Genomic DNA, 123264 nt, shown 5'->3' with positions numbered 1-123264 from the left:
CATTGTGTATAAAGGGGTTCTACCAAAGCCTCCTAGAAGTAGTATCTAGGAGGCTTTGGTTCTACCCTGATGCGGCTCCAACATATGTCAGGGGTGCGGCCTGAACAAACATTTTTTGAAGAGATTGTCTATTAAACTGCTCTGGAGAGCCGAGAATAAGCGTTGATCAAGAGAAGGAGCGCCACGGGTGGAAAAAGTTTGAGAACTCCTGGACTATATGCAGACTGGACAAAAATGTGTCATATTTGATAGATGGCTGATATCGTTACGTTGACCAAGGTACTTTCACAACAGGGATGCGATTTCGAAAATAGAGAAGCATTCATCTCTGAATTTCGACATGGCAGGTTGGTGGCATTCCTCAAGGGACAGAGCGGGGGCCATGTTTGTTGTTATGGTGGCATTCCTCGTTTCACCAGGCTGGCAGTTCTTCAAACCAAGAATCACTAATATTCTGATCGAAGAAGGTAACTCACATACAGTTGTCTCGAGGCTATAGGTAAGCATCCACAGTAATTTGCGGCACAATTCAAACAACCCCCAGAATTCAGAAGTCAAACTTCCTACTTAAACCCCAAGACAAACACTCATAGGTTCAAGACACTTTCTATGTCTCTGCTCACGTAAAAACGAATACATGTATCACGCATCTGGTTTTGTCTGTAAAATTCAAACTGAAAGTACTGAATGGAATAATTTGCAGAAGAAACAGCCAGTTTTGATGAATTGCATCTGGCTTAGAATGCAACCAGATAAGTAGAAGTTTATGAACGAGGAGGAATACAAACCCCTGGGTAAAAATTAAATGATTGAATTGACCGTGTTCACCATATTACTTATGGGGTATACTAATCTGCGAGTTTTCTGGCTGAGGCTTAAACACCGCGATGCTGCAGCTGATCATTATGTTGGCTCTAAAGATATTTCTAGTGCGGTATTGCATAGACAATGGCCACAGAAAGAAAAAATATCGTCTAATAGTAACGTGACCTTAAACATACGAACAAGCAAAATAGGATTCCTCTCCCAAATATATACGAGATTTCAAACATTAAATATATGGTCACAAAGATACCGTATTCTACAAACCTCGAACTCTGAAAAGGAACAAAGTTTCGTAGTTTGCGATTCCTCACAAGAAATTATGTTACTTCTTTCTCAACGAATCCTATGGAGGAAAAAAAAATCTAAAACAAATTACTATAGATTTGAAAAAGTGTAAGTAGTGCAATTTTCAATTCTTGAATTTCTTCTGAGAAATTAATACGCAAATTTTATTCAAGTTCAGAAGCTTAGTTAATATTATCTATAGTGTGTTTCAGGATCTTTGGTGGATTCCCGGTCTGAATTGAAGGAGTCACTCAAAAGTGAATTTATAATGTATAAAACGGGTTCCCCCAATCTCCGTTCTATTGCCACTCCGGAAAAATAAAATCGGTAAACAAATTGGAAAAAAAGGGTCAAAGTGTCTCAGTAAAAATTGGTTGGGAATCACTGGTGTAAAGAAAAAAAATACACTAGGACTGATTATCTGCCTTGATTGCCTAGTTTTTGAGTCCTCTGAGGTACTTCTCATAAATTAATTTAAAGAGCTATATGCTGTAAAATTTCATGCTAAAATACCTGTTTACATGCGTTAAGTGATTATAAGTAGTTAACTGAATTTTTTAAGTTGGCAAGTACTTTAAAATGTATGCAGATGATGAGAGCTGTTTACACAGGTTTAGTTGGTAAGTGATTAAGTAGAATAGTCTTATTTATTTTTTGGATTAAGTAGGTATACTGTTAGCTGGGGTGGTCTCGTGTTATCCAACGAGCATTTACTAAATCACTTAAACGTGTGGACACTTTTTTGAGCACTTAACAACTTAAAATTTAGTTAACTACTAAATCACTCAACACATGCAAATGGGCCTATATGACAAGCGTCGCAACAAACATGTTTTCAGAGTGGAGACCCAGTGCGAAAATAATTTTTGGGGCGTGTTAGACCAGTGGTTCTCAATTTTTTCGGAACTGTGGCTTGGTGAATCAAATTTCTATGAGTCTGGCCCGGTCTGGAATAGTTTACTCGTTCATAAAGATAATTGATAAACAACCAATTACCTTTTAATTGCATACCAATTATTTGATTAATTAAAAGGAACGGCTTCGATATAAGGGACAGGTTGATTTTCGGCTACCTTTTTTTTCGGCGCCAAACATGTCCAACAACCCCATCAAAAGTTGCTAAGGCCGTTAGACACATTACGGCTGCCGAAAAAAAAATCACCAGCATAGAAAACAATATGAAAAATATCATGAAACACAAGAGAAATGAAAACATAAATAAGATCTGGATTACAAATATGATTTCTGGGTTAATAAATATGATATGAGGCTGTGGGACGCTATTGACGCTCAAGCAAGCATAAACATGCTAAAACCAACAACTGTAATTATAATAAAAATAATTATAAATTAAAACCCAGACTCTTTCTGGGAATCCAGGTTCTTATAAATAAACAACGGTCCTGCATGTTGTCTAAATAAATATATTCTATGTATTATTAATTAAAACCCGGACTCTCTTTCCGGGAATCCAGGTTCTTTTAAATGAAATAAGAAAAATAAATAAAAAGGATACAGGGGCATCCTGTATGTAGAAAAGAATAAATATTGGAAAATATTGAAGGTACAACCTGAGAGATATCCAATAATTAATTAATCCGACCCACACATTACATTGTATATACGGAAGAGAAAATGAACTAATCTCCAACGATTTTTCAAATCATTCAAAACGCTGTGGCTATAAGGTGACGTTATTTGGAAGGAAAAAGAGAGCAAATGCAAAGGGAGAAGACACGTTTGAAAATGGCAGTTAGAAGTTCCAAAAGACGTGCTAGAAACAATAGAAAACCACCAACGCCATCTCGCTGTATTTTAAACAGAAAGAACATTCTAGAACAATGGCGACACTGCAGTGCGCCGGCGCTGGCGACTTATCGTTAGAAAAAAGTCATCAAGTTGGCGTGCGTGTCCCTATACCAAAGCTGTTCCTTATTAAATTCTTTTAATGAATTGATCATATCCATTATTATCTTAATGTTAGGACTAACATAACATTTTTTTCCTTTTTGATACTGTAAGCTTTATCATATAAACTTCAGCAACTGCAGCATGCATTCTCGTTGCATAGGAACCTGGGTACTGAGGCTGTTTGAGAGCCCCAATAAATTTCATGAGGGGGCTGCCTTCCCAATAATTAATGAATATACAATGTGCCACTTCCTCTCCTGCATAAGGGTTTGAACCCATATATAAGGGACAAATTGCAACTTTCAGCCCCTCAATGTTTTCTTAATTTCGGCACCTCAGCCTCATTAGAAAATTTAATTTATCACAAATCAATTGAAACATTTTAATCTAATTTTATAGAATAATTTTGCATAGTTTGCAAAAATATGAAGTTTTCATTCACTGTGGGTAATTAAATTTATTTGTGCTGACATTGACACAACACTTGGGCGCCATACTCTTTAGACCCCTTCAAAAAGTCGCCAACTATGGCAACTCGGAAACTTTTGTTTATTTTTGCTGTGCTTGCCTGCTTCAAGTGACAATAAGAATCAGTTTGTCACATAGTCAACTAGAGAGTGATAGTTTTTCTCCATTCGCGAGTTCTCGTGCACCATGAAATCTTGCAAGTAATTCTTCTGGGTTAATGAGAAAAGTAATTCCAAAATTTCCACTATTGCAAGTGTGGGACCGCACCTATTGCTTACCTTTATCTGCAGCTCCATACCGAATGCTGCAGTGTATTAAAGAATTCCATTGTGTTGTGAATGTTAGACCAGTGTTTCTCAAGATAGGCAGTAATGCCTTTTACAAGGGAAGTTGATGGAACAGATCAAAGGAATGGTAGAATCTTATGGTAGGTGATAGTAATTTATTTTTTCTGAGAAAGAAGCTGATTGGAAAAATAAGGTTAGAAAATTTTTGACTCGACAAACATAAGCTTGTTGTTTGTGAACATCATGGCGCCCCGTGAAGCATTTGAGACATTGGAAGTACTTTTGAAATGTTGTAAACTGTAGGCTATTTCACATAGCTATTATCTTTCTACTATACACCAACTTGTATCGTCATCGATACAAGTTACCTATCGAGTTAGGTAGGAAATCTCTAAGGTCAGGATTACACTATAAAAGTTTAATTAAAAATATTTTACGAAACTTGAAAAAACAACCAATAAGCCTATTGCTTATCTATTTGCCTATTTGCTTGAATCTAACTGGCACACGTATTAGCTGCATTTTGCAAGTTTTGTGAAAGATCTTTTATTAAACTTTTACAGTGTAATCCCAGCCTAAAGGAAGTCATGTTATACTTCTGTCCTTGTCTTGTGAGCACAGAGGGACTTCCAGCAAGGCCCTATTGAGAAAGGTCTCAGTGGTCATCTAAGGTTGTATGGAGAAAGAACTTGCAGACTTGACAGTAGTCTTCATGGTAGATGACAAGTGTCTTACCACTGTGCTACACATGTCCCAGTATTTCACATACTGTCGCTTTATACAATATTCATTTGATTATTTTATTACACTAGTAATTAAAAATAATCTTTGTGTCAACATGATTTCTACCATTTATGACTTTATTTATTCAATTCAGCACCAAAATTCTGTGAGATGTGGAATATCTAAAGTTTGTTATCTTAGGTAGGTCTGATCTGCATTAGCTCAAATAGTCAGGGTCCTACTGTAATAAGATTTATCCTGGGCCGGAATTATGTCAGCCTTAACCCATGTGAGGGGGCATGGACCTGAGCCCCCAAACATTTTTCACCATCTCCAGAGTAACGTATAGAACTATTTGGTTTGAGGCCCCCTTCAATATTTCCAATAACTTTACTCCTATGGTGAGCAGGCCAGGGTTTAAGCTAGATAAAAAAATTCCTTTAGCAAAAAAGCAAAAATGGGGGGTACAAGCTTTAGCAAAATGCTACAATGCTAATGATTGATAGTTGGATGTCTACTCGTTTCGTACCTTCTGTACGCATTTTTGCGAAAGTGACTATTACCTCTTTCGCATTCTAAGATTTTCTTTCGCATTTTGCGAAAAATGCGACCGTAGTTTAAACCCTGGAGCAGGCCCTTTTATGTTCTGTATATTCTTAAAATCTTGTTACATCAGTACTTTTTAAATTTTTTGTGTGGAACAAAATCTCTCTTGGTTTTTTTATTTATATATATGTATTTTTTGAAGATTGTTAAGATATAAAAAAATGAATTTTAGTTTATATATTTTCTCATAATTTAAGTTCTGTTATTTGTCAAGTTTTAGTTTATTATTTGGTAAAACTCCTTGATAAATTACAAGTATTAAGAATTTTAATCTTGCAGGCATTTGTTTGTCAGAATTTTAATAAATTGAAATTGATTGAATTATTTGGATTATTCTCTTCTCTCTATAGCCTATATGATGGATGATGTTAGTATTTCCAATAATTTTTTTAGGTTTACCCTTCAGAATTTTGCAAATTGCTGGTCAAAAAAGACATTCTTGTGAAATAAAGATCAAGAAGAGATAATAAACTGTTACACAAAGCTCCTTGTGGTTGAATTAGTCATGTCAATCGATGAATCTGCTGGGGTAGATAGGGAGCTAGAACAAATGTTGACTGTGGAGAATGTAAAACGCCAGTTCCATGAACAGGTAACAGATAAAAAATGATCTTCAATTGTTTTTAGAACACTTACAGATCGATATTTTTTATTTTTTCAGCAACATTATTGTAATTTAGCCACATGATAGACTTTGTCTCACTTGATGATAATTACAGTATTTCTTGGCATAAGTGCACAGTAAAAATGAAAGCATTGGAATAAGAAAAAAATTGTTCAAGTGTAAGTGCTGCACAAGACTAAAATTAAACTTAAATGTAATTATTGTTTTGTTATATTCCCCAAACAAATAATTATTAGAAAATGCAGTTATAATTTGCTTAAATAATGTTTTCAACCTTCACGAGAGAGTAGAAAGGTATGTGGGACAATGGGAGAGGACTGGGACAGTTGCTTTTACACATTAATAAATTACTTTAATTTACTCCTGTATCTTCCAATGTATGAAGCTTTCAAAACGTAACATTTATTGTTAACAAACTTTGGACAAAGATTTACCTTGATATAAATTTAAAAAAAAATCATTTTCAGTATTCAAAAGCAAATAAATAGAAGTAAAAAAAAAGAAGTTATAAATACATTTAATTTTTGAAATTTTTTAATTTTAGAACTTTTTGAATGTGAATTAAATGGGTAATAGTTGGAAGAGAACATTTCTAAATATAAATTGAGTCATTGACATTCTCAGCATAAAAACTTTGTGGTTTATGTTTCAGACTTTTTTATTTATGAATCCAAACTAGAGGGAGGAATGGGACATCGTCAGTTTAATTAGCTTATTAGTTTGAAAATATTTAATAATGTGACCATTAAATATTTTTCTTATATTTCAAGTCATTCAACTTTTGTGCAGATACTTTCATTTTCATTTTAGTGAATCTGTAATAATTTTTATACAAATATAAAGCCACAATAGGCAAAATGCCCAACGAGGTGCCCATAACAAATATGGATGTTACATTTTTTAAAATGCAGCAACCCATTGAAAAATACAATTACAATAACCAAAAACAATATGACAACCATATTTTTATGGGCATCTTTTTATCAGCCGCTTCGTTGGGCATTTTGTCTGTTGTGGCGTTGTATTTGTAATATATATATAGATGATAAAATATAAATAAAAACATTTTTGATGCTTGAACAGATATTTTTTTTTTTCTTAAAATTTCCCATATTAGTGTCATTATTTGTAATGAGTGGGACAAATTTTTTGCAAATTTAAATTTCTCATAAAAAGATTACTTATTTTGAAGTGTCATATTTTTTCTTATTTCAAAAGTGATAAGGTTCTTGATTTATCAATTACAACTTTTTATATTTCACAGAAAAAAAATTTAAAATATTTAGACATTTTTATAGCAATCACATATTATTAAACACTTGCTGTTTTATGTGGACACTATACATGGATTTTTTTTGTGTGAGTGTATGCTTCACAACTATATATACCGTCAAACTTGGTTAATTCGAAGTCAAAAATTTCTGGGACAAAGTTTATTAATTATTATTTATGTAATTAATCTATCCTGGATCTGTAAAATGACTTCAAATTGCAACATTATAATTGTAATCCCCAAAGCAGAATATTTTGCATTGTTCTGCAGTGAGCCCTCAGCTAAGTGGAAATGTTCTGTGGAAAAAATCCCCATAATAGTGGTCTTCTACACTTTTCTTAAAATTCTTCCATATTGTTCTGCAGTAGCACTGATTGTTCTACAACATACATCAGATTTCAGCATATTCTGCTTTAGGGATTGTAATAATTGATCTTAGCTGCTACATCATTTCACGATTTTGGAATCGGTATCACTGTAGAATTTCTTGACTCTGTTCGAAGCCTGATTTATGGAAACAGTTTATGATCATCCGTCATGAAACTATTTCCCAAATTTTTCTTATCATTCTAATGCTATCAAGAAAATATACTTTCATTAAAGTATTACACAATTTTTATTTTCTGATACTTTCCACACTTAATCAGGGCAGAACAAATCGCAAAAAATCTAGGTGTCAAAGAAATGTTTTACTTGAAGAAAAAGGTCCAAAATAATGCTACTTTTGACTTTTTCAGAGCATGGTGACCCTCTTTCATATTGGCAGATATGCTGCAATAAATTCGAAACATTTTGGGATACTCTCAGCCTTCAATTTAGCAACTACACAAAACAAATTTTTGGTGGCGATAAATATTTTTAGTCTATGGCAAGCTGGCACTTGTCCAGCCCTGACGCTAAAAATTTAATGATGGTAAACAATTCATATTTTGAATTGTACTCATTCTCAACGTACTCCAGCTGAATACTGTTAAAATGGGCATTAACATATCAAAGAAAGAATAGAGAAAAACAGAATTTTCAAACTTTTATTTGTCTTTAAAGATTTGTTTTCTACCAACTTGGTTGAAAAAGTAGTCTTTCTTTTTTCTTGTATAATTTCTTCAAACTGAATTTGTTCATAAAAAAATCATGATTTCCTTCCCCTAACTTCGAATTATCCAATGATTCAAAAAAAAGTTCCAAATTGAACAAGAAATTTTATCATTAAAGTAAATAGAAAACTCAATGGGAGTTTGTAAGAGTTAGAATTTTATCCAAAATCCGAACTAACCAAGTTCTACTGTGTGTATATATATATATATATATATGTGTGTGTATATATATATATATATATATATATGTGTGTGTGTATATATATATGTGTGTTTTATTTTAGGTTCATAGAATCAATGACACTTGTTGGGATAAATGTGTGGATAAACCAGGAAAAACACTGGATGGACGAACTCAAACTTGCATTGTGAACTGCGTTGAACGTTTTATTGATACTTCATTATTTTTAACCAACCGTTTTGCCCATCTTTTACAGCAAAGAAATAACACAATATGAAATCTGTACTTATCAAATTAAAACAATAAATAATTTTAGTGATTATAGCAATGGTTTTATTGTATTTTGTTGTAGAAAAAATAATAGGATAGGCCTACACAGGGCGATTCAGGAAGAATCATACAATTTCAAAATTATTCACTTCGTTTAAATTAAAAACACAGAATGATAAATAATACATAAATATAAAGGGGAAATTTCTAAGTTTGTTTTACAACTGCTTAATATAACTTTCTTTAGTCACATACTACTAGGGGTGCGGTAGCCCAGGTCGATAAGATACTCGCCTAAAGTACCAAAGGATGTTTAGAGGTGTCGCGAGTTCGATACCCGGTTCGTCCTTGTCAGAAAACTTTCCTGACAGGGTTACAACAGAAACAGTGACATGACTACAGAAAAAATTGCTACCGCAGGGAGACTCCCATCGAGGGGTTAGCACACCAACCTCTCGATGAGTATAATAAAAACAAGCTTGCCGTTCGGAATCGGCAGTAAATGGTAGGTCCCGGGGTCTAATTAGCCCTAGTGTGCAGAAAATGATGGTGGTGTGAAAAAATTGATCAAATGATGATCATTTTTGATCACCTCATTTCATTTTCTAATTTCAAAAAGTTCTGGAATTTATTTTATTATGGAAGAATGAATATAGATAGACCCTTCTTATATGTTTGGTGTTTCCTTCGAAGTAACTACCCTGTGCAATTATGCACTTCTGCTATTGTTCATACAAAGATGCAAATGCAGATTGCAAGCCTTTTTTGTCACATCCTCTAGTACCTCTTTTTTTCTGGTTCAATTTAAATATGGTTCAGCTGCATTAAGTTGACAATAATATAGCAATTTTTATTTATATTATATGTTTGGCAATAAGTTGCCAAAGGTAACAGCCGGAAACACTTTACTGGAAGAAATCACCTACTCATATCGCTCGTGTGTTCTGACAATGTTCAACACTGCAGTGAGACTATCATGACACCAGGAGGGACCTTTGAGTCTGTACATTATCATGTTGAAGCACCCACAACTTGGCTTTCCAAAGATCTGGCATAGGTGCCACTGCTTCCGATTTTTCAGCCTTATTAAAATCTTCCGGTTCGAAATCAGATTCTTCTGATTTTTCATATCTTCATAGAAAAATAAAGTCCTCATTGTGCTTTGTTTGAATATAAAATCGCTAAATACTATTATAAAAATACTCTTTCACACTGACCCTGGTTTCTCAGTAAAAATATGGGGAATGAGGATTTCGAGTATGAAAAATTGGTAATTGTTGCCAAATATGATGCCAAAAGCATGATAATTGGTAATGATGCAAAGTGATCAATTATTGCTTAAAAAATCAGGACAGAGCAAAAAATTTGTCTCAGAAAAACTGAATTTATATATGGTCACCCGTTCAGATTTAAGAAAAAGTCCCAGTGTTTTTTCCCTTTTATTTGTGATGTGTTTTCTTTGATGCGGAATGTGCCATCACGTCATAAACTACAGATTTTTTAAGTCTGAATTTTGGCACCTATGATCTGGTCACTTGCATCTCACCAAACCATGCAGATGTTTATGGAGTCACAGGTCCCTACTGGTGTCAGATTACCTGTCAAAACATTGCATTCAATTACTTCCACAACCAGCTTATTCCCCTGATCTTGTCCCTTGTGATTTCTTTTATACCTTATTTAGGAACTTGAAAAATCACAAAAAATCTTAGGAACCAGAATTTTTTTTAAGAGCCGTATATATATATTTTTTCTTACGAAAAAAAAATCCCAAAAACTTTCTTTTAACTTTTGCGAGACATAGCACTCCTATGTTGATAGATAGGCTGATACAAATTCTAAAACTTATGTGCTATCTGGGGTTTAATAATTTAGTAACCACATATAGCAGGACTTGAAAAATCTTAGTCACCAGGTCCCTATGGCGACTAGGAAATCGGTATTGATGCTTAAAATCTTCTATATGTGACTACTAAATTGAAGTGTAAAGATGATGCAAAAAATTGTTTGATTCCATAATGATATGGAATATTATTATGGAAGATAATTGTGGTCTTCCAACAAGGCAAGGTGATATTAAGTCTCAGAATTATTAGTCATCTGGATTATTAAGATGGTTTCTCTTGGGGGGAAAAATTGCGCTTGGCTCCAAAGAATTTGGAATTTCCCAAGATGTTGCGGTGCCATAGATGGGAAACATATAACCATAAAGCGGCCTCCACGTTCTGGTTCCAAGTATTTTAACTATAAAAAAAACATATAGTATAATATTATTTGCAATGGTGGATGCAGACTATTGTTTTATGTATGTAGATATTGGGGGGAATGGACGGGCCAGTGACAGCGCTATATTCAGGGATTCGACTCTGAATATAGCAATGGGGAACAATTCCTTGGGGATGCCTCAAAACTCTGTCATCATTGGGGATGATGCCTTCCCATTGAGACCAAACCTCATGAAACCATACAGCAAGACCGGACTGAGCATTGCTGAAAAAATCTTCAACTATCGCTTGTCCCGCGCAAGAAGAGTAGTTGAGAATGCCTTTGGTATTCTGGTGTGGCGTTTCAGGGTTTTTTCCCGACCCATCGAGCTGAAGCCAGACACCACTGACAAGGTAATCTGGGCTGCTTGTAGTTTGCACAACTGGCTACGGAAAACCAGTCCCAGTGTATACCTGCCACTACATGCGATTGATAAAGAAGATTTCAATACTGGTGACATTATACCAGGGGAATGGAGAAGTTGCATCAATAATTTGCCATCTGTCCGTAGTCTCGGCAGCAATAACTACAAACGTGCTGCCGAGGATATAAGAAAGGCCCTCACTCAACACTTCATGGATGAAAATCCATTGCCATGGCAGTGGCAGAAAGTTGCAAATAATATTTAAAAATTCTGCCAAACTATGGGCGGTATTCCCCGACATGGTTTAAACCTGTAGCATTATGGGGCCCCCCGAGCTAAGTTTCGCCATAGCTCAGTGGAATTAGAGCTACTCAGGGTGACCATATGTCCTGTATTTTCTGGGATAGTCCTGGCTTTTTTTGGTCATTCCAACTTTTTTTGATATAATGTCTCGGTGGTTTTCCCAATTTTTTAGTCAGAGTTTTCTTGAATTTGTTATTTTCATCAAAAATGTTGATACAGGTAATTTTCAAACTCAATAACTATGAGTTGACATTTTCAGGTGTATATATTCATATTTTCTCTGAATATTCCATTTATTGGCAACACTTTAACGGCCGTATTCACCAACACAGTTTCAACTGCAATCGCAGGTTAAACGATCAGCGATCGACACGGATTGGTTAAAATCCTTAATTTAACCAATCCGTTTCGATCTTCAATCCTTCCACCTGCGATTTCAGTTGAAACTGTGTTGGTGAATACGGCCGTTAGTGTCATACTAATTCACCAGAGTTTTAATATTTGGGGACAGCGTATTTGTTTGGATTCATTTATTTGGAAATTGGTCAAAAACCTGAATAAAACATTGATTAACATTTTTTTCTTTGTTGCATTGTACTTTGATAAAAAATAAGTTGAAGCATTTTGAAACATCAAGTGAGGCAGTATTGCTCAATATACATGAACCATACAAAGTAGTATGCTTTTTGAGATTTTCTTTTGTCACAAGCCTGCTCCTTTTCACATGTAACAGGCAGCTGTGAACTAGTTGATTCATTTGACAGATTTAATTCAACATTTTATGCATTGAAAGTAACATTGAGTTTTTAAAAATGTGAACATCGAGTGGGAATTTCTTTGAAAATCCCTTATATATATTTTGGAGAGTAAGCACATTAGGAGCACTAGTAAATATGTAAACAAATATGGAAATGTTCTATAAAAAAGTAACAGTAACAGTATAGTAACAGTAGGGTGACCATACGTCCCGTATTTCCCGGGACAGTCCCGGTATCTTCTGTTTTTTTGGCTGTCCCGACTTTTTAGCAAAAGTGTCCCGGTTTTTCCCGTATTTTGCACGAAGCCTACTTGAATTTTTATTCTTTATTAAAGTCAAAGATTGAAATTATTTTCAACTTATAAATTATATTATGATAACTACAACTATAAATGAGTACATGAATCTCCCACATTTGTCTTAATGATTTTTTTTTTTTTTTCGTGGAATTCATTTTAATCCACTGCAATTAGCAGTAATGCTGCATTTCCCACCATTGTGATTTCTCCGTTATTTCAACAATATTTGGCGACTTTGTTCGGTTTTGGCGTCATTTTTGGCGATAATTGGCGATGTCCCGTATTTTCCCGTATTTGGAATCCCAATGTCCCGTATTTCTCTCGAGAAAATATGGTCAGCCTAAGTAACAGTCTTTTTCCTTCACTTGGGGGGGGGGTAAAGATGGGTAGGGGATGAAAAAAATAAATTTGAATTGGATAAGGAGAAACAAAATATTCGGAATTCTCGAATCACCACAAACGAACTTATTCTGAAAATCTTTTCGAATTTGGGGATTGAAAATAGCTAATACAAATATAAGGCCACAATAGGCAGAATGCCTAATGAGGTGGCTGAGAAAGAGATGCCCATAACAAATATGGATGTCATATATTTACTAAAGTACAGCAACCCAATTAAAAATGTCATTAAAAAACTAGAAACTGTTTATACGTAAAATAATATACATTGCCCATTTGTGATATTTTAGAAAGTTTTGGGTAGATTTTGTCCAAATTGGCAACTTCGCCGTAATTTAGCAACTGTTTGGTGACAATTAGCAATGTCTCGTGATTTAACAACTGTTTGGCGACAGTTAGCATTTTCCCGTATTTACAAATTAAATTTCCGGTATTTTTCTCGAAATATAGTCAGTGTGAATACTTGATTTTCCTGGGCTAGAGATTCTAAAGTGGTTGAAGAATCATCCCAACCGCTTTGAGATATTCCATATTTTTTTTAATGCTTTTGTCATCTCAGATAGTGTTTAATTTTTGTTTTTGTCACGATCTTTGCATCTTTATTCAAGCATCCTAGATAATCTTTGGCCTTTTGAGTCATTGAAGTTTATCCCCGAATTTTGCTTGTTTTAGCTGCTCTTTGTGTTTTATGTTTTATTTTACCGTAATATTAACCATTTAAATAACTTTTTGTAAAGTGGTGTTATTCACTGTCTGAAATGCTTTTTTTTAACGTTTTTATTTTTTTATCAACTATTTTGTTTGTCCAATTTTCACTCATGATCAGGAAATGGTCTTGGTTGTCGAAAGCCCTGTATAATCATCATAGTATTGTATTAATGATATTTTTCGCTAAAGGGAGATAAAGATAGGTAGGTTCGCTATATTTGTATGTTTTTAGAGTGACTGTTAATTTTTGTCGTGAAGCTAATTTTTATGTTCGATAAATATCTTAATTTGGTTTGGTTCTTTATTAGCCTTAAGGTGGAATATCACTGTTTGAGGAACACAGTTCTGGTGAATTTTCCTTCTACTCCCCCTGCATCTCCCCACTGTGACCATGATTGTGATATCAAAATTTAGCAAAACTTCCCTCATTCGACAGAGACTTGGTAAGATTATCGCTTTATATGTATGGTTTATATATATGGTTACTGATGTTGGTTTATAAGGGTATGAGGTACTGTTTTATTGAAGAAGAAACTTTATTTACATACTTTTGCTTCTAAACGAAAATCTTATCTTTGATTCTTTCTTCTTTTCCAAGAGGATTTAAAAATGTTCTTTGTTATAATTATTGTAATTGAAGTGTGACCTGTCAAAAAGTGTTTGAAAGCCTTCTTCATCGAAAAGTAAATGGTTGAGAATTTATTTTCTTAAAATATGCCCTACTAATTTTTCATGGGAAAAAGGAAGCAAGGATTTTATATTTATTGGAATAAAATTCAATAAAAAGTCTCGAGTTGGCATTGTGAAGTTATTAAATGGCTCAAATGATTTTAAACTTTTTCAATTATCGACCCACATTTCTTAAAAACTGGCTTTCATACATTTTCTAATGCAGTCTTCTATTGTAAATGTATACAATGTTAAAATTAAAATAATATGATGTTTATTCAGTTAAGTATATTGTATTGCATGTGGTTTCAATTAAAAATGTTTGTTGAAGAAATTTGCTAGCAATTTTAGGTTCTAAACATGTAATACAAAAGGTGTTTTGAAAGTAATGGGGCGATTAATTATGAAGGAGAAAAAAATTAAAAGAGAGGAAAGTGTTATTTGGGAAATATTCTATGGAACAGCTATAGTATATAATCTTGTTTTTCTGTGGTGCCTTTTTTGCCGATTTCCTTTCTAGCCTGTTGGCGCTTTTCTTTCTGGTTGGCGATGGTCTCACATTCTCTTCTATTGGTATTTTTTCTGTGGGCTATTACAGTCCACATTGCTTAAGGACTCTGGACACTTCGAGACTTCGGGTTTCTGATAATAATAACCGAATGATAACTATATCCGAAAAAGTCCCATTTGCGAGTACAGTGACCTAGAGATGATTTCTTGTTCTTCGAGAATATTCTGAGAAATTCTTCTGGATTTTGAAAATTGGAGAATGATCGAGAATATTCATTTTTCTTTTAAATTTAATTTTTTTTACTAGTTTTGTTTATATTATGAAATATAAATAAGTAAATTAGTTTTCATTACCTGAAACATTTACAACAAAACAATTTTTTGTATGATCACCCCCCAATGACAACTTTTAGTTTGAGAATATTCTTAGACAAAGGAGAATATTCTCTTGGTCATGATGAGGTTTTAAAAGTTTGGTTATAAAGATTTTAGAAACCTTTAGATTAAAACCTTAAAGAATTATTTCAAAATTAATACATTTTCAGAAATAAGTTTGAAGGAAAGCGCAAAAGTCAAAGTTGATTGACAAAGGAAGCTATTCTTATACAGTCACCTTGAAAGATACAGAAACGTTGTTTTCTTCAATGTACATACATTTAAATTCTGTATCACTCACATTTCTTTGCAAGTTATACAATTCAGCCATGTTGTTTTCATTTTCTTGCTTTTAAACTTAATATTCCGGGCTACAAACTTCAATATTTCCTTCTTGACAGGAAGAGAGCTGAGAGACCTCTCTCAAAGGACTACTATTATAAATTACCAGAGAATATTCTTATTGTAAAATAATAAGAATTATTCTCAAGTTATTTGTAGAGATTATATTTATTATAATGCATGTTATTACAAATATTTTTGAGAATGTCTGGAAGGACTATTATTATAAATAACTGAAGAATATTCTCATCGAGGAGAATATTCTCTGAAAGCACTATATTATTTATAACTTGAGAATAATCCCTGTTATTTTCAATAAGAATATTCCCCAGTAATTTACAAAAATAGTCCTTCCAGAGAATATTATCAAGTATGTTATATATAAATATTATAAATAACAGGAGAATATCCTTATCAAGAATTTATAAGAATATTCTCAAGTTATTTATAATAGTCCTTCCAGAGAATATTCTCAAGTTATTTATAATAGTCCTTCCAGAGAATATTCTCAAGTTATTTATAATAGTCCTTCCAGAGAATATTCTCAAGTTATTTATAATAGTCCTTCCAGAGAATATTCTCAAGATTATTCTCGAGAATTTTACATTTCTATGGTGACCATACATCCTGTTTGGTCTAATGAGACGAATGGTAAACAGATGTTGGTAAAATGGGAAACTGTCCAGATAACAAATAAATAAATTTTTTTTCCTATATTATGGTATTGGTTTCAGTCTTAGCAAAAGTGATAATACCCCAAATGATAACATTATCCATGATTTTAATAAACAGCATTGACTACATTATTATTTCCTTTGGGTTGTGTTTCCTGCCATTTTATGCTATTGGATATCGTCTGAAGTTGACGTCATCCCATAGAGGTGGCTAGTAATAATAAGCTTTTGTATAGATGCACAGTGTTTGAATCAAATGAGCCGTTAGCATTTTGGAGCATACTTTTTGTTTGTTCCTTTATATGTTGTATACCATTTTTCCGAGTATGTTACATTCAGTTATCGTGTTGGAATATCTTGTTTAGGATTTACTTCTCTCGGGTTGTTAATTGATGTTTCCATTTTTAATTTTTCGCATACTAGCTGTTATATTTTAATCCGGAACCGTGTTTTATTGAACCCAGAGAGAATTTTTTTTCCTCTGACTTTTGTATTTTTAAAAGAGTCTGGGTTTTTATTTATCCAGAGAATATTTATTTATATGGGTCATTCCCAAAAAAGTGTACAAAACATGTTAGAGACCATGTTTCGTTCAAAAGAAATACAATAAACATGTTGGGGGGTAAATCGAGAACCTATCCATACTTAGAATAAGGTAACCATAAGTATTCTTTATGGGCATTTTATAATATTATATCATGTGTATATATTGTTTATAATTTTTGTTAATTGTATTTTTAATTTGGTTGCTGTATTTTTGAAATATATGACATCCATATTTTTATGGGCATCTTTTTCTCAGCCACCTCGTTGAGCATTTTGCCTGTTGTGGCGTTGTATTTGTATAATTTTTTTGTAAAATTTCTGATCATTCTAGTGATTTCCAAAGCAGAATGTGCTAAAATCTGTGACGTACGTCGCAGAACAATTACAGCTACTTCAGAACAGTTTGGAAGAATTTTAAGAAAAAGTGCAAAAAAAAACACTGTTACATGTATGGGGATTTTTACTACAGAACATTTCCAGTCAGCCGAGGGCTCATCGCAGAACAGTGCTAAACATTCTGCTTTAGGGCTAGTGATAATTAATTTAATTCTCTGTCATATGGTATTTCCTAATTTGTTTCTGATATCTAATACTTTTTTTTAAAATCATTGTAGCAAAGCCTAGCTTGCTGTCCTAGCTTGAAGAAAGTGTTAAACAAGTAGCCTTTAAAGAAAAAAAAATCAGATTTACACCAAAACCTAGAATCACATTTTGTATATGTGCCATTGATGAATAAAACTGACAATATAATTTTCCAACAAAAAAAAATCTTATGAAAAAATATTTTTTTGTTCGTGTCTCGATAATTTTCCCTTCTTAACCCTAGAATGCTAACTCTACATTTCAGAAATGTAGTTGGTAATGTAGGTAACATATAGTTTTTATTCTAGGGTTAAATGTCCACTCTTTTTTATGGTCGTTTGGGAAATATATTTTTATACTAAATAGATTTGATAGCACTTTTGAGCAATTGTTTACAATCTATGTCATTTTTTATGTTTCACGCAACATTCTTTTTTTATCATGTTTAGTTTTACTTTCTTGACATGACAAGAACAAATTTTATCTTATTTTTAATTGGTCATCTGTTTTGGCGCAGTTTGACCTAATTGGTCCTTGCTCCAATAAACCCAAAATCCAATCCTAAATCTTTTACAACATTTTCCATCGTGTTATTTTTAAGTTAAATACCAAAGCTAAATAGTACAGATCGGTAAAATCACTGCCAGGCACAGATCCAGGGCAATGTCATAAGGGGCAATTGAGTATCAGTAAAGGCGTTCTATGACAATACATTCTGGATTTTATGGGACATAACCATTATTTTCCTATATTTTTTTTCCAGGCTGTACCCTTCCCCCCCCCCCACCCCAATCCACTTTGGGTCATTAATGTGAGAGTTTGGGTCATTAATGTGAGAGGCAAATGCGAGATATTCAAACGTCTGAAATTACTATTCAATATCAATATAAAAATATGTTGAAAAAACAATGTTAAATACAGGTAAAAAAGGTTTATCCATATTTAAAGCTCTTTTTTCCCAACTTTCCTTCATTTTTCAAATTCTAATATCTCAATGACTATCACACTTGGAAACGTAGAATTTTTTAATTTGGCATCAGAAGAGACTGGGAAACAACTTTCTAATTGAGTTTTGGGGCACACTGGGACTGTATAAAAAGTTAATTTTTATATTTTAATAACGATATATATAACCTCTTCCAACATGAATGGCGTATCTGAATACTCCACATTATTCAGAAACTTTTATAATTGGAAGTGCCTCTAGGATCAACGGTTTACCAGTAAAATGCCATATGCTGTGTTTGCTATGCACCTTGTATACTTTCTCTCGAAATTCATAGCACCAAATCTCATTATCACAAGGCCCTCTAAGCACTTGAGGCCAGAGTGGGCCCATGTGTTAGATGGCACTGCCTGGGCTTACTTTATGGAAAATTTGTGACCAAAATTTTATTCTAAAAAACTCCGCATTAACTTCAATTCTAGTTTGTAATAATATTTGTTTTTCTATATTTGAGATTTCAATATTGTTGCTGTGGAAATAGCATATGCGTTTCATCTTGCATTAGAGGAATCAGTGCCATCTTAAGGCTTGGGCCCACCCGGGCACCTCAAGAGAAAAGGAGGCCTCACAAAAATGGGATCTGGTTGAGATTTTCGAAAATTTGCCTGGTAGGGCCTCAGAAACATCATTTGACCCGGGGGTCCAAGATGCTCTTAAGACGGCCCTGAGAGGAATTTCAAGATACTTTCATTTCCAATATGATCTTTGCGGATTTTCAGCTGAATGGTTGATACTGTAAACAAAGCTGTACATTAATTAAAAAATATATATAATTTTTTGTGGTACTCTTAGCACATGCTTATTTTGCTTAATGGTTAATCTCTCTCCCCATGGTCTTATCTGAAACGAATTAAACAATTTTCCATAGCAACCTATGAAAAATCGTGTTTCAGCTAATGAAGATTTCAGCTTATGAATATGATTTTGGAACAAATTATATTCAGTAGCCAATGTATCACTATATTTGGCTCATCCCAGAAGGAGAATAAATTTCTACAAAAATTCTAATCCTGATGATATTTTTCTAGGCTATGATTCATTACGTGCTCTTAGTCTTGGAAAGTTCTCTGCAAAAGAAAGTAAGCCAGGTACTGTTATATTTTCTTCATTATTTAATTGATATACCCTTTTATGCTGGTATGTAAGATATTCATTTTTTATGTGATTACTGAAGCAATAATAAAGTGTGTAAAAGGTGTTTTAAAAAAAAGGTGTATCTGATATGCTGGCATAAATAAGGTAATTGCTGTTGACTCTGAATAAGTGACCATCTCTGGTTCAATGGTTCAAATTTTAGTGAAAGAGCCACAAGGGGACCATATGACCCCTGATTGGGTACCACTAGTTTAGATGGTGATGTCTTATTTGTGACGGTAAGAGTTATGCTAAGGCGGTGTTTCTGTGGTGGTCCTAAAACTTTTTTAATGATTTGCTTTATTGAAAATTAAATTGAATAACATATTTCAAAAATAGCATTTCGGATGTAGGCAGTTTTCATTTAATAAACAGCCTATAATGGGCCGACCAGCTATAACTGATCTATGTATAGGCTACCTAAGCAATTTTAAGATTGTTTTCCTATAGGTGTCAATGTTTACGATTTACCTGGAAGCCTTCCAATTTTTCAGCCTTATTAAAATCTTCTGCTCGGAAACCATATTCTTCTGATTGTTTGCATATTTATAGAAAAATCCCTAAAAAATCCTCAAATTGTGCTTTGCTTGAATGAAAAATCCCTAAAGAAAATATTTTTTTCATTCCTCAGGATTCCAGTATGACCATGTTTTTTCAGAAAAAATATAGAAAATTGGGATTTCATGTGCGCGCGATAAATCTAATTTGATATCACATGGCATCTCTTTGGCATCATATATATTTGTAGCCAAATATTATGCCAAAAGTAATTAAAGTTGCCAATTATCACTTAAAAAAATTGGGATGGGAAAATATGGGAATGTTCTGGGAAAATGGGTCATATGATCACCATATACAATCCCAAAAAAATTAATTTTCTCTTTTATTTGTCTGGGAATAGGCACCCATGGATTTCTTTGTTCCTCAGTGTTCTCCACTATAAAATGTTTTGTCTTCAAGTCATGCGTTTTTTCATGTTGGATAAGAAACATTTTGTAAATTCTTACCAAAAATGTTATCATGTTATCACATGTGCAATTTACACATTTGGTGTTTCATATTTAAAATTTTTTAGAAACCAATATGTTTAAAACAGTTTTCACATTACAGATTCATTGGGATGAAAAATTATTTAAATTCTAATTTATATATATCTGATTTCAAAATTAATGAGCTTGGCTGTATTTCTGAATTTTCAAAAGCCAACGTTTCTCCCATAAAATTCCCATGTCATGTATATCTTAAGACTAAATAAATTCACTCCTTTGCAACAATTTGACATTTGAAATATTGTCTGAATGAATTTGACATTTGTTAGAATTTTTATTTCTGTTTCAGTGAGTGTTGGGTCAAATCTAGGTCTGAAAAATGTGGTCCTTATAGATGGTGTTCGAACACCATTTTTGATGTCAGGAACGAGCTATAATGATTTGATGGCTGTAGATTTGCAGAGGCATGCTTTTCTGTAAGTAAGAGAAAGTTTTAATCTTTTGCGACATATATAACCGTACTTCATCCTGATAAGTGATTTACATCTTTTGTGGCATGTGTTAGTCTACTGATTTAGGAATTATCTTTGTTGCTTATTTTTTTTTTCTATCTTCAAGGTCTTTAGTTCAGAAAACAAACATCCCAAAAGGTAAGTTCATTAATAATATTAATAAACTGAAATTCTTGTAATGTGAAAGGCGAGTTCAAAATTTATAACATTTCAAAATTCTCTTGTAATTTTATGAATTGCTAAATGGTTTCTTTGGAGATCATCTATGACTATATAGACCTCTACAGTCTAATGACATTGCAAAATTACATTTATTTAAACATTAAATTCATTCACTGCCAAATTGAAAAATAGATAGCACAACCTGCTATATATATATTATGCTATCTATCTAATATTGAAAATACTTGCCAACATCTTATCTTTTGCTATGGACACAAAACGGGGCTGATGTCAACTTTCGTTTTTCTTTCTTTTACCTCAAGAAAATGTATGCTGATGACTGTCATGTTGACAGTGATGACTAGGGCTAAGATTTTTATGCTCTAAAAACTTCTAATAAATGCTCTATAAAATATGCGTTTATGCTCTTAAAAAAACAGTAAATATGCCCTATAAAAAGGAAAATGTCCTAAAATTTTCTATCTCTGTTTTACATCTGTTTTCTATCTCATCGAGCCAAAATTTCTCTTTTGAACAAGTTTTTCCGTACTAATTCAGAATTAATGTGTTGCCATCTATAGGTAAAACTACCTAGCCAAGTAGTGTATTTAGCTGCTGCTGTGGTGGTCATAGTGACGGACTCACCTCGTGGGGACCCGGGTTCGGGCCCCACAGTGGTGGTTGGCTGAAGTGGGTTTTCTGTGGTTCCCAACTTTGAGGCACAAATGCGAGCCAATCTCCCCGTTAAAAAGTCTTGCCGCAGAGAGCAACAGGCCTACAAATATTCAGTCACTACTACACATCACTCATTTCACTTCTGAGATATAGATGGCAGCACTGAAAAATCATACACAACATTAGATATGCACTCAGACTGTTAGGTACACACACTTACACTTCCAGCACAACTCACTAGGTAGTAAATTGCCTATGGTGATAGACCTGAGTTGTGCTCAGTTTGAAAAATAGAAGTGTATTTAGCTTTAGAAGAAAAAAAAATTAAAAATAAAATCTTTTTATTTGATAAAAACTCAAAATTCCCCAAAAATAACGCTAAAAAATTCCCCCCATTTACCAACTTTAGCCAATTTTTGTCACAAGTTACCATCACAGATTCAGATAAATCTATTTACAGTCATGCACCAGTGTCGTTGAAGGGCTAGTATTTTTATGCTCTATTCAATGTCATTACTGATTGGTTGAAAACCCTGAATTTCAAGATTTTTTTTACAAATCAACGACGACATTCCATTTTTAGTGCATAAAAATCCTAGCCCTAAGAGCTCTCTTCAGAGGCAGGAACCACAAAAACCAGTCTGAAGCGGGATTGGAATAGTGAGGAAAAAATTTACTTTTTATCTAAAATCATGAAATATGCAAAATATTCCTTAAAATTATAAAAATATGCTCTATCAAGTAAAAATAGTGAAATATGCATAAACATAAAGAAATATGCATAAACATAAAGAAATATGCATAAACATAAAGAAATATGCATAAACATAAAGAAATATGCATAAACATAAAGAAATATGCATAAACATAAAGAAATATGCATAAACATAAAGAAATATGCATAAACATAAAGAAATATGCATAAACATAAAGAAATATGCAAAGACAGAAATGCGAGCCCTTGTGATGACTATGTAGAAATTTTCACTTATGCTTTTGACGCATTTAGATTTTTTGTGTTGTCTTTTTTTTTTTTAAATTAAATACTGTTGTGTTCTATAAAAATTCAATGTCTATGCCTATAGTTGTTTCCATGCATCAGGATTAAAAATATGCTGACACTGTTAGACCTAGCCTACTGAATATATTATTTCTACGCACCTTAAAAAGGTGCAAAAGTAAAGTTTTTCAGCCTTTTGTTTTTGATAGTCAAAAAAATGAACACATTTGCACAGGTTGAAAAGATATTCACCTATTAACCTTTCCATTTGTGATATGACATAAAAAAATTTCAAAATTGGCTGTAAACTTCAGTGAACTGCCTAATTAGCCCTTGTGTACATAAAAAGACCACAGTGTGACAAAAATTATCAAAATCGGAGAGAAAGTATTTGAGGTATTATAAATGATTTGATTGTCGAATGTATTCAACTTTTATATTTGATTGAATATTGTAATTTTTTGATATTATACAAGCTAGTATTACAAAGCTATTGTGCATTAATTTTAATTGTTATATTTCTTATAGAACAAATACAATACATTATTGTTGGCACAGTCATCCAAGAAGTTCGAACCAGCAATATTGCTCGTGAAGTATGTTTTATATTGCTGACATATAGCTGTTATTTCTGGATTATTTTTAAAAATTTCAAAGGTACAGTCAATTCGCGATGTCTTATTCCAATGAGTCAAATATTCGTTGTCAGTTTTCATGGGGCTCAACTACTTTCAATATTATTGTAGCGTTAAAGTTTTTCTTCAACTCAAAGTTTTCGGGTACAAGATGAAATTGAAAGAAATATCATTTTGCCCACCCAATGAGAAACTAATTCGTGTAGCATACATGATTCAATCAATTTATTTTTACCCTCTTTCTCTAGTTTTATAGATAAACAGTAACCAATTATAATCAGCTTGGTCACCTGTACTTGCAAATCTTTTGTTTCGTGTCTGGTTGATATCATAATTTGTTTTGCATTCAGTACTGAGTGAATCCCCGTATGTGTTTAAACATTATAAATCTTGGTCGTATGTAAATTTTTCAGAAATATCGAAATTTTTTAGATTTAAAAGGAAAATCATTAATATGGAAAGAAATCTAAATCTTAAGAAAAAGTTTGTAAAGGAAAAGATTAAGCAGGGGTCTGACTTGATTTCCTTTGCAGGGTCATATTTTTGTGAAAATTTTTGTGAAAAACATTAATTTTTTGTGAAAAATTAGTTATTTCGTGGGAGGACAAATAATCTAGTTAATTTATCACACAAAAAAAAAAAAAAAAAAAAAAAATGAAATGCCAAATTTATGGTTTTATTAATTTGTATTTCATGAAGGGTTTTTCAGATCCAGAATTTTATGAACAGTCTGGAAAAAGGACCCACATTTTGGTTGGACAGACCCCTGTCAAGGCATAATTCTGAATATTGAATCATGCCTATTGAAACAATGTTGAAGAAAAACAATGAAACGAGAGACTATTTAAAAGTACAGCTTTTTATAAATGTATATATAGAAAATACTCTTTCACTTTTTTAAGTTTTTCCTTTATACAAGTGTTATGTATACATTCATACACTGTTTTTTTTTTCTAACTTGTTCAGTAATTAAATGTGATTGCATTAGAATAATTCAATTTCACCAATATCTGGATTTTTCATACTCTATTTTTTACTAATATAATAATCATAAATAGCACTGTTATTTTTACCCTTTTTCTGCCACTGCAGTTATAAATTCCAATATGTCAAACCAACAATAATTCAAGTTCATCAGCTGCTGAATATTTAACTAATTGAGATTTGACTCTATTTTATGGTACTAATTGTTTCTTTTTTGTGATTATAATTCATAATTCTAATGATCACTCCATATGAGATTTTACTTATTTGAAAATGAACTAAAACTTTTCAATCTTGTAATTTTCTTTTTAATAAAAAATAATAAACTTTTTGTGTGAGTAATGGATACAAACATATTGAAGCATTGCTGATAATAAGTTGCTTTTGAAGTTATACGAAACTGCAGTAAAACCCCTCTTTCATGGCAAAATAATAATTTTCCCTTGTATAATAAAAGAATGTATTTCAAACCCCTGATTAATGTCAACCCATTTTTATACAAAATATTTTTGTCCCGCTGGTGTCTGCAAAAGAGAGGTTTTATTATATATTTTATATCACTGCTCTTATATTTAATGCAATCAATAGTTGAACTCACTTAACCCTTTAAGCAGCACAGCAGAAATCACTAAACCCCCTTTCAAAATGTATATCTTTTTTACTAAATAACAGGCTTTTAATTACCAACATCTTTAAATAATGAGTGTTAAATTGCCAAAATTCCCAAATAGGTCAAGGAAAAGAAATAGGTTCACATTCCTTTGGGTATATGGTAGATTCTAATGAAAGTAATAAATATACAGAAGCAAAATACAGGGATCCCACTTGTACTTTTCTTACTTTTTGGTAAAATGTCTTACTTTCTCAGTTTTGCACTACTTTCCAGTTTTTGTCTGTTTTTTCTTATTTTTTTTTTTACCAAATCCTATCAACAAAATTCATGTTAATAATTTTAATTAAGGAGGGAATCATCGATATATTACAAATGTTGTAGATTGCAATTAATGATTCTGCCAAAGCAGAAATTGTATTGTTTCTAAGATTATTTGGGGGTGTATGTGGACCAGTTGGCTTATTAATTTTTCATTTGCTTAGTTTGAAGGTTCAAAAAGTAGAGTAGTCATTAAAAAACTTCTGTCTGGATGGGGGGGGGGGCAATTTTGTATTTAACTACTTCATGGTCTTGGCCACTAACATTCATGATGTTAAAATTATGGTGCACATTTTGTGTATAAGTGAAACAAATTTGCATAGCAAAGCAGTTGGATATACAGGCCTATTCTAGGTTTTGTGACTCTGATGCTACCCAATAGTATGCAATTGTCCTCTGTATCTTTAGGACATGCAAAGACATAAAAAATGTTTACAAAGCTCTGAAAAGAGTTAGAAATGAAAATGCTTCATTTGCCAAAAATGATCACACTGACATTGAAAAGCAAAATTTAAACAAATCCCTTGGAAAAAAAGAATGGACAATGCAATAAAACCCATCCTGTTCACCTTGACTTATTTATATCAGACCTTGTAGTTTACACATTTTGCACTGTTTTCAGAAGTGGTCTCAAAAGGGTGTCATTCTTAAAAAACTCATGTCTTCATAATTTGTTGTGCATTGTTGAAGAGAGTTAATGGACTGGACTGTGGAATATTCCATAAAGAATGCAATTTATTATGTGAGGAGAGATAAAAGAATTATCTGTGGTTGCTAGTATACTGTTTTCATAGCTACCAAGTCTCCCGAATTTTAACTTCATCTCTCGACCTCCCGAAAAATTCTTAAATCTCCCGAATTTTTACGAAAATCCCTAATTGTCCCTGAAAATTCCTTACTTCATTAAAAAAAATCCCTACTTCTGAAAACAATCCCTAAGGAATTTCTTGTGGGGCAAAAAGTCTTTTGCCACTGTTTCTTTTCCCCTTTCAAAATGACATCACACGTCATAAACGGGGGAATAGTGGGAAATTCCTTTTTTAAGGAAGTTTTACAAACCCTCTTATGGTAACAAGAAAAGTTGTTTGTCTTATCGTGCAGGGAAATAGCTTAGCAGCCAATAGTCCTGGATAATAATTGAAGATTATAGTGACATGCATGTGGTCAAAACTTCCTCTTTTGTAGTTACGTACGTGCTATAACGAAACATGAATACTGATAAGCATAAAAATATCTAATCAATTTTAAAGGTACTTATTCCGATGAATTTCCTTTCATCAAATGTTCCAGAAAAAAGCAGACTTTTTCTTTTTGTACAAGTTGTGTTAAGGACATAAACATTGGTCATGGTGGAAAGACTGACATCATCACCCATGTGATATCAAAAAAACATCAAGCAAGTGTCACAAAAAGTCAGTGTTCTTCAAAAAGTGACCCTTTTTTTCCTTCATCTTTTGATGATTTTGGGGTCATTAGCACAGAATGTTTGTTCACATCGTTTCTGAACACATTTTTTTTTTAAGATCATCATTGAAGTTTTGGCCTCCAATTTCACTTGTTTTGTGTAGGGATTTTATTCCCTATGCTTTAACTTCTATGTGTAGAAAATCCCTATTTCATTTGGAAAAATCTCTTTTGTATTTGTTAGGGAGTAGTTTCAGTAAAATACAGGTCCCTGTGAAAATGTCCCTAATTTTCATTTTCAAAAGTTGGCAACTATGTGTTTTGGCCAAAAATGATTTTTGTTACCAAGTCATTTCTATCAGTTTGCTTTGGCTCAAGTCAATCTGACAGGATACTGAAATAGTGCTATAAAAAAATTTAATTTTAAAATTTTTTGAATTTTTTTTTTTCATTATGCTATGATTATGTGGTCTGAGGGTTCTACTTTTTCTAATTTTTTAAGTGGGAGCCCTGAAAATATGTTTTCAGTAGAGACTGAAAAGATTTTATATTTTTAATCTGAAAAATACATGACAACAACAGTATTTTTTGGAAGCATATATTAAACTGTTTAGCTTGATATGTTTTTCCTGCTGCCATCTATTTTAGAAATTGGAAGAGACTAATATAATATTAAAAGAAATTAGACAGTCGAGCCTGGATACAATAAAGCCGCATGGTACCATGAAAAACATTTTAATATGCAATATTCTTTTGAAAATTGTAATGACTGTGAAAACAAAACATTGTTTTTCAATTCAGAAAATAATGATAGCAAAATTTACTGCACAAATTACTCGCTTCTCTACATTGCCAGGGTGAGTGCTATTTTTTTCATATTGTGGAGACATTATGTGAATATAATTTGACCCTGACAAAATTCACACTATTTCAATTACACACTAGTAGCAAAATATTTTGTCCCCTTTCCACAAAATTTTCATCCACAACCTGCCACTACATTTGAATATCTGATTTGTCTTAAATTTCTCGATGCCTTGATTTTGGCTGCCTCCTATAAGCTGCTGTACACTGCTTTTGACTGTTGCTGATTTGTAATTATCTATCTTAAATCAAGTTGGTAATGAATCTGTGTGGATTAGTGTTCATTCTTTGTACAGACTCTTATGTTTGTCTCGTATTCATTCAAACTTTGTGTTTTGCTGTGTCATCTAGGTTATTTTTTTATTCACAGATATTATGATTGAACAAATGCAGTTGAACTTCAGTTAATGAGCAATTTGCATAATGAGCAAAAATTTCGAACAAATTTTGATTCAATTTACAATCGGTGCTTCGCATTATGAGCAAAAATTTGCACTTTGTTTATTTATTTTCACATTATCACAACTGAGCTAATAGTTTTCACTTTCATCCACACACATGCTTGGAATTTGTAAGTAATATTCTCCCCCTAAAGTTTTCCATCAGCGTGCCTAACTCGAAAAATGAACACCCATACAAACGTGACTGTTTACGATATGAAACTAGATGTAGCATTGTAACCACATGTATGTGTGCTTGATGTTTTTTTAAAATTCTGCTTGGAGAAAACTGTGAGCTTATTGCATTATTGAACGTGACTTTGAGAGTCTAGCTTATGAACAAGGGTCACCATTTCTGAAGAGATTGTGTCTTTAGAGAAGAGCATGGAACATACTGAGCACGGTCAGGCTTTGTTGCGGCACTATTAAGGAACCCTTTGACAGTAATCACTGTGCGATTCTGCAGAACTTGTGCTAGTCTGAATCAGTCCCCAGCAAGAAGGAGCTGTCTTTTTTCGCTCAGTCTGGCTGATAGTCTAGGTTCTACTGGAATGGTTCTGGGCTCCTGCTCGTGTAGATGCGGTTCAATCATCTTTGCTTTTTCTGGTGATTTTCAAGAAATTTCACTGGTATTATAAGTTTCTTGATAGAGTCTGGTTGCTTTATGATGTGCAGCATCCATTCCTTCTCTAGAGCTTCTGATGGGGCTCGGTAGTGAAGGTCCTTTGTATGCTGGCAAGAGGTGGTGTAACATAGCTTGTTTCTGATCTCTCAACAGCTGCAACAGTTGTTGGGGATTGATTTAAACCTCAGGTTGGTGGAGAATGGGCTGTGACTTGCTACAGACTATGGAAATGGAGATTCAAGAACAGATGGCAGCACTACACATTTCAAGCATTACGCAGAAATAAACTTCACGTCAGGTTCACAGCACATACACACAAATAAACTTCACGTCAGGTTCACAGCACATACACACAAATAAACTTCACGTCAGGTTCACAGCACATACACACACATTCCAACATGTACCAATTCATTAGAAATTCTACAGAGGAATGTGGACGAGGTGCATGTGTAGTTTAGTAGTGCGTAAGTTGTCCTAAACGATAATCTTCCTATTTCTGGTCGTGTTTAGAGTAAGTAAATTTGTAAACATCATCCTATTGTATGTTTATTTATGGCATTATTATTTTTAAAATATTTTATTGTATTTATTATATTATTATTGCGTTGCATTATTGAATGAATGACATTATTATTAATCATTTTTATGTGAATTAATAATTGCGGAACAACTTATCTGAGTTTCCATTATTTCCTATGTAGAAGTTTAATTCAAATAACAAGCATAATAATGAGCATGTTGGCGGAATGAATTAAGCTTGTTAACCACTGTACTAGATTGTTTTTTGTTTCTTGTATTAATCAAATTGAATTTTATGTGTTGTTTTTAATCGTATATATGCAAAAAAATGTTTGTCTTTATGAACCCCTAAAATTTTTAAGCTGATTTCATGTTTAATGTAAATCACAACTGTTTTCAATTTCTCTTTTCAAGGCCTCTCTGGGTGCTGGGTTTCCTTTGCACACACCAGCACATACTGTTACTCAGGCATGTATCAGTTCTAATCAAGCAATAACAACTGGTATGCATTTTTTAAATACATTTTAAAATAAAGAATTTAATTTTAAAATGTGCAAATTTCCTTGCATGGAAAGGTAATAAATGGGGATTTTGTTGACAATGTAATATAGTTTCTTTTTCTTTTTTTTATTATTATGTATCGTCAACCAGGATGACTATCTCAATTTTCAGTGCCTTTTGTTTAATTTTGCTCATTTATGACAAACTCCTGCATTTTTTTAAACTTTTTCAGTAATGGGGAGATTTGTTCTCGCACCTTTATCATCAAGTTCAATCAGTTATTCAGTTGGGTTTTTGTTTGTTTGTTTTAGTGTAGCAATGACACTCAGGTTTGGAGTGGCTTTGTCTTTTAGGTAAAAATCTGATTCAAGAAATATCCTCTTTGAGACATATCCACCCTTCCAGAATAAATAAAAACTACAATTTGTTTACAAATAACACTGGCAACTGAACAGGTGCTGCTTTCTGGACCACACTGAATTAGCTAGTTCTGGGCCACACATCGAAGACTTCGGGTCAAATGGTTTTTTTGTTAGTTTAATTGCCAACATGTTTAACAGACAGCGCTGATTTGAAACTTTTTCACTCAGACAGGACAGTCACCTTGGGGTGGACAATCTCACCCCAGTTGACAGTATTTATAATTTTTTTAAACAAATATATTTTCATATTTAAATAAATTTCTAAAATTTAGGTTCAAGTTATCCCCATGGGGGAGCCTAAACTAAACTTGCATTGTATAAGCAATTGAAAAGCATCCAAGTTCAACTTTTCTCTGGGTGTTAAGAATTGTGTTAAATGTTACAATTAATATTGAAATGTGCTCAATTCAACTTCACACAATAAAAAGCGTTATGTAAAATTACTTTAACCCTTAAGCGGCATTGACAAGATATCTTGCCTCCTTAAAAGCCTCTTATTTTAGAATTGACAAGCCCAGATATTTTGTAGAGTTGGTTTTTTGACAGAACACTTTTCTCTATATCTCTTAGTTTGCACTTGCTGAAAATCAGAAGAAAGACTACTTAATTGAAAAAGATATGACATTTTGAAAAGGGGGGTTAGTGATTTCTGCTATGCTGCTTAAAGGTCTATTACCATACAGAAAAATGTACACAGAAAATAAACCTATTTTGATGAGTTTTAGGAATATTTTTTTTCATATTTTTATTTATAACGCTATTTGTAACACTGAATAATCTACTGTTAATTTACTGTTGGTCACTTTCAGACCTATTTGGTATCCAGAATTTTGTCAAGAATGTCACTGTTTTAGCAAGAGTCCCAGGTAGACATTAGGGCAGTATCTAATGTTTTACTAGTGAGGGAAAAATATTATCTTAACCCATTAAAGACGACTTTGATTCTTAGAAAGAAAAAAAGCACTGAGTGGAACCACTCCCACCATTTATTGGCAAAGAAAAAAATTGAAATGTTTAATTGCAAATTTTCTTACCAATCAGCGTCAATGGGTTAATAAGAAAAATTTCTGAATTCAAGATATTCTTGCCTTGAACAAGGCAACATTGTAAATCAGTAGGGGAGAAAAGTATGCAAAGCATGCACTTTCATCAAATGTCACAAAAAGGGGGGGGGGTGTTACGAATACAGTTCAAATCGCTCTTGGATATCAGTGTTTTAACCTATTGAAGACCCCTACAAAAAATGTCTGGATGGATTAAATAATGGAATACTGGGAATAGATGTAAAATTATTCTCAAAATGTTGGGGGGGGGGGCGGCTCAGGCTCCATATATATAATGAAACCACCTTTATATGCTGAAATAGGTAAAAACGTTGTATAAATGCAAAGATTATCTTACTGAAATTTTTTGAAAAATAATCCCCCTCCCTTCTCCATCCATATCCCTTTTGTTAAAGAATTTTTTTCAATAATTTAGTTGTTTTAATTCAAAATCATTGGTTTCGATTTCTGAGAAAAAAAATAGGTAGACTGTATGTTGTGGACACAGGCGCAAGTTTTGACGTGAATACTTTCTTTGTGTCGTGAATCGTGTTGTGGGTACTGACGTAATTGACATTGATCTTCCAAAAGGTGTAGAACAGTGGTTCTTAACCTTTTTTCAACTCCCCACCCCCAGTTCTCAGTTTAATTTACCTTTCCATACCCCTTGAATAATATGTTGACTGTGTTAAAAATTAAGTTTCTCAATTACATTAACTATTCAAATACAAGGCTACAACAGACAAAATGCTCAACAAGGTGACTCAGGGAAAAAGATGCCCTAACAAATGTGGATGTAATATATTTCTAAAATACAGCAACCCACAATTAAAAATGCAATTATAAAACCTAAAAACAATACATATGTATATATACACGATAGAATATTATACAATTCCCATAAAATATATTTATGGTTGTCTTGTTCTTATTCTAAATATGGATAGCTACTCGATTTAATAAAAATAAATTACTGCAATTCATTTCATTATCACTAGAGAACCAAATGCAGATTCAAACCCATGACTTCCGAAAACACTAGGCTCAGGAAACGTGTCAGTTGTTTTAACCATTACACCACTGGATACAAAAGTGTAATACAAATTACTCTGTTACCCATGAAGAGTCATGTCTATTTTTTGCAATACTCTGGGGTATTTGGTACCACTGGTCACCATTTGTGTTTAAGTTTTTGATATCGCTCTTTTTGTGTGATACACCACAGTGCATAGCCCTGCAGGCACCAGAATCGTGGGGGCTGAGGCCTTTTGAGCTCCCCCACAATAAATTTACAAGGGGACTGGCCCCCATTAATTTCTGAAAAAACAATGCAATGCACCCTCTTTCTCCTGCATTCACACTTGAGTCCTGTATATACGGGACGACCAGCAACTTTCAGCCCCCCTCCCCCAAATGTTTTCTTAATTTTGGCACCTCTGCATGGCCTCCCGCATGAGTGGGGCTGAAAGCGCTTCAGCCTGGAACGATTCTTGTTATTTTTGATTTTTCACGCTGTAAATTTACTATGTAGGGGTCCGCCAAAGATCCTAGCCTAGGCAGCCTGCTGCAGGATATGGGAGCCATGCCACAGTGTATTGCGATTAACCTCTTTACAGGGGCAATACATCCAACTGAATTTTATTTATCAATTAACCAATTTAAAAAGTTTTTTGGTGAATAAATACTCAAAAGCTCATTTTTTAGTGGCACTAACATCCCGATTCAGACAAAAAGACAACACAGTAAGAAATTTCAGAGCATGTGATGATAATGTTGCCTCTTGATATAAGGATATTTTTCTTGGTCCACAATCATTATATCGAAGTTTCACTATTTCATTTAGCTTATTTGTTTCAGTGTTATTAGTCATACAGTATTTTTCAAAAATGTTTTGTCCTGGTCTCCCGAACCCAATAAGTTAAATATGGCTCTGAGTACTTATTTCGGTTTCAACCATTATTGGCCTATTTTTTAACCTTTTTCTCTCCTGCATCATCTGGACACTTCCTTTCTCAAGGGTCATATTCAAACAAAAGAAGACATGCTTTTGAGTTTTCCGATAGTGCCATGAAGAAAGGACCTCCATCCCGTATCATCTCCAGATGCCATCCAGAGATGCTTTCGGCAGCAACGATTGGCATCGAGGGAGAATGATATTGGAGATCGAGTGTCTGGTTTGACCATGAGAAAAATACTACAAATTGTCATGAAAAAGAGAAAGCCAATAACAAGTCTATTGCAATTTGAAAAATAAAATTTTGAGCAGATTGTTTTTACTAAACTTTTTTAGGGCAATTTTTTTTATTATAAAAATTGTTTTTACCAGTCAAATATGTAAAACACCCACGTAATAAATTTTTGGGATGTAGAGCTGGCTCTTGAAAATTATTGGGGGACGGGCCCATGGGCCGGATACAAGTTTATGCCTATGGCTGTAAACACATTTTCCTGTTTAGGTCCAACTTACATGCAAGAGTCAAGAAACTTTGCAGTTATAAAAAAAATTTAAACTTGGATTCTTATGAAATAACAAGAAACCACAAAGTCTTACAATTTATTTAAATCACTGAGAGTAAGGCATTTGCATATGAATATGGGAATAGAAATTCTAAGTTATTCTTTTTAGTAATATATTTTTAATGATCTTTTTTATTAAACATCATTTTTCCCATATTCATTATTACTAGCTCATGCTCAAATTGCTACTGGGCAGTGTGACATTGCAATAGCTGGAGGTGTGGAGTTTTTATCTGATGTTCCTATCAGATTCAGGCGTTCTATGAGGAAATTAATGTTATCAGCAAATAAAGCCAAAACTCCAATGCAAAAACTTGGATTGCTGATGAAGTTCAGGCCTGCGCTACTTGCACCTGAGGTAAAATTATTTCTCTGACACATGTATCTCTTACAGGGGCAACTTGAAAAAGAAATCTTACCTGTGCAAGATGCAAGACATCTTTTTGACACCTTTCTGGCATATAAGCTACACCAGTAAAATAACCCAGAAAACTCCCAGATTTGTATATGTCATGTGTGTGTATCAAAAATTAAAATTTCCTCTGCAAATTATTCCATCAAGTATATACGTTCTTAAGTTGAAATTTATAGCCAAAACACTTTTTTTTTTTTTTCTAAATTTTTTTTGCAATTATTTTTCATCTATGCCCTGTGTGGCCACACAGGTCTCACAGCCCTAGAGCCATTGAGGATCCTGATCTATGTCCCCAATTTTCAAAAACTGACTTGAGGTAAGTTTTTAATTTCAAAGAAAAAGGCAAGTTTATAATAATTGTCAAATACAGTCCAAGTCCTGTAGTGACGAACTAATAAGACAATATTTTGGTGGTTACATCTGAAGTTCATTATCTTGTAAAAAAATGGTAAAAATTGTGATCAAACAATCACACCTACCAAGAGACATAAATACACAACAATTATAATTTGAAGAAATATGAATTATTTACAATTATGTGCATACTCATGTATTTCATTCTTTCTCAGTTATGACCAATGAGAAAGCATTCCCTCTCTCTGAAAAAAATTGTATCTCCTTTTTAAATTTATCTCAGTAAGTGTTATAGAGGGTAACTCTCTGTATGATTAAGCATTTCTGTTATCAGTTTCTTACCTGCTACAGTAGTGTTCTTCAAGATAGCTAACTGTGCCTTGGAAATCCAAGTTTACTAAGAAACATGAGAGTTTAAAAAAATTAATGAAAATTAGTGTTTCAAGATTTTGAACTAAAACTCTTTTATAGGGATTTCTATCCTAGAGCCAACGAAAAAGGTCTTTGGTGGACCGTTCTTTGGTTTAAAAAAAAAAAACCCATGAGATTCATCCCGAGCTAGATATCTATCGCACCTCTCCCTCTTTTGAGCCACACTGTGTCAAATGATATGAAAATTGCAAATAATTTTGTGTTGAGCTTATGTACATTATGTGAATAGTTTTCAATTTCAATGAAAATATTTGAAAAGATACCTTTATAAAAGTGACCTCTCAAACAGAATATGGAGATGTGTTACAAAAATTATGTAAATAGTCCTTGCCTATAAATAGCTTAAATAGCTGTGTCTTATATGAAATGAAAAATAACGCATTTCGCTACAACTAGCCAAATTGGCAGCAAACTTGGTGAGTTTAGAAACAGCTCCAATTATTTGGCAATGTCATGCCGCTAAGAAAAATTTGTAGAAGGAAAAGGAAAGAATGGGATCTCATGAGAATGGAGAATTTTCTAGACTTTCCTTTGCCTCTATAAAAACACCCACCAAAGCAAAACTCTGCAGTTGAATATGAGGTCTCTTGTATGTTGGAGAAGCCGCTTTCATAAGCTCTGTTTTATAGCATTTTTACTGCTGTTATTAGTTTAAATAGTTGTTTGGAAAATAAATTTGTGACGTCCTGAGTTAAATCGTTTGGTGCCTTTACTAATTTCAATGCCTTGTGTTGAGATTACCCGGAACTGTATTAGCAGTTTAACAACATAAGAATTTCATAGAAGACAATTTTAGGATTTTTAAGAAGTGACCCTGTAAGCTGCGCGATGCATTATTCTGGTGCTCCACTAACAAGGTTTGACTACTACTGCACCATATGCGCACCTCGTAAAACAAGGTTTGACTACAGTACCATTCAAAATTTTCCTCTTTACATAGGTACCTTGTTCTTTTTGATTGCTTGGTAATGTCGAAAATTAAAAATACAAATAGAAGGCCACAACAGGCAAATTGCTCAACGAGGTGGCTGAAAAAAATATGCATATAAAAATATGAATGTCATATATTTCTAAAATACCGTAACCCAATTAGAAGTGCAATTATAAAAACTATATATAAAATATAATACGCTGCCCATAAAAAATATTTATGGTTGTCTTATCTAAGTATGGATATCTTCTCGATCTACCCCAATATGTTTATCGTATTTCTTTTTAAACATGTCTCAGTTGTGTTCAAATTCACGACACTTGGGGGCAAGTTATTCCATTTATTTACAACCCTATTAGAGAAAAATTCCCAGCAACACCACAACTTGGAGGTGTCCCTTACCAATCGATACTACTACTACACCAAACACCAACTCTGGCCATATCGCTATATTGCAATTTACTGCCATTAGTGAGATGGGTTGGAAGTGAAGGCGCTGTCTATCGGTGGTCGCCTCGAGTTCGTTAGGGAAAATATCTTATTACCAATCGATACTGGTGTTCCCTTGTAGAAACAGCTGATTGACAGTATATAAATAACTCATGAGTAATCTTATCCATCCCTTTGAAAATTTTAAACACTTTGATCATATACCCGCCACCTGTTCTTCCAATATAAACATATTCGAAAAATCAGGTCTCTCTTCATAGCTCAAGTGCAGTATACCAACAAGAGTATGAGTGTAGCTCTTCTCTGCGCCTCTACCAAGTCTATATCCCTCTGTAGGTAAGGTCTCCAAACCCGTACGGCATATTCCAGTCCAGGACAAACTGAGCCCCAGAAAAGTAGAAGAATCACTTTATGAGAACGTGAAGAGATCTTCATAAGAATAAAACAGCATTTTGTTTGCTTTTTGACCAACGTTGATCAGTGTTCAGAAAACCTAAGCTGCTCACCAATAAGAATACCCAGATCGGTGATCCTAATTGCTTCAGGAATAACAATCACCACCACTCAACTCATAAGCAAATTTGTAAAAAAAATTCAAACCCAACTATGTGCTTGAAGTGGGGAAGGATGAATTCATCAAAAAAATATGTGATGCACATCATATTGCTTACTATTCTGTTATAAATAAAATTATGTGTTTTTTTAAAACTCAATCATCTTTTTAAAGGATTTTTTTTTTTTTTTTAATTAAAAGGCTCCAAGTGTGGCAGAATTTTCAACAGGTGAAACAATGGGACATTCTGGTGATCGCTTGGCTGCTGCATTCAAAATTAGTCGCAAAGAACAGGATGAATTTGCTCTTCGATCGCATACTTTAGCTGATAAAGCAACTAGGGATGGTTTCCTTACTGACATTGTCCCAATAACAGTTCCAGGTAAATTGCAATTTAAGTATAACTTTAAGAGATATTTCTAAAGGTAATTAATGTATATGATTATTTGTAATACATGAATAATTGTAATTTTAGGGAAAGATGCACCGGTGATGAAAGATAATGGAGTACGAGTTTCATCTGTTGAGCAGATGGCTAAGTTGAAACCTGCATTTGTTCGTCCTCATGGGACAGTCACTGCTGCAAATGCTTCATTTTTAGTATGCATTTTCATGGATTGTTTCATTAAACTGTATTTTTTTTATTTGTATTTTGTGTAAGTGTTTTTTATGATTGCTTAAAAATAACAAAGATTAGTCAAGAAGCTATTTCAATGTGAATTAGATAGTGAAAAGGACTTATTGTTTCATAGACTGATGGAGCCTCAGCATGCCTTCTGATGTCTGAAGAAAAAGCTCTTTCTTTGGGTTTGAAGCCTAAGGCTTATTTGAGGTAAATTTTGAAACAATCAATAGTATGTAGTTATGTGTGTATGTGGTTTTTTTAACTATTGTATTTTCAGCACTGTTGACACCAGTAGCTAAAATAATCAGAGATAGTATAAAAACTATTTTAGTTTTTTCTTCCAACCATGCTTGAAATGTGTAATTTACTTGAGGCAAAATTCAAATATATATTGACAAAGAGGTTTTTTGGATGTTATGCCCATATGAACGAACCTTTGCAAAGAAAAGTTAGCCGTCTCCTCCAGGAATCTAACCTAGATCCTCTCGTCCCGATTCCAAGAGGAAAAAACCAACTTCTCTTTCCAAAAGTTCATTTATCAGCATAGCATCCAGAAAAATCCTAGTGCATTACGGGTCGAGAAAATACCTCTGAAATATATGTTTTATGCTATTGTAATATTCCGCTGTTCTTGTAAGTTACAGCAACACTTGAAGCCATTCATAAGCTCTCTATAATTCGGCCTGTCTAGCAGTAATCCGGCATTATATCTGGGTTTTCTTTGAGCATAGAAGAAAAAATGTTACTGCATGTCTATACATATAAGTTTATATTATTTAAATAGGCTTTCTCAATTAACTTCCAGTAATCCAGCACACCCTGGTCTAATATGTGCCGAATTAGCAAGAGTCTGTCTTGCTGTACTTTTTGCTGAGAACAATATAAATTTTATTGAAGTTTTATTTTCAGTTTAAATAGATTTTTGTGTTTCTTTGCTTTGATTTGAATAAGACTGGAATATCTGGCAATAGTTTTTCCTCTTGTAAGGTCAAACAAAAAAAAAATACTGCATTATAAAAATTACCAAAGTTTTTTTGCATTTTGATGAAGAAAGAATAATGGCTTATGCAATGATATTGAAAGTTAATTGTCATTGCAGTATTGTGAAATTTTATTGCCAAAAGATATTACTATTTTATTCTATGGAACTTTTATTTCATTTTAAAATCAATGAATGAATGCCAGAACTTTGCACTTAATGAATGAATGAATGCCAGACCTTTGCCATTGGACTCATTCCATTTCCAACATCTCTTCCAGCCCAGCTTCGTAGCATTCCGGAACACTTTATTTTGTGTAAAAAAAACAAAATTTTTATAACATTTTCCCCAGACAATGGGGTGCTGTTGCGATTAACAAATTTTGTGGTGGTTACAGACGAGATGGGGTTGGGAGTTGGAGAAAAGTTTCTGGGTTTCGTTAAGACAGATGAATGTACACATATCAGGATGGAGGTATATTTTAAAAGCAATTGGAGGGAGCCCTGTGCCATCTCATCTGTTACCTTACTCTAGTCATATTATATACACAGGATACAAAAAAAGCAATGAGAATCTTATTGAGATATATAAAATATCCATTGGAGCGAGTCATCTCGCTTAACACCTTATTGGTGAGCAAATAGGTTTGATAACTTGCGGATTCTAGGCCAATATTTCATGTTACAGTAAGCCCTACTTAATGTAACATAGACGCTGTTGATGTCATTTTAATTCCCTAATACGTTCTAGTATCAAAATTTTCATTTATTGGGATCAGAATTTGGTTACTTTTTTCAGTTCAACCAACTTAATTTTTTTAATTTGAGGTGAAATTTCGCCACTACAATTTTTGTACAGCTGCAGAATTTAAATATATCCACAATGCAACAGCTAGTTTATTGCTATATGATTCAGATTATCTACAGATACACTACTATTTCTCTAAAAGAGGTTTTCTAAAGTATGAAAAGGGTAAAGCAATAATATTTGTCCCTATTCCCATTGCAGTAACTAGCCATTCCTGTGCAAGAATTTGCATTTAGGCCTATTCTTGGGCCCCCTTCAAAGTGGGCCCTGTGCAGGTGCACCTGTTGCACCTGCCTAGTGACAGCACCACCTATTCATGTATATGAGGGGGATAAAAGTTTTCAATAATTCTGAACTAAGTCCAGAAATGCAATCTGTACTGCTTGATTGCTAAAGAACAGTTATTTTTCGTTACATCTAACAATAGATATCCTTCAAAGAAATGAAACTGCACATTTTTAATAGACATCCTGAAGTATCTTTATAATGATATCCCCACATGGTAAAAAAAAAGAAGCCAAAAAAAAAAAAAAAAAAAAGATGTTCCTTACAGTAGTTTTAAACAGTTACAAAAAGTGTTTGTTCTGCAGGAAATAAGGAAAGATACGAGTTCATCAGAGTATGATGTGTGACCTCCTCGGACACTAATGAATAGGGCTCGAATTTGTGTCTTTGCATTTTTTTTTTCTTTTTCTTTTTTTTTTTCCATGTGTCACTATTTCTATGTGATAGAGCATATTTTTTATAATTTTAAGGCATATTTTGCATATTTCATAGTTTTTGATAAAAAGTAAATTTCTCCTCGCTATTTCAATCCTGCTTCAGATTGGTTTTTGCAGTTTCTGCCTCTGATAAGAGCTCTTAGGGCTAGAATTTTATCTGCTAAAAATGAAATGTTGTTGCTGATAGTGGTAAAAAATCCTAATATTCAGGTTTTTCAACCAATTAGCAATGAAATTGAATTTTTAGAGCATAAAAATACTTACCCTTCAAGGACACTGGTGTATGGCTGTAAATAGATGAATCATCTGAATTGGTGTCTGTGATGGTAACTTGTGGGTAAAATTGGTAAATGGGGGAATTTTTTAGCGTTTGTGGGAAATTTAGAGTTTTTTTATCGAATTAAAAACAATTATTTTAATTTCGTGCAATGCTTTTCTAAAGCTAAATACCATACTTTGCTAAGTATTTTCACCTATAGATGGCAGCACTATAATTCTGAATTTGTATGGAAAGACTTACTCAAAAGGAAATTTTGGCTGGATGAGGTTAGTTGGTAAAATAAGGAATTTTTGTTCATGCAATAAGTAATGGTTCAAAATAATTTAGACTGCATCAACACTTCTCATTATCATATTATTTTGCTAAAACTAATGTTATTTGAGATAGGAATGAAAAAAAATTTTAGGACATATTTTATATAACATGTTGCATAAAAATCCTAGCCCTACTGATGAACATTTGAACGATTAATTATTTTGAGGAAACTAAGAATTATTTTTTTTCAAATAGGAACTATGTGTATACTTCCCAAGATCCAAAAGATCAGCTCTTGATGGGGTAAGATTTTCTCAATAATGTAATATATGTATGCCAACCAAAATTATAAACATTGTGTGCAGACAATTGTTTGTGACAGTTTCCAGAATCCTTGGATTATTAAATACCTGAATTAAATCTAACATTCTATAAATGATTCATTGGAAAACATTTAAAAAGATCAATGGATATACAGGGAACACTAAAAATGGTGTTTGACCCTCTATCGTTCACCTCCATAAAAACATATTTAAGAAAATGTTTTTTTACAGTAACGGATATGAAAGGGTACTGTTAGCATATTTTTAAGTCAACAGTAGATCAGCACAGCATTTTAATTAGTTCAAATCTTTAACTTTAAAGGTAAAATATAGTTTCACTTGATTTTTTTAATTTTTTTTAATCTATAAACAGATAAAATCTTAAGAGTTATCTTATCTCTTGCACTGGAAATTAATTGGCAGAATTCCGTGACTAACTCGTCCGAAGCGAGATTTACTTGTAAAAATTTCTATTAAAGTTTTAAGCAGATTGTGTGAAAAAAATGCATATAGTCGCACTATTTAGATAAGTATAAATAAGATTTACAATGTTTTTTAAAGCATTTTATTAATAATTCTGTACAGTATGATAAACTTCAAAACAGTGAGGAATATGCAATGCAATGAGACATTTCTTACACTCCCAGACAGTATCACTGTGTTTATTGTGTTTCACACATACCTTGCACTTTTGCCGAGGCCTTTGTTTACCTTTTGTAGGTGAAATTTTTCTCCTGGAAAATGTCCCCATTGTTTTGCCTGCAGACGCAGTGTTGTATTATCTTCAGAAGGCCTTCCGCGTATTCGATATTCAGGAATATTTATACTTTGTAAGATTTCTTCTACAACGTCTAGCCAAAATTTTGAAAATGAATATTTCCTGCCATTTCGCGTTGTATTTTGAGAAATAAAACAAATGCGTCAAAAAATGTCATATCCATTAGATAAAAAAATATTTTTCTGTAGCTTTTATAAAAAATTTTCGTCATAGGAAAGGAAAATAAGTAGTTATCTTGTAAATTGACACCACTCATGCCGTTATTTATTGTATCGTGATAAAACAAATAAAATTTTACAACAAATACAGTTCTGTGCAATAGAGCTACTGATTGCACACTCGAATATCGCGTTGCAACAATACCTACTTACTTATTATAAACAGTAAATTCAGTAGACGTGCATAGCACATCATTGTCACTTTAGAAGCAGATAACAAGCGACGTGCATAGCACATCTTTCCAGCGCTAGAGGTTAACATTTCTTATTTTTTCCATGATTTATGGAAACCAATGTATTAGAATATGGCTGAATCGAATATCACTTATGTGTCCTCATTAATTGTACTTGATTAATTAAACACAAAAAATAGTTTTATTAATAAAAAATACATTTTTTTTTTCATTGCTAATTTTTAGACCAACATATTCAACTGCCAAATTGCTGGACAAAACAGGGTTAAAACTGAATGATATAGATGTCTTTGAACTCCATGAAGCGTTTGCGGTATTTTTTTATTATTACATTTTTCCCATATAATGTATGCAGATATGAAAATTCTGTAGTCGTGATTTTAAAGCCATTTTGGTGGTTGTTAGCTGAGATATAAAAGCTGTATACCAAAATTTGAATATTTTTTTAATTTATAGCTGAAACATGATCTTTAACAAGAAATTGAAAAACATAAATAAATCAAAGATTTTCAAATACAATAAAGGTATAAAAATGTGATACTAGTTTTTAACTTTTATTGTGCAGTTTTATATTTGTATACAAGTATTATCTAAATACTTAGACAACTTATATTTTTGTTTTTCTGTAGCTTTGCAATGATGTAGCCTAAATTTTTGAACATCATGCAACAGACTTTAGTATGCACCAGATAGACAGATGAAAAGGCACATTTGAAAAATTTAACACAAATTTCACACTAGGGATTTATTGAGAAATGGCTATGAAGCATTACATACAAAAGTGGCATCTTTTTGTCAAAAATAGAATAAAGCAAACAAGTGGTCTTTAGTTCTGTATGTCTGAGCTAAAGGGTATTATGTCCATTTTTGTCAATATTGGGATAACTATTAATTTGTAGTACTTTTGTTACACTTTACATAGGTATAGGACACTAGGTCCTATTTCAATAAATAACAGATATTCTTTCTCACTTTATAAAACAAGTGGGCTCTGTAGAAAGACATACTAAAATCTTTAAACAAATCTCGTGTAAAATTTCCCTTTTATGACACGGTGCCCTTTATCTCCAGCATACAGAGTTAAGAATATAACATCCTCTAATATCAATGGTCATGTTTCAGTGTTTTATCATGCTTGAAGTTACATAAAGAGCTGTTGGGGATTGTTCATTCCTCTGTTGATCTTTTTCAAAAAATGAACATTTTCTAATAAATGTTGGCGGTCTTCAAAAGAGTTGTTTAGTGTCTTTGATTCTGTAGATATCATGTAAAACAAAGTTGTTGTGGTGCTGCAAGTTAGGTCTTTTGCAAGTGTAGGCAAAAATAATTGTGACTGACTTGGTTGACCGCACCATAGTGAAATTTGTGGGATCTGATTGATATACTTTAAAAAGTGACTATAAAATCACCAAGTATTTTACTTTTAATTGGAATTAAGTTTTGAATATTTTAAAGTAATTTTTTGCACTCACGACAAGTTCGGTACAACTTTTTGGCATAATGTTTTTACACACATGACGTTTTACTACCATATCAATCTCTCTCTACAATGTTTGCTATAATGTTGTTTTTTTTTTTTTTTTCTAGAGATCAACTGACATTCAAAAATTATAAGAGCTTTTTTCTAAATGTTGAGAGTCAGTACAAATTATTTTAGTATTAATTAGTAATTTTTAAGTCAGTTTCCTTTTCTGACTTAAGTCAGTTATTTTTTAAATAAAGATTAGTAGAATTAAAGTAAAGAAATATATTATGTGCACTCGATTTGGCAGAGCCAAGATGATTAATTGGTGCTTTTGATGGGGGGGGGGGGAGAAAGAGGTGATATTGGTTACAGTCTTTTATTGCATCTGTAGATTAGATAAAGGAAAAAATAAAACTCATCTTTATCTATCTGAATACCCAGTGAAGTACCTTTGGTGAATGTAAAACCATGAAAATATGTATGTGTTGATAATAATCAAAATAAAAGAACCTTGGAAAAATTTAAGTGTGAGACACACAGAAAATGATATAAGAAAGTCAAACTGTTGAAACCAAAGACTTCCAGTCGCTGATAACCATTTTTTTTTAACTGTGATAAATATATGTTAATTGCTGATGTTTGTTTCAGGGTCAAGTACTTGCAAATTTGAAAGCAATGGATTCTGATTGGTTCGCTCAAAAATATATGGGTAGATCAGCTAAGGTTTGTACAGTTTATTTCAAGTTATCATTTCTTGAGTTTATTTAAAGTAAATTGTAATTCTTTGCCCAGAAAAGTTTTATTTCAAATAGGAAAATTAACTTTATTTTTCTTTTGTTTCAAATAAAATTTATAGGTGAAAATATGATTTTAATTTCCTAAACCTCTCTGAGAAAAATTGAAGAAAAGTTAGAGGCCGTTTAAGTATTACGTCATCATCGATGGGGGGGGGGGGTTCCGATTTGCTGACTTTTGATGACAAGGGGGAGAGGGGGGTTTGGATAATGCTTATGTCATCAACCACCCTTTATGAAAATATGAGTTGGATTCAAGGTGAGTTGGAGTCAAGGTGAGTCGATGAAAGTCCAAAAAAAAACGCTTGTAAACGTTTTCATTTCGGATTTTTACCAAGTCAAAGTCCGTTTTAAATGAATGAATTAATCACCATGAACTTATTAGTTTCTGATGCTTATTAGTTTATGAATAATAATGTAATAATTATAAACAAATAATGAATTAAACGAAATAACCACCACGATGAGGTTTTGACACTGTTTAAGTAATTGATGCTCATAATTAATTTATTCCTACCAGTTGAAGTCCGTTTTAAATGAATTAATTTAACACAATTAATTTAATAGTGCCCCACCCGTCTTGATTAATTAATAATTGTTTAGTAGTTATATAATTACTAGTGAGAATAACACTTATTAATTGAATTAATAATAATAAGTATTTAAGTAAGACTTATTTCGTTATGAGATGGCTCGCTTCTCACGCTGACGCACAGGGATGCTGAGTGCTCTTCGCCCACTGATCTGCCTCTCCACGCATTGCATCATGACCCCGGACCCCTCTGGAGATCTTGGGACACTAACTAATTAGTACAAGTGAATCTAAACCTGGATAAGTGGCAGCATTTAGGAAAATTAATAAGTTCATTATCGTTTTTTTATTCTCCAAAACGGGTTTTTACTGTTGAGAATAAATAAAATAAATAAATAATTAATCAACACATTAATTCCTAATTAATTTAACTTTAAACTGTTCAATTACGATATTTATTGAGTAATTAATAAGCGTCAAGAACTAATAAGTTAATGATGGCTTATTGACTGAATAAAAACGGGCTTTGACTTGGTAATGAGTCCCAAATAAAAATGTTCGCATCATTTTTCAGACTTTTACCATCTCACCTTGTCTTCAAGCTTTTACATTGAACCGTGGCATACGCATCGGAGTGGATGTAGCAACTGAACATTATATTGGCCCTCGAATAGAAAGAAGTTGGCCACTCATGATATGATAGATTAATTTAATCTCCACAACCTCAGATGATAATTAAATAAATGTATCATTAATTTAAACCAACAAATCCAGTGATGTGATATGATAGGGTTTTCAAAGTGTGGGCGCCGTGGCTTATAGGGGCGTCCCGGGGAGATGAAGATATTGATTTGTGTGCCTCTTTTTGCTTTGAATTGGTGCTTTTATAATTGAAAACACCAATTAACTACAGGGCCGTCTTAAGAGCATCATGGGCCCCGGGCCAAATGATTTTTCTGTGGCCCTACTAGGCAAATTTTCGAAAATCTCAACCAGATCCCATTTGTGAGGTCCCCGGGCCGTGCCCAGGTGGGCCCATGTCTTAAGACGGCATTGCTTAACTATTCTGGGGAGCAGCAGTAAAACCATGAACTGGGCAAGTGAGCTGCAGGTGACATAAAACTCATTTTTCTATAAGGCCTTATTGTGCCTTCACGGGGCTGACTTCTATTTGGGTAAGCAGGGGTCTGTCCTGACTTTTTTGCAGGGTCCTGATTTCGTAAAAATTCTCTTCATTTTTGTGAAATGTGTCATTAATTTTGTGGGAAGCAAAATAATCTAGTTGATCTATCGCAAAAGAAATTTCAAATTTATGGATTCATTATTATGTATTTCGTGAAGGGTTCCTTTTTCTGATCCGGAATTTTGTGAAGGAAAACGGACCCAAATTTTGGATGAACAGACACCTGGTTAGTGTAAATATTTGTGGACTGTATTTAGCTCGGAGCCCTGGGACACATTGCCCCAGTTGTCCCAGCCTAGTTACTTCCCGATTTTCTATCACATTTAATGTTGAAAACAAGTTTTTTTTTAATCCAAGAAAAATGCACACCAGAAGAGAATCTTTTTTTTCTCCCCAGAGAGAGAAGGGAGTGGCACGTGAGAGGAGAAAGTGAAAGAACAGGTTTTTGAAGAGTTAATACGTCACAGTGCAGGGTGGAAGTGCATCAGCATGACTCTTTTATCAAACATTGGAGATGAAGCAATGTTGGATAAAAGATTTTACACCTCACGTTATGTATTGGCTCGCTTTCAACCATCTCGGATGATAATGAAATAAATGTATCATCAATATGAACCAACAAATCCAGTGATGTCATGCATAAATAGTCGCCGGATATAACCAAGTTGTACGGGAACGTGAAAACATTCGACATTTCCGATATTCGTGAAAACTGATACACCATAATTATTCGAGTTTAATGAGAAAAACTACTCAACCTATTCGCGATGGGTGTGTACAAGAACCACCTGTTCCTTGTACAGACTTGAAAATTTAAGAAAATTAAAATTATTTATGTACGTGACAAACCTTAAAGATATTCACGTAGGGGGTTTGAATTAATACCCGTTTACAGCAAATCAGTGTTTCTCAAAATGTTAGTCGCAGCTTCTAGGGTAGTCACAAACCATTACCAGAGGCGAGCTGTCTATATTGATTTGTTCAGTGCTTTGAAGTGCTACTTGAAGTATTCTACGGTGAAATTGAAGGCAAAATTTTTAAATATCACGGATGTAAGTGGTCCGTCTAACTGTCACCGATATTTCAATAGTTCTGACGTTTACAAAGACTTTCTTTCAAACCGAGAACAACTCCGGTCTAGCGCCATGGAAGAATTTGCTACCGATTGTGAGTGTGTGCCTTACAGTCTCAGTGCGTATAAGGTGTTGTGCCCGATATTGCACTGCTGACTTCAATATTTTAAATTGGGAGAGAAGCGTAGTGAGACTGAATATTTGAACCGTTGTAGGCCTGTTGCTCTCAGTGGCGAGACTTTTAACGTGAGCTCGACTCACATTCACGGCTCGAAATTGAAAATCAACTTCAGCCGATGACCACTGTGGTGTATGGTTTACAAAGACTGAGGGCCTCTGACACAAACCTGTAGTTATGTCGATCCTTCTTCGAGTATTTCTGGGAATGAACAGAACCAGCGTTATATCTATAGCTAGAGATCGCCATCTAGCTATAACGTTGACAGAACATACCTGAAGCCGATTTTCGCAGTAGTATGGTAGTACTTCAGATTCAGGCTTTTTTTCTTGAAATACAGCTTTTGATTTTATGTAACTTAATTCATTGAAACAAAAGTCGATCCACCAGTGTGTGGCTTCCCAAAGGAAACCTTGGAAACAACCTCGCCCCCTAAAATTTGCGGACTCCATGACCCTGCCCCGTCCTAGCTATAACCCATGTCTGTAAAACTTAAGAGCATCATGAGGCAGGCTCCCAGGCCGAGTGATGTTCTGGGGCCCCACTACCTGACTGGGGAAAGTACCAGAAGTATAAGCAGGGCCATCTTAAGAGCATCATGGGGCCCCCGGGCCAAATTATTTTTGAGGCCCTACGTGGTTAATTCTCGGAAATTCCAACCACATTCCATTTTTGTGAGATCCCGGGCCGTGTCCGGGTGGGCCCATGTGGTAAGACGGTACTGAATAAAAGGTCTTCCAATTTACATATATGATTTCCGAAAATAAAGTATTTATCACTTCATATCTACCAAACAAATATATATACCAGCCCAACATATACCCAATTTCATATTTCCCTACCTCTATTGCTCACGCAATCATCATTTGAAGACCCCTTCCACCTTGTCATTGAAAGTCAGCAAATACGAACCCCCTCAGGATTGGTGACGTATTACTTGAAGATGACCCCTTATATCCCATAGATATAAATATGCTAATTCGTTATAACAATATTTTATTATTGTATTGCAGGTTCATTAGGACAGAATTAAATTCGTTACAACCGATAAGCATCCAAACGTGTTTCTGTTCTGCTATTCACATAGGGAATTTAGGTCTTTGTAGCTCCCACTAACTTCAGTATGTGATGGAAGTGAAAAAAATATTTTTTTCTTTAGTTTATTTGAAATCATTTTTATATTTTTTTATATCGTTCAAATCGTTTGAAATAATTCAGTTCATCGAGACGAAAAAAAAACTTGGATATCTATAATTGATACCTACCACTCATTTTTTAATTACTTTATCAACTCGCAAAGTACATAGTACATAAACTTGAGCAATTGAAACTGCAGCATAGAAAGCATCAACATTAATCTTTTTTCAAATATTGGATGAGGAGGCTGACTTTGGTAAAAGAAACTTTGATAAAGAGCATTTTTTATCAAAGTTGCCCATTACACTATCAAATTTTTTTGTCAAACTTATTTTATAAATTATCTTTGACAAAGAACTTTTATAGTGTAATACCGGCCTAAGATATACATAAACCCAAAAGATAAATACTCTTTATATTAATTACATATTTTTTCATTAACTTTTATTAATAAAAGGAAAGGGGGGAGGAAATGATTTCAAATATTGCCTCTTTTCCCCTTTTTTTCAAAAATTTTTGAGTGACCTATAATAATTGTACCAGACTTTTTTTATTTTATTTTTGAGCATATTTAAATGAGTAGAATCAGTGGCAATTTTTTCAAATTTTTTGAAGGCATCACCTTGGGATCCTTTGTTTGTAAGTTCTTGTCCCTTGCTTGCAGTGTGTTAAAATATTATGTGAGTCTGTCTCCATTGGAAAAAGTCTCTCCACAGGGAGCAGGCAGACATTCAACACGATACTTACATAACATGAAAATTTAATCACTTGCCACATTCCCACTTAAAGATATGCAAGACACATGGCCAGAGCACCAGCAAAAACATAAAACAAGCATAACTCTGACAACACAAATACAGTAGAGCCACACATACATTAAGAACACTCATTCCGAAATCTATAAATTCGTTAGAAATTCCACAGAAGAATTTGTATGAGGTTTCATGTATGGTCAAGTAGTTGTAGAAGTGTGTTATAATGTAAGATTGATACTAGTTTATGATGTAATTGATGTTTAGTGAGTTTTTGATGTTTTTCAATTCTAAATTAGTAGCATTTGAAATCTCAGTTTTTCATCCAACTTTTATCTGTATGTAAGGGAAAAATATCCTAGCAATATTACTGTATGCTTTTAATTACTGTGCCTTTAAAACTTGTTTGCAACTATCACATTTTTTGTTAATCAAAATTAACCAATTCGTAGGTAGGAATAATACCAGTTGAAAAATTGAATACATGGGGTGGATCTTTGTCACTAGGACATCCGTTTGGAGCAACAGGAGTTCGACTTGTTACCACAGCTGCTAACCGGTTGTTGAAACACGGTGGGCAATATGGTCTTGTTGCTGCATGTGCAGCAGGTGGTCTGGTATGTTTTGTATAAATCTATTAAAAAAAGTATGTTTTTATTTATTTTTTTATTTAAACCTACCTTTAGCTGCACAAATAGTTAGCGATGTGATTCTATGTGTCTGTGCTAGCCAAGAAAAAAATTTTTTTTTTTCAGTTTTATTTTGTAAGAAATGGCAATCAAACTTAACTCATTGCACAGATCGAACAAAATTGACCGGGGGGGGGGGGGGGAATATACAGTACAAAAAAAAATCTATATATATAAAATTTATTTTCTGTGTGTTTTTTCTCTATACAAATCTATAATTTTCGATCGATCATATATATCATTCGATCGATCATTGCATACATACCAAACGGAACCCGACTTGAATGATAGGCTACTTTAAAAGTTCGTCAGATCTGGGCAACTGCCCCATTGCAGTGATACCTTGGCTAACGAACGTGCTTCTGGAACAAATTATCTTTGTTAGCCAAGGTATCGCTGTATTTGCAGTATATGAGTTTGACTGCCACCTATCTTTCACAAAAGACAACTGAAAAAAATGAAATTTTTTCTACTGTCTCCAGCCATTTTTGAGAGCAAGTTTTCTCCTACTATTCCTGCAGCCTAGGGAGTAACCTTTTAATGGCTAATGTTCCCAGTTGGAAACATCTGCTTTATTAATTAGAAAAAAATATTTTTCTTAAATAAAAGCACTTGATTTTTTTCCTTAATTCATTGAGATTCCAAACTTATAATTTGCAAAACAAAAATTCCATTCATTTCAGCATTTATGACATTAACTTTTTTAAATTACCTATGTTTAAGGAAGAATAAAATTTAATTTTTGTATTGATTTTAATGTTGTTTCAATGGACATGGAGCAAGTCCAGAAAACACAATTTTTTTTTATGGTTGATCAGAAGAGGAAATAACAGAAAAAGAAAATCAATTCATATCTTAATTTGGCCAATAAAAGGTTCAGGGTTAAAATAATCAAGATATTAAGTTATTTTTTTTATACAAAAAACATAGTTCATACTTTCATGTGTTTGACTAATTAGTAATATTACATTATGATAATCAATATTCTTTGGTTCAAGTGATTTTCTAATTTCTATTAATTTTATTATTGTATTAATTTTTTATTTTTTTCAGGGGCATGGAATGCTGATTGAGCGATATGTGAAATAGAATGAACAACCTCTTAAATTGTGATAAAATTATTGTATTTGAAATAACTCAGTGAAAAAAAAAAAAATTAAGTCAAACCTGAAAATAATTCTTCAGAGATTTTGTATATTTTTATTATGTGTGTAATAAAATCTCATTATATACATTTTCACTGATTTTTTGCATATATCTGTAGGCTGGAGGTAAAAGCACTATGTCTATTTTCATCAACATTGGGATAACAATATTAATTTGCAGCACTTTCATTACACTATACATAGGTATAGGACACCAAGTCCTATTTTAATAAATAACAGATGTTCATTTTATAAAATAATTATATTGTGATGTCAGTATATTATCATTATACTGTTTATATATGTACGTTTGCGGCTTTACACCACATTCACTATTGTTATGCATTCAAAACTATTATTTAAAAAAAAAAAAATTTTTTTTTGATTTATTATTTTCTGATATTTTGCTAGAATGGTTTTCATTTGATTACTATAATCGAGCTCCATGGAAAAACATACTAAAAAATATTTACATAGCTCTCCTGTAAAATTGTCTGGTGCAGGAGGGTGGTAGCCTAGGTTGATAAGATATTCGCCTAAAGTACCAAAGGATGTTTAGAGGTGTCGCGAGTTTGATACCCGGTTCGTTCTTGTCAGAAAATTTCTTCCTGACACAGTGGTACAACAGAAACGACGACATGAGCGCAGAAAGATTGCTACCACGGCGTTCTACATCGAGAGGTTAGCGCACCAACTTCGGTGAATTTGAAAAAGGCTGCCATTTAAATTCTTTTTTTCTTTTTTTTGATATGGTGTCCTTTACCTCTGCCATGCAGATATTTACTAGCAGTAATATCTAGTGTTGTGCAGGAAAAATGGTAAATCCATAAAATATACTGGCCATCTAGCTAATAGTTGGATGTTTTCTTTCCACTCTCTTACCGGCCCAGTTGTATAGGGGAACCACTTCTAAAAAACCCTTTAAAAAAATTTCCCTTTTGCATGGCCACTGGTCTTGGACAAGGCTTGTTCCTCGTAAGTTCAGGCTCTGGGGAAAATATTAATTTTTGGGTCCCTTTAATATATAGTGTACTTTAAGGTAGAGGCATATATATATATACACAAGGGAAAGGAGGCACGCAAGCCTGTGTTTAAAATACAAGAGGCAACCAGTTTTGTGGCCCTTAAATTTGTGGGCCATGTGTGCATGTCCTGTTTGCCTGTGCAAGGAACAGGCCCTGCCTTCGGGGAGACCCTGTTCTCAAAACAGGTTTCATCCCTGCACAAAAGAAAAAAATTCTCTCATGTCTGTCACAAATAGGAAAACAATGGTGGGACTTTTTTTGACAAATTTCGACATTTTGAAGTTCAAATTTTTTTTATATTCTCACATATACAGTAAAACCTCGATAAGTCGTCACCAAGTTATCGAAAAATTATGACGACTTAAGTAGAGTTCCGTCAGTTTTAATGTGCAATGTTATGAAAATCGTACAAAAATTTAAAGTACACTGCTCAAAACAATTAGGGGAGCAAGCAAAAAAGTGAAGAAAACCATGCGAGACAGCCACGTATTGGCATACAATGGATAGTACACGCGTATCGATGCGCAATACAGAAAAAAAAGACGTAAAAAAATTTGGAATTAAGCTTTAATTCTTTGAAAATATGGAAAAAACATGAAAAGATGATTTAGGGCAACAATTTGATTACATGTAAACGATAAAAAAAAGTACTGTTTAGACATGATGCATGAGTTTTAATAGGGCGTGTGGTCTCCTCGAACAGCTAAGACTGCTGCACACCTGTTTGCCATGGATGCGATGAGGTTATCGATCAGACTTTGGGGAATACTGTTCCACTCCTCAAGAAGTGCAATCTGCAAGTCTCTGACAGTAACAGGCAGCCTTGGTCGCGCAGCAATGCGTCGTCCGAGCATGTCCCAAACATGCTTGATTGGATACAGGTCAGGAGAGCACGCTGGCCATTCCATACGCTGTATTGTTTCAGCTTCAAGCATGTTCTCCACCAGACGAGCTCTATGCGGTCGGGCATTATCATCCTGGAAAACAAAGGAATCTCCAATGGCTCCAGCGTAAGGGATGACATGAGGTCGCAGTATCTCGTCTGCATACCTTCGGGCCGTCAAAGTGCCATTCCGAATGATATGCAGGTCCGTACGTCCGCCTATGCTGATTCCACCCCATACCATCCAACCAGCTCGTCCGTATTGTGACCTTTCACGAACGAATGCGGGGTTATTTCGAGTGTCCCTGTCCCTCCATACCAGAACACGTCGGGTGTCACACTCCAGACTGAATCGGGACTCGTCTGTAAACAGCACTTGGCTCCAATCATGTTGCTCCCAATCTCGATGTTCAGCAGCCCATCTTCTTCGGGCCGCACGGTGGCGTGGGGTCAACGGAATGCAGACCATTACCAAGAAAAAAAGGGTTATTATGTAAAATGGGTGTAAATTTTTTGTGGTTCTCCACTTGGCTCGTGGCCCTGGCAAAGTAAAAAAGTCGAAATTCGGGTTTTTAACCAATTGGAGACGACGCGGGTTTCCAGAATCTGAAATACAGACGCACTATATGTCACACCCCAAGGAAAGAAATGGAGTGCAATCATTGGTGAAAATTCTTGAAGCCGGTTTTAAACCCACTTTTCTGAAATGGGTTTAAAACCGAGAGAAACCTTTCCCATGTAAACGGCATAAGGGCTCTAGCAGCAGCACCTAGACATAGAAGGCCTCCGCACTCTGCTTGTGACGTCAGTAGGTAGTCCATTTTCCCTCAGAATATATATATTCAGGGAAAAAAAATTCCCTGCTCGTGCCAGTATCATCGTTGTGAGGAAAAGAAATGATCGGACTCAGAATTGGCGATTTCTATGCCCCACATCCAATCACTGCGGTATTTGTGAGCCAATCAGGAAGATTCTACGCCAAAATTAGAAACGAAATAGGATGCTGTGTTTCAAAATGTGGCAAACTTGCTAGGTAGTCTGAATGACGTTTATGGCAAACAGTGCAGAGGCCTATCTCTCTATAGTCCGTTTTAGGTTAAATTTGCAGTGAAGAGAAAGGTAAAGAGTATTCTCTCTTTCGCCGCAAAATATAGTTCCCATATATCGGAGGTTTACGATGATCCTTTATACAGAATATTTAAATTTTTTCTATGATTTTGAAATAAATACTGAAAAATATCGATTTGAACCGATGTTTATTCGTTTAAAATTTTTAAATTAGAAAAAATCCATGGCAAGTGCAACAACATTTTGGCGCGATATCCTAGAAATTTTCCCCGCCAATATATCACTGTCGTGTTTTTTCGGTACACAATTATATAGGCCTACTGTATATATATTTTTTGTATCGTTATTTGGTTGAATTTTGCATAGCGATACAATTTTTCATTCAGTTTTACATGCAGTTATAGACTTACATCAATACGAATATTCAATCAGTTTTTTTTCTCCCGAAAATAGGCTTCAGAGAATTCAGATATTCGCTCATAGATTACAGGAAGTGTTCCCTTTCCACGAGAGAGAGCGCCGATAGATATCATTGTGAGAGGCTCTTTATAAGTTTTGGTTTTAGGTCCTCCTTTTTTTTAATTATTATTTCTTGCCATGTTCATGGAATAGTAGTAGTTTCCGAATCCTCTATAGCCGATCACGGAGAGTGTTGACAAGAGTCGTGTCTCCCCACACGAATGCCATCTTCCACCCACAGCAGGGGCTACCTGTTTCTCCAGATAAAATAAGCGAGAGAGGGGCCCACAGCGGTTTAGACTTGCATCTTTTATGTGACAGTTGTATCTTTCTTTTCACCGGAGATAGCCACGCTAAAAAGTTCTCTGCTCTTCCATTCCTGAATACTATATATTTTTGTTTCTGAATACTCGATGAGAATCATCCGTAAGGCAAAGCGCAAATTGAGCTGCGTGCAGCGTTCGCGGCACGACGCAGGGCAGCACTCTGTTTTGCGGCCAACGGAAATCAGAGGGACAGCGCAAATTGAGACAGGAGGTGACACTACGCTAAGCGCGTGTAGGCGCGCACTCGTTGGCGCTGCTGCTGAGCCGCAGATTTTCGTGTCCCGCGCGCACGATTCTTCGCATTCGGTAGGGGATTTTTAAAAATTTGATACAGTTCGCATTCTCTTATGAAAAATGTTGTTTAATATCAACGTTATTTACATAACCACGGTATTATCAATTATTTGTTTAATTCCTGAATTACTTTATTTTATTTCGTTTTATTCGTTATATTCCAAGGTTTTGACTTCATTAGCTCTAAATTTTCTTTCATTATGGAGTTACTTTTAATTTCGGAATTAATTTTGGGATTCATAAATTTCGGAATTCATTATGGAATTCATTAATTTCAGGATTTTCATTGATACACCGAATTTTCACTAATTTTGTGTTTGTTTCCAAATTTTATAAATTGTCATTAATTCTGAATTTTAATTAATTTTTATGCATCCATAATTTTTATTAATTTTTAGAGAAAAAATCCATTTTTATTTTTTTAATAGCTTACGAAATATTTCCCATTGAATTTCTGAATTCGGCTTTAATTCCGAATATTTATTAATTATGATATTTTATCGGTCGATAGAGGAATAATTTTTCATTAAATCTGAAATTTAATTATTAATTTCACTAATTCTGGTGTTTCATTAATCTAGTTGTTTTCCATTAAATATGAATTTCCAGCAGTTTTGGAATTACACTGCTGGCCACCGTAAATGCAACACCCTGAAGGAAGCATGCAAATAATATGAAATTTACAACATGCATTAGCGGAGGTGAGATATGCAAATGATTAGAATTTCAGCGCAGACGCACATCACGCGCGCCTGTGGCGCCACTTCAAAGCGCTATTTAAGGCTTGGAGATTTCGACGATTTGAAGTACGGCAATTGTGTTTTCTTGTGGTTTTTTTCAAAAAAACGATCAATTATGCCTCGTAGAAAACAGCGATCATCTTTTGATCAAGTATCCGAGTTCGACAGAGGAAGGATAGTGGCCTACCGAGATTGTGGATTATCTTTCAGGGAAATCGGTAGTCGTGTTGGACGAAACCAAACAACTGTAATGCGGATATGTGATCGTTGGATGCAGGAGGGTACGACGGACCGACGTGTTCGATCGCATCCACCTCAGTGCACCACTTCACGTGATGACAGGCGTATTGTGCGTATGGCAGTGACGGATCGCTCAGCCACATCACGAACCATAGCACAGCACATTCAGTCTGTACCGCATCATCCAGTGTCTGCGCGTACCATTCGACGCCGTTTACAGCAGAGTGGTCTGTCCGCAAGACGTCCATTGCTTCGTCTACCCTTGACGCAGAACCACAGACGTCTCCGCCGCCAATGGTGCGATGAAAGAAGGATGTGGACAGCACAATGGAATGAAATTGTCTTTACTGACGAGTCACGCTTCTGTCTGCAACACCACGATGGTCGGATTCGAGTCTGGAGACACCGTGGAGAGAGGATGCTGAACAGCTGCGTTATGCACCGCCACACTGGTCCTGCACCGGGTATTATGGTATGGGGCGGTATTGGATATCACTCTCGCACTCCTCTAGTACGCATTGCCGGTACTTTAAAAAGCCAGCGCTACATCTCCGAGGTGTTGGAGCCAGTTGTCCTTCCTTACCTTCAGGGCTTGCCCACAGCCATATTTCAACAGGATAATGCGCGACCACACGTGGCACACATTGTCCAAAGGTTCTTCGTCAATCGCCAGATTGAATTGCTTCCCTGGTCAGCTCGCTCTCCGGATCTTTCGCCGATAGAAACCATGTGGTCCATGGTTGCTCAACGATTGACCCAGATTACATCCCCAGCTGCCACACCAGATCAACTTTGGCAACGCGTGGAAGCTGCTTGGTCTGCTGTACCCCAAGAACACCTCCAAAGTCTCTTTGAATCAATGCCGAGGCGTGTGGCAGCGGTGATCTCCAACAATGGCGACTACTCTGGCTACTGATTTTGGCAGGAACCACACTTCACAGAAGTCTATAAATTTAATCATTTGATGCTTGGTCAACATGTTATCTACAAAATAAATATTGTTGCGATATCTCTTTTCTTTCTTGGTGTTGCAATTTGGGTGGCCAGCAGTGTATTTATTAATTTTTAATTGTGATCAATTTAAATTTTGAATTTTCTTAAATTCTATATTTTCATTAATTTTCATAAACCCTAAATTTTCATTAAAATTTTTATTCCTCCTAAATTTACGTTAATGTTTATCTATTTTCAATTTCGATGAATTTATGTAAATAGTTTTCATTAATTTATGTACATTCATTATTTGTTATTTTACGGAATAATTTATCAGAAAAATCTGAATTTTCAATAAATTTTAATTATTCATTGATTTCGAATTGGCATAAATGCTGATTGATTTATTTCTTTGTGTTCACGTTTTTATATACTGTATTTTAATATATTTTTCAGCGCATTCCCGTACTTTATATTTTAATTAATGTTATGTCTTCATTAATGTAAACTTTAATGACCAATATATAATATCCAGCCTCTGGGAGCCTCCCAAATGCTTAGGTTGCAGGCCCCGAAATCGTTTCATTTTGAAAACGCTCGTGCACTTGAAACGCGTTTCAATATGCGCATACCCTCGCTACGCGTGGGGCGTGTTGACGTCATCGCACTCGGGTCCCGCCCACCCGCGAACGCTGCACGCACCGAGCTATAAGTATAAGTTTACTTATCCTTGAGTGGCTGCACGCGACTCAATTTGCGCTTAGCCTAACAAAAGACAAACTGTCGTGAAAACAAGTGACATCGATGTATACCGTTCGGGGGGTGGCGGTGAGCGACAGAAATTTCGGCAAGAAAAGTGAGTAAAAAAATCTAAACTTTTCCGTATCGTTATTATTATTATTTGGTGCTATTCCTGCATTTATACGTGAAAGCAGAGTTAATCTGCTTGTTCTTAATTAATTATTATTTTTTTTTTGATTGGCTTCAAAAATTTTATTTAACGTTCATTTTTTCCACATAGGGACTATTTCAGCCCCCCCATAATAATTAATGAATATACAATGCAACGCACCCTTCCCCTCTCCTGCATGCAGGCTTGAGTCCCGTGTATACGGAATGACAGCCAATTTTCTTCCCCTTCAATATTTTCTTCATGGCACTTTCTTTGACCAGCATCTTCTAGAGAAGAGTTCCTTTGCAAATATGTGGAACGAATATTTATATTCATAGTTATAATTATCATGTTATAGCTTATGGGAAAAGAATTTTAATAATTGATTTCAACCCTTGAAGAATAAAAATTCAGGTCGTTTCGTTGCAAAACACGGGATATTAAAAAAAGTCGACTGGATCAAATTCCTGAAAATGTGAGGGATGTCCCGGGAAGTGTAGGTTATGTGTCGCGTGCCTATACGTCCTGCAGTTCTTGGGACATTCCAGTATTTTCCCCTAATTGCGGCGGTTCTGATTTTTTTTGGTTTTACAAATATTTCCAGAGAACGAAGGTTTTTAACAGCTAGCTGATGCGAAGATGAATTTAGGAAAGAAAGAAAATTTAAAACTGCCCTTGCGGCAGGCCCGTCATTTAAGGGGGGGGGGGGCTGGATGGGCCGTTGCCCCCCCCCCGGCTTTTGAAAATACACTAAACATGGTATATATATATATATATACAAATACAAATATATACATACATTGAGTACATGTGCTTTGCCCCCCCCCCCCGAAGAAAGTTTGCTGCCTTGCGGGGAATTGACCCACGTCCTCTGTGGATTTTCAGCGAAGCCTACTTGAATTTTCATTCTTCTTTGAAATTAAAGGTTGAAATTATTTTTTCTCATAGATTATATTACGATAATTACAACTATAAACAAGAATATTCCTTAGAAAAGAAATAAGGAATTATATTTCTTCTCACCTTACATATATTTGGCATGTCTCATGTTGAACATTTCATTTCATGGAATTCATTTTATTCCACCGCAATTTGCAGTAATGCTTCGTTTCTCATCATTGGCGTTTTTCTGCGATGTCTGCAATATTAAGGCTGGGATTACACTAAAATAGTTTGACAAAAGATCTTTTACAAAACCTAACCAAATTTAACCAACAAGTGCATATAACCAATAAGCTTAATAAAATGTAACCAATAAGCGCATTGGTTACATTCGAGCGAATGTAGCCAATGCACTCATTGATTTTTTCGAGTTTTATAGAACTTTTATAAAACTTTTATAATGTAACACCAACCAATCGTGACTCTGCTTATATTCGGAGCCATTTTTGGCGCTGTCCCGTATTTGAAATTCCGATTCCCCGTGTTTTTCTCCAAGAAATATGGTTAGTCGAGTCATATGGAAAAAATATGATCAGTAACTACGATCCCTGGTTGAGGACGGAGGTCTTATAAATACGGGACGTATAGTCATTCGCAGTGAAACCTGACTGTATCCCAAATCCTATGATATCGATACAAAAACAAAAATAATAATAATAGACACCTCTACCGTAAACATGGCTGCACCCACGAAGTTGTTTTCATATGGTGACGTCTGCATGTGATCGGCTGGAATGAAATCTCGAATTTTCTGAAGCGTCAGTTTTTAGAAAATCATAGGTGGAGACACACGCAGTATTATTGTCAATCCTTTATTTTTGTCTAACGTTAGATCAGCATGCTAATATATTCCTAGAGTCATATAATAATGCGCGAGGGTATCAACCCGAAAGAGATGTTCATTACTCGTGCTCTCGAAAAAATATTAAATGATCGCGAAATCAAGCGTTCTCAACATGCACAATTACGAAAAGCTTGTGAGGTTGCACTTGGTAAGTTGTTCAAAATTACTTTCTATTTTTTGTAGACTTAAAAGTCCACGATTGTCATGTATCAAATCTTCGAAAATGAAGCCGGTTCTTCTCAGTTTATTGAGACCATATTTCCGTGGTTTCGAATAGAATATCGTCATGTATCCAAATGGAATAGTTTTGATTTTTATTTAAATTTCATTTTTGCCTCCCCACCCAGTACTTTTGTATATGTGAGTAAAATATCTGAGTACTGATCGAAAATGTCATGTGCAAGATTCATATCCCACTTGAGAATTTGTGAATACAATGATATCTTGGCTAACGATTGCTTAGATTTTTTGGTTAACAAAAATTTTTTTCCAGATTTTCTGCCTCAGCTAACCAATGTGGATTCGGCTAATGAACATTTCTGTTCATATGGATGCAGGTGCAAATATAAAACAGCCATCTTATGAGCTAAATTTTCATGCCGATCATCACACTCATAAGAATTACTGTCCCTCGAACCTGATTAGTTCTTGTCCATCTTGGAATCTTTTTCCAGATATACCTACACCTCTCTTTGTGAAAATGTTTGAACTCTTTCATGTAAAATGAAAGAGCCAGCTAATAGATACTGCATTTTAAAAAGGGAACCTATGTATTCCCTTTCAGTTCAAGACTGTGAGCATCGAACTGAACAGTGGACATTCTAGGAGTTCATCTTTTCTATCTGCATGTGTCAGGTCCAGAAATGAGCTGACGAAATCACAAATGGGTGGGGACACCTACAAACTCAATTGGGTTGTGCCAACACCAGTCCCTTTAGGAGACTAAAGCTGATGTTGGTTGTGTAAATTAGTATGAAATGAAAAAGATTTGCAGTAGCTCTCCCCTTCCTGCGGATTCTCACTTATCTAAATTTGAAACTGTCTATTTGATCAATTTTTGGCTTTTTATAGTGTTCCTTGGTATTTTAAAAAACTTGAAAGAACCTGGAACGAATCAATTAATTTTTTATAGAAACCTATCGGAAAAATCATGTTTTGGATTACGAAGATTTCGGCTGACGAATATGATTCCTGAACCAATCATCTTTGTTAACCGAGGTATAACTGACGAGGTATAACAAGGTATCACTTGATTTCACTGTACAGTGAAATCAATTAGCTGCTATAGTATTATCCCTTGTGGCAATGTGTTAAAGATTTTAGAACAGCTGGAACAGCTGTTCTAAAGCTGTTCAGGGCATTTTGCCTGTTGTGGCGTTGTATTTGTATAGTGTAATCTGCAGTTGGCAACTTCTTTCTTTCCGCCACAAACATATCCCACACAATAATAGAAACAAAAAAGCACAATAATAATAAAAATCACTTTCTAGACTAAACATCAAAACAAATAGGATATTGAGATTAGAAATGAAACATTTTAGACTAAATAAGGGATCCAGATTAAAAATAAAAGCATAAATGAACAACAATAACATATCGAGATTAAAAATAAAACATAAATCAACAATAGTAACATGATTTCGGAATGAAATGAATACTGGAGAGTAAAATATAAAAATCTTTATATCTTTTAATACAATTGCCCCTCCTGATGGGGAAAAAAATCTTCCCTATAATAATAATAATAAAAACCCACTCTTTTAATAAAAAACAGTTCTTCCTCTTGTATAAAATAATTTGTTTTGTAATTTAATGAGAAACTTCTGTGAATTTCTTTTCATGCTGGAGGAAAATGTAAGGAAATGTGCTATCTAGATATATTTGTGTTAAGGTGTGGGTGGCTGCCAACTTCTTACTGTTCAAAGGCCAACATAATGGTCAGCTGACGCATCACGGGCTGCAACAGTAAAATGACCCAGAAAACTCATGTATTTGTGTCTAAGTAATGTGGTGAAATATGGGCTATTCAGTCATTAAAATTTTACCCTGGACTCTACTTCTTCATAAACTGATATATTTTCATTATTTATCTGGTTCCCAGCTAGTAGCTGCTATGCATCAAAAATGACTGTTTCTTTCACAAATTAGTCCATCCAATTGCATCCATAGTTTGAATTTTACAAGCAAAAGACTTCCTCAACATTTATTTGCAATTATTATTTTTCCTTACTCCTGCCTTGGCAACCGTCAGGACCACACATGATTTCAATAGATGCTCAAGGAATTGATTCACACACCAATAGACTTCAAGGGGAATTTTATTATCGGAATGGAAAGCATGCCAGTCTTGCATATAGTATTGACCATCCAGAATGGATAAACATGTGATTGTACCATAATAAAATTGACTTGCTGGTGAAAAAATGTTGTTTGATTATCCTTTTATGGGTGCCAAGATCTCGGGTCGCTATCCTAGTACAACCCAAGGCATAACAAAGGGAAATAAAAACCTTTTTTTTACTACTCACCTGTTTTTCTTTTTTTCATTTATCCTCCATGGCATAGCTATAATCCAAGAAAGTTAGACAAAAGATAGACACAAGCAAATAATTTTTTCCTTACTGTGAGCTGTTTTCCTCTGAGATTTTTTCTTTTTCAAATTAAACCATACCTTCTTTTCTCATGCAGCAATTACTTTTTCTGATTATAATTATATAACTTTGTAATCAATTTTTAGTATGGGGTTGGTAAACGGGTCGTTTTACGGTTTTTATGGATTGAGTAAGATTTTTTTTTTCTCTCTCATAGATTGGCAGGTCTGCATATGATTTTGTCAGTAATCATAGATACATTTAACCAGGGCTTGACTAATCAAAAATAAATATTAAGCACCAGCCAAATGTTTTAAGAGCCAAGCATATTTTACTCCAAAGAAAACAGTCCAAATTAATTTTTTCCAGGACTCAGTGAATTCTATGTCGCTGATAAAAATTCCAAATTTTTTGTTATCCTCAGACTCTATTTTAGTAATGACCTGTAGAAAATCTTAGGTACAGATATAAATTTTTTCAGGCATGGCAACTTGGCTGCTCAGATTAGTGAAGCCCTGCACTTAGTTCTCAATAATTAAATTCATTAGTTTTCATATGTATGGCTTTCATATATATTTTTTCTTTTTATATTTCAGAAGAAATCAGGAGTGAGACAACATGGCAAGTACCTGTTATGTAACTTTGAATAAGATTTTTTTTTGGAAAATTTATTGCAGTTTTTATTGCTGGTAGGACCAATATATCTGCAGTTATAGTTTACCACTGTTTGGAAAATAATGTGCATGTCTAAAACACATACTTAAGTGGAGATAGACGAAGGTCTGGAGGGGGATGCACGATGATGATAATGTTGATGTGGAGATATCAAGGCTGGACAAATTCCAGGTATCAGGTTGCCACAGAAACTAAAAAATTGGGATTGGCACTTAAAATATTTTATATGTGGTTACCAAAGCTGGTTAAAGAGTAAGCGTTCCCACAATGCATTTGAAGGTGGGCGCAAAGAAAACTAGCGCCATCTGCAGTGTGAGGGGAAAAACAAGTTTGAGCTCTCTCTTTGGCTTAGCCATGCCCATGTCTATTTTGATTGACACTCCACTTTCAAGGCTAGCTCCTCCACTACGGTACATATCATGTCTTAAAGCCAGCTCTGATCTGAACCGTTTACCGGCCAAAATTCAAACTAACATACTGTCATTCGGAAAGCGAAAGAAATGAGCCCCTTCAGTTCTTGAACTTCTTTCACAACCTCGCTATAGCGATTCTGAATATAACAATAAATCCTTCTAGGATAGGGTCAGGTGGGGTAAAATGGTCATACTGAACTGAACATAAAATGGCATAACTTCAGAATTTCAATTGATATTGCTACCAAATTTCTGTTTTAACTTTCACTTACAAGCAACAAAGTTTTTCACTTAAAATTTTATGCCAAGCAACATTTTAGTGGCAATAAACAGTTTTTTTTATTGTTCAAGCTCTGGTTCCATTCTTTGAGTGCCTGAATAACTTCTCTTTACAATTTTAGTTTATCAAACTTTTTATAGATTGGCTGTGCAGGGCACTCCAGTAGTGTCTCAAGAACATTATTTCATTCATTGGTAAGTTGTAATCATTATATTTCATATTTTATAGTAATTTAAACAACGTGGGGTAAAGTGGTCATAGCATTAGGATTAACCAACACTTAGTTGTTAGGAGCTATTTTGCCTAACATATAATTGAACTTTTAAGAATTTTTTTTACTTGATAGTGTTTTTTACTTAATTTACTTTTTACAGTTCATTTTTTTCTTTTCCAGAGCAAACGTGTGCTTGGAAAGTAGGTGTTTGATCCTATATGTCAAAAGAATATACAACAGTACTCTGACATCCTTCCATTAGTATTGCTAGCTGTTAGAAAGAGCATCAGAGTATCATGTGAGCTGCAAGAACACGAGTTGAAGATTCCATATCACTCTTAAAGAAGATGGATCATTAACAAGTCAAGAAAAAAGGATTGTAGAAGAAAATCATGGTTGACATGCAAAGGAGACTGAGCAAGAGATTTCAAGCCTTTCAATACCAATGTGAACAACCCTCACCCTTTTGTAGATGTTGAACTTTCACAATTCACGACCAAGTAAAATAAAGATACAGAATCAACTTCATGAATGGCTGACTTGAACATAGAAGGTGAAGAAGTGTCAAGATTGTGTCTGATGAAAGACTTGAAACGAGCCATATACTGACTACCTTGCGTTAATTTACCCTCGTTAATGTCAGCTGTAAACGAAAGGGTAATACAAAATGAAAACATGTTCAGAATGGCACAGGAGAAACCTTAATTAAGGGAAATAGTTGAACTTTGACTGCCACAAAATAGAAATATGCGAAAATTTCATTAAACTCCCATAGCCAAAGAAAACATTTCCTGAAGATCTGAGGAACTATTCAAACTTTATGAAAGATGTCAGAAGGCTGTGTGTGTGGGGTGCTGGTTTATTATGAAGAGAACAAAAACCAATTATGCAAATTATAAGTGACAAGTGATTAATAAGGATTTATTATCTGTTGAATATCTTGAAAAAGCCTAAATAATGAATTTGTTTATCATTCCAGAAAATGAGGACATAAATGAAATAAGGGATCAGTTGTATTTGAAGATCCTAAATGAAGCCAAGTTTTAACCATAGAGTACATTAAAAGTTATAAATTTAAAAGTAGAAAGTGATTGTTTGATAAACGTGTTAAATAAAATTTCAATGCCCACTGATTATTTTCTTAAAATTTCATTATTATTTGGTATGACCATTTTACCCCACAGGGTAAAGTGGTCATAAAAGTGAGGTCAAAAAGTTGCTGGAAAAAAAACTTACACTCAAAAAATATTTTTGAAAAATGTGCTGATCTTCTAAGAATGTAATGTAAAATATCAGCCAAAAGATATCTTATTTTTGAAAAATTCATATGGTTATACCTCTTCAAAGATGAAAACACCTCTTTTTATGACCATTTTACCCCACCTGACCCTATCTCTTCAAATCTTGTTTGGAAATGTCAATATTCTAATGTGAAACTGCTGCCTCCCGATATAACGATAATCCCTCTACAACAATATTTTTTTCTTGGTCCACTGAGTATCGTTATATCAAGGTTTCACTGCACTTTTTTGAAAGTATGGTGTTATTTTATTGGGCTTTATTTCAGATATTTTTAAGAAATTCTTGATAAATTTCTCTCGGTTGTATTTGTATCCTCAAAAAATCATTTCAGTCTACCAAATTAATGTTATCGAGCATAAGCAGTTCATAACAATACAAAAAATGACAAATAAATTGAAGCATAATTTTTTTTAAATGTTTTACAACTCTATTACATGTATTCTTACCCATGTAAAATATTCCATTTTTTCCAAAACCCTAAACCTCTTTTAAAGGTTTTTCCCCTAGTGTGTTGAAGTCAAATTTATACTATCAAATTTAAATCAGATGTTCTTAACCTTTTTAGCAGTGACTTAAGAACATCAACTTTGTGCTCCCCAGATCTATTTCCAATTTTAAAAATATGCGTATTGAATAAATTTCTAAATAAAATGTTTTTTTCCAAAATTTCTGTAGCCAGTGGTAGGCATCTTAACGGGTGAATGAACGAAAAAGAACGAAAAAAGGGGCCATAGGAGTGTGTAGAATGAATTAATTGGAGACATAAACTCATATGGAAATAAGTACCTTGGACTTTGCAAATTGTTTTCAGACGGATTATCGACAAAAATCGAAGTATCACTGTAGTGTTAATTACATTAATAAACATTTAATTACTAGAAGTTTGAATGATTTTTCAGAAATATAATTGTCTTTAATGTACATGCTATTTAATCCAAAACCTGGTTTAAACAATAAAAACCCCCAAATTTTTTATATTTTTTTTACCAACCCTGTTCCGAGCACAGATCTGGATTGGACTTCAACCATGAATCTCATTGTCACTATTGTTGAGCCAATAACAGTTGGTTCACAAAATTCATCAGCTTGTTTTTAGCACAACTCCACTATCTGTTGATAGGACCAGCATCAGGTATAATAATAATCACAAAATTACCAAAGTATCAATGATGTTTGATGGCATGGCCGAATTCTTGATCCAATCCACTTTCCATTTTCAAACAAAGCCTTCAGTTGCGGAAACAACAACAACAAAATATATATATATATACATATAGAGACCAATGAATCGGAACACTTCTCTGGATGGAGGTGCACATAAAGTTCTCAACTTTTTGATTCCAGAGGTCAAAAACTTCTATGTAAATGACAATTCAATTATCCATCAAGATTTTAACTATGTCCAAGAAGCTATATCGATGCTGCAGCAATTCACATTATATTAGTATTATCAAAAGAAAATCTATTGGTTTTCATGTTATATTTTGGTTCTTAAAGGGTAGGTTTTGGGTAAATTTGTGATGGTTAAGGACAGTTTTTGACAAATTTGGGTTTTGATAGTTTTTCCACTTTGCAAATAATTTACTTAAAGTGTACTGCTTTCATCAAATTATAATATTGTATTCTGGTGATTATTTCTGGAGTACAGTTATCACACGAAACTTTCTATTTTCTACTACAAATTCAAATTCATACCAGTTTTTTTAACACAAAAATATGTACAGAAAATTGAAATTTTTTTCTAATGTTTATAATAAAAGAAGGAAAACATCTTTGATGGACCCGTTTCTCACATTGGTAGCATTTATAGTGTTTTTTTGCACATTGCACACTTGTCCTTGCATCGCAGACACAATGTAATGGTCATTAGATCACCTGGTTCCTTTTTTCAGTAGACAACTTGGACCTGGGTGAATGGTTGACCTATCCTTCATTTGTAGAAGGTTCATTGTCACTTCTCTTTCAAATTCCAAGTACGAAATACGATCTGCTTCTTGCAACTCCGAGTGAATTATCCAACATACTATAATGGTCATATATGTTCTATAATGGTCATATAGCAAATCTTTTTCCAATGGAATCCACAGTTGTGGTTTTGATTGGGTTCTTGAAAGATTTTTTTCATCTTATGCAATAGTGTTTTTTTTCAGATCGCTCAAAACCTTCCTGTCTATTCTTGAAATTTTCACATGAGTGTTGCACTTACGTTTTTCTCCTGTTCCCTGCCCCACATCTTTTGAAGAACATGCTTCTTTTGAAGAGTATGAATTTTCACAATTTGCAAAAACCATTGCCGATGGCAACTGTTAAACGTAAATGATGATTTTTAACATTGTTAAGACATGGCTTAAGCTCACAGCACGAACTATTTACGTAAATGTTGCGTTGGTAGAGCATTATTATTTGTGTACTGCATAGGTATACAGATAATGTGAAAAATAATTTGATAAACAAAAATAAAAGTTTTCAATGCAGTGCTTTTTCACTTTACTAATTGTAAATAGTACATGTACTCAAGGCTGGAACTAGAGGGGAGTGGGCAGAGAGGGCGATTTTCCCTGGCGAAAAAATTTAGGGGGTGGCAAGTTTTAGGGGGAAACTAAGAACACCATTATATAAAATTATAGAATTTTAAATTGGTGGGGGCGGCAAAAATCCTAGTTACGGCCCTGCATGTATTTGACTACATAAAATCAACGATAGATGGAGTGGTATATTTTTGGAAATCTGCACCCCCCAAATACCCGACCACAAGCCACCACTGCTATATACGATAAAAAACAGGAAATATTTGAATTAATTTTTATCTGGTATTTTTGTAAAAGCTATGTGCTATATTAGCCTTTAAACAGTTGAGTAGGTTTTCTATCTATTATCAATGGGTGCAACGTAAGGGGCATAGGAAAAAGTGTCATTGAGAAATCAACTTTGCAAAATATCTAGGCTTGTCGATGCTTAAATAAGAGGCATTTAAGGAGGTGAAATATCTTGCCAATGTCACATAAAGGATTAATATAGTGTGTTACATCTCTAACTTTGGAGCATTAAGCTTTAAGTTTTCCAACCCATCAAATCAATTTGCATCAGTGTTGTGCCAAAAAGTGTGTTAAAGTGCTTCCACCATTGTGGTTAAAATTTACCTGCATAAGTAATAGTTATTTACGGTTATGATGAATCTCAATTGTGTATGTTGAGACACTTGATGGTAATATATATATATATATGTATTTTGTTTTTTTCTCTCTCTTATATTAAACACACTATATTATCTAATATGTTTTCAGCAATTTCTGTATCAATAGTGTATTAATTAAAGTTACATTTACCTTGGCATTCAATTCCAATTATTAAAATTTAAAAATTTCTGTTCATCTTTGAAAATGTCTAAAGATATTCCCATGCAGATTTTTGATATTTAGTTAAGTAGGCTTTTAGGAGTTCATTTTTTAGTTTGATGTCTCTCTTTTCCAAATGGAATGTTTTTTTTTCCTTCTTTTCATCTGTTTATATTTCAATGGAAAATGACATTTATCTATTTAAAAATATATTTCAGTGAAGATGAAGTAGGCTCATCTGCCGTACCTCTACCCAAAGACAAATATGATAATTTAGAAGCTGAAAAATATTTTTTGGTGTTTGACATGGCTTGTCAGTCAAAGTGTCCACGTATAGTCACAAATGCACTTGATTGTTTACAGGTGAGTGTGCCCTATAGTTTGATAGCCTCTCTGATATAGTTCCCATATATAGATGCACTTTCTACATATTTTCTCAAAAAGAGCAGTTATGGCAGGATTTTTATGATCAGTAAGTTTTATATTAATACGTGGGTACCTAAATTTATAAAATTTACGGAGGCAATTGGTGATTATGCATTACCACTATGCTTTACAGATTCAACTCATTTACTGTAACATACATTTAATTCTATATTTCTTCAGCTTCAAAAAACCTCATTTCAAATATACGAAGACACATATCCGAAATTTCTCTTATTCGAAATGGATTTGCTGTTGCCCCCCTTTGTTTTGGATATGTGAGGTACACTACTTTATTTCCATGGAAGTTGCAATTAACCTACCCTATTCTGCTGCGTATAGTCCGTAGATTATACGTTAAATAAAATTACATTGAAATAAAAACAATACTTATATATACAAGAAGACACCAGTATCGATTGGTAAGGGACAATTCTAGGTTATAGTGTGTCGCAGGGAATCTTTCTCTAATAGGTTTGTTAATAAATAAAATAGCTTACCCTCGGAGGTAGTAAATTCTAACACAATTGACACGTTTAAAAAGAAATACGATAAATATGTTGGGGTAAACCAACTTTGAATAAGACAACCAGAAATATTTTTATGGGAATTGTATAATATTTTATCATGTATATAATAATATATATTGTTTATAATTTTTGTGATTGCATTTTTAATTGGGTTGCTATATTTTAGTAATGTATGACATCCATACTTGTTATGGACATCTTTTTCTCAGCCACCTTGTTGGGCATTTTGCCTGTTGTGGCCTTGTATTTGTATTTATTCTTCGGTATGTTTCAATTCAAAATAAAAGCTTTGCTTGGGAACAGGTGATAAACTTTAAAAAACAGCAGTAACATAGATAGTATAAACTTAAACTAAAAAAAATCTTAAATGAAAAAATGAATAAAAATGCAGTGAATATATATATATATATAAGTGTATTTGAAGTTGTGCATAATTTCTCCAAATAGAAGCTGATTGCGTATGGTCATCTCACTGGAAATATTTTGGATCCAACCAATTCTTCACAGTTCCTCATCGATAGACTTGTTGAAACAGTTTGCAGTTGTTTTAATGGCCCAACAACTGATGATGGTGTTCAGTTACAGATAATTAAGGTATTTAGAAAATTAGAATCCTTTGCCTGTGTGTGATACACAATATAAAAGAATCAATGCTGCGTATATCTTCTAAAGACGACACCTATAGTTCCCAAAGCCGAATGTTTTGCATTGTTTTGTGAGCCCTAGGCTGATTGGAAATGTTCTGTGGTAAAAATCCCCATAATAGTGTTTTTTGCACTTTTTATTAAAATTCTTCCAGATTGTTCTGCAGTAGTGTTAATTGTTCGAGCGCGGTAGCCCAGGTCAATAAGGGGTCTAGGTCAATTTATCGCGCTCAACTTGTCACTGGACAATTTTGTCGCAGCGGCAATTCGTCGTGCTACAAATTAGTCGCGGTACAAATTTTTTGCAGGTTAATTTCGTCGTGGTACAAATTTGTCGCAGGTTCATTTCGTCGCGGTACAAATTTGTCGCAGACTCATTCCGTCGCTGTATAAATATTTTGCAGACTCATTTCGTCGCTGTATAAATATTTTGCAGACTCATTTCGTCGTGGTACAAATTTTTCACAGACTCATTTCGTCGCTGTATCGTCAATTTATCGCGAAAAATCTGAATTGCTTTTAAATTCATATGTTTGTTGTGATCTTATAAATAGAGTAGTTGCTTTAGGCATAAAAAATGGAACTAATTTTTTTTCTCATTTATTGGAAATGTTCCCCCTTCCCATCTCTGTTTTAATTTTTAACAAATGAAGGAAAGTATTCATTGAAGTCATCGAGGGACATTGGAACGAACATCAAGATAATAAATTGGGATCCAATAAATTCTTAAAATTTAATTTTCACCATATAAGCCACATTTCTGTCAGGATTTACATTTCTCGCAGTGAGGGGCATTGGGGAGCTCACCCAAATAATAAATTGGGATCAAATAAATTTTGAAAATTTAGTTTCCATCGTATAGGTCGCGATTCCCGCTTTCTGTAGGGATTTCCATTTCTTGCAGCTGTAACATCCCTTAATGGGGATACGTGCCTGTTTCGAATTATCCAGTTAAAGGCAGGAAACACAAACAAACAAGTTGTTTTGTATTACCTCAAGAGGCTTTATTACATTAACGGTTATTTTACATTAAGTTAGACTTCGTTCATTAAAACAATTTTTTTTGCGTTAAAGTCAATTATTCGAACATCATTTTTACTTATAAAAAAGCGTGGATCTTACAGCAGAAGTCCATGTCCATTTAGCCGGACATCACCTTTCTTCTCGCAGACCAAGAGACGCAAGCGCACCAGATACAGTAACGATGTAGATCTGTTCACATCGTTGGAACCAACCGAAGAACAGTGTCCCAAGTTTCAGAACAAGTCGTCAGCAACCAGCTTCCGGATAGACCTCCCAGCAATCATCAATGACAGTTCATCGGAGGCCAGCCAGTTGAACGTCGAAGATAGAGGTACTGGACGTTTCTATAGCGTTAGACCAGAAGTTTCGTCACGAAACAGACCATTCAAGGTTTCATCTGCCAGAGGGCAACTAGTCACGGGTTGAACTGCAAGACTCATTAATTGGTTATTTAGCTTTTATAAAAACATCTTCACCGGACCCGCCGGGAACAAGAATGGTAGTTATTTAGATCATATTGTATTAAAATTTCATGACCGATATCAAGAACAAGCTACTCAAGTAGCCAAAGCAAGAGGTGAATACTTGAATGAACGAATGAATGCGATTAGTGAGATCGAGATATGTGCTTTTATACATCGTAAACTGGTTTTAACTTTAGGACCATTCATCCACCGGTGACATGCCGTCTCTTGCTAAATATTCAACATCGCACAAAAATGACTTGCATACGATCGCATGCCAGCAACATCAACAATCGGCCTCGATCGCTGCCACGCGACCACTGCCCCTGGATACATTACACAGCGAGGGGAGTTGGGGGGGAGGCACATCGAGATAATAAATTGCGATCAATATGGTCGTCCCGGCATGATTTCTGTAATTCACTATTAAATGTATCGATGCAGAGAATATATCTTTAAGGAATTTTTTATGACAATGTATCTAAGTTTTATGTGTAACAGCTGCGAAAAGTCTTATTTTCAAATTATTTTTTTGCAATGCAATGCACATTTCAAATCACTTTGTATTATCATACTGAAATAATATTCAAACACTCCGACCATAGATGCTAGAAACTGGGGGCTGATGCCATTTGAGCCCCCCCCTCCCCCCACTCCAATAACTCATGAATATACAATGCAATGCACCATTTCACCTCCTGAGTACGGGTTTGAGTTCCTTATAAACGGAATGAATGTCAATTTTTGCCCCCCCCCCTCAATGTTTCCTTCATGTCGGCACCTTTGACTGGCCAAGGATGCCGGAAGTTTTGGAACTTGTGGGTTCTTGTCTTGATCTGGAAGTAGGAAATTTTGATTTCTGAATCATTTCTCTGGGTGTTCATACCCATTCCATAAAGTACCCTGGGCACCAACAGCATCTCTGTCTCTGACACCATTGCAAATGTTAATCGATTTGTGATTTTTTTTTTTTTCAACTGTCGAGTAAAAAAAATTAAATCGGACTTTTAATTAGCCTATTGTATGTAACTTCATGTACATGACAGTCATACGGCTCCAGTCAACAATTAGTAAAAATTCCTTCTTACAATACAAGGGAATTAACATTAACAGACAATATAAGATTATATTCAGAGGTATATTTCCTGGGTGGGGAGGAGTATGCAGGCTTTATCCCAAGATGACAAGTTCAAGTGAAAGGGCGTAACCAAAATTAAGTAATTGGGGATCAAGAACATGAGTTACAAAGGAAGAAAAAAAGGGAGGCAAGGTTTGAATAGCCCACAGGTGGGAAAACTATTAATCCGCCTCTGATTATAGCCTACATTTATTAGGATAATTTTAATTTTAAAAACGATTTGTATCGTACATATGAACACTCCACAATATCTAAACCTTTATTTATTTTCAGTGCCTTTTTTTAGTAACATTTTATTAAAACACTTATCTAATGTGAATATCGCAAAAAAAAAGCCTGATTAATAGAATAACAAGTGATGCTATTTGAAACTATCATAATTTTTTTCTTTTTTTTAACGATACGTAGGAGAAGATTTCAATCTATTGCAATTTAAATTGAATTCAAACAATTTAATTTAAAAAGTACTACATTATTTTTTGTCATCCTTATAATCTGTATCTCTATTTTATGATACAACAAAAAACTCAAATATAGAAAATTAATAATAGGCTAATTCATTCAATTGCATTAAAAGTTTTTCTAATTTCGGAACATGAATTATGGGGGAAAAACTTTTAAACACACACGCAAACCAACATATCATTTCCACGTTCAGTTATGCAATATTCCATGTTTTTGCCAACAGAAATATGTAGACCAAGCACACCAACCTTGTACCAAAAGCTTAGGCGCTTTTCAAATAGTCAAACAAGCCAGCCAAAGATATACGACTGATTATAAACATAAGATTAATGGTTATATCTATGCGACTAACCCATAGTCATTTTTCTTATTGGTGATTACATGGTCTTTGTCAGTGCTCATCCTGTGGGCAATATGAAAATTTCATCGAATCGTCATTCATAAAAAAGCACTGTACATTTCTACCCATTCTACATTCATCTTAACTAAACCCTGTAACTTCTCCAACTCCCAATCCCATCTCATCTGTAATCACCACAAAATTTGTTAATCACGACAGTACCCAATTGTCCGGGGAAAATATGTTGTAAAAATTTTGTGTTTTTTTTTTTTTTGACACAAAATAAAGTGTTCCAGACTGCCACGAAGCTGGGCTGGAAGAGATCTCGGCAACGGGATAAGTCCAGTGGCAAAGTTCTGGCATTCATTCATTCATGTACATTTCTACCCTTGATCTGCGCCCAACTCCCTTGGCTGTGAGAAATAGAAATCCCAACAAAAGCGGGAAGTGTGACTTATACGGTGAAAATTAAATATTAATTCAATTGAACTATTAATTAATTAAATATTTCAGGTTCTTATGGAGATACTGTAATGGTAAATGTTGATGACTCTCGAAGGGGGGGGGGTGGGTGGAGAGAAACTCTCGAGCCCATGGGGCAGATAGAAATTTACCGTTAAAGATAGGCTCACTGTAATTTAGGGAATATCATACAAACCAAAATTTTTCCACATGATATTGAAATTTTACCACAGCAAAAATCAATTATTTAACATTTCAAATTTTTATAACTGAATTTCAAATATAATTAAATTTTTATATGCAGTTAAATTTTTAAATGTAATTAATATTGTAATTTTAATTTCGATGGCCTTTCCGCATTGACAAAAAATAATTATTTTCAGTTAACTGCGTGTACACTTTTATTCATGTTTTTGTTTCACGTGTAAGACAAAAACCTACATACAAGCTCGCGTGGAACATGTACAGTGAAGAATCGGCGGTTCGACGAATTGATTCTGTGCTGTAATATATAAATTGACGTCACGACGAATTGACACGGGGGCAAACTTGTACAGCTACGAATTGGAGCTGCGATGAATTTGTACCGCGACGAATTGACACTGTGACAAATTTGTATCGCGACGAATTGGAGCTGCGACAAATTGAGGTGCAACGAGTTGAGCGCGACAAATTGAGTGCTATGAATTGACCGGCTACGGTCAATAAGATACTTGTCTAAAGTACCAAAGGATATTTAGAGGTGTTGTGAGTTCAATACCCGGTTCGTCCTTGTAAGAAAATTTCCTGATGTAGAGGTACAACAGGAACAGTGACATGACCACAGAAAAAGATTGCTACTGCAGGGAGTCCCACATTCAGGGGTTAGAGCACCAACCTCTCTGTGAGTATAAATAAGGCTGCTTTTCAAAATTGGCAATAAATTATAGGTCCTGGTCTAATTAGCCCTAGTGTGCAGAAAATGACCATGGGCAACAAAAATGATTAATGCTAATTGTTATGCAACGTACGTCACAGATTTTGGCATATTCTGCTTTTGAGCCCCACAGTGTGCTAAAATTCATTAGGATTCCTGGTTTTTCCTTGATATTTGTTTTCATCATTGATTCTTTTATATTGTGTTAATTACAGAATTGACCAAAAGAAATATGTGAAAAAAGCCTGTTTTTTTTTCTTTTCACCATATTTCAACAGAGTTACCCAAGTTTCCTGTTCAAGATCGAAGACCAAACATATTTGTACAGAATAGTCTCAGCAGTTTCAACAGGCATATTTCCTAAGGATTTAGCGAACAAATTGCCAGGCAAAATGTCTCGTACCCGATGGCTAACTTAAGCTAATCAAATTTTATGTTTGTATGTTTCGATAGAATCTCTTTGTGAAAACTTAGTAATTCTTGCAACGTATGTCATCAAGGTTTATGCTCCAACCTAGTTTGCTATCAAATGAATGACATATCTGAGTACTAAACGTTATTTGGAAACTTTCTAACTGGAAGTATATCTCTAAGATCAACGGTTTGCCAGTAAAATGCCACACACCCTGTATATGATTTTTAAGTGTGCTAGAAATATGAAAATGTCAATCAAGCACTTGTTATGAAACTTATAAGCATCAGAAGATGCTGCAGTTTTCAAAAATTAAAACTGCTAAGACCATCACCATCTTTTCAACTCAGAATTAATTATTATTTTGTGGAATATCATGTAATTTTTACGGAATCTCATGTGAGTTCATGTGTATTTAATTTTTAATTTCAATCAATTTTTTTATAGTGTTGAAGGCATGAGAATAACCTACAAGTTCTTATACACACAAACTATATAATAAAACAAATCATTATTTTTTTCTTATTAAAACAATATTTTTATGCAACAGGCCCTTTTGACAGTGATAACATCCCAAGCCTGTGAAGTTCACGAAGGAAGTATACTGCAAGCTGTCAGGACATGCTATAACATATATCTTGCCAGTAAAAATCTTATTAACCAGACAACAGCAAGAGCTACACTTACACAGATGATCAATGTTATATTCACTCGCATGGAAATAGTGAGTTTTGCATTGAATATTTGTCACATTTTTAGTTTAACCAAATATAATTTAATAATTGACAATTAAGAGTTATGAAGTTGATATTTATAAAATATTGAATTTCTGCCATTCAGTCTATCAGCATGGTGCTTTAGTGCTTGTTTGAAATTGTATCAAGAAGGGAAAACCCCTTTTTTTAAATTGAATGATTGAAATAAATTTTTGAAATGGATAAAAATCTAAATTTCAAAAAATTGAATTATTTATCAAGAAACTCTCTCAAAAAAACAAAACAAAATTCTCTGAAAGAAATTGTTTCTGAAATTCTTATCAGTTGTTACAATTTTTTTTCCAGGTGGCTGAAGAGAAAATTGACTGTGATGAACTTCCTGGTCATGTTAAGGACCTAGAAAAGCCTCAGGTAAAGATTTCTTCATTCATAAAATTTTTAATATAATGGCTATTCCTGCCAGTTGTGTTGTTGATAAGATGATGACTCATGTTTTCATCTTGGAATGAGCATTGGTAATTTTTAGCCCGTTAGCGGTAGGAAGTTTTCTTAAAAAAATACTCATGCTAGTTTTTGTTTCCTAGATCTGTTAAACAGAGTTGTTTTCTTCTGCTATGGCATATTAGCGGAATAGCACAACGAAGCATGTACTGTATATCTATGTGTTTTGATATAGATTAGAAGAATTTTGAGTAAAATGACAAAACTATTGTTCTGGCTTGATTATAGGAACTGAAGGCAAATCTGGTAATAAGTTTCACTGGCTACATGTATCTGAGAACACAAAAGTAATAAATTCTTTGAAATATTAGGACTGGGTTTTCCAGCCGTGAAGATTCCAAGTAGATATAAAAGTTAAAATTTGCCAAATGAGTTTCTCTTAATATTTTTGCCAAATAGCCGATCAATGTGACTTGTGTTTTCTCCAGTTTGGCTACAAACTTTTTTTTTCTGATTAGCCAAATTGCTGCAATCACTGCAATTAATAAAAAATCAGTTGAAACCCTGTCTATGATTAAGAGTGATGTTGTAATTAAGTTATTTTATTATTACTGTATTTCAATTAATAATTTTGCTTTGAGAAAATTATATTTTATATTATTATTCTTGATTAGGAAATAGGAGGCTTTTTGGTGGTCAATAAAAAAACATTTTAGTTTAACATTGTTATACCATAGTTTCTTTATATATAATTTTTTTTGTCCCCAAGTATTAAAATCCACAAAAAATTGAGTTTTTAGTCAGATTTCTAATGCTGTCTGTCTGCTTATATGGGCTTATTCTAATTGTTTGACCACAGGACTCAACTTTTGAAGTATACCTCCAGTTACCAAAGTTTTCAAATGAAGTGCATTTTTTTAAATGTCAATTTTTAGAGGGGCTACATGCATAAAAGAAAATCAAAATTTTATACAAACCACCATGTCTAAAATGTCCAAACAGGGAAATGTAGAACCTGCTTCGAGAAGTCATTAAAAAAAAATCTATATTTTCAAATGCAATATGTAGAGAGAATATTTTTTATATAAGCATTTTTTTAAATGTGTAAGCAAGTTTATATTGACTCAAAAATCTCTATTTTGTGACTATACACAAATGGGATTGAGTTTGATGTTCAAATTTCTGTGAAACCTCTCTACAATGATACTTGATATAACAACAAATCTCTAATGATATTTTTCTTTTTTTCAAATCTTGTTTTGATATTCCTTTAATATTAATTTTAAGCTCCTCTCATAATAAGGATATTATTTATGGTATTGGTGATTTGTTTGGCACAGTTTGAACAAATTAGTCCTTGCAACAAAAAAAAAAAATAAAAAAAATCAATTTCAATTTATTTCCGTGCATGAATATTACAGTGCATTATAAAACTTGTATGATTGAGCATTGAACAATATAACAAAAAAACTGTACATGTACAGTTGAACCACGAAGAAAAGAGCTTAGAAAATCCAATCCTATTTACCACAATAAATAGTTCCACGACAATATTTTTTGAGATTTTGAAACTGCTACATCAATATATTTTTGTATCTCGCCTGAAATTGCCTTAATATATATTTTTGAACACCTGGCTAGTTTTAGTTTTTCCAATGGCATTTCATGTTATCAGAATTTTGTACCATCTCTGTACCCTGTAAATATTAACAAAGTTGCCACTATTGCCACTCTCTGTGTGAAACATAAAAGTGTAGTGCGATAAAGTCCTTTACAGGGTGAAACACCTGATTGAGTTTTATTAATTGATTGATTAATTATAACTTTTTGTGATGAAATATTCATAAGTGTACTTTCTCGTGGTTCTAATAAAACTGATTTCAAAGTGATGTCAACAATAACATTCATTAGATAGTGTTTGAACATGATGTTGCCTTTTGATATAATGATAATCCTTCTAGACCAATATTTTTTCTTGGTCCACAGAATATTGTTATATCAAGATTTCCCTGTATGGGCCTACATATTTGTACTTGAAAAAGTTAACCCAAAATTCCCTACATTTCAGGATAATATTCAAGCAGGTGAATCCAGATTTCGATATACATCAGAGTGTTTTGAAAATGTACATATAACTGAAAACATGTATCATACATACAAAGAAGAAGTTATTGATCTTGTAGCTGCTTCAGTTCTTCAAGATATCCTTGATCAAGTGTGTAAAGGTGAGTTGATAAAAAAAATGATGGATTCAAATTTAATATTGGGCTGCTTTATTCTATAATTTAGTCTCATGGAAACTAATTTATTTCATGCAAAGGAGTACACTGGTGTTCATATATTCATTCATTGCTTGTAATTTAAAAAAAAAAGTATTGTTGCTTATTGGTTTCTGTGATATTAACCCACTAGTTCCCAGACATATATATCTAATAATGCAATCACAACTATTTTTAGTATCCAAGTTATTTCATCATAGGAAAACATGAATACATGATTTTTGAAAGGATTAGATAGATAAGAAAATTATAACCAAATGTTGCGTTCACGCAACTTTAGGAACACCACAGCAAAACATATTTACTTCCCTCTGCGATTTTATTACTGAAAAGTAAAACAATTTACACTAATTATTGACATATTTTGGCTTAAAAGAAATAAAACATGGTTACATCATCAAAAGAAATATTTTGGAAGCTTACACTCCATGAAATTTGGAAAAACAATCTATATGAAGTGTAACATTACATTTTTAACAGTTATATATTGTCTGAGTCTTGCAGAGACAACATCTTCTATCATGACTACCACCTTTCCATATTTTGTGATTTCTTCCATCGAATCTCACAGCATCAGGTAACCTGTTGTTCGATGGTCTACTCTTTCTCCCTTCGGGAGTAACTGTAGATGATGTTTTGCCATTATCTGTGACTTCTACAGATCACTTCATAATTGTTCATGCTACTTCCGACTTGAAATCAATCTGACCTGTACTTTGGAACTGTTTAATAATCTGTGGAATTTCCGTGTATTTATAATCAATTGCGTTTACTGCCAATTCCTGTGATGAAAATGGATACCACAACTTTTTTCCTCTAATTTTTATAACTAATTAATTGGCAACTGCATTGTCATGCAAGTCAACACCTCCCATTCCTTTGTTGTATTCCTCAACAATGGTTGAGGTACCATACCATTCTTTTTGTCTTTGAGATTGTATCACTTCACTGCTCCCATGGGTTCTGGACTGCAATAGTTTGACATCATGGGCACTATAGAATTGTCATGCCATCAAACAACAGAAATTGGTTGTTTCTGTCCCAAGCACAATTGAAAGTGCCTTTGGTTTCTCTTGTCAGCTCTTTTATAAATAAGTGTTTTTGCAATAAGTGTTAGCTTTTTTTACCTTATCATCAATATTTTATTCATCAATAAGGTAATCCACATCTCTGAAGGAATTATTACATCAATGTCTTCCCTGCTTTTTAATTCTGCTTCAACCAATTCCTTAAAAACAGCTAAGATTTCCTCTGTTGTAACACAATGTTTACGATTAGACATTATCTAATGAATGTATCTTCACTTAAAAATAAACTTAGGGGAACCTATACTCTGGCTGTTTCAATGAGAACTGACCACCACAGCAGGATATAACAGCATAAACCAGTCATATTACATGAAAACATGTCACTGCTTATCATAATGTGCAGTGGGTTGACTTTAGGAGGTGTTCCCAAAATTGCACTCAGGCAACATTATATACAGAGATAGAGAAAAGTACAAAAATAGCAAACAAAATAACTTTCTAGTTTACTTAGTCAGTGAGAGATCACTGATCAATAAAATAAAGATGATACAGAAAAAATAAAATTTTTGTGAATTTTTTTTCAGTCGCAAAAATTGAGCTATAAAATGAAGGCTCCACCATTGTTTTGAATAATCCAAATCCAATAATTCAACAAAACATTGTTATAAATCAGAAAAAAAATTAGCACTCTCTCAAGACTAAATATTTACAAAAAATTGAAACATGGACGAATAGTCTTTTTTGATTTGCTAAATAAATTCAATGTTAACTGTAGAAATTTGTATATCTTTCTTATCAAAGTTTGGATCTAAGAGATTTTTGCTTATTTTCATAAATTTTCTGTTTTCCCAAACTGCATACAATGATCTACTTTGTGCAAATTTTCAAGACCTGGCTTGATTTAATCTTTATCCCCATGTGCGCATTCATTTAATTTTTTATGTTTCATTGTATTAGACTTTGTTCTTCATATTTTTTTGTTTGGTATTTGTTTTTGTTTTAAATCACACTTCACTTTCTACTGTAATTGGCAATTGCCTGAAAAGAGGTAAAAATAAAGATTGATTTGATTGAAAGATTTATCAATATTTTCAGATGATGTCACTCCTTATAAGCTTCAGTGTGAAAATTCTCTGAGCCAATCACCTAGCTCAAGTCCTGCTCTCTATGAGTCCAATCAAACATCCACCACGTCATTGTCAAGAATTCCTTCTCAAGACAGCCTTGAGATGAATGACCAAACCGTCCAAAAAGCTCCGCTTTCATTGGTTTTACAGAAAGATGCTTTTCTGGTATTCCGATCTTTATGTAAATTGAGCATGAAGCCACTGCCAAATGAAGGAGTTCCTGACCCAAAGTAAAATTTGTCAATTTTTGAAACAAATTGTCTATCAAGCAAATTTCTGTGATATTTGTGAATAATTCTCTTTTCTAGAGAGTATTTTTTGTGTGATATATTATGTGCTGATTTAAATTGTTTTCGCCTGCAGGTCTCATGAATTGCGATCAAAGATATTGTCTTTGCAATTGTTGTTATCCATCCTACAGAATGCTGGTCCAGTGTTCAGTTCCACCGATATGTTCATAACAGCCATAAAACAATATCTATGTGTTTCATTGTCCAAAAATGGTGTTTCATCTATTTCTGATGTGTTTGAATTGTCTTTATCTATTTTCTTAGCACTTTTGCAAAAATTCAAAACTCACTTGAAAATGCAAATTGAGGTAAGTTTTCTAACTGCAGTGAAGATGCTTTAGGCTAACTGTTTTTGATGTTTGATTTAAATCATTTGAATTTTTTGTTTTATTTGGGAAAAATCACACACTTATGAAACTGAAACTTGTGTTCTTGATCCTCAATCATGAAATGAGCATTTTTTTTTTAAACATGTTTTTTAGGTATTTTTCAAAGAGATTTTCCTGAACATTTTGGAATCACCTAGTAGTTCATTTGAACATAAATGGATGGTCATTCAAGTTCTCACCCGAATATGTGCAGGTATGTATATTTGTTTCTTTTTGTATTGTAATTGAGTTCCCAATATCTTCAAACAATTGATTTCAAAATTTCTATGTGAATTAGAATGAAAAAAAAAGGACTAAGGTAACACTAAAATTTTCTCAGTTTCACTTTGCAACACAGAGATGAAGTTTTGGTATGTATTTTGAAGTAATAGCCAAACTACAGGGTGATTATAATTAAAGTTCCTGTACCCGGAGTAGTTTTTCTTAAAAACTGCTCATCCGAGTACGGCCAAATTTTTAGGATATCTTAATGAGACCATGGGAAGAAAGATTTATGAAATAAAAAAAAAGTTCAGTTTTTGACCACCAGGTGAAAAAGTGACGCTTTTTAAATTGCATTTTACATTTTCCCATGGTCCATATAGCATATATATCAAGTTTTAATGGAATACATCTACAACAACGGGCGCTGGTAGAAGGATAGGATAGTTAATGGGTCTGAGTAGTTTCAGCATACTGAAACTGGTCAGACCTATGCAGTGCCTGTTCTGGAGGAATTATTCCTTTGAAACTTGGTATATACGCTATATGGTCCACGAAAAAAGGAAAATTCAATAAATAAGTGCCACTTTTTCACCTGGTGGTCAAAAATTGAACTATTTTTCTTATTTCATAAATCTCTTTTCCCATGGTCTCATTAAGATATCCTGAAAATTTGGCTGTATTCGAATAAGTAGTTTTTGAGAAAAACTACTTATATATATATATAGAGTACGGGAACTTTAATTCTAATCACATATTGAGAGAGTCAGTTTATTTAGTTTATTATCATTCAACATTTATCATTTATTTATCTAATCTGTATATGTTTAAATGAATTTTCCACTGGTAAATATGGGCTGATTCTGTGGTTAAAAAAAGGAAAACTAATTTTTTTTCCTTTCTGTAGATGCACAATCTGTTGTTGATATATATGTGAATTATGACTGTGATCTCTCAGCTGCTAACATATTTGAACGCTTGGTGAACGATTTGTCAAAAATTGCTCAGGTACATGTTAATTTTATTTGATATTTATGCTTATTATGATGAAAAATAGAAACCTTAAATAATAATATGAATTAAGAGTGATCATTGAAATTCAAAGACTTTATATTTCATGTTTGCTATTATTAATTAACTGGGAAAATATAAATATTTTTTTATAATTATCAATTATAAATAATTAAAAATTTATAAATTATTTAATTATTAATTGACAAAAATATTTGAAAATAGTTCATTTTCTTTATATGCATGCAGACACACAAACCTATTTTTTTTAATAGTCAGGAGAGCAGCAAAAATGATTATTAAATTTAAAGTTATGTAAAAAATTTTTAGACTGATAACTGACATGTAGATGTTGTCTATTTGGTTTCCTTTGATTTTTGTCACTTTTTTTTATGTAGTATCTATTTTTATTACAGGGGAGGCAAATATTTGAAATGGTAGCAATTGGACACCATGAAAAATCCATGAAAGTTAAAGCATTGCAATGTCTTGTTTCTGTTTTAAAGTGTATGGTACAATGGACTAAAGACTTGTATATTAATCCAAATCAACAAACAAATTTAAGTAAGCTACTTTTTCGTCATCAGTCAAGAATTACTTATGTTGTGCACTGCACTTAATGTATAAATAACATTAAATTCAACACTTGAATATGCAGAACTTCCTTCATCTGAAATAAAGTGAGTGGTTGAGCTTATTTTAGATATAAGTAAATGTCTCTAACATTTTTATAGCACCTCCACCGTGGCATGAGAATATCCTTTATTATTTATATTACAATTTTTAACATATTTTATTTATTTTTAGTTAATCATTCTATTTTTATTGTAACTACTATCTTTTTCTTTCGCACTTTTTTTTTTCAACCGTATATCTGAAAATACTATCACTACTGTATTTTACAAATTCATTGTAACAACCAGTATGGGACATCGTCTTTTTGGTTGATATTTTTATCATATAACATGTATTCACACAAATTGTAAAATAAATTTGAAAAATTGAAGAAAAAATTGAATTGTGTATTGAAAGTGCTAACATATGGCACTCTAAAGCCAATAAAGAGTTCAAGATTGTCAAAATTTGTTGGTTTCATTTATACAGTTTGAGGTAAATCAAACAAAATGAGTTTATAATGAGCTTTACATGCACTTTTGAATGTGCATATGTGAAAAAAAATATTTTGGTTTTAACTATGGGAAGTTTTAATGTATTATCATTGTAACAGTGCAGATCATTGACTAATTTTTATATATTTATCAATGAGTTTTACATTAAATTATGGTTGGATAAAATTCATTTAATCTTTATAGGCTTGGAGCAGCAGAAAGATGCTTCAGATGAAGTAAACCCCAGTAAAGGTGTGATTACAAGTTATGGAAGCTCAAATTCATTGAGTTCCACTTGCAGTGGAGCAATATCAACTGACAACATTCATGTGTCATCTGACAGTCCCGAGCAGTTTGAAGTTCTTAAGCAGCAAAAAGAAATTAAAGAACAAGGCAATGATTTGTAGGTTTTTTAGTAGTTGTTTTTCCAAAGGACATTTGTATTTGTTGTTTGCAGAGTATGAAAAAATCATGATTTAAAAAAATAGTCTTTTTTTTATATTTAAATCAGATTTTTTGTATTACAATTAACTGACTGCTTATTGATTAAAATAAATCTTGTTAATCATTAAGAAGGCATATTTTCATATCACCTACCTATTTTTTTCACCTAATCTCTCAAATTTAATTCAGCATTAATGAATAAACTACAAATTAAGAGACAAACTACAAGCAAGAAATATAAACCCCAAAATTTTGTGTTTATGCAACATGAAAGGTTGTTGAGCTTGAATTAACTTGATGGGTTAACATTTTTCTTGTAGAGAATAAAATACTTTTATTCATGAGGTTCTCTCTCTCTCCCCCCCAACCCTTTAAAGTGATGTCTGAAGTAATGTCTGGTGGTGATTCAGTATCACATATGATGCAAGGTTTCTCAATTCACTCGATGTACAACCAAAGGGTCATTCAACACCAACTAAATGAGAAACATTCTGTTGATAAGATTGTCTTTTCCACAATTGATGGATGCATTTATTTTGATGTTTCCCGACTTGCATGATTTTGCTTAACAATTTTGATATTTTTATTCTTTCACATATTTAATGAGTTTTTGTAAAAAACAAGCAAACTTTTAACTTTTCTATTTTTGTATTAGAATTTCAAGTCCAACGGTATTTATGTTAGTACAATATCTATTATTTGTAATTGGCAATTAGGGCATAGAATTCAAGGCTTTGTACAACTAATTACTCTGTTTTTATTAGGGAAATCCTAGTGCCCTATTGTAATGCATTGCAAGTATTTTACTTGGTGCAGTTATATCTAAGTTTAGCTCCCTATATTTTTTGTAATTTTTTTTCCATGCACAAAATCTAGGAATAGAACAGCTATCTTTCTGCACCATATCTAAGGATTAGGTTGAAATCTATACTGGGTATTCTGTTAATGGACAGAACAAACTCAGAGGATTGTTGGTAGACATCAAGAGGAACAAAAATTTCATAGAACATGGTGTCGCAAACTACGTTGAAAGGGTGAAAATTGCGAAAAATGTGTGCAGGTTTCAACGTCATGCTGGAATGATAAAAAGATTTATTTGATTAATTATTACAAGAGTTGTTGGAAGTGGTGGCTGCTGATGTCATTTCACAGTCTACAATGATGTAAAAATGATTCCCAGACACACTTGAAGATATCAGGTATGCTGCTTTTGATGTCTGCCACAGTGACAATAATTTGTGCTATGAGATCCTCCGGTATGCTGCAGTGCGTGATCCTACCCCAGTGCATGCTTTTTGTGAAACTGCTTATGTCAGATATGGTGAGCGAACCCACAAACGCATTCATCAATCAACTGAAATCCACCTTCTGTCTCCTCTGGACTTGGAGCCTGCACGCATTTTTCACGATTTTCACCCTCTCAATGTGGTTTGCGACACCATGTTCCATTGTAATTTTTGTTCATCTTGATGCCTACTAACAACCCTCTGAGTTTGTCGGTCCATTAACAGAGTACCCTGTATTTACCAGATCTTCTGTATTTTTTTTAATCGGCAACTTTACAGCATTTCAATAACCTGCATACCATAGTATAGGGCTGGAGAAATCCTGGGTGCCAGGTCGCCATAGCAATTAAAAAGTCAGTATTTGCACCTAAAATTTTATATGCATCACTGCTAAACTTAAATGTAAGTATGACACAAATTTTTTTGATTTCGTAGTAATGCATAGTAAATTGGCTTACCCTGATTATTTGTTTTTAAAACAATTGATTGGTCGTTAAAAGGTGAAGGTTCAATGTTCACAATTGGGAACATTGGTTTTATTAATTAGAAAAAAATATTTTTCTTACATAAAAGAACTTGTCCAGAAAACATATAGAACATTTTTTTCATGAATTTTATGGTTGGTATCTCTAAAGTAAAAAATCAGAAGGTGGAAATAAAAAAAAAATTAAGAAAATCAATATAAAGCTTAATTTGGCTGATAAAAAAGTAAATTTCTGTGTTATTGAAAGTAAATTTAGAATAATTTCACTCATGAAAAGGAGATGAATGTCCATTTATTTCACGCATGATTGCATAATTATTTTGACTTTAAAAAAATTTAGATATTAGTGATGTTTGTTTTTCAATGTTTTTTATGCTTCTCTGATAGATTTAACCGGGATTCAAAAAAAGGTATAGCATTTTTACAAGAGCATGGAATTTTGGGATGCCAACCATGGGATATAGCTGAATATTTTCATACAGAAGATCGCCTTCACAAAACAAAAATTGGAGATTTCCTAGGTGAAAACGATAAGTAAGTATTCAGATGTTTTTTCTTAAAAAAATTCTTTCAGGGCAGTGGTAAAATAAAAATACCATGGGAAAAATGAAGCAATTTTAAAATTGCGGTAATTAAGTAGTGACTAATTGAGGTTTCATTTGATATACAGGGTGTTCAATAGCTGATTCCTTTACCATCAGCTTTGAGAGAAACTTCCAAAACAGTTTTCATTCTTGAATCCAATTAAGTGAATTTATTTGGGAAACGTGAATTTATTTCCCAAATTTTGCTGATCATTCGTATTGTATCGAGGAAATCTACTTTCATTAACAAATTACACTTTGTGCTTTCCGATATCTTCCATCATCTTAGTGATGATAAAAATGTTTCAGATCTTAAATAAAAATACAAAGGCCACAGCAGGTAAATTGCCCAACAATGTGGCTGAAAATAGATGTCCATAAAAACAACTGATGTATCTTGATTCATATGTTAAACAACAGAAATCACAACAGGTGATACACAATCTTGATGTACTCTGGCTGAACGATGTTAAAATGGGCAGTAAATTATTTTCAAACGCTAAAAATGGGCAGTAAATTATCAGCAAACATAAAAAATTGGCAACTTTGTATTTTTTCCATAAAAATACAAGTAATTTTTCAAGTAATTCACTAATCATCCAAGCCCATTTTTTGTATTCATTCAGCACAGATAACTTTTTATGAATTTAAATCATGTTTTACTTTTTTTCTGATCATTTGCACCAGCAATTTTTTTTTTCAAACTGAGTTGTGAAACAATAAATATAATGCAAAAAACAAGTCAAATGCTAACATATGCTGTGCTATAAAGGGTGAGATTTTTGAAGAAAATAGTAGCCTATACACCTCTTATTTACTAAAAGTGCCATACAACCTGGAGTTATCTTCAAAACTGACCCTACATTTCTTCACACATTATTCAGTGGACAGAATTATAGCATGACTGTTTAATCCAAAAGTTAAGGTTGAAAGAAACAACTATTATTAGTCATGCAAAATATTCAAGCAGTATCCCAATATCTCACCAGTCTGCTCCAGCATCAATGTTATTGTTAGCATTGCTAAGATTTTTAACTTTTAAATCAAAGGTACCAATCCTGCATTGAAATTTTAGATTTTCTTTTGTTAATAAAATATGAAAAATATATTTTGCATACAAATAAAGCATTATGTATTGTTATTATATTTACAGCAGCATTTATGAACATTTGATTCCAAGATGGTTAGCCGATAGTTTTCTTATGATATATTTACAGATTGAATCGTGAGGTTATGTACAGCTATGTTGATCAAATGGATTTTGCTGGAAAAGATATTGTCACTGCTCTTCGTATTTTTTTAGAAGGTTTTCGTTTACCAGGTGAAGCACAAAAAATTGATCGTCTCATGGAGAAGTTTGCAGCACGTTATTGTGAGACAAATCCGAAGTAAGTTGTGTTAAATATATTTTATGTATGTATCTTAGAAGTACTGATTGTGTATATTTCTACATATAGTACTGATTGTATTATGATACAATAACTATAATACCCGGCGCTGCCCAGGTTTTCTTCAATTACTGGGCAGATTGAAAAAGTGACAAACCATTATAAAGGAATAAACTGTTGTACATATACTGTACGCATTAAAGGAGTGGCAATACATTGTAAAGGCATATGATGTCTGAAATGCATTGTTTGGGAATCACGGTAACCAAAGTAAACATTCCAAAGTCATTGTTGAGGCCTAAGAATCATTGTTACCCAACAGTTTTTGCCCATTTCAGGCATTTATCCAAGTGATATAAAGGGCATGAAAATGAGAGAGAATGATTGAGGAGAGTTGGGGATGGGATTGATGGTGAACAAATGCTGAGACACTGATAGCTTGCAACTGCCTTTCCAATAATTTTACTTAAGCAATAGATGACAATGCCATTATCCACTATTTCGAAGAATATGGTCAAACTTGTTCCTCTTTTTCAGTGAGCCCCCCCAAAAAGCTAAAGTGGTCTACATCCATTCAAGGGAGTCTAATATTTTATTTTACACCAGTTACCCATTATAAGGGTGAGGGAAGCTGCCTAGTCCCTTTCAAACTGAAAATTACTGTGCCATACGTACTATGTAGTATTCCTGAGGAAAAGAAATAAAGAAGTTGGGTTCTTGGAGTAAAAAAGAGAAAGAGGGTCTCAAAAGAAAGAAATTCAAAAATTTTCAATGTGCTTCTGATTATCTCGATTTAACTCTGAACTTTCTGGGTTTTGGTTTTCAAGGCTCTACTGTACTTTCAAAGTTTTAAACAAATCTGGACAATGCATAGTTTATGCTTTGGTGAAATCTTAAATCCTTTATTTTGTTTGCACATTTGAGGAGGAGGAAAAATGGTTACAGAGTTGAATGAAAAAATCTTTTTACCCAACCTCGCCCTATGGTTTCGCTAAAATACTAAAGTTTATGAGCAATTCTTCCAAGTAGACTATGATGAGTAAACTCCTAGTAATCCCTCCGTGAAAAACATCCTACACCTTTTTTATTTTTTAATACTATTTAAAGTTTTTTAATTTTATGGTGTCAAAATGTAAGTATTCCATTAGCATAAGTTGATAGGTTTTTTTTTTAAATTTCTTTGTTTGGGTTGTCCCCTCCCACCTTAGAATTTGAGATTTTTAAAACCCATACCCAAATTTCTGAGAACATCAGTAGCAATTGTTTATTTTAATAACTTGTAATCATATACTTTTTCCTCAGCAATGGACTTTTTGCCAGTGCTGATACAGCATATGTGCTTTCATACAGCATCATAATGTTGACCACTGATTTGCACAGCCCACAGGTAAAATTTAGTCTATATACTAGTCTCATTTTATACATAATTTCGTCTTAGAAATATTTCAGTATGAAATTATTTTTTATTCACTTTATTTTTATTCACAATCTAAAACACTTATAAAAGTGAAAAACACCATGATTTCCTGTGTATTATTCTTGAATTATACATAAAAAAAGGAAAAAGAATCAGACTTTTTTTATTGGGGATTCTGCAAGTTAGCTACATAGCTTTTTGCCTGAGGTTGTATCAAAAGTTGATATGTTTTAAACAATCTATAATTTTTTTTAAAGATAACAGATGGCTTATAGGAGCGAAAGTATAAAGACATTTTTTTAGCAGGATAGACATTAAAAAAAAAGCTGGAGCCAACAACTCTTTCTATTCCATAAGACCTCAAATATTTTGACATATTATGTCAGAAGTTCTATGGAAGAAATAAAAAAACACCATTCCCCTTTGCTGTTATTTGTATGTCCAGTGTGTGTGTGCACCAATTACTGATTATAAAGTAACTCTACGAAACTTTCACTCTGAATCTCATTTCCCTCTGCTCGTTTTTATGTATTTTCTTATATATTTGAATAACTTTGTGGAGAAAACACTTAAACATGTCTTGACTAATGTAGAATTTTCTATGTGCCACTTTATAATTAAAAATAATATGAATCCCCCCTAAACATGAATCAAATATTACTTGATACATTTATTTACATTATATGTACCATAGCAATGTTTGATTTCATATCAATTCATGATAAAGGAGATTGTTATTCAAATGAGTAAACGCAAGTTTAATTTTCCTTCTTGTCTGATGATTCATCTGGATTTAAAATAAATCTTCATTGCTCTTTTCTTTTGTTGTTTTTCTTTCTCCATATGTTCAGAAATTAGAGCATTGACATTGTGATATTTTGTTTATAGATTATATGTCACTAAAGTTTTAGAGCTTTCAGAGTGTGGTTTGTGCTTTTTAATTTTTCACTCAACTTAGCAAAATTTGTATGTGCAGATCATATGCTGCTGCAGATTATAGGAAGACAGTTCCTGATTATAGCAGCTTTAAAATTATAAAACTTAAAATTATAGGCAGAAAATTCAAGTAGGAAGAAAAGCTGGGCATTTCTCTTGCACCTTTCAATTTAAAAAAACTGCTATAATAATTTGTTAAAATGATATTTCAGTTTACTGTGTTGTTTCAAATTAATAAATTAGTTTCTATATTGAATCATAAACTTAACACCACAGAATTTGGCCCTTTTGTGTAGAACTAAATGAACATGTAAAGCATTTGATCATACATGATGCCATGTGTCACTTTTCGTGGTAATTTTCTTGAAACAGTGAAACCCACTCACTAAAAAGTTTGTGATAGTAGTATTTTATTTTATTTAAAAAATGTTTATTCTGTATTTTTTTTTTTTAATTTCTTGTCTTTGATGTCTAAGTTGCTGAATATTTGTTGAATCTTTCAGGTAAAAAATAAGATGACTAAAGAACAGTATATTCAAATGAACAGAGGCATTAATGATAGCAAAGACTTACCAGAAGAGTACCTCTCTCAAATTTATGATGAAATTGCTGGGAATGAGATAAAGATGAAAACTGCATCAACTAAACAAAGATCTAGTGAGTTTGTGCTATTTATTTTCTATAGGAATAAGCAGAGCCTTATTTATCAATTTAAATTTTTTTGGTGTACCTGGTAAATTTGACTTTCTCTCTTACATTAACTATGAGAATAAAATACAGAATTTCAAAGTCAAATGAAATAAATATATTCATAAATGACAGAAATTAAAAGCAGAAAAATAAAATGAAAGAAATACTCTAAAGTTATTTTTAATTACTGTATAACGCAATAAAAAGATCAAATGAATGCAGCATGAAGTTACATCAAGTGAAGTACTGCAGTGTATCTACAGTTTACAACATTTCTACAAACAGTACTTTGAAAAATAATCTTACCATGTTTCTGCCATCAAGTACTCGTGAGATCCGTGATACACGGGCTACTAAGTGGCACTTTCGAGCATATGTAACCAATGAGACAGTTGGTAACATTTGTGCAAGTGTTGCCATTAATCTCATTGGCTAAATTTGCTTGGAAGTGGCGTTCTTTTGTACTACTTAGTAGCACATGTATCACAAGCCCAAGTGCTTCAGTGAGCAACAGGAAAGAGATTGGTGTCTACTCTCTACCTCTACATAGAGCTTTCGTTACATGCTTTGGCATTATGTGAACCAATTTGTTGGCTTGCAAGGCATTGTGCATGTCATTCTACTGCATTTAATTTAAATAATCAATTTATAAAAAGTCTTCATGTAACCAATATCTCAAGATAATTGTGGTCCTATGGGGTGTATATGGTATCATTATTGGATAGCCAATTCCTAAAACCGTTATTCTTAAAGATAACTTCCAATTACAAAAATAATTCCAAATTTATGTTTCACATCACCCAAAAAAGAACAATGTAGGTCAAAGTACTTATTTCTTAAAAAATTATAGAATTAAATTTTTTTATACTGTCTCGTGGTTTTACAAGCCATCATCAAAAATGTTTTTTTTAAAAATAATTTAACGAGTTCATGACATTTTCCTTCAGCTTTGGGAAGTGAAAAAAAACGCCGTTTACTTTATGATGTTGAAATGGACAAAATGGAACAAACCGCAAAGGCTCTTATGGAAAGTGTTAGCCATGTTCAAGCTCCATTTACTTGTGCAAAACATCTAGAACATGTGAGACCTATGTTCAAGGTAAGAAAAGTTCTGTGATTAGTATTTTTCCCACTTCATATTAAATCATTACACTTCACTCAAAATTTGAAATATAGATGGCAGCACTGAAAATTCATACACAACACCATATATGTGTTCAGACTATAAGATACACACTCACACTTCTGGCACAACTCAATCAGTAGTAAATTGTTGATAGCGATAGACCTGAGTTGTGCTTGTTTGAAAAAAAGTACTGTTCCACCTAATTATTTTCGCTTGTAATTTCTTACGCATTAATAAAATATTAGATAATATAAATTTCAAGAAATTTCTGAAAAAAAATCTCTTGCTGTTTTTATGATAATGTTTTGTATAATGTTTTTTCCCCATTATTATATTAACAATTAGGCTACTAATCCCAGAGCTGCTAACTTTTCGGATTCAGCATTTATTTAAGGAAGTTACTGTAATTTTTTTCTTAAGTTGATATCTAAGCTATGAGTGAAATTTTACTTCACTGCCATATAACTTCTGTATTTTTTGAAAATAAATTCATTGTCTCAGTATTTTTGACTAGCCCAGTATTATATAAAGTTGCCAATCGCTATGGATTGTCCAGTTTCTACGTATGGCCACACTCATTTTCGGAGCTACGAGAAATACTCTTAACGCGACAAAAATATTTTGTTGCAAATAAAACAAAAACAAATCAGCAGTTTCTAATATTTCACTTATTTTTTGAAATTGTGTCTCTTTACCAGCTAGCTGTAACGTAATGATAAATTTGTGTACACATGTGCCTGTACAAGAGAGTTTGAGACACTTTCAGACTAGAAAAGTGTCTGTGGTCGAATTTACGCATTGTTTGCCATTAATAATGTTTTGACCATAGGTGCTGTAACCTGGAGAAAGGTTGAGGCTATTTAACCTCCTCCGTAATGGCAACCCCCCAATGAACATACAAAAACAATGAATATACAATATAATGAATTCCCTTTCCTTCGGCACTTGCGCTATGTATAGTGCCGTATATACTGAGATAAGAAAGGAATTAAAATAAATGGAGAATTTCTCAACCATTTACATTTTGCAGACGACATTGTTGTTATCAGCAGTAATCCAGACGAACTAGAAGAAATGATACAAAAACTGGCGAAGGAAAGTATTCAGGTGGGCTTGAAAATGAATCTGCAAAAGACTAAAGTTATGTTCAACCCCTTTGCATTGAAGAAGACAATCTTGCTCAACAACACAGAGATAGAAGAAGTAGAAAGCTATTTATACCTGGGACAAGAAATTACCATGGACAACAGAATTATTAATGAAATAAACAGAAGGATCAGGATTGGATGGAGCACTTTTGGCAAAAACTGTGTAATTCTAAAGAGTCACATGCCATTATGCCTGAAAAGAAAAGTTTTTCACCAGTGTGAGTTACCAGCACTAACTTATGGAGCTGAAACATGGACACTCACAAGCAAGACAATACAAAGGCCGCAGACACAAAGGAGCATGAAAAGATGTATGCTAGGCATCACAAGGAGAGACAGAAAACAAATCACTTGTGTAAGGAACCACACAAAGGTATATGATATCATGAAAAGAATCAAACATTTGAAATGGAAATGGGCTGGACATATTGCAAGAAGACAGGACAACAGATGGACCACAAGTATTCTAGAGTGGTACCCCGTGGTGTTAAACGTCCGAGAAGACATCCCCACGCATGATGGATTGACGAGATCAGGAAAGTGGCAGGAGTCAACTAGATGGCTAAAGCATCAGACAGAGCAGAATGGAAAAATTTAAAGGAGACCTTCATCCAGCAGTGGATTGAAAATGGTTGTTTATGATGATATACTCAGATGACTAACAACTTTCATCCCAAAAGTTTGAGGGATATGTGAAATCACATTCTCTAAAGAGGTATGTGGTTATTTTAGATCTGATCCCCAGACCTGGTAAAGACAGTTCTGGATCCACGAAATTAACAGTGATTGATTTCAAGGTAGATCAATAGAGAATTTAGATGAGTGAAGGCAAATTTTGTGTTTGGTAATGAGTTCCATGTTTTTATTGTATTTATCTGCCTTACATAGTGTCATCAAAACACGGAAAGCTATTACATTGAAGGGAAATGACCGAAAAACTACTCAGAATGGCAACTTATGAGGGTTTCGTTACTCTTAAGCAACACTACCTCTAATTTTTTTATTTTATCTGTGCTGATCTGTTTTGTACGAATACTGTGGAGCAATTTGTGATATGTACCAATACTGTGTTAAGTGGTTTTGTATGTGCATAATGCATTTTCAACGTGCATGGTGGGTCACAATGGTGGAGATAGTTTTTGAGAGAACACTTCATTGTAGGAGATCTTAAGCTTTTGTCAGAAGTCCATATATATGACCCATATGTATGCAGGGAGGGATTGCATTAAATATTCATGAATTACCGAGGGACTCTGACCTCACAAATTTTTTTAAGAAAGGGCTCACGTGTCCTGAGCTCCTAGGTTCCAGTACCTATTGGGTGGTAATTTAAATGAATGTTCAGTTAAAAAATTTTTTAAAAGTAATAAAAAGTTAAAATTTTTAGTGATTTTTTTTATTATTAGACTTATGTTGCTTGTGTATGCTACTGAGAGGCTTCATGCCAACTTTAGCATGCCCAATTATATCAAAAAAATATTGATGTAGATACTTGTCTTTCACAGATGGCTTGGACACCTTTTCTTGCATCCTTCAGTGTTTCATTGCAAGACTGTGATGATCCAGAAGTAGCCGCTTTATGCCTTGATGGCATTCGTTGTGCTATACGAATTGCTTGTATTTTCCATATGACTGTAAGTAATTACTAAATACTATTTATTGTGAAATATTCCGTACACGTGAAGCAATACCTCTTAATTTAATTGTATCATGTTCTAGTGTTTTTGTTGATTTTTGCAGTTGAATATTAGTATTTAATTTATGTCTATAGTTTTTTTCATTTAAATACAATTGAGGCTAAAATGGCATTCAGCTTACTGCATTCTAAAACACTATGCTGCTCAGGCTACAGAGAGTATATTGGGGAAGCCCTATAGCTAAGCGATAAGTAGGTTCACCGGAAGTGTTTGGGGCCATTCAAGTGTTACGTCACCATATTTTTAGATATTTTTGCCCCCCCCCCCTTCAGAAAAACTGCCCCCCCCCCTCTTGTCAGCAAACATTTCGTCAGCTCTGCCCCTACCTCCTAACGCATATTGGGATCAGATATGTACACGAGGGGGGCATAGGGGGATTTGTGCCCCCCACTCGCCAGATGATCAAACTTTATTGTTTTTATGAAAAAAATATTTAAAAAATAAAAATTTCAAAATAAAATATATACCTTTATATGTTGTTATAATCAATTTCTGCTCATTTTAATGATATTTGAAGGCTAAGAACTCAAAATTCCTTTTTGAGAAATTCATTGTGACCCACCGTTAAGCCATATATGCTAAACCCATGACTTGCGAATAGACACCTCAAACATAATTTTGTAAAAATGAACTAAGTGGCACATTCACAGATCACTTAAGTGACCTGCAACACAGTTCCAGAACCCTTGAGCAGTCTGTGGCATATTTAGCGATCCCTTGAGTGACATGTGCGACAGTTTTAGAGCACTTAAGCTGCCCCAGTGCAGTTCTACATCACTCAAGTTACCCACAGCACATTCCCAGATTACTTAAGTGATCTATGTCATAATTACGAATCACTTGAGTGATGTGTGGCACAGTTCCAGAGCACTTAAACAGCCCATGACACAATGCCAGATCACATGAAGGATCTGCGGAACATTTAAAGATCACTAAAGTGCCTCTGTAGAGGACTTATCAATAGGGTGAATGTTAGTTCTGGTGTACGCAAACTAGGGAAACATTTCTCTCGTTTTTGCTATTCCCAATAAAGATGCCATTAAGAATACTTCATATCTTTATAAAAGGTGGTTGATGATGGAAGCATCATCCAAACCCATCTCCCCCCTTATCATCAAAAGTCAGCAAACCTGAAACCCCCTCCCATATCGATGTTTATGTAATACTTGAATGACCCCTTGAGATGAGAGAGGTTATTTCTCATCAAGAAATGACATTTAATTTTAAACTTTCTAATAGTTTCCTCCATTTTTCTTCAGCTACTTCCAACATTCCGTTTAAGAAACCTTGGTTGGTACATTAAGTAATTGACCATTTGGAAGGATTGCATGTGAACTTTCTTCAGCACAGGACTGTTAAAGGACAAAAAAAACAAACAATTTTTTAAATTTATTTAAAAAATAGTACAGATCATCATGAACATTTTGGTGCCTCAATTTTGTGTCTATGAGCAGTAGAAATCGAGATATGAAAAAAATTATCCACATGAATATTAAAAGTCAGTTTAAAGAGACTTTGAGAACACGATGCCTCATGTTTACCTTACAAAGGGTGTGTATGGTGTGAAGGGTCCATAAAATGGACTAAAATTTTGGCTGGACAGACCCCTGACACCACACAGGAAAGGACAAATTCCGGTGATGATCCTCATATCTTAAACACTGGAGTTTATATTGAAAGTGAAGCAAGAGACGAATTATATATATATATATATATATATATAACCTTTTTTTTAAATTGTGATTAGTCAGTTTCTTTTATCTTTATTTCATATTGCTCCCTTCTAGATGAGGCATTACTGTTTCTACACAGTGACAACAAACGTTATGGGGGTGATAGACCTTTTGTCAAATTATTTGATTGACATTTAGTCCTCGTCAATAGTATAATCTTCGTATTATGAGAGAGGCAAAAGAAACTCAAACAAGTTTTGTGTGGTGGTTCTTGCATTTACTTTCCATTCTCTGTCTCGAAAACCTGCTCGCTAAGAGTGACAGAATTTCTATTCTACAATTAGCATTATACCAAAAAACCCCCATTAATTTGCTCATTAAATCCAGATTCTTGCTAAAAGCAGGCTCATTATAAGAGGGTCTGACTGTATGTGATACTCTTAAATAAATAGAACTGCTGTACTCAAAAAGGCTGTTCAATATCTGGTTTGGAATCTTATTTGTTAGTATATAAAAGAAGATTGTGTGTGTGAAAAAATATATATTTGTTATTCTTTAACATGGTAAAAGTAACTGAAAAAAATTCAGCAATCCATATTATTTATTGATAATTTTCTTACTAATGAAAATTTTTTTTTGTGAAAAATGTTTCAATTGTGTGTGCATCTTATTAAATGTTTAATAGTTGTTAATATGTATATAACTCAAACAAATCTGCCAATATTTAGTTTTTTGCAATCTCAGTTTTAAATAATCAAGATACATTTCAGTTGTTTTTTTTTTCATTTCAATGCAAATTTATGGAGAAATTCTCCTCACTAACTTATTCTATCATATAGTTGGAAAGAGATGCGTATGTTCAGGCACTTGCTAGGTTCACTCTATTGACTGCCAATAGTCCAATGACAGAAATGAAGACAAAAAATATTGATACCATCAAAACATTAATTACAGTTGCACATACAGAAGGTAATTACCTTGGTCACGCGTGGTTAGAAGTAAGTATAACTTTTCATAAACCATTTTTAAACATTAATGCTTCAGTATAGTCTCTATATAATGAACTTCTTACTCCAGAACACTCACACTTTTGTTCATTTACTCTACATTGATAGAACTAAGCAACTTTGTTACATAGAGACTTGGCTATGTTTCATTATAGTGAATGAAACTCAAATGATTAATAATTTATTAAGCGCTATTTATTTTTAGATTTTAAGATGCATATCTCAGTTGGAATTGGCACAATTGATAGGCACAGGAGTGAAACCCCGTTATCTAAACAGTCAAAATGTCAGAGGGGATGGGATATTCATGTCTGATCCAGTAGAATGTAAGTATTATAAAGTATAGTGCTATTTTTTCTGACAATTATGCAGATCAGAAGATTTCTCTGAGAGTTATAGTCTGGATGAATTTTTATTTCCATCCATTTCACACTAATCTATGGTAGATAGCTTCAGTGGAAACAGGAGTGGATTTGATGAGATCTTGGTTGTCCAAAAATGACAAACTGAGACCAAGGTTTCATTTTTATTTGATAATTAAGAATGTGTGTGTGTGCCTTTGTGAACCGATAAGGGAACATGAACTAATGGGCATTTTGCAGGTAGACCAAAAATTCCTTTAAAAAAAAAAAAAAAGAGGATTTCTTCTCTACCTCCACATCAGATACAAGGTCTTTCCTTATCACCGTAATTTCGGTCCCTTTGTCGATGAGGGCCACCGCTGCCTTTCCATTCACGCACTCATTGCATAGAAGTCCAGGATTTTCATTCAGTTCATACCTATATTGTCTGAAAGTCTATAGTGTACTTAAGTCTCAACAGATGTAGGTACATAGCGTATATTCACACATGTTATGACAGGGTCAACAATTGAAATTGTTACGTACAAGTATATGCTACCCTGCATAAAAATTAATGTATGTATAGTCTCTATTCATCAAATTTTTCCATATAATGAAATTTTCATTGTAACACTCTCAGATTTTTGTTGGAGTTAATCTATTCCACATTGAAGATTATTTCTATATTATAAATTTTTTGATTTAATGAAAAACTTTGTTATACACTGGTGAAATAAATTAAGAGAATTTGCATATTTTATCGAATTTCATGAAAAGAACTGAAAATGTAAAACCACTGCTTCTAGACAAAAATGCAAATCTTGTACGTCAAATATGTAAGCGTACACATGTGTTTAGGCGGAGCCAGTAGAGAAACAGGCTTTATAAGTGCGTGTAAGTTAAGACGCATTTCGTTCGCTAGCCGCTACACCTCTGCGAATTTCTTGGTGTTATTTTGCAGCAATCGGTTAATTTCAAATTGTAACAGTAAAAATGAGTAACCACCAACGTTTAGATGATGGAATGAGGTGGCGAATTGTGGGGAGGCTAGAAGCAGGCCAATCTCAAGTCCAGAATTGTAGAGAGTTCAATTTAACGCCCAGCTTCGTGTGTAACTTATGGAAACAGTTCCAGGATACCGGATCCATCGAGAGAAAGCCTGGGCAAGGTCGTCCAAGAGCCACGACGGCCGGAGAAGATCGCCATTTGTCTATTATAGTGAGGCGTAACAGGAGTGCTACAGCTTCTCAGCTCTCTCGTGACTTGTATGCAGCCACAGGAACCCGTGTATCAAGGGTGACTGTTTCCTAAAGACTTCATGAGAGAGGGTTGTTTGCAAGAAGACCTGCTGTTTGCGCCCCACTCACTTCTACAGACAGGAGAATCCGTTTATCATGGTGCAGAGAGCATAGAGATTGGAGTATGGATCAATGGGCGACCGTTCTCTTCACTGATGAGAGGGATGAGGTCTTGGAGCCCTATGTTCACCTTTTCAGGGGTGCAGTTGGCCCTGAGTTCATTTTAATGGACGATAACGCGAGGCCACATACAGCTCTTCTGCTCAACGATTTTCTAGAGAGTGAGGATATTCACCGGATGGATTGGCCAGCCATATCTCCAGACCTTAACCCTATAGAGCATGCCTAGGACGCTCTGGGGAGGGCAATTGCAATTCACAACCCCCCCTCCGGGAACCATCCAGGGAATAGAAACAGCGTTGCCGAACGAGTGGGACCAATTGCCACAGGAAATGATAAACTGCCTTATTTCAAGTATGAAATCACGCTGCGAGACCTGTATATCTGTAAGAGGGGACCATACCCCCTATTAACCCATCTATTAACCCAATTTTTTGTTTATTCTGCAACCGCTGTTTCATACCTTCCGACTCCAACGAGTGTTACGCACGATCATGCGTGTGTATTACAATTATTGAATGGTTATTTGTTTTGTATTGTATCAATGTATGTACATATCAAATTTCATTAAAATCGGTACAGTAGTTCTAGAGATAATCGACCAAGTCTGCAAATTATCTTAATTTCTTACACCAGTGTATGAAGATCAATATATACTCCTATTCTAAGCTATACTCGTGCATGGATGCTCATGACAGAAAGTGCTTTTCGCACAGAGTTTTTGCAGTGCAAAAGAAATTTATTATATTGAAAACAACAAGATTGTGTTCTGTCACTATGTGCAGGTATCAAAATTTTGAGCTCAGAGTAACAACAGGGTTGCAAAAGAGGGAGAGCTTGAAAAATCGCAAAGAAAGCACGTTAGTCTTGGGCATAGCATAGTTGCTGAGGGTTTACTCAAAGAAGATACTATAAAGGTTTGTTTTTCGTCAGAAGAATGGGTTTGTGAAGAAAATAAAAGGAGTCTCTCTCTCTCTCTTTTGCGCAGGCTTTCTTTGAGATTGAATGTAGTTGTATCAGTATACAATGAATAATGGATGATGTTTTCAATTTTCTGAGGCTCTCAATTTGTATTGTGTTGAATGAAATTTTTTACCATGGTAATTATGCAGATGTGGCACTTATTCCATGAAATATAATAATTTAAAGTATATTTTTTAATTCTTAGTGGCACGGGGGATACATCTTGATCAGAAAAAGATTGCCATATTGCAAGAATCAATGGGTGAAACCAGCTCCCAGAGCATAGTAGTAGCTGTTGACAGGTACGATTACTCATAAAAATATTTTTTTAGGAATTGCCTAAAAATGATACAGTAAAACTTTGGATTATGAGTAACTCTATTTACAAGTGTTTCGCTGAATGAGCAAAAATTTAAAATAAATTTTGACTTGATAAACGAGCAATCTCTCGCAACACAAGTAGTATGTATACCAAAACCTCCTAGATGAGCACCAGTCCATTGGATAGAGGCTTTGCATACACATGTTGTTTGTTGGGCGTCACATGATCACAACTAAGCTGACGGTTCTCTCACTGTAGGTAAAGTTTTTTTATGCGTTAAGGAGCTTGGCCCAAGTATTTTTGGGGGCTCCTTTTTTTTAAATGAAAGAGCAAATTAAAAAATATATATATATTGGAACAGAAATTTTCAGGGCGAAAGGCTATCATAAGTTCATTTTTCTCAATGTTTCCTTTACGTCAGCAGTTGGCATCATCAGGAGGTGTCCAAGTTGCATGTAAAAATATTGTATGCATATGTGCATTAATGAAAACCTTCAATAGTTTGGGAGCCCTTGTTTGAGTTCTGCCCAATCATTAAGACTCCGCTGACTATGGGAGTGGTATTCATAACACAAGCCCATGAAAGATTGCCTCACCCTTCTCGTGTGTTAATGCAAGCAGGGATTTAAAAGCAAAATCCCAGCTTAATTATCAACATCTCTTGCTCTGTATTTATAGTGAAAATATCAAATATATATTTATATATGATTTTTTTTAATATCTGAAATTTTGGTATATTTTTGTTAGAATTTTTACAGGTTCAATTCGTTTAGATGGAAATGCAATTGTTGATTTTGTCAATGCTCTTTGCCAAGTTTCTCTGGAAGAATTAGCAAATGCAGTTCATCCAAGAGTATTCACATTGCAAAAAATCATAGAAATTTCCTACTACAATATGAGCAGGATTCGCTTACAATGGTCAAGATTGTGGGAAATACTGGGTGAACATTTTAACAAAGTAATACTATGATTTCACGGTTCAGAACTTAATGATTTAGTATATAGTATTTATATGCTGAATTTTTATATTTAATAATAATAAAGTTGAGAATGTTTCTAATTGATATTTCAGGTGGGATGTAGTCCTAGTGAGGATGTTGCTTTTTTTGCTGTTGATTCTTTGCGACAACTCTCAATGAAATTTATTGAGAAAGGAGAGTTCGCTAACTTTCACTTCCAAAAGGATTTCCTTCGACCATTTGAGCATATTATGAAAAAAAATAGGTATGTAAAAGTTTGAATTCCTGTTATGTTTAGTTGTAGACATTTTGATATAGTGAACCCTCTTTAGTGAAGGTCAAGGAATTATGAACCTCCTGTGGTAATGGTCAATTTCCAACAAAGTTACCTAACTGAGGAAAGTGTAGAACAGTGTTTCTCAACCATCGGGCCGTGAGTAATTCACTGTTTTATTTTTCCTCATTTAGTCATGTGTATGACTGGGCCTTTCACTCACAAAACAGGAATCAACCGGGCATCGGCTTCCTAATGTTAAGAATCACTGGTGTAGAATGATTTTTATGATCACACACACACACAGCATATAGAGGCTCAAAATCTGGAGAACGATTGGGAATATAATATGTTCAAACTTTTATTATAGGTCTCCTACGATCCGAGACATGGTAGTGAGGTGCATTGCTCAAATGGTGAATTCTCATGCATCAAACATAAAGTCTGGTTGGAAAAACATTTTTAGTGTTTTTCATTTAGCTGCTGCAGATCAAGATGAAACAATCGTTGAGTTGGCTTTTCAAACAACTGGTAAAATTATAAGTTAGTAGAATATTTTTTTTCTTTGACTTCTTTTTAAATTTTTCAACTATCATAAAATAAAGAAGGGTTTTAGATGATAGTTGTATAAACAAGTAGTAAGGTTTTGAAATTAAAGTGCCCTTTGGATGTACCTTCTTAACAACTTGCTGTTTGTCGAAAAATTCGAAAGTGTTTAAAAAAGTGTATTTGAAGTAAATAAAAGCATGCAATAGTGTGAAAAGGGATTTATGCACAAATGTGCAAGAGAAGCAGTTTACTGTTGGCAGAACTATGCTTATAGGATTATATATCTGACATCATATTTGGCTGTATTTGATAATTTTAATATTTTGAACTCAGTGGATATTTGGTATATTTTGGTACTTACTCATGGTTATTACTTATTATCATTTGGTTATTTACTCATGGTATATTTTCAATATAGACAGAGTGATAGTGCTTATTAATTCATACAAAGACGGTTGTTTTTTGGTGGATAGGGCGTTCAAATGTTTAGTAAAGCATTCAGAGAACAAGTATGGACATAACTGCTAACAATAAATTTATTAAAATTTAAAACTTACAAAAAAACCCTAGAAAATACAGATTAAAACAGAAAGAAACAAATGAAGGAAAAAGAGCAAATGCAGTCTTTATCTCATCAACTGTTCATCATAGAGGTGTGATTCTAATTTAAAAAATGCTTAAAATATATTTAAAAGTTCACTGTCACAAAATTTTTGCCGTCTCTTCTAAGACCAACAAAAGAAATTTCGCAGAATACGGTTTTCTACATTACTAATCCCTATATGGAAGATTTGTTCACTGAAAAATTGTGGCTTGAATGGGGTTAGCGCTACAAACGGGGAGCGCTATAATGGTTTGACTGTATATTGATTGCTATACATATCAATAAACCTTGAGCATGTAGTTTTTATGTTAGTCTTTAATGTTAAGTTAATGTCTTTTCATGGCACTAGATCTATTTTGAGGTTATTTTTATAACATTATTTTTAATCATGTCATTTTAGCTCAAATATGCGAGAAGTTTTTCTCGGCTCTTATTGATTCCTTTCAAGATGTTGTTAAGTGCCTAAGTGAATTTGCATGCAATGCCAGTTTCCCAGACACTTCGATGGAAGCAATAAGGCTCATTCGTCACTGTGCAAAATATGCTGCTGAGCATCCTCAGGTATTTTTTAATTTTTTTAAGCTTTTCTTCACATTTGTAAATATTAAAAAAAAGTTCATACTTCAGTGTCTATTTAGGTGTTTCGTGAACACAATATTGAGGATCAAAGTGTACCTCGTGATGACAGAGTTTGGGTCCGGGGCTGGTTTCCCATTCTTTTTGAGCTGTCTTACATTGTTAGTCGATGCAAACTTGATGTTCGCACACGGTATGTAAATTTTTTTATTTAACACACTCTAAACTTTTCATTAAAAAATTTATTCTCATTATCTCTGTGTAATGATAAATAGTCAAAAGATGCCTATTTATTAACTTATAGAGCCCTGACAGTAATGTTTGAAATAGTGAAAACTTACGGCTCCCTTTTCAAGAAGAACTGGTGGGAAGACTTGTTCAAGATCATCTTTAGAATTTTTGACAACATGAAACTCCCAGAAGTCCAAGCTGAGGTGATTAGTGTTCCTATTTGTTATGATTTGCTTCTATGTGCTTTGTTATAATAATAAATACAGTGAAACCTGTATAAAACTGAAGGTGAAGAGACTGTTCTAGACAGGTTTCCATTTTGTAGAGGTGCACATGAAAATGTACATGAAAATACAGCCAAATTTTCAGGATATCTTAACAGGAGATTTATGCAATAAAAAAAGTTCAATTTTTGACCATCAGGTGAATAAGTGACACTTTTTTTAATTGAATTTTCCTTTTTTTTGATGGTCCATATAGTGCATATACCAAGTTTCGATGGAATACCTCCATCAGAATGGGCACTTCATAGGTCTGAGTAGTGTCAGTGTACTGAAACTACTCAGACCTATATAGTGCTCGTTCTGGTGGATGTATTCCATTGAAACTTGGTATATAAGTTATATGTACCATGGAAGAAAGGAAAATTCAATAAAAAAACACCGTTTATTAACCCAGTGGTCAAAAATTGAACTTTTTTATTATATAAATCTCTCTCCCATGGTCTCATTAAGATATCCTGAACATTTGGCTGTTTTTGAATGACTAGTTTCTATAATTATAATCACCCTGTACTTGTATCAATCAATTTTCATATATTTTTTGAAATGCATTTTTCTTCGTTTTCATGTATACGGTAAACTCTCGCTAATCTGGCACATATCAGAACGAAAAAATGCAGGATTACTGGATTGCCAGACTAGTGCATGGCCAGATTAGTCTATTGTATGCTTTTCTCACTAATGCATTTTTTTTTCTCATTCACTTGCAACAACACATACTTGAGAAAGCACTGTGTTTTTATAGTTGGTCTTTTTTTAAAAAATACTACTATTTTTAGAAAGTTTTTTATGTGAAAAAAAAGAAAATTTTGATTTATATTAATTTTGTTTTTAGTGTATTCTTCCTGATAAAAGACCCCCCTTTAAATTTCCGTGTTGAAAAAAATTTCATAATTGGAAATTCATAAAAAATACTTTTCAAATATATGAAAATTTAATAAAATGAAGTTTTTCTTTTATTTCTATAATCTTATCTATTGATTCTTTTGTTTTCCAGAAAACAGAATGGATGACAACTACTTGTAATCATGCCTTATACTCTGTTGTGGATGTATTTACACAGTATTATGAAATCCTAGGTGAAATCTTACTTGAGAATTTATATGCTCAACTTCATTGGTGTGTGCAGCAAGGTAATATGTGTAGCTAAGTCAACACCATCTATAGCAGAAAGCCTCTGGCAGAGCTCGTGACATCACTGAAGTAGGCCATTTCACTGTAGCCATTGGATATAGCTGGCTGTCGCATGCAATATCGTTACCTGTTTTTTGCTGTATATCCAATGACTATAGGTAAAATGGCCTACTTCAGTGACGTCACAAGCTTTGCACATTAAAACATGATAAATATATAAGATGAATATTTGTACTCATAATTATCAGACATTATTATAATATAATTGAATAGTTATGATAATTAACTTCTCAATCTAGATGTTTTAGTAAAGATTACAATTTCGAATAAGTTTCGTTGAAAAATGAGACAACTGTATAAAAAAGTCAAAATGGCCAAAGAATAGGAATAATCTATAAAATACAGGATGTATGGTCACTGTACTTCTACTGTAAGTTAGTGGTCTGTCAAATTGTTTCTGATATTCTACAGTCTATTGCAGCGGTTCTCAACCGGTGCTCTGCGGAGCCCTTGGGGCTCCTTGTGCACTCTCTAGGAGCTCCGCGGCCGCTTGAGGAAAATAAAAAAAACAGTAAAATTAAAAAAATAATAATTATAAATATTTTTAAATAGTAAAAATAAATCAGTAACTTTGATGAATAATTAAAAACTATATATATATACATATAGGGCTCCGCCTAGAATTTTTGTACTTAAAAGGGCTCCGCGAGTCAAAAAAGGTTGAGAACCGCTGGTCTATTGGTTCAGAAAGGTTGAGAAACGCTGGTCTATTGGTTCAGAAAGGTTGAGAAACGCTGGTATAAAGGCTATATGCATATTGTCACAGACATTGGACAATTTGTAATGCTTCTTAAATTTTATTTGTTTGTGCCATCAACTTGATCAAATTCTAGATTTTAATAAAATAGTTGGAGAGGAGTTAACTTCTCGTGTAATTCTAATTATTCTGAACTAATTTGGTTTCTAATTTATGTACTAAATAAATATAAATAGTACATAATTCTGATACCTAATTTCATGCTCGATATCTAGAATTCAGTTTTTTTTTCAAAATTTATTATTTTTTTTGCAATGCTGTTCACTAGCCATCTCTTTACAGACAATGAACAACTTGCAAAATCGGGCACTAATTGCCTAGAAAATCTAGTTATTTCCAATGGAAACAAATTTTCTGAAGAAATATGGGACCAAACATGTCAATGCATTATGGATATATTTGATTCGACACTTCCAAAATTGTAAGTAAACTAGTTTCACTTCATAATTCTTATTATTTTTTAAGTATAAAATTCATTTATGTAACCCGGCAAATAGTCACAGATCCCTTCTACTTCTAAAATAGAATTTTCTGTTGGTAATAAAACATGCCAATCTACTAAAAAAACTTGCAGTGCTCCTGGTCCCAAAATAAATAAATTACCAGATTTAAGCTGATAAAAAATCAGGATAAGAAGAAAATGTTATTCTCATAGTTATAGAATATAGAGCATTGCCGAATTGTGAGGAATCGACTCTAAGAAGGACAAAAGCAGTGCTACCCATTATTGAGAACTACAGCTCACTGGAATTGTTCTAAGCAAAAAATTTTGAAGAATTGGGATTCTTGTATTTGAAGGGCAATTGTTATTTAGTCTTAACTGGTGAGTTTGTGGTTTACATGTTCATATTAAACAAAGATGTTACTGTAATTTTCTGATACTCTGTTTATGTGTTTAGTTGTTATTAGATTTGCTGGAAGAGGTGATTGGTATTGCAGGATCTGACTTGAAAATTTTGTTAGAAATGAACAGAAAAATTCATGATTATGATCACTTGAAATTTCAACATGACAAAATTCTCTTTAACTGTTCGAGTAGTATTTATAGGATATCTCGCCTGCTTAAGACCCTGTTATTTCAACAATGACCAGCCCAAAGAACTTTGGGAATTCTGTTTTCTACCCCAACTTGTCATTCAACTGCCAGTGGGCGGAGTAAGCTTTTGTTCAAATTTTGATAATAGAAGGAGAGAGATGGTGTTTGAGCATACTTTTTCCCCTCTTCCCTTTTGAGTAGCATAGGAATATGCATGCAGTGCAAATAATAGAAAAAGATAGATTATTTCTCTTCCTCAGTTTATTATTCTTAGTGTGGGTGTGGGAGCCCCACACTCTAAGAATAACTCTAATATCGTTGTAGAGGGATTATCATTATATCGAGAGGCAGCAGTTTAACATTAGAAAGCATATAGACATTTCCAAACTGGACTTTAAAAAATATTATTGTAGAGTGATTTATCATTATACTGATTATCGTGGTATCACTGTACTCAAATTCCCTTTGATTAAGAATTTGTCCCAGTTTTTATATGAATTTCAGGATTTGTCCAAGTTTCTCTATTGCATGATCCTGCCACCCTATACCCCATTACTACACCATTTATGTTGTTACAGATTGCTGACATGGGTACCAGGTTCAGTTATAGAAAATTTATCAGTGGAAAGATGTAAAAGAACATTGGAAACTTGTTTGCCCATTACCTCCCAAATTGCTTGCAAAGTGTTTGATGCTGCTGGTGACGGGCCAGAAAAAGTAAGGATTTTATGAAAAAAATTGACTGTAAATTTTAGGTAATGAAAAGTGCAATTTGAGGTAATAGAATTATGCAAGGAAAAATGAAAAAAAATCAGAGAAAAAGTAAAGCAAATTATTCAATCAGTCAAACTGCAAAAAAAAAAATTGATATATTGGGAGGTATCAAATGTTTCTGTACTGTTATTACAAAAAATCGTTTCAACTTATTGTGTGTGCAGCATATATATTTGAGCAGTTGGCATCATTTTTATATATATGTACACACACACACACAATAAAGATAAATTTAGAAGCGTATAGTGCAGCTATGAAAATTTAAAGATAAACAAATGAAAAATTGATGAGTTGGAAAATACAAAGCTATCTTTGGGTTCTTCATTGAGGGAAACACCACAGAGACTGGTCGAAATAGCAAAACTTTTTGAAAGTACTTTATGCCTAAGCCTGAAATAGAAGTACTTGTCCTTCTATGTTTTTACCAATGTAGCACATCAGAAGCCCAACAAATGAAGAATCCAATCAACAATCTTTTAAACGTTTAACATAAATGTTTAAATTTTTAATGTTTTAATTTATGTTAAATATTTAAAAGGTCATTGTGATTGGATTATTTGTTTGTTGAATTTGATTTTTATTTGTTGGGCTTTCTGGTGTGTTACATTGGCAAAAACATAGGGGGACAAGTACTTTCTTTTCAGGCTTAGGCCTAAAGTACTTTCAGAAACATTTTTGCTATTTCAGCCAGTCTCCGTGGAAAAACTCAAAGATGGCTTTGTGTATTTTCCCACTAACCAATTCTTCAGTTGTTTCAACTTTAAATTTTCAAATTGCATTTCATTGATTTCATTTTGCACTGAGCTATATGCTTTCAAATTTATCCTCATTGTATATTTAGCACACAGTATTCTAGTTGCCTTTGGTGCTAATATTGGTATGTTATTATGTGTATTTTGGGTATTATGTCTGAATTTTAAATCTGATATAACATATTTCTGCTCAGATATATATATATATAAATTATGCTTAAAGGACATTCACATATTCAGTGGCTAATTTTCTTTCCTACCAATGTAGCCATCAGTTTATTACATCACACCATGACAACTTCAATGCATATCTGGCCTTTTCCTGTGCATTTTAGGCATCAGAAATTCTATAATACAGAATCTGTTCTCATCAGTGAAAAGCACATTGGCTGCGTATCGTCATTTCACAAACTCAAAACTTGATAGTATTGAAGCTGATCAGATTTTACTTTTTATTGTCAATTTTCATTTTTAGTTCTTTTTGCTTAATTATATCTATATAATTTTTCCCATTCTGGGGATGAGTAAATATTTATTCTGAAAGAAATAATTAAAATATTTGCACATTCATTTTTCTATCCAAATTGAAATTTTGATGTATGCAACTGAAACGTGTGTTGCACCTGACATGGTAACTTTTTGATCATAACAAAGAGTAATAGGGTTAAAAAGGTTTGGTTTACTGTGCTGTCACAAAAAATCAAAATTTGCATCTGCTTCTTAATTCTACTGTAACCACACTGTAATGTGCATTGTTGCTAGCTCCCTGGTCTTATTTTTTGGTTTTAATCATTCACAATAACTTCAGTGCTAAGATTTCATAAATATACGCCAGTGTATATTTTTCATCTGAAATGAAATTCATGAAATAACTATCTATGAGTAAGAAATATTTTAATTTAATTGTTTTATAGTTGTCAAAATAACTGTACTAATTTTTTGCATGAATAAAAATCATTTGAACCAACAAAGTTGTTTCTACAATATTTGAAATATGATAATGAAGGTGACCAAAACAAAATATTGTTTTTACCTATGTATAAATTAAAAAAATTCAGTTCTATTACACACACCAATCAAATACAAAATTCTATCAAAAATCATTGATTTTTAAGTTCTTCCTCTTCCTGTTTATAGTGCTTAAAATGTAGTTAAAGATTAAAATGATGAAATTCAAATTTTAAGTAATAAGGATTATTAATCATAATTGTATTTTTTAATCCTCACTCTCACTTTAGGTGGTGTGTGTAGAAGATATTGTAAAGGAAAATGAAGGATTAGAAAGTCTTTCATCAAAAGAACCAAATACTTCAGGTTTGGTAAAGAAAAGTATGCATGTCAAAAGTATTTATGCAAATTTTGTATATGTATAGTAATAGTTTACAAATTTATTCCTTGTATAAAACTCTGCTCTGTATTTTGACTTGAATGTACCAGATTAAAAAATTGAAAAAATATTGTTTGACACTAATTGGATGACAGGCAACATGAATATCATTCTAAAAGTTCCTAACGTATTTGCATCGCTGATTCATATTTTTCATCATAGTAATTTTTTAAATGATTCAGTCACATACTTTTTAATGGCAGAATTTGCAATAGTGATTTCTGTATATTCTGATTTTAAGAAAGGATTTTTGATTATCTCAAAATAAAAGGAGTTATACAGTTTTAATATATGAAATTATTATTGCAAGAATCATTTTATGTTTTATAATTATAACTATTTGATAGATATTTTCCCCTGGAGAAATCCACCAAAAAATTAAATCTTATCTTAGATTTTTTATTTTAATTTTAATTTTTAGTAGTTGTTTCTTAATTAATATTATCAAGGAGATAGAGAAAGAGTTAGTGGTCAAATTTATTGTGATTTAATCATTTAATAATTTTTGTTGTACCTTGGTCACTTTAACACACAAGAGTTTGAATTAGACAGGCATAATAGTTCATTGCTGATTTTGAGCAGCAGCATTCAATGACATAGTTACCACCCTGTATATGGTATCTATCGACTGCCCAATAATTACACACGTGATTCCTTGTGAAAAACTACTATGGAAAAGTGTTTTCCATTTTTTTATCTGACCCATAATTAATGAGTTATAACACTTTAAAAATTGATGACATCATTTCAAAATCCTGCCAAATTCACCAAACGAACACCAAATGTTTAACTTGGCATTTTTCAAAACTGAACAATGATACAACCCTAAGAAATCAAAAAAGTAAACCAGTTTTTTTCCTCTTTTGTTGTACGTGTGTGTGTGCACTTTCCAAATTTTTACGTGGTTGTTAATTTTTACGATTTTCCAAGACTTCAGAGTTTTTGAATTCATCCGTAAGATTAAAAAAAAAATTGCCGCCCTAAAAATTCTGAAATTTTGCTCAAATGTGTTACTCGCCACGTGTTAGTAAAATGAAACTCAGCTTTAGAAATTAACCCAAATATATTTTTAAACAAATATTGAATTCTCAGACTTTTGAAATTTATACTTTTTCAAACTTTATAAAATTCTAACCGGATGATCAGACATCGAAGTTCGAGGTACATCATCATCATGCTGTATAAATATTTCTACAAAATTTCAGAATTTTTGGTGTAGGAGGTTTTTCGTATCTTAATTGGATGAGTTCAAAAACTGCAATTTGTAAAAATCACGTTCAAAGCGTTTTATCTTGTTTACATTTAAACTGTAATTCATTAATTTTATTTTGAAAAAAAAAAACAAATTAACCCGATTCACACGAAGTTTTTGGCATTTGGTTTTCACAATTGAATGAAATATTTTTTAAGTCATGTTTATAAAATCGACTTCAGGGGTCATGAAACCCCTTAAAGGAATAAAGTATCTCCAACAATTTTAAGATTAGATTTTTGTTTCCAGTTCCGATTCAGAAGTTTTGGAAGATTTACATGTTGCATCACAGCTTTTGACTGTAATTCTGCAACACAATTAACTTGAGTAACACAACAAGCATAATGAATGAAATCTATCACAGTTACAAATTGTCATGATGATGTCTAACAATTTTTACGACATCTCATTAATGTTATTTATGTGTGTATGAAACAGTAGGCCCCTACTCAAAACCATATTTGGAACAACAGACAGTAAAGACATGGCTTTCATTTCGAAAATTGAGAGCTCATCTGAAAAAATGACCAAGTTCTGTGCGAATCATGCAGGCTGGAAAAAATTTCAAAGTAGTCCAAATCTTTCTTGTGAAAACTAAAGAAAAAAATTTAATATTTTAGCGCGACAAAAATCAATTGCAGTCAAAAAGGAAATGAAAAATCTTCATTGTACATGCAGAAATTGGCATGAAAATGTGACTCTATGAATAATCGATAGAAAATATCCGAAACTACTAATTATTTTGAATATGCCAATTCATAAAATGCCTTAAATGTTGTTATTTTACTGTTTTTACAAGTCACCTTCGTCAAGTACCATTTTTTCAATCTTTGTTCAAGTTTTTTACACGTGACTGTTTCAATGAAGTTTTAAAATAACTCAAAAATATTGCAGTTTCATTGATCAACATGTAATCTGATTAAAACGGCAGCATATAAAAAGGATCGCATAGTAAACACAAAGCACTGTATGCACCTTCCCTCAGAAAATTAGACTTGATAGTGAAGGTAAAAAAATTGCACATTTTGGCAAAAAAGTGTTAATTTGGCTAAAAATTTCAAACAGATCTCATTTGGCTAACATGGTACAAATCTTGCGATAAATTTGCCAACATAGAAGACGAAGCTAACACATAAGCAATATGTAATAGCAAGGTTATAGTATCGTACTACATGGAGAGAAAAAGTTCCAGTCGTGAAGGAAGAAGGCTGAACTTGGCTTCTAATGGGATTGAATATTTCAGTTCATTTTTAAGAAGTGACAACCCGCTGCTGGTGGAGAAATGCACTTTGGTTCGGTGTTTGGCATATAACTGACCGTTAGAAAAATGACACGCCACAAAATTTTAAAAGCTTATAACTCACTTAATATTCATCTGATCGAAAAACGGAAAACACTTTTCTATATTAGTTTTTTACATGGAATCACATGTGTAATTATTGGGCAGTCGATAGTTACCACCCTGTATATGTTTTGCCTAGAGGTTGCTTTCCTAACCTATTGATAGGAACTTGTAGAAATGTGTTCTGCAGTCATATAAATCACCATTTTTGTTGTACCTCTGTCAGAATGATGAATTTGGGTATCAAACTTGCAATATATATACCTCTGTTCTTCATTGGTACAATAGGCAAGATTCTTGTTGATCTGGGCTACCATGCCCTTGGATTTATTGAAAATTCATGCTAAAGTGGTTATGTATGACAGAAGCAGTCACGTAATCACATTGGGCATTACAGTGGTGTAATTTACATGGAGTTGAACAGGGGAAGGTTGTATGTGTTATGTTCATCAGTGGAACAGCTTTTCAGTGAGGAACTAGTAGTGTATCAAGCCATATGAACTGTGATTTTTGAAGCCTATTTCTAACCAGAATCAAAGACCAGTGTAACATATACTCAGTTGTTGAAAGCAGAATATACCAACAACTGTGACATATGTCACAGAAGTCTTGGAAAGAACTATAAGGAAAAAAAATGAAAAGAACTCTCTTGTGGAGCATACTATTATAAGAATTTTTACAGAACATTTTCAATCAGTTGAGGGAACAGTGCAAAACATTATGCTTTAAGGCTCAATTGTGATTTTTATTTAGGAACCGTTATGATTGTGTACCTTCTACAGTTAAATGTGAAAATGTACCCTATTTAAATTTTTTTGTAAGATGTCCCAACTTCCTAATGTTCCTGGAGGTTGTGCACTCACATCATCTAATACTTTTCAAGGGTTCTTTAATGTTATAGCTTTTTTTTGGAAATACCTAAAGCATGATTTTCTCTTTTTTCCCAGTACGTGAATTTGTTGTCGAGAGTATGTTCAGTTCTATGGAAATCAAATGCATAGTTCAGCTAGAATTGATACAGACAATTGATCATATTGTGTTCTTCCCAGCAAGAAGCAAAAAAGAGGATGCAGAAAACCTAGCGGCAGCACAGGTAATTTTTTTATATCGAGTAAACATTTTTTTATATCAAGTAAAGAAAACTATATTTAAAAAAAAATTATATATATGTTGCCAGAGTTTTTGATGATTTTTCTTCAAAACAAACAACTTAACATTTATCTTGTAGATCTACTTAACATTTACAGGGCTTCCACTCATCTTACTTTTCCTTCTTTTTGATAAAATGTCCTACTTTTATCCTACTTTCTCGGTTTTGTCCTACTTTCCTACAAAATCCTATCAACAAAATTTGTGTTGTTGATTTTAATTGAGCAGGGAATCATTGATATATTATCAGATATTACAAATGTTGTAGATTGCACAATTAATGATTCTGCCAAGACAAATTATATCATTTATAAGGTAATTGGGAGGGAGTGTATGTGGACCATTTGATTTATTAATTTTTCATTTGCTTAGTTTGAAGTAGAGGAGTCATTAAAAACTGCCTGGATGGGAGAAATAATTTTGTATTTATTACTTCATGGTCTTGGACAGTAACTAACATTAATCATTTAAAATTATAGTATACATTTTGTGTATTAAGTGAGACAATGGTTGGGTAATAAATAATCGGATAACAAAGCAGTTGGATACATAGGCCTATACTAGATTTGGTGATTCTGATGCTATCCAATAGCATTCAATTGTCTTCTATATTTTTAAGGCATGAAGAGGCATAAACAATGCTCAGCAAAGAACTAGAAATTAAGGTGCTTCATTTGTCAAAAAATATTACACTGCTGTTGAACAGTAATATGTAAACAAATCCCTTTAAAAAAATGATGGACAACACAGTAAAACTATCTGGTTCACCTTGATTTATTTACAGTAGATCCTGTAATTTACACATTTTGCACTGTGCTTTTGAAAGTGGTCTCGAAGGAGTGTTATTCTTAAAAAACGTACATATGATTTGCTGTGCATTGTCAAAGAGAGTTGACAGTCTCTGCATTTTGAAAGACTCCTAAAAAACAGACCGTAATATATTGTGAGTAGGGAAGAAAAAATTTATCTTTGGTTGGCTATACATAGTATATATACTGTTTTGGCCAAAAATTGTTTTTGTAGCCAAGTTTTGCTTTGGCTTGAATCAGTGTGATAGGATACTGAAATAGTGCTATGGAAAAAAAAAATTAATTTTAATTAAAAAAATATATTATTTTGTATTATGCTCTGATTATGATGTCTAAGGGGAGTACCCTCTTCGTCCTACCTTTTAGTCCTACTTTTCCGTACTTTTTCTAATTTTTTGAGTGGGAGCCCTGCATTTATCTTAATGTGGATTTACTTAACATTCATCTTAATGTAGATTTACTTAACATTTATCTTAATGTAGATTTACTTAACATTTATCTTAATGTGGATTTACTTAACATTTTATCTTAATATGGATATGAATATAAACTCGACCATTTACATGAAACAAACTCTAGGCAAGCAACAGTGTTAGATTATTAGTCTATGCTTAGCTTTTGGGAGGCAGCTTATCAGAGTTTATTTAAATTTTTCTTTTAAGGTATTGTAAATAATTTCTTCAATTATATTTTCTGGTTGCATGTTGTAGGCTGAAATGACATACATAGATTCGCAGCATCTTCCTTTTGATAGCCAGCAACATGAAGAGCAAGGAATGTATGCATTTATGAGTTCTGATCAGTTGCTTCTATTGGTAGACTGTCTCTTGAAATCTCACACCTTTGCCAAAAAGTTCAATTCAAATCATGAGCAAAGAAATTTGCTTTGGAAACATGGTAAATTTTCAAGTTTGATATTGAAAATATTTTTTAAATACAGTGCAAGTTGTGGCGATGTCCCATCATTTTGCCGAACCTATGGATTTAATAGAAATTTATTTATATCAAGTAAAGTTAAAAAAAATGAGTTAAATATAGTAGCAATGGTTTTTGTCTAAATCTTATGCTGCAAGTTGTCTCTCTTTTTACTTTATCCATTCAGCAAGGATCAACTATTCATCATAGGTTTATATGTTGTATTTACCCTATTTCCTCTAGAAAGATAAAAGCTTCTTTTCAACCCTAATCTGTAAATAAATAAATAAAAGAGCAGTGGACTGGCTGGCTTCCAACCAAATGCAATGATTGGCATGTAATGGAGATAGTTTTAGTATTATTTCCGTAGATAAAGTCCATTTTTCATTCTAAAAATTACTGGCCATAAAATTGGGTGCAAAATAAAGCAAACTATGGAAGTTTCATTGTATTTATATTAAACTTGTATCCTTTTTTTTTAGTACATTCTAAATTAACGTTTACAGCAATCCCAAGATATTTCTGGTTTTTAAAACCCTCTCAAAACAGCAATCCCAAAAACAGAAAAAAACTCTTTTTAAAATAGGTGGCAATTTCTAGAAGGTGTTATGATTTCCAATGCGGCAGTTATAATTAAGGATCAAGAAAATTTGAAAAACTGCTTAAAGGGTTAAAGATATGATACAGGAATTATTTTGTGCAAGTCAGTCTGCAAATCACAATAGTTTCACATCGCCACTGATTGAGAAAGTTTGCCATTTTGATTAGTTATTATCCAAATGCAAAATTTTATATTTTGGTGGTATCTTTTTGCCAATTTTCTCACAATTTCAGTTTTTTATTTGAAAAAGAAAGTTGAAAATGTAGTTTTTTCTTACTTTTTAGGATTTCGTGGTAATGCAAAACCAAATTTGATAAGACAGGAAAGTGATAGTCTGACTTGCTGTTTGAGGATATTGTTCCGCATGTATACAGATGACAGTCGACAAGATACATTAGGAGTTGTTCAACGAAAGCTGAAAATGTGAGTTTATTTCTATCAAATTTGTTGTATTCTGATAAAAGTTCAAATTCATAAATATAAATAGCATTAATTTACAGTTAAAAAATCATGAGATAATTTCTCATAAGTCTGATGAAACTAAGCTCTGTTAGGTGAAATTAAAATTTGAGCTATAAAAAAAAGTCAGTAGGTGATGATTCTAAAATTTGGTTTCACTTCATGTCTTTAAATAAATTACATAATGGGTATTTATATTTTGTGCCTGAACAGACTTTTACAAAATCACCATATTTACAAATCACCCAGAGCTCATATTTCTAGCAACTGCAATTGGAAAGCCTGATGCAAGTCCAAGGCAACTCCATTTTCTTTAATTTTTCAGTGCATGCTTCTTAATGTGATCATGTTAGGACTTATAGTTTTCTATATAACAATAACTGATAACCAGATCTGAAACAAATTTGGAAGTGATATTTGATGTTAATATGTCCCGCTTGGTTGAGCAGGACAACTCTGTTCTTCTGTCTCACACATTTTTCCCACAGCCATGATTGTAAAATTGTGGGTATTTAAAGAATATAAATTTATTTATGCACCATGTATGCAGTATACATCATATTATGTATGCTCTGCAAATTATGTTCGAATTTCAAAGCCTGCTATCTTCAGAACATTTTTTGGGGTACTTAATACAGTCAATGCTCGGTTTTACGAACATGTTCTCTTTTTATGAACTGTTCCTCTGTCCCGAACAGCATGCCATACAGCTGAAGTTAAAATCTGCTCTATTTTATGAACTCTCATTTCTATCATTTCGCTGTTTTACGAACTTTGTTTTCTTCGATTATATTTCTGGTTAATTTATTCTTTCTCAGAGCCACCTCTGAATCCATTGTACGTGTCTTAAGAGGAAAATAGAGGACGGGGAAGTGTAGAGAGTTCTCCTATTTGTCATGACCAGCACGCAGGTGTTTTGCAAGCATGTGCCAGGAAAAGGGTTCGATTGTTGGTGGGGTGATCGTGAAGTGAAGATGCGTTCACAACCTAAAAACAGGTTTTTGTGTGGTTCAGTGCGGTGGGTCGAGACCCAGCTTCATTTGCATAGTGCATGGTCAAGCTTATGGAACTTGTGTCAGAACGAATGTTTCGTCGTATGTGCAGTGATACGAAGAAAATGGGGATTGGGAGAGGGATTTAGGGTTTCTAGACGTCTGTGTAAACGGACCACAAGAAGTATGCAGGTTGGGATTGCATTGAATATTCATGAATTGTTAAGGGATTCAGCGTCCTCGGAAAGTTGTTTCGGGAGGTGGGGGTGGCTCATGTGGCCTGAGCCTTCTAGGTTCCAGTGCCAATGAGGTGCTGTATTCAATAAACTTCCAATTAAAATTTAATTTTCATTTGCTTAGTTTGCATTTTCAACATGTAGAGTAGTCATTAACTTCATTCTGGATGGAAAAAATAATTTTGTATTTACTACTTCATGTGGTCTTGGACAGTAAACTAACATTCATAATTCAGAATTATAGTTCACATTTTGTGTATAGGTGAAACAACAGTTTGCATTACAAAGCAGTTGGATACATAGGCCTATTCTAGGTTTGGTGATTCTGATGCTACCCAATAGCATTCAGTTGTCTTCTGTATTTTTAAGGCATGAGGAGGCATAAACAATATTTACAATACACAGCAATGAGCTAGAAATGAAAGCGCTTCATTAGTCAAAAACGATTACACTGGTATTGTTAACAGTAAAATGTAAACAAATCCCCTTAAAAAAGGATAGACAACACATTCAAACCATCCAGTTCACTTTGACTTATCTATACTGGATCTTGTAATTTACAAATTTTGCACTGTGCTTTTGAGAGTGGTTTTGAAAGACCGTCATTCTTAAAAACTTCATAATAATGTGTCTTCATAATTTGCTGTGCATTGTTGAAGAGAGTTTGCAGACTCTGCACTTTTAAAGACTCAATGTGACTGCACTCTTTGAAGACTTGTCAATTGAGACGTGTCTATATATAGTTTTGGAAGTGAAGAGTGTGATCTTCTCTGATTTAGCAGAACAGTGTCTTGAATCGTTTACGAAGAGCCTAGACTTTGGATATTGCCATAACATACACTAATTCCCTGTATATATAGTCTGCAGGCTATCCAAGGAAAACAATTCTTTTGTACTTAGCTTTCATTTATTTTTATTTTCTCTGAGTAAATTAAATTATTCTTTCATAATTTACAGGTGCTGTACTGATGCTCTTCACTATTATTTGCATTTGGAAGCTGAATATCATAGAGACACGTGGGAAAATTTGCTTTTGTTATTTTTTGATCGATTGCACAGACTTGATGATGAAAGGGTATCGTGTTTTATTGCCATGATGCTCACAATCAAATTTAACAATGATATATTGTATTTTAATATCACAGTGATACCTTGGCTAACGAAGATGATTCATTCCGGAATCATGTTTGTTAGCCGAAACATGATTTCCAGTAGGTTTCTATGGAGGATCGTATCATTCATTCCAGCTTTTTCCCAAAACTTAAAGATAAGTTTTTAAAACACCAAGGAGCGGTATAAAAAAGGCAAAAACTGGCCAAAAGTTAAAATTAACAGCTTCAAAATTGGATAAATGAGAATTTACAGGAAGATGAAGGTACTGAAGGTCTTTTTATTTTACACTAAATGTACACACACAACCAACACCAGCTTTAGTCTGGTGTTGGTTGATGGAAAAGATAAACTCCTATAGAATGTCCAGACTGTTCAGTTTCATGCTTTCATCTTGCACTGAGAGAACACATGCTCTGAAAACAAGGGCTCTCCTTTTTTTTTAATGTACTTTCTATTTTGACTGAATCTTTCATTTTACATGTAATGGTTCAAAGAATTTCAGAGAAAAAAGTATAGGGGTATATCTGAAAAAAGATTCTGAGGTGGATATGAGTTAATCGGGCTGGAGTGACAGTAATTCTGATCATGATTAGTGTGAAAATTCAGCTCATGATATGGCTATTTTGTTAGTGCGTTCATACATATCACTAAAAATGTTTGTTAGCAGAATCTGTATTTGTTAGCTGAGGCAGAAAAATCACGAAAAATCTTCATTAGATAAAAAATGTGTAAACAAAGGTGTTCGTTCGCCAAGGTATCACTGTACTTACAGAATCATTTTTTTAACACCTGTTACAATTTTACATCTAATTAAGAAAATGTCAACCATACTATTTACTCTCAAGTATTAATGCATCATAAAATTTACTTGTTTTCCCCCCTCTAAATGTTCTTTGCCCCTTTGAGTAGATCAGTACCTTTCTTTTGTCTAGGTACATCCTTCAGTTAGTGAACTGGTGTAATTCATGCTCACTTCCACATTATTGCAGTAGGATTTTATTTTCAGTTTCACTTATCTCAGAAATTCACCCTGACAACCTCTTGCATAGAAAGCGATAGGTATGCACCACACAATAAAATATAATCAGTAAATTGTTAATTTTTTATCAAAATTCCAATTAATATGATTTTTAAAATTAGTTTGTTGTGCTTAGATTTTTCAGATATTTTGCCAAATACCTAAGCATTATTTAGCCAAACTGAATATTCTGTAAAAGGGCAGAATACCAAATAGCAGCCGAATATTCGTCCCATCTCTAATGATAACCAAACACTTTCACAGTGGGAATCGCTCCACAAGTTTTGTGTGGTATTCTCTAATTGTATGTGTGCTACTAAATACAGCCAATGACACAAATAGGTGATATTTCGATGAAATTTTCATTGAATTGTCAGTAACAATTTTTGCTGACACTTCAGTTCATAAATATATAGGCATGATGTTAAAAAGAAATTAAAACTTATTTTATTCTAAAGAAATTAACACTTCTTTTATTGTTTCAACAATCACATTTTTTTATAGTGATTTTTATGTTTTACATAATTCTGTATATCTATATTTAATTACTGAAATATTTATCTTTTGTTATAGTTTCGTGCCCTTGCATCTGTGTACTACAAGGTTTTGTGCGAAATGATATTTCATGAGACAAAGAAAGAGCTAAAGTCTGTTTTAAGGAGATTCTTTTTGCGGGTGGGCCAAGTGTTTGGTGTACAGAGCTATAACTTTCATTGAGCTTTTTTTTTTTAATATACATATATATCCACACAGCAATTTCTTTGAAACAACTTAAAGTGATATTCTATTTGTGGCAATAACTATTATGAATTTGATATCTTTTATATTTTGATGAGTTCATGGAATTGGTCCCTTTTATCATTTGCAAGCTTTTGTGGTTTTTGTTTGTTCAAGTTTGAATGTTCATATATAAGTTGAAAATTTTTTATAGATTGGTTTGTGTTAGTAGTAAAAACTTTTTGCTTTAGTGTTTCATTAGGTGAACAATTTCTAGAATTCATCAGTTTTAATGAATTTTTTCTAATGCTCCAGATGTTTTGCTTTCTTTAGATAAGTTATTGAACTGTAGAAATAATTTCCCTTGATTTTAAAAAGTAATTGAGTGATATATTTCATTTCACCTGTTGTTTGTTATCAATTATAGTAAATTTTTAATTCTTATTAGATATATTCTTTGTTTTATTAAGAATGGTCAATGTGCCATATTTATTTAAACATATCCTGTGAACCATGTTCCTGAAAAATAAATATTTTATACATTTGATTTCTAGCATGACAATATATTTTGCTGTTTGAGATTCTGCGGCTAATTTATGTGTTGAAATTTCAAGTTTACTATGACAAATTACATAAAATGAGCATGGTTTTTTTCTTCCAAAACATGTTTGGTTTGTTAATGTGATAAAGCTATCTTTTCAATTTTGAAAATTTTTATACCATACTACCAAAAATACTTAGTGCCTGAAGACCTGTACTTGCTATAATTTCAAGACTGCATCTGTAATATAAATTGTAGATTTTTTCATATAGAAGATATTGTACAGTATTGTCATACGTATAAACATTCCAAACATTTTGTAATATAGCATCATAAGTAAGTTGTAAAATTGTATTCATTGATAGAGAGCTGATATAAATGCAGATTTTATCACATTTATGTAAAATATTAAATATTTTGTTGTGTAAATTATTTATGGAAATTAAAAGTGGAATAAAAATTTGAGTTTGCAGAGGGGTTTTTCAGTACATAATTTTCCATGTTTTCATGTATAGCTTCATCAAATTTATTTCTCAAGTTCTTACTTGAATTTGTGGGTGTCTAAACAAGTCTTTCATGAATATTGTTTCAAGAAAGATGGCTGAATGCAGTTATAATACAGGGTGATCCAAAAGTCATGCAACTCGTTACAAAATAATTAATTTCTTAAGTTATACTGATTGTAAATATAAAGTTTTTTCATAGACAGCAACACTATATATACTGTTGAAAATGGAAAGTCATCTTTTCAATTTTTCATGCGCACTGATACTCTCGGTGGCTTTTTGCTGCATGAGCAAGATGGTTGGCCAGAAGCAAAGAATTTTTATGATTGAACAATATTTTTTAACTCATTCATTTCATGTCGTTATTGAGGCATTCAAAAATGAATTCCCAAATGTTTTTGTGCCCAATAAGACAAATCTTTCGATTGTTGTCCCGTTTTCAAGAAACTGGAAATGTTGAGGACCACAGGGACGCCCGTCTCTACTGAACCAGCATGGAATGCATGAACTAAAGGACAAAATGGTGAACTCATCTTCAAAGAGTTTAAGATAATGAAAATCATAATGATAATCTTGATTTTGTGTTCTTTACAGATGAAGCCTGGTTTTATCTAGCAGGTTATGTTAACAGCCAAAACAGAATTTTGTGCACTGAAAATCTGCATGTCTATCATGAAAGGCCTCTGCATTTGATCGTAATCAGTGCACAATTTCATGCTGTAGAATAGTAAGTCTATTTTTTTTGAAGAAACAAGTGGATTTCAATTTGTACATGTATATTATTTTCCAATTCATCACACTGTTGGATGAAAATGAACGTTTTTGCTCTTTGCAATAGAATGATACAAATGCATTTCTTAACAAATTTTCCAAAGACCTTATTTCAAAAAGTTTGTAGCCACCAAGATCACCGGATATGTCTTCTTCTGATGTTTTCCCTGTAGGGACACCTGAAGGCAAATGTATGCAAGAATAATCCCCATTCTGTTGATGAACCGAAAAAAAACTATTCAATCAGAGATTGAAAAGGTGGACACCTTTTCGCTCACCTTTTGATCTCTGAGAGAAGTGGCCAGAAACCTGGCAAAAAGAATACACACTTGCATTCATGCAAAAAGCTCATATTTTAAACACATCTTGTGACATTTTGAAACAAACTTTGTTTTTGTATCCCTAAATGTTGTTTCATTCAAACTAATATAGTTTTTATTATTTCTTGATACTATTTTAAAAATAAAACATTTTAGAATGGGTTGCGTGACTTTTGGATCACTGTGTATTAGTATAGTGAAGATACCAGTAGTAGCATGGCTGAATGTGTGCTAATAATAATTATATGAGTGTCTCTTTCCATTGAAAATGTTTGACATATGAAAAAGATGGTATGATTTATTCATTTTGTTTACTTAATGCAAATCCAAGTGACTGAAAACAGCAGCAAAATAGTTATAAATTCACAATCATAATCAAGCTGTTCCAT

General features: G+C 33.4%; 3 protein-coding genes across 7 annotated transcripts; all 3 read left to right on the top strand.

The window, feature by feature from the left end:
• Positions 1 to 1136: 1136 nt before the first annotated feature.
• On the top strand, positions 1137 to 8602 carry Tim8 (translocase of inner membrane 8). 3 transcript variants are annotated; one of them, XM_089233729.1, is made up of 3 exons: positions 1137 to 1218; positions 5499 to 5697; positions 8382 to 8602. In XM_089233729.1, exons 2-3 carry the CDS (start codon positions 5611 to 5613, stop codon positions 8553 to 8555), a joined length of 261 nt encoding a protein of 86 aa, XP_089089855.1. In that variant the 5' UTR covers positions 1137 to 1218; positions 5499 to 5610; the 3' UTR covers positions 8556 to 8602. The 3 variants fall into 3 exon arrangements, with proteins under 3 accessions (XP_089089855.1, XP_089089857.1, XP_089089856.1); XM_089233731.1 differs by having other exon boundaries at positions 1150 to 1218; positions 5512 to 5697; XM_089233730.1 differs by having other exon boundaries at positions 1151 to 1218; positions 5456 to 5697.
• Positions 8603 to 13741: 5139 nt separating this feature from the next.
• On the top strand, positions 13742 to 51067 carry Mtpbeta (mitochondrial trifunctional protein beta subunit). The gene is made up of 16 exons (XM_089233727.1): positions 13742 to 13846; positions 13952 to 14086; positions 19376 to 19435; positions 20820 to 20946; positions 21089 to 21120; positions 23348 to 23415; positions 29639 to 29726; positions 33878 to 34065; positions 37044 to 37224; positions 37318 to 37442; positions 37595 to 37674; positions 40767 to 40814; positions 42250 to 42337; positions 44138 to 44212; positions 49591 to 49755; positions 50881 to 51067. Exons 2-16 carry the CDS (start codon positions 14035 to 14037, stop codon positions 50914 to 50916), a joined length of 1413 nt encoding a protein of 470 aa, XP_089089853.1. The 5' UTR covers positions 13742 to 13846; positions 13952 to 14034; the 3' UTR covers positions 50917 to 51067.
• Positions 51068 to 59430: 8363 nt separating this feature from the next.
• Sec71 (ADP ribosylation factor guanine nucleotide exchange factor Sec71) lies at positions 59431 to 121750 on the top strand. Of its 3 annotated transcripts, none has more exons than XM_089233726.1 (37): positions 59431 to 59766; positions 62806 to 62830; positions 68647 to 68791; positions 69829 to 69975; positions 75796 to 75969; positions 76307 to 76372; positions 78471 to 78627; positions 80805 to 81066; positions 81200 to 81434; positions 81609 to 81708; positions 82624 to 82724; positions 83144 to 83291; positions 84041 to 84239; positions 86438 to 86584; positions 87852 to 88022; positions 89325 to 89409; positions 90879 to 91032; positions 92013 to 92164; positions 94845 to 94973; positions 97549 to 97707; positions 97922 to 98042; positions 100644 to 100740; positions 101508 to 101718; positions 101833 to 101984; positions 102364 to 102536; positions 103547 to 103707; positions 103785 to 103915; positions 104027 to 104156; positions 105232 to 105367; positions 106468 to 106606; positions 107800 to 107938; positions 109986 to 110061; positions 113676 to 113821; positions 115397 to 115583; positions 116487 to 116625; positions 118847 to 118964; positions 120594 to 121750. In XM_089233726.1, the coding sequence occupies exons 1-37, from the start codon at positions 59643 to 59645 to the stop codon at positions 120735 to 120737; spliced, it is 5280 nt and encodes a 1759-aa protein (XP_089089852.1). In that variant the 5' UTR covers positions 59431 to 59642; the 3' UTR covers positions 120738 to 121750. The 3 variants fall into 3 exon arrangements, with proteins under 3 accessions (XP_089089852.1, XP_089089851.1, XP_089089850.1); XM_089233725.1 differs by having other exon boundaries at positions 109986 to 110076; XM_089233724.1 differs by having other exon boundaries at positions 109986 to 110091.
• The last annotated feature ends 1514 nt before the right edge of the window (positions 121751 to 123264 follow it).

Source organism: Pholcus phalangioides, unplaced genomic scaffold, assembly GCF_987345545.1.
Source record: "Pholcus phalangioides strain wild (caught in Gottingen) unplaced genomic scaffold, Ppha-v1.0 ptg000007l_1, whole genome shotgun sequence".
Lineage (NCBI taxonomy): Eukaryota > Metazoa > Arthropoda > Arachnida > Araneae > Pholcidae > Pholcus > Pholcus phalangioides.
This window is presented reverse-complemented; position numbering and strand designations above follow the sequence as displayed.

Coding starts and splice junctions, on each gene's coding strand:
- Mtpbeta (XM_089233727.1), top strand. CDS start 14,035: ATGATTGTGATATCAAAATTTAGCAAAACTTCCCTCATTCGACAGAGA. Junction 34,066..37,043: donor CTGCGCTACTTGCACCTGAG/GTAAAATTATTT, acceptor TTTAATTAAAAG/GCTCCAAGTGTGGCAGAATT. Junction 37,225..37,317: donor TGTCCCAATAACAGTTCCAG/GTAAATTGCAAT, acceptor TTGTAATTTTAG/GGAAAGATGCACCGGTGATG.
- Tim8 (XM_089233729.1), top strand. CDS start 5,611: ATGTCAATCGATGAATCTGCTGGGGTAGATAGGGAGCTAGAACAAATG. Junction 5,698..8,381: donor AACGCCAGTTCCATGAACAG/GTAACAGATAAA, acceptor GTTTTATTTTAG/GTTCATAGAATCAATGACAC.
- Sec71 (XM_089233724.1), top strand. CDS start 59,643: ATGCGCGAGGGTATCAACCCGAAAGAGATGTTCATTACTCGTGCTCTC. Junction 81,067..81,199: donor GAAGGAGTTCCTGACCCAAA/GTAAAATTTGTC, acceptor TTTCGCCTGCAG/GTCTCATGAATTGCGATCAA. Junction 81,709..82,623: donor TCTCACCCGAATATGTGCAG/GTATGTATATTT, acceptor TCCTTTCTGTAG/ATGCACAATCTGTTGTTGAT.